The 144179-nt window shown below is 42.8% G+C and overlaps 4 protein-coding genes and 1 pseudogene across 7 annotated transcripts; 2 read left to right on the top strand and 3 right to left on the bottom strand.

Moving 5' to 3' along the window:
* Positions 1-40666: 40666 nt before the first annotated feature.
* HIF1AN (hypoxia inducible factor 1 subunit alpha inhibitor) lies at positions 40667-49450 on the bottom strand. Its single transcript, XM_090278409.1, has 8 exons — positions 49232-49450; positions 48698-48948; positions 45559-45707; positions 43608-43753; positions 42552-42658; positions 42158-42221; positions 41814-41924; positions 40667-40968 (listed from the first exon to the last, which is right to left on the bottom strand). The coding sequence occupies exons 1-8, from the start codon at positions 49406-49408 to the stop codon at positions 40924-40926; spliced, it is 1050 nt and encodes a 349-aa protein (XP_090134535.1). The 5' UTR covers positions 49409-49450; the 3' UTR covers positions 40667-40923.
* Positions 49451-56436: 6986 nt separating this feature from the next.
* On the top strand, positions 56437-61088 carry NDUFB8 (NADH:ubiquinone oxidoreductase subunit B8). Its single transcript, XM_090278410.1, has 5 exons — positions 56437-56572; positions 56863-56989; positions 58168-58267; positions 58682-58837; positions 60905-61088. The coding sequence occupies exons 1-5, from the start codon at positions 56488-56490 to the stop codon at positions 60995-60997; spliced, it is 561 nt and encodes a 186-aa protein (XP_090134536.1). The 5' UTR covers positions 56437-56487; the 3' UTR covers positions 60998-61088.
* Positions 61089-61737: 649 nt separating this feature from the next.
* Positions 61738-63126, bottom strand: LOC150010504 (tubulin alpha-1A chain pseudogene; annotated as a pseudogene).
* A 3578-nt stretch (positions 63127-66704) lies between these two features.
* On the top strand, positions 66705-100090 carry SEC31B (SEC31 homolog B, COPII component). Of its 4 annotated transcripts, none has more exons than XM_090278406.1 (27): positions 66705-66864; positions 68106-68193; positions 68277-68363; positions 68669-68792; positions 76962-77157; positions 77360-77455; positions 78414-78554; positions 79141-79283; positions 80142-80241; positions 80372-80533; positions 81075-81209; positions 83723-83953; positions 85903-85977; positions 86238-86336; positions 86693-86792; positions 87316-87494; positions 87762-87888; positions 88266-88411; positions 89146-89319; positions 89796-89960; positions 95990-96167; positions 96573-96887; positions 97146-97204; positions 97640-97783; positions 98059-98169; positions 98639-98710; positions 98939-100090. In XM_090278406.1, exons 2-27 carry the CDS (start codon positions 68184-68186, stop codon positions 99116-99118), a joined length of 3549 nt encoding a protein of 1182 aa, XP_090134532.1. In that variant the 5' UTR covers positions 66705-66864; positions 68106-68183; the 3' UTR covers positions 99119-100090. The 4 variants fall into 4 exon arrangements, with proteins under 4 accessions (XP_090134532.1, XP_090134534.1, XP_090134531.1 ...); XM_090278408.1 differs by having other exon boundaries at positions 78411-78554; positions 81120-81209; XM_090278405.1 differs by having other exon boundaries at positions 78411-78554.
* A 2919-nt stretch (positions 100091-103009) lies between these two features.
* WNT8B (Wnt family member 8B) lies at positions 103010-107361 on the bottom strand. The gene is made up of 5 exons (XM_090279422.1): positions 107347-107361; positions 106448-106586; positions 105506-105631; positions 104596-104738; positions 103010-104400 (listed from the first exon to the last, which is right to left on the bottom strand). Exons 1-5 carry the CDS (start codon positions 107359-107361, stop codon positions 103855-103857), a joined length of 969 nt encoding a protein of 322 aa, XP_090135548.1. The 3' UTR covers positions 103010-103854.
* Between the last annotated feature and the right edge of the window lie 36818 nt (positions 107362-144179).

The following is a 144179-nucleotide window of genomic DNA, read 5'->3' as shown; positions in this document are numbered from 1 at the left end:
GCTTCAGTTTCCTTGTCTGTAAAATGGGAATGATAATACTTTCTTTGGGGAATAATTAATTGAGATATAAATAGAATCACTTAGGATGATGCCTGGCATAAAGTAAGCACTCAATAAGTGTCAGTTATTACTGGTATTATTAAAATAAAACTTTAAACAACCTGCACTTACCTGGCTCACTAGCTTAAGTGACACCATGAATTCTTTTGTAAAACATACTGACTTCCACTCATGGCTCATCAAGCCTTCATGGCTAAGATGCCATGCTCTTGTGCTCCCCCATTTGGTTGAATTGCATGCTTACCAAGAGTCATTTGTTTTTAACTCAGCCTGTTTATGCCAGCTGTGCATATTATTCTTATTATATGGTTTAACTAAATGTTACATAAACCAATAAAATATGAGTGCAAAACTAATGTTGCTGTTCGGAAAGATTTCATAACAGCAAGTTGCTGAAAAAGTTTTGTTATCAAATTCTATATTGGTGAGACAACTAAAAAAGAAGGGGAAAAATCAATTAAAAAATCCTAGCACTCCGCACTCAGATTGTTTCTCCAATACTTTTCAGTTTCCAATCCATGTTAAAGAAATCAAAACTGAAAATGGCAGTGAGTGCATTCTGGGTGTGGCTCATGCAAGAAAGATGATGGGATGCCAATCAGCACATCCATACACAAAGAAAGGTCATCAACCCTACATCTAAAAACTGCATGGTAAATAGCTTCTTATTTATTTTAACCTAAAAATAAAACATTTAAGGTAGGCACAGGCTAAATGAGAGGTGATCCCAGCCCTTAAGAAATGCATGATCTAGAAGGGGAGACAGAAAATCAAGTTATTGGTCACAGATTATAATGCAGGTTATGGAACAGAGGGAAGGGGTTACTTAACTTGGGCAACTGTGCAGAGAATTCCTGGAGGAGGTGGCTCTGTCCTCCTTCACATCTGTTTCTCAACTCCTTTCAAATCTTTCAATGTAAAAACCCAACTTGCCCTCCAGCTTTGCCCTATAGTTCTCTTAATTTCAGGTCCCACTATTGACAAAATCCCTGGGTATTAGAGAGGACATGGCTGCCCTCCCTGGCATTAAGGAGGAGCCCCAAAGATCACAGACTGCCTTGAGGACCTATCACACATGAATTTATTTAGACCGTCTGTGGTTCTTTGCATAGTTTCAGTTGGGCCCTATCTCTCAAGGTGACATCTATGAAGGGTTTGTGCAAAGCAGTGCTAATTGTTTTATATCATTTTAAAAAATTAAGCTTTTTATTTTGAGATAATTCACATACAGTTGTAAGAAATAATATGGTACTCCTTACCCTGTTTCACCCAGTGGTTTATCTTACAAAACTATAGCACAATATCAAACCAGGATATTGACACTGACCTAAGCAAGGTACAGAACATTGCCTTGTCCACAAGGGCCTCTCAGATGGCCCTTTTAGAGCCACACCCACTTCCCTCCAGCCCCAACTCCTTCCTTAAACCCTGGCAACCATTAATCTGTTCTCCAATTTTATAGTTTTGTCAATTCAAGAATATTATAGAAATAAAATCAAACAGCATATAACATTTTGGGATTTTTAAAAACTTGGCATAACTCTCTAGAAAGTCATTCAGATTGTGGTGTGTATCAATAGTTCATTCCTTTTTTATTGCTGAGTAATATTCTATGATGTGGATGAACCACGCTTTATTTCCTCATTGAAGAACATTCACCCATTCTGATTTTCTGTTTACTGGTTCTATCAGTAACTCAGGAGTGTTGAAGTCTTCAACTCTGTGTACTTGTCTGTTTCTCCTTTCAGTTCTGTCAGTTTTGGGTTCACATATTTCGCAGCTCTGTTGCTTTTTGTATACACACTTAGCATTGTAAATCTTATTTATGGATTAACCCTTTTACTATCATATCCCTCTCTGTCTCTGGTAATTTTATTTGCCCTGAAGTATACTTCATCTGATATTAATATGGCATATAAACTGATATATGTATATATATATAGACTTCTGGTTTCTTTTAATTACTGTTTTCATGATATATCTTTTTCCATCCTTTTGCTTTCAGCATGTATATACATGTATATATCTCACATTTGAAGTGAGTTTCTTGTAGACAGCATAGAGTTAGGTCATAATTTTAAATCATTCTGCCAATCTGTCTTTTAGTTTGTATATTTATACCATTTACATTCAATGTGATTATTGATATAGTAGAGCCCTTTTATTTTTTCTTTTCTGATTGGTCTCTCTGTTTTTCATTTTTGCTTTCTTCTCCCTGACTTTCTGTGGATTACTTGAACATTTTTTAGAGTTCTGCTTTTATTTTTATGGTGTTTTGAGTGTATCCCTGTGTATAGCTTTTTTAGTGGTTTCTTTAGGTATTACATTATGAATGCATAATTTATCATTTTTACCAGTTCATCATTTCACCAGTTCAAGTGAGGTGCAGAAAACTTGCCTCATTTTACATCACTTTATCCTCCCCATTTATAATATCATTGTCTTAAATATTTTCTTTACATATCATCAGTTATAATTATTTACTTCAATAGTCAAACATAATTTAGAAAACCCAGAAGGAGAAGACAATTCTGCTGTATTTATCTGTATTTTTGTTTACCATATTCTTTCTTCCTTTCTGATGTTCCAAGGTTCCTCCTTTTATAAATTTATTTCTATATTGAGAATTTCCTTTTAGCCATTCACTTAGGGTGGATCTGCTAGTGACACAGTCTCTTAGTTTTCCTTTATCTGAGAATGTCTTGATTTCCCCTTCATTTCTGAAGGATATTTTCACTGGACAGTCGGGGTTAACAGTTCTTTTCTTTTATCACTTGAAAAATGTTGTGCCATTTCTTTCTTGCCTTTATGGTTTCTGATAAGAACTCCACTGCATCTGAATTGGTTTTCTCCTGTCATTTCTTTCTCACTACTTACAAGCATTTTCTTTGCCTTCTGTGTTTTAGAAGTTTGACTATGATATATGTCTTGGTGTGGATTTCTTTGGATTTATCTTGTCTGGAATTCACACAACTTCTTGAGTCTGTAGGTTAATATCACTGCCAAATTTGGGGGAGTTCCTGCCATTTTGAGTACTTTTTTTAGCCCTGCTCTTTGTATCTTCTTCTTCTGGGACTCAATAATAAGTATGCTAGATATTTTGTTGTAGTCCTGCAGTCTACTTTCAGTGTTTTTTCTCTTCATTATTCAGTTTGAGACATTTCTACTGTTCTGCTTTCTAGTTCACTGATTCTTTCCTCTGTTCTCTCCATTCCTATTTTAAGCCCATCATTTGAGGTCTTTAGTTCTGTTATTATATATTTGAATTCTAAAATTACATTTGGTGCTCTGACTGGTGTGGCTCAGTTGTTTGTGTGTCATCCCACAAAGCAAAGGGTCGCCAGTTAGTTTGATTCCCTGTCAGGGCACATGCCTGGGTTGTGGGTTTGGTTTTCAGTTGGGGCATGTGAAAGAAGCAATCAATCGGTGTTTCTTTCACACATCAATGTTTCTCTCCTTTTCTTTCTCCCTCCTTTCTCCTATCTCTAAAAATAAATAAATAAAATCTTTAAAAAATAAAATTACATTTGGTTCTTTATATTTCTATGTCTCTGCTAAGACTTTCTATATCTTTGCTGAGACTTTAAAACATTTGTTTCAAGTGTGTTCATCATTTTTTTTTAATTTTTAAAAAGATTTTATTTATTTTTTAGAGAGAGGGTAAGGGAGGTACCTGGCCCACAACACCACCCCAATTTGGAGGGGAAGGATCACCTCATTACTGCTGGGTGGGGATGGGAAGCTTAGCACTGGCAAGTACCAACATTCAGGCCTCCTACTTGTCCTTCTCTGACACCATCCTGCAGGGGGTTGGAATGCCTCATTATATATAGCCTGGGGAGGATAGAAGGCTAGGCTTAGGACTCACCCTTGCTGGCATGGGTGGAAGTGGGTCCAAATATTTTTCTGTGCTTTTTGGTTGGAGTGGAATGGTTATTGTCTAAAAGCTGTCTTGCTAGATGCCCCTTTCTTAGTCCTTTGACTAGAAAAAGCAGGCCTTTAATCTTTAATAGGACTTAGTTCGTCTGTATCTATTGGTATTTCTGGGTTGCTGGCTTCTTCATCTCTAGTTCTGATGTATATGAGGTGAAACAGAAAGAAAACTCAGGGAGCTCACCACCAAGGTCCCTAGCTGGTCTGTTGCCTCTCTCCACTCATTTAAAAAAAAATCATTCCATTTATTTTCATATTTCTGCCAGTGTCTGCCCCTTTGGGTACCCAAATAAATGTCCACATGTACTGTTTTATCCAGTTATTATATCTAGCTGAAAAATCAGGTTTTCTGCAAGCTTTCATTAGATCCCAGAGTGGCTTTTTTTTTTTAAGTATATTCCATTGATTATGTTGTTACAGCAGTTCCAATTCTCCTCCCCTACACTCCCCTCTGCCCAGAAGCCCCCTTACCTCCAGAATCCCCCACCCCCCAGTTCATGTCCATGGGTCATGCACATAAGTTCTTTGGCTTCACCCTTTCCTATATTATTCCTAACTTCCCCCTCTCTATTTTGTACAAACCAATTATGCTTCTTAATCACGGCACCATATCCCCATTTCCCCCCCTCCCCCCTCCCAGCTGATAACCGTTCAAATGATCCCCATACTTATGATTCTGTTCCTATTCTGGTTTGGTTAGATTTTGTTTTTATTTTTTAGATTCAGTTGTTGATAGTTGTGAGTTTGTTGTCATTTTAGTGTTCATAGTTTTGATCTTTTTCTTAAGTAAGTCCCTTTGACATTTCATATAATAATGGCTTGGCGATGATGAACTCCTTTAGCTTTACCTTGTCTGGAAAGCACTTTATCTGCCCTTGCATTCCAAATGATAGCCTTGCTGGATACAGTAATCTTGGTTGCAGGTTGACTTTCATCACATTGAATACTGCTTGCCAGTCCCTTCCTGCCTGCAGTGTCCTTTGAGAAATCAGCTGATAGTCCTATAGACACCCTCCTGTAGGCAACTCTCCGCCTCTCTCTTGCTGCCCCCAGGACTCTCTCTCTCTCTTTCACCTTTGTCATCTCAATCATGATGCGTCCTGGTGTGGGTCCCTCTGGGTCCAGCTTGCCTAGAACACTCTGTACTTCCCAGACCTGTATGTCCATTTCCTTTGTGAAATTTGGGAAGTTTTTCTCATTTTTTTCAATTCTTGCTTCCTCATTCTGCACTGGTTGGCTGTTTTTTTCTTCCTTATGTTCCAAATCATTGATTTGAACCCCGGTTTCCTTCTCTTCACTATTGGTTTTGTGTGGATTTTCCTTTGTTTCACTTAGCATAGCCTTCATTTCTTCTCTTATGCATTTGCCATACTCAAGCATATCTGTCAAGCCTGTGAGCATCTTTATCACCAGTGTTTTAAATTCTGCATCTGTTAAGTTGTCTATCTCCTCATCTGTGAGGTTGGCTATCTCCTCATCGCTTAGTTCTCCCACTGGAACCTTGATCCATTCCCCCTTTTGGGCCATACTTCTCTGTCTCTTCATTCTGACAGGCTCCTGTGTTTGTTTGCCTCTATGTCCGAGGTAGAGCTGTCGCTCCTGTTATGTTGTAAGGGGCAGAACCTTAGGAATTCGTCAGTGCAGGGTGACCTGTTTCACCACGTTGTGGTGCTGTATGCGGAGGAGGGGTCCGAGAGGGAACAATACCACCTTCCCAGCTCTCATCCCTTTTCCAGGCACCTCTCCCACTTCCACACCAGACTGGTGCCTCTCTAGCTGCTGCCCTGGCCTTCGTTCCCAGAGTGGGTGGGTCTGTGAATGTTCTACGACCGTGGGGGCACTTTAAACAAGCAGACTCTGCTGAGAGACCGGCGGTTTCTGCCTCCACCCCAACCCCCACTGGTCTGCACAGTCAGAAGCAATGAGGCTTGATTTTCCCCGGTACTGGGACCATGAGCTGCAAGGTCTGGTGAGGAGCTGGGAATGCTCCCCAGGTGTCCCTTCCAACTTTTTAAAACGTGTGACTGCGACTGCGCTTTCTGCCGGCCTGCTGCTGCCGCCACCACACCGCATCCTCTCCGCCCTGGCTCTGCCCCTCCTACCTGTCTGGATGAGTATTTCTTCTTTATATCTTTGTTTGCTGGACTTCCATGCAGTTTCATTTTTCTGGAACTTCTAATTGTTTCTAGTTTTGAGGTAGTTGTGTTCCTTCTTAGTCGTGGAGGGTGATGGAGCGTGTCTCCTCTCTCCACTCTTTAGAGTCTTCTTTTGTTTGCTTTATATATGACATCTAGGGTTTTTAGTTGCACTTATTTAAAGGAATAGGAAAAGTATTGTCTATTTTCCTAGAGTAGAAACTTATTTTTGCTCATTTTGATATCAATCAATTGTGGAAACCTTTTCTGGTTTGGCCATAACATAGTGTATTTGTAGAGGCGGAGGTAGAATCAGAGGTGACTGAAAAGTATATTGGGGCTAATATTTGGAGAGCTTTGAGTATCATGTATATCAGTCAGGATTAGGTTTGACTGCATGCAGCCAAATTTTAGTAGCTTATGCACACAAGGGTTTATTTTTCTCTAAGTAAAATAACTTCAAAGTTTGGTGATCTGGGATTGGTATGGCAGCTTTACTGTCATCAGGCTCCTTACATCCTTAGCAAGTGCTTCCATCTTTAAAGTTGCCTCATGGTCCAGGATGGCTGCTGAAGCTCCACCCTCTCAGACACAGAGGAAAAAGGAAGGGAAGACAGGCAATCTGTCCATGTATCTGTCCTCTTCATGTAACTTTATGGAACTTTCCAGAAACAATTTATATTTACACCTTATTGGCCAGAACTTAGTCACATGGCCATTGATTTGTAAGGGGTACTCAAAATATATAGTTCTTAAGAGTCTGGACATATTGTCCTTCTGAATTAGATATGAGTTCTATTTCTAAAGCTACAGGAGCATGGATACCAATAGGTAACTGGAAGTTTCTGCAACATCAGAGCAAGGGGTTTAAATTTAATTTATCTGGCAGTGGGAGCCCTGTGGGGGATTGTTTAGCAGGAGACTAGCACAGTCCAAGTTGCTGACTAGAATAATTAGTCTGGGAGCATGGAGAACAGATTGTAGTGGAAAGAGACCAGAGGCAGAGAAATCAGTTGGGAGGCAATTTCACTGGTCAAGGGGGTAGTGACAAAGATAGGAAATGGAAAGTGAAGGGAACAGAGAGGAGACATATTTCAGGAGTATATTATTAAAGTGGCAGCTGATTGGCTGTGACTGTGTTAAAATAAGCCACAGATCGATTTTACAATGGGAAATTCAGACAGCTAACCACTGGACATGGAATTAGATTGTGGGGCCATTTCTGGAAAGAGGAAAATCAGAAGAACTTATTTGGGGCCAGGTGATGGGCTTTGTTTGGAAAAAGAAGCGCAGGCAGAACACTTATGTCAATGATTCTCAAAGTGTGGTTCTCAGACAAACAGCATCAGCATCAACTGGGAACCTGTTAGAAATGCAAATTCTGGAACCACATGCCAGACCTACTGGATCAGAAACTGTGGAGCTGGGGCCTAACAATTTGGTTTAACAAATACATAGTGTATATCTATGTACTAACAATAAAAAACAGGAATGGAAATGTAAAAATGTATCATTTACAATAGTATCAAAAATATTAAATACTTAGGGATTAACTTGACTGAAGATATGCAAGATCTGTAGTCTGAAAACTATAAAACATTGCTGAAATAAAGAAAGCCCAAGTTGCCCTCGCCGGTATAGCTCATTTGATTGGGTGTCATCCCACAAAGCAACAGTTTGATTCCTGGTCAGGGCACATGCCTGGGTTGCTGCCTTGTCCCCGGTTGAGGCATGTGCAAGAGGCAACTGATCAATGTTTCACACATGCATCGATGTTTCTCTCCCTCTCTTTCTCCCTCCCTCCTCCTCTCTCTAAAAATAAATAAATAAAATCTTAAAAAAAAAAAAAAAAGAAAACCCAAGTTAATGGAGAAATATTATGTCCATGCATTGGAAGACTCAATATTGTTAAGATGATCTATAACCCAAATTGACCTATAGATTCAATACAATCTCAAAATTTCAGCAAGCTTTTTATTTGTAAACATTGACAAATGGATTCTAAAATGCATATGGAAATACAAAGATCCTAGAATAGCTAAAACAACTCTGAAAAAGAACAAAGGTGGAAGGTTTACACTACCTGATTTTAAGACATAAAGATAGAGCAATACAAAGCCCTGGCTGCTGTGGCTCAGTGGATTGAGCGTCGGCCTGCAAGACAGGTGTTGTTGGTTCGATTTCCAGTCAGGGCACATTACTAGTTTGCACATCAGGTCCCCAGTTGGGGGCGCAAATGAGAGGCAACTACACAGTGATGTTTCTCTCCCTCTCTTTCTCCTTTCCCTGCTCTCTAAAAAATAAAATAAACAAACAAACAAACAAATAAATAATTAAAAAAAAAAAAGATAGAGCGATACAGTATGGTACCAGTATAAAGTCAGACAAACAGATAAATGGAGCAGATTACAGAGTCCAGAAGTAAACCCACACATAAATAGTAAATTGATTTTTGACAAAAGTATAGCCATATCCAAAAAACCCTTACCTCACACCATATGCAAAAATTAACTTGAAAAGACTCATAGACCTAACATAAGGGCTAAAATCCTAAAACTTCTATAAGAAAAAATAGAAGAAAATCTTGGTGATCTGAATTTGGCTAAAATTTCTTAAATATGACCCCAAAAGTCAAACTATTAAAAAAACCAATAAATTGGATTTCATCAAATTAAAAAACAAACAAACAAAGAAAATGTTATACAAAATAAAATAAAATCTAGATTCAAGGAAACTGTAAAAACAATATGAGATTAAATGAGACATTTATTGCTAATTTAAAAAAAGTCTTAAAAATGGAAAAGTAAGCCATATACTGGGAAAAATTATTTGCAAAACACATACCCAACAAAGCACATGTGTTCTAGAATATATAAACAACACTTACAGCTCAACAGTAAGAAGACAACAATCCAATTTTTAAAGTAAGCAACAAATTTGAACACTTAACCCAAAAAGATATATGCATAGCAAATAAGCACCTGAAAAGCTGCTCAACATCATTAATTATTATGGAAATTCCACTAACATACCCACTGGAATGGCTAAGACTAAAAAGACTGATCATACCAGATCTTGGCAAAGATGTGGAGCTATTGGAATTCTCATACACTGCTGGTGACTCCATACAATCGTATAACCAATTTGAAAAATGGTCTGGCAGTTCCTTAAAAAGTTAAACATACACTTACCATATGACCCAGCTATTCTACTTGTAAGAGAAATAAAAGCACAAAGATTTTTACATGAGTGTTCTTGGCAGCTTATTTGGAAGAACCCCAAATTGGAAACCCAAATATCAGTCAACCAATGAATGGAGAAACAAAAGGAATGGATTACTGATACATGCAACACCATGATGAATCAAAATACTTATGCTGAGTGAAAAAGCCAGAAACAATAAAAAGTATATAATTTATGATTCCACTTACATAAAATCCTAGGAAATGCATCTATAGTGACACACACAGGTTGAAGGTTGCCTGGGGATGAGGGCAGAGGTTGAGGGGAGGAAAGAGGGATTATAAAAGGAAACAAGGAGACTTTGGGGGGTAAGGATACGTTTCTTATCTTGACTGTGGTGTTGGTTTCATGACTGTATTCATATGTCAAGCCTTATCAAATTGTTCACTTTAAATCTGTGCAGTTTATTGTATGCCAATTATCCTTTGTATAATGCTGTAGAACATATTCTTTGGCCCCACCTCAGGCCTACTGAATTAGAAATTGTGCGAGTATTGCCCAGGAATTTGTGTTAACAGCCTCTCCAGGTGATTCTCATGCACAGCGAAGCCTGAGACCACTGATTTAGGTAAGAATCTCCCAGTAGGTGGCTGAAATGAGGCTCTGGGCCAGAGTATAGATTTGAGAATCACCTGCTTGGCGGTCAAAACTGAAGTTGTAGGATGAAGTGATTTAGAGATTTAAAAACAGAAAGCAAGAGGTGGGGACTAGAGAAAACCTACCCTCAAGAAACAGGGGGAAAAGAAGGAGCAGGTGACAGAAACAGTGAATAAGTGGCCAGGGTTGGGGGAAAGAACATAATAGACGCCAAGGAAGGGACTTTAAATATGGGTGATCAATAATGATGATACCAACATGGTACCTTATATTTGCATAAGTGCTGTCCAGTTTCCAAATTGTTTTCATGTACATTAGTGCCGTAAGCATGCCAGGGGTGGGCAGACAGGCATCGATAATATTAAACCCAGCAGGCAGCACAGTTTACAGGAGAGAGGTCCAAGATTCAGAGTTGGACAGATCTGGGTAGAATCTAGCTTCTTCACTTACTCATGTATACATTTGGTCAAGTTTCTTGAACTGAGTCTCCATTTCTCTACTTTCAAAGTGAGGGTAATTCTACCCACTAACAGGGTAGAATATTTGTGGTATGTAAAATACCTGCACCAGATGACTCACAAAATTGTTAGTTTCTTTATACTCTCCACCTCCACCTCATATTCCTCATATTATAGATGAAGAAATTGAGGTCCAGAAGGATTAGATGATGAACCAGTCAGTATCTACCAGGTCACAGGACTGGTAAATTGTCCATTTGGAAGCACATTCTTGACTTGGAATCCATGGACTACGGCACAGGTCTGTAGATGGGCCTTGGGGGCCGTGAAACTCCTGAAATCATACAGATTGAATATGACTGTGACGCGTGTTTTTCTGGAGCATGTGTTCATTACTTATATTGGCTAGGAACCTCTGCCTAAAGGTCAGTTGGGTTTATTTTGCCCTAAGTGCCTTGATTCATACCTCCCCATATTCTCAGCCATCCTTCTTCCCGTCACACATCTCCTACCATGAACACAGGTTAATTTCTTGTCTGCTGACTAACCAGTCTGCAAACCAGGAAACCTGCTTTGTGATCTCACCTGGGATCATCCATTCACTCCACAAGCAGCTGCTGGTCACCTGCAGGTCCAGTCAGCTACATCCCTAGTACAGGGAAGGACGCAAACGGGGATGAGGGTCCCACCTTGAAGGAGCTTATGGTCTGGTAGAAAAGGAGGGCAGAGAAAGAGATAATTACAATAGATACAAGCAGTCTGTTATGGGAAACATGAGAGAAGGGGCCCAAACAAGGTCATCTGCAGAGACTGCATTTGGACTGGCCCAGCACTGGCCCCAGGGAATCTGTCTACATCTGTCCATTTAGAGAGTCCCTCAGCTTCCTCTTTATTCTTCAAACCATCACACCTTGCCTTCCACCCACCACTTTGGCGAAATGCTTTTCTCGAGATCAGTCACCAGGAGCCCCTTGCCCTCTCCAGCGAGTCTGCCACCTTCTTTGTTGGCACTGCACTGTGTTGACTGGTACCTTTTGGGTCTCATTCCCACCATCTTTCATGATAGCAGCATCTCTTTGTTTCCTCCTGCTTCTCTGGAACCTCTTCAATCTCTCTCTCAGGCTTCCTTTACCACAGTTCCATCTGCAGCCCACAACACTTCCTTTCCCGTGTACTCGCCCTGGGGACCTCATCAGGCCCATGGCTCCTCTGCCACCTTCACACAAATCACCCATGCACTTTCCCATTCGGCCTTTCTCAGAGCTAAGCTCTGGATAATTCAGAGCTCAGCTCTGAATAACTGCCTGGCACCTCTAGCTGGATTTCTCAAGAATCTCAATTTCTATTCATGCACAATGAACTTACCACCTCCCCCTGTTCTGAATTCATTTGTATGTTCCCAGAATCAGTCGCCCAAACCAGAACCCTGGGAGTCATTGTGAATGCCCTCTTTTCCATCACCTCTTTCATGCAAGCACTCACTAAGTCCTGTGCATTTTACCTCTTAAAAGCTTTCCCACCTCAGCTGCCTCGGTCTCAGTTGTGCCCTTACCGTAGCTTTCTTGAATACCTGCAGTAACGGCCTCCCCCTTCCTTTCACTGGCCTCCTCCCCCTGCAGTCCAGCCTACAATAGCCTATAACAATAACTAATCTTCACCAAGGGTTGCCACGTGCCACCCTTACCCATACTATCTCATTTTAGAGTCAGGCACTGTTATGCCCATTTTACAGATGAGGGAATTGAGGCAGAGAGGTTAAGTCATTTACTAGTAACACAACTAGTAAGTGGCAGTGCTGAGATTACTCTAAAATACAAAGCTTATTCCACACATTGTCCTAAAATCCATAAGGGTTCCCCATCCCCTTAATTAAAAAAAAAAAAAAAAAAAAAAACCTCAAATTTTTTTAGCAGTGCAGACCTTCAGATCTGAGCCCTGCCTACCTCTCCTGTGTCAGCTTTGCCTCTGGATTTTAGTACATGCTGTTCTTTCCACCAGAAACTCCCCTTTTCCCTACATGTCTCCATTCTTGACTTGTGGGTTTCTTTTTTTGCCTTCATAACCCCTACTCCTTCTTCTAAAAGCACAGGCATTGTCTCATACAGGAAGCCTTCCTTGAGTGCCCCACCCCCAACCCCGCTCCAGCCTGGGTAGGCACCCATGATGAACAATGTAATGTGCTGCCCAAATCCCCTTCAATGGCAGACTTACCCCAGCTTGCACCAGAGAATGGCCTCAGCTAAAGACATGTCACACTTGTTTCCTGGGTACCCGCATCCTATGACCCATCAACATGCCATTATAAAAGCTGAGCTCTCTGGCCCAATTTGAGAAAAAGCTCCAGAGTGCCCCAAGGGGTCAGCCTCTGCTCAATCCTGATTCCTCCCTCTCCCTCCAAGGTTTTGATCTCAAGAGCCTCCGGATAATGCCCTGCACATTAATCTCCATCTCATAATCTCCTTCCTGGGGAAGTCCCCAGTGCTTAGGTCTCCCCAACTTGACTCCGAGCTCCCTGAGAACAGTGACCCAGGGCTAGGGCACTACTGGATAAAGACAGCCATTCCCATGAGCCCAGGCCCAGGGATGTAGCTCTAAACGTGGGGTAGTAAGTGACAAAACCTTCTGTCTCCATTGATCCACCCGGTCATGGTTTCTTAGATAATTCATCTCCAAGTGGACCTCCTGACCCCAGGTGGGTCATTAATTTGGCAACTCTTGCTGTCCTCCAGTACTCACCTGACCCCGCCCCCCAGAAACTCTCAAATCATACTGTGAGGCCAGAGCATTGATTTCAGAAGGCAAAGGGTGAGGATGTTTGGCAGTGAGTTTGTGACACACCGTGACCATTCTGAAAACAAGTTACTCATACTCAAACTGCTCCCTAAACATGGACCCCCAAAATACCAGAACTCTCATATCTCACATCCTTGAATTACAAAATCCAAATCCTAATCTCCTGATCCTCAAATCAAAGACACAGCACAATGTCTTGGAAAAGGCACAGATTTGGAATCAAGTATATCTGAGTTCAACTCCTGAATCTTCCCTGTATTGACGGGGAGAACTCAGCCAACTCACTTCAGCCACCTAAAGCCTCATTTCCTCATCTGTGGAACAAATGTGGTGACGTGACAATATCTTCTCACAGGGCTTTTTTTGTTTGTTTGTTTTCATAGATGAGACACTACAGGTAAGACCCTCAGCCCATAGAAGCCTGATAGTTCTCTTCCTCTAACCCTGGGAATCCTGAATCCCAAGAGCCAGAACAACAACTCTTTTATAGAACTGACTATGTGTCAGGGACTATTCTAAGCACCCTACTTATACCCAATCAATCCTCTCAACAATCCTGAGAGGTAGCTACCATTATAAACCTCATTTTGCAGATTAGGAAGTGGGACACAGAGAAGTTAAGTCATTTGCTTGAGGTCACACAGCTAGGAAGAGGTAGACCCAGAATTAAAACCCAGGCAATCTGGCTCCAGATCTATGCCCTGGGGGTGGGAGGGTCACACTCTGCACATAGTAGGCTCTCAAGGAAGCTTGTTGATCAGCAGCCCTAACTCTGAACACAGCAGAATAGAAAGCAGAGGACATGCTGTGGAACTTCTTGGCATTAGTGTCAATATTTGTTGTTTGTAGGTTAGTGTGAATGTGGGTCTCAGCTGAAGCCTCTTGTAGGGGCAATCAGGGGAGGCTTCCTGGAATAGGTGACATCTGAGTGTGGCTTGAAAAGATGAGGAATGTTCTTGGTGGAGAAGCAGCAAACTGCAGGCCTGTCAAGGAAGGTGGCTAGTCCTTCAGGGCTTGTGGGGAAATGGGAATGGAGGAGTTGGAAGGGGTAAGTTGAGGCCTACTGTAGAGAGCTCTGAATGCCATGCTGAATTATCTTTGTCAATGTAATGATTGTTTGGAATAATGCTTCAGAAAGCATAATCAGGCAGCAGGAAATGAAGGGCAAAGATGATGATGAGCAACTTTAAGAGCCAGCAAGAATACCTTGGGGGCCACCCACTGCCTGCATCCTTGTGAAGTCATCTCCCCAACCCCCTTAGTCATCTGACAGACCCATTATCCTGGGGGAAAGGAGGAGAGCACTGTCACAGAGTCCTCAATTCCCTGGGTCTTCTGTTCTTGGAAAGTGCCTACCTACTACATTTGCTGCAGCCTAGGTAGGATTGAAGACTGAGTGCAGATGGGTGTGGTGTGAAGAGGGCAGAGCTGCAGAAGAGAGCCCAAATGCATGCATATAGTAGCTATTTTATGATTATTTCTTGACCCACCAGCCAAGAGAAAGACACCCAGTGGATAAGGGCTTATATGGTGTTGTGTAAGGTGGACGTGGGAACACTAGGAAGAAGAATTCAAATCAGACTAAGGTCAGGGAAGGTTTTCTGGAGAAGGTGTCAGTGGCTTGTATGTCTGCGTATGTCTCCATCCGTCAGTCCTTACATTGATCCCCCCATCCCCTAATCCATATTTCCATTTGTCTAATCCACCTCTGTCCACCTGTCTACTTACCTAGTATCCATCTACAAACCATCTACTTATCTCTGTCTGTTGAAGAATCTGTTTATTGTCTAATGCAGTAATTTTCAACCTTTTTCATCTCACGGCACACACAAACTAATTACTGAATTCTGTAGCATACCAAAAAAAATAGTTTCTACTTTTGGCTGATCTAATTTAAAAATAGATATAATTTTGATTGATTTACAAAAACTATAATGGTAATTACCTACTCTTTTTGCTTCAAAGTGACTTTTTAATTTAATCTTTATTGTATTTTTTTTTCATTACCATTTAGGGAGTCCCCTTCCACCTCCCTCCTCCCAGGAATCACTATACTGTTGTCCATGAGTCCTTTTTCCTTTTTGCTCAATCCCTCCAACCCCTCCACTAGCTGTCATCCTGTTCCTCATTTATGAGTCTGTCCCCATTTTCCTTGTTAGTTCGGTTTGTTCATTCGATTCCACGTACGAGTGAAATCATAGTATTTGTCTTCCTCTGACTGGCTTATTTCACTTAGCATAATGTTCCCAGGTCCATCCATACAGTCGTAAAGAGTGAAATTTTCTTCTTCTTCTTCTTTTTTCTTTTTTTTACAGCCGAGTAGTATTCCATTGTGTAAATAAATGTCCCATAGTTGTTTTACACACTCATCCACTGATGGATACTTGGGCTGCTTCCATATGTTGGCAATTTTAAATAACACTTCAATGAACATAGAGGTGCTCATGTCCTTTTGAATTAGTGCTTTGTGTTCCTTCAGATATGTTCCCAGAAGTGGGATTGCTGGGTCAAAGGGCAGATCCATTTTTAATTTTTTGAGGTATCTCCATACTACTTTCCACAGTGGCTACACTAGTCTACATTCCCACCAACAGTGCAAAAGGGTTCATTTTTCTCCACATTCTCACCAGGACTTGTTTGTTGATTTATTGATGACGGCCATTCTGACGGTGTGAGATGATATCTCATTGTGGTTTTAATTTGCATTTCTCTGATGCTTAGTGACATTGAGCATCCTTTCATATGTCTATTGGCCATCTGTATGTCCTTTTTAGAGAAGTGTCTATTCAGGTCCTTTGCCCATTTTTTAATTGGGTTGTTTGGTTTTTTGGTGTTGAGTTTTGTAAGTTCTTTATAGATTTTTTATATTAACCCCTTATCACCTGTATTGGCAAATATGTTCTGCAGTTCTGTGGGTTGTCTTTTTATTTTGTTGACAATTTCCTTTGCCGTGCAAAAACTTTTTAGTTTGATATAGTCCCATTTATTTTTTTCTTTTGTTTCTCTTGCCTTGGGAGGTATAGCTGATAAAATATTGCTGTGAGCAATGTCCGAGATTCTGCTGCCTTTGTTTTCTTCTATGATTTTTATGGTTTCGGGTGTAACATTTAAATCTGATCTATTTTGAATTTATTCTCGTGTGTGGTTTAAGAAGGTGGTCTAGTTTCATTTTCCTGCACCTATCTGTCCAATTTTCCCAACACCATTTAATGAATAAACTACCTTTAGCCCATTGTATGTGCTTGCTTCCTCTGTCAGTGTGGGTTTACTTCTGGGCTCTATTCTGTTCCATTGATCTATGTGTCTGTTTTTATGCCAGTACCATGCTGTTTTGATTAATATGGCCTTATAGTATAGCTTCATCTTAGGTAGTATAATTCCTCCAACTTTGTTCTTCTTTCTCAGGATCCCTGGTGCTATCTGGGGCCTTTTGTGGTTCTATATAAATTTTTGAAATATTTGTTCTAGTTCTGTGAAATACATTATTGGAATCTTGATAGGAATTACGTTGAATCTATAGATTGCTTTGGGTAGTATGGACATTTTAATGATATTAATTCTTCCTATCCATGAACATGATATGTGCTTCCACTTATTTGTATCTTCTTCTATTTCTTTCTTCAGTGTCTTATAATTTTCCTAATACAGGTCTCATATCTTTTGTTAGGTTTATTCCTAGGTATTTTATTCTTTTATTATTATTTTTAAAAATCAGATGCCTATACTTGTATACAAGGGTTCCTGGTACCAAAAATTAACCAATCAGACACAACCTTATTATGCGATGTGACCAATAAGATGTAACTCTATTATATGACATATATATTTATGGTTCAAGACAGGGCATTCACACTGGATGGCTATTGTTGTGTTGGCTGTTGTAATTTTTAATTTGATAATCTAAGGGAAAAGAGATCAGTGCCCCTGACTAAATAGTCAGGTATTGCATATTTTAAAAATTCTTGAGGCATACTGGTTGAAAATCACTTGTCTAACTGTTGGTCTATTGGTCATCTATCTGTATGTCTTTCTGTCTATTGGTTGGTCTCTACACTCATGTATCTCCTCAATTCTCTATTATTTGTTGGCTTATTTGTCAGTTGATTTGTGTAGCAATTAGGATGCTTTTGGCTGTAAGTAACAGATGACCCTACCAAAAGTGGCTAAGATGATAAGAAAAATATTTTCTCATAACAAGAAGTTTGGGAGAGAGATTCCCAAATTAGTTAATGTGGCCTTATGGCATCATTTGGCACTCAGATTTTTTTCACATCTCTCCTCTGCCATCCTTGGCATGTCACTTTGACTCAGGAGAAGCCTCAAGGTTTCAAAAAGGCTGCAAGACCTTAGCACATTATATCTTCAGATAGCATAGTCCAAACTCCAGAAGGAAAGAAGGGGACACATTTCTTCCATGGGTGCTTCTATAGGTGTGAAGTAAAATTTCCCCAAAAGAAAGTCTCCTTCACAGACTATTCCCACATTAAAATGCTCAGAATTATATGTCCATTCCTAAATGAATCCCCAGCAAGGGAAATGGAGTTACCATGATTTCCCTGGATCAACTAAGATTAATCTCTGGGGTGACAGAGGGGGTTCAACCCTCCTCTAAGGACTTGGTTTCCAAACACCAAACAAAAGAGTAGGTTCCATTAGCAAGGAAGGATGGGACAAGGGGCATGGCTGTTGGGTAGGCCTATTCTGTATGCACAGCTATACATCCATCTTTTTTGTGCAATCAGCTGTCCATCTCTCTGTCTATTGATTGGGCTGCCTGTCTATTGGTTTGTCAGTCACTCCTGGGGATTGTCTGCCTGCCTGACTATTCATGTCAGTCTGTGTGCCTATCTGTACATCTATTTATCTGTGTCTCTATTTGTCTTTTGGTCTGTCTATAAATAAATCTATTCATCAGTTTGTGTTTAGTCAGTATGCCTATCTGTCTCTGTCTATCCATCCATCCTGAGTTTCTGTCCACTACTGCCCTTCTCTCCCTCACCTGTCCCAGATTTAACAAATGGATAGCTCATTTCCTTTTTTTTTTTTTTTTTTTTTACCACAGAATAGTCTTAAATAACTCTTGAAACTCATCACTCTGGACAAAGCACAGACCACAAGCCCACATCTCCCAGCAAGAGAGACAGCAGCAGGAAAAGATCACCAGAGTTCCCACCCAACCACCCTATGGTGCAGCATCTCCCCTCTTCCCAGGTCCTGTCCAGAATCTGGGCTGTTCATGGTCTCTACCAGTGGTGGTCAGGCCTGCCCTAAGCTATCTGAGCTCCCAGAGTGATTTTGTTTATTCATTCACTCTTCAATGAATATTTATTGTGTACCTACCATGTGCCAAGTCCTTTCTTAGGTGATGGGGATACAGAGGGGATACATGGTTCCTCTGCATAGATATAGCCACACTTATACAGGTCTGTACACCATGATGGATGCTCTTATGTGCATACATGCACAGGTTTTCCAATAGATAGTTATAGATACACAGCCACACTCAGGCCCTGCCAGCATCTGTTGAGCGTAATGTGTATGGCCCTTAAGTTAGTGCTTTTCAAAAGCACATCTTACACACATATACACCCACATGTGTACACATTTATACAGTTGACTCCCCAGGGACCCCCACAGCAGGGCACAGGAAAGTGGTACAGGATTCTTATTTTTGTCTCCACATCTAGCCTTAACTCTCTGCATAACCTTGAGTAGTCACTTTTTGACCATGCAATGCCTGGCCCAGGGATGACTAGCCCCTCATCCCCTTGAACTACCCTACTCATGGGAACATGTCTCTCTCTGTCTTCCCCTCTCTGCCTATCTGGTTCTCTTCATGTCTCTGAAAGGTCTCCCTTGACAGTGCTCTGTGTTTGTGTTTCCCTTCAGAGTGTGCCTGTCTGGAATGGGGCTCTGTCTCTGAATGATATTTGGGTATTAGGGTAGTGTTTGAGTTCATGTCTGAGTATACATTTGAATTACTGTATATTCCTATGTGTGTCTGCTGTGAGTCTCTGAGTATTTTTATCCAAGTGTGTGCACGTATGTGTGTGAGTGTGTGTGTACCACCCCATGGACACACACACACACAAATGGGTGCATGCTTGGCTCCCCTAATATGCTGAACGGGCCATTACGCCTCTTGCATGTGGGGCTGGGGGTGGATGGGGGGGACAGAGGGAGGCAGCAGGATTCTGTAAGAACATTAAATCCCAAATAAAGTAGAAATATTTTTTAAAATTACCGACGTCCCGTTTTCTCCGAAATGGAGTGAAACGAGGCTGGTCCCGAGGCGGGGGCTCCGCGGGGCCAGCCACTGGAAAGGGGCAGCGCTTTATTTTTTATTTTTGTAATAAGAGGAACTGAATTAGAAAAAACGGGGAAGGAAGAGCAGAGTCAGATTGTTAAAGGATTCAATGAGCTGTGGCCAATGTATTCGAAAGGTGCTTAAGGCAGCAGAGCCGCTCACCAAATACACACTCGCACGCAAACGCACACACACTGTCACACACACAGCCATGCCAAGGCACCACATACCACCATCACACTCACATGACCAAGACAAAGGCACATGCAACCACACTCACTTTGGGACACACACCCAGGGACACACAAAACCCATCCCCATACACAGCCAGCGCACATGCCAAGATGCACATGTCCATCTCAGGTGCCAAGGCAACTCACACCTCAGGACACAAAATCATCTATTGCAAACAGATACACACGAAGAGGCGGACACTCAAAGACAAACGCACAGTCATAGTCACACAAAGGTACACTCACCACTCTTGGACCCACACAGATATTTTCATATATTTTACTACAACTACCAAATACACATCTAACACCTGTACACTCATTTGCACAATGAACTCATCGCAAATAGTTCATGCTTACTCACATACATGTTCTCTCACCCAGACAACCCACTATGACTGCTACACAAAGATACTCAGGCCCCAGACACACCCACATCATCACACATAGTCAACCAACAGGCCCCACATGCAATTATTAACAATGATACCGCATGTTTATAGAGAGATTTACAGTTGGACATTTATTTCAGTCTATTTAAGCCCCACTATCACCCTGTGAAACAAATACTCTTATCCCTACGTTAGAGATGAAGCCACAAACCTCAGGGAGGTTAAATGACCTGCCCAAAGTCACACTCCAGCAACAGGCCAAGCCAGGATGCAAGCCCCTGGTTTTAAAATTTAAATTCCCACATACAGAGAGCTGAACTAACACAAACACACATGGGCTTGCTCATACGGTCTTGTGAACTCAGCCTTACGCTCACTTATTCATGCAGGTTCAAATTCACACCCCTGACAATAACTGGTATGTGGCGCTGCACACAATGTCAAACAATCTCACGCACAGTCATCCCCTTCTACCTTCCCTTCTGTTTTTCTGTCCTTCCAGTCGCTTCCTAATCCTGCCTGCCACAGACAGACTGAGCTAAGGTAATTTTTTAGTGGGCTAAGAGGGGGCATGAGGAAGGCTCTTCCTCTCAGTTACACCTATGAGCCACATTCTTCCCACCCCTCAAAAGAAACCCCGCCTCATGGCTGCCCCAGGGCCTGGGAAAGGTGAGCTCCAGCTTCCTTGCCCCACTCCTCCCACACATTCTAACCAAGGGGACATTAAAAAGTGCTGACAGGGCAGGGGAGAGGCCACCTGCCTGCCCGCCAGTCGGGCCACTTTCATCTCAGCCGCCTCCTGCCACAGCCGCCAGCCCAGGCCTTCCCTCCCCCAGGTCCCTGTTTATTAATCTGGCCTTGTCTGACCAGCTCTGACCCACCCAGTTGCCCCCCTCAGCCTTCTCCCCTCCAGTGCCAGAGGGGGAGACTCATACTCCCCAGCATCCTAGGGCTGCACCAGGCAGAAGCCCCACTCCCTACGTCAATCATCCCAGGAGCCATGGAGAGCACCTCCAACAGTCTCAGGGAAACTCATTCTCCTCTGGATTTACAGCAGGAGCTAGGGGGTCCCCCCCGACCCTGCCAGACACAAAGACCCATCACTCCAACCGAACTTCACCAAGTCAGGGCATGCGTGCCACACACTGACAGTCCTACATTCACACTGCTCAGCGACACACAAGCACCCACCCACCTCAGCCACACCCACTGTCGTCACATAGTTACACACGACACCCACAATGACACCTAGAGGAGACTTACACCGACAGCCATCATTTACAGCACCACAGTCAACACATTCACATACAAGCACTCACACATGACACAGTGCACCCGCACACACACTAGAACACATTATCACCCATCATGTGGGTTGCCCGTAACAATAAGCAAATGGTTACTGCGCTCATAGTGGCATTAATAACTTAATATTCATTGAACAAATAAATGATATAGTAACAGCACATTCACAATACCTTAAGAGCCGAAATGCATATGCCACAAAAAGTGGAAACAAGCCCTGCTAAGAATCCCCCAGGCAGCATGTGACAGACGTCAGAAAAGCAGACAGAAGAAGGTGGAATGAAAGGAGCCCAGTTCGGGTAGAGTTGGGGACAGGGCATTCAGTTACCTTTTGCAACTGGAGACATCTTCTTGAAACACAAATCTAATCCTAGAATAAAGCCCTAGAGCTTTTTAACAGCCTGCACTGCCCAGTCTGGTCTAGGGCCCCTGCCTGCCTGTCTAACCACAGCTCCCTGCTTTCTGCACTCCAGCCACACTGGCCTATTCCCCTTCCCTCATCCCATTTCCTTCCCTCTTGCCATAGGGCTTCGCATATGCTGCTCCTTCCACCTGGAACACTTTTCTCTCCTCTAGTCTCCAAGTTTACCTTTGGCTCTCGGTTCCAGGTCACTTTCTAACTAAGTTAAATCCTCCATGCTATAGACTGAATGGTTGTGTCCCCCCAAATTCATTTGTTAAAACCTAATGCCCAAAGTGATAGCAGTAGGAGGTGGGGCACTCACCTTTGGGAGGTGAGTAGGTCATGAGGCAGAGGCCGCATGCATGCGATTAGTGCCCTTAGAAAATGAACTCTGGAGTGCTCCCTCGCCCCTTCCACCATGTGAGGATGTGGTGAGAGCACTGACATCTATAAAAAATGATGGGCCCTTACCAGACAGACACCAAGTCTACTCATGCCTTGATCTTGGATTTTCCAGCCTCCAGAACTATGAAAAATAAACTGCTGTTTATAAGCCACCCAGTCTATTTTTTTCTTGTTGTTCTAGCAGTCCCATCAAACAGACACCCCACTTACCAGCCCTCCTGATCACACTCTTGACCTCTCTTTTATGGTACTTTTCACAGATGCAGTTTTTCTCGTCCCACTGCTAGTCTGGAGCCTTATCAGGGAAGATAGGGTCTACTTTTGCTTCCATTGACTTCCAGAATTGGTACCTACTGGTCCTGAGGGCCTACTGTATCCAGTACATAGTAGATATTCAATGAACATTTGTTAGTAAGTGAACGACAAACATAAAGTATATAAAGGAACACCAGAGGAACAGCTCAGCTAGAAGTTTACAAATCATAGAATGCTAGAACTAAGAGGAATTTGAGTTTTTGCTCTTGCTGTGTGAACTTGAGCAAGTCCCTTCATCTCTGTGGGATCTGTTTTCTCACCTGTAAATAAAGATATCAGACCTTCAGCATGTGCTCTCTGGAGCTCTAGGGGCTGCCAGGAGCATCCAGAGCTGCTATGGGCAAGAGCTGGAGCAAAGGTAAGCAAGCTTCAGCCATAGCACTTCTGCTTTCATCTGTGTGTATGTGTGTTTTCATAACTGAATAAATAGAAAGTTCTAAAGTTTAAAATATTCTTTGAAATCCCTGGGCTAGGTGATCTCTAGTTCCCTTCCAGAGTATAAAGCCCTCAAAGGGCCCTGTTTTGTATGTGTACTGAGCACCACAGGTCAGTAAGATACCAGAGCATGTGCTGCTTTTTATCTGCAAGGTTATCTAAGTGGACCCCCCATCTGCAGAATTGACAGAGGAAAGGAGCAATACGAATTGAATGAGCCCAATTGGAGGAGGATTCCTAGAGGAGAGAAGTTTTCAACATCTGCTGATTCCTAACTCTGGTGACAGACTCAAAGAGACCAGGGAACTGGGGGTGGGGGTGGGGTGGGGAAGGATCAGGGCATCACTTCTCAGAAGGGACTGTGATCAAAGCAAAGGCCACAGATGGCAAGTCAGTCCTGAGTAGGAGTAGCACAAGACATGGGGGGAAGGGGAGAAGGACGCAGGGTGGTCCACAAGCACTGAGGATGGCAAACAGGAAAAAACTCTACAGTCCCGTTACCTACAGGAGCTGCACTTTCTCCTGGGGAAGGGAGAGCGGAGGGTGCAGGAGTCAGGCTGCTGAGTCTGGAGTGCAAGGTAGGGAAGCCAGGCAAATCAGAACAGTTACAGGACAGGGCTGTTTTCCTTCGCTGTTCCTTGAGGCTGGGGCAGGAAATAGCCTAAACTAGGGGTTGGGAGCGGGGAAGGTAGAACAGAAAAAGGCCAGAGAATGGAGCTGGAGAAACCCACTACTTTGTACATAAGGTGAGGGTGGCTCCTTGGGAACCTCTTAGCTCAGAGAATCATCCCCTCTTCTGCTCCTTTCCCTCCATCAGCCTCAATAGTTCCTTGCTTGTATATATCCTTCAGAACCACAGCTCCCCACTTCTCTCCTCGAACTCCCAAACTTCCCAAGTCCGCCAGTCATCTTCACCAGCTGCCTCCTTCCTTCTGTGGCTCCCCTTGCCTATCTCCAGCCTCCGTCCTACCGCTGTCCTGACGTCACTTGTCTGGAAGCAGCCAGCCCCTAGGCCTCTTCTCTGCTGATGAGGCCCTTCTGGAAGCTCTCTGACCTCGCTGATTCTTTCCCAGCAACTCTGTCTCCTTAACCTGCATTAAGGGCCCAGGCTCAGTCTGAAGATTTTTCAGTGCTTTCTCTTCCACACTCTCTTCCCATAACCAACTTATCTACAAGCAGGTCTGCAAATTCAACTAGCAACCCCATAGGAATGACCCTCAAAGGGCCCTATTTGGTATGTGTACTGAGCACCACGGGTCCTCAATGGATGTGGATTAATGACTCCCAAATCGACACTTCAGTCCTGACTTCCCACTGGCATCTCCAGCTCTTTACCAGACATCTCTCCCCAGACTCCCCATCATCACCTTAAATTCACTGTGATCACCTTGAGTTATTGATGAGTCCATCTCCCCCAGAATTCCCTCCCAGGTCATGTGCCTACTAGAACCGGCCCAGCCCACTCTCCAGTCATGCATCCTTACACTGGATTTTCCTTCAAATGACCCACAGTGTTACCACTTACCTGCACATTCCAACCCCAAACTCAGCTCAGCTCAGGTGCCAGGGCTTGGCCCCACTCTCCTGATGGGTCCACAGATTCTCCCCCTCCCACCCAAGCTCTTCCTTGGCTCCATGAGTGATCTTCCTACATATGTCATGCCCCATGTCCAGAGCCCCACGGTTCTCCACCTGGAGCACATTTCTCTCCTCTAGTCTCCCAATTTACCTTTGGCTCTTGGTTCCAGATCCTCCATGCTATAGACTGAATGGTTGTGTCCCCTCAAATCCATATGTTGAATTCTGCTCCCTGTCTAGACCCCTCAGCCGGCCTTGTTGGGTTTGGTTCCAGCCTACGTTTGCAGCGTGCCCCCTGCCCTCCCCTCCAGGAAACCTTTCTTCCAACAGGGCCTGACTCTTCCCAGCCCCTTACAGACCTCCAAGCTCATTCCAAATGCCCGGCACGTGCTCAAGCTGCTCCAATCTCTGAAACTGCTACTCTTCTGAGGAGTTAACTCCCAAGTATCCTTTCCTGTTGAATTTCTCCTGCATATTCTCAACTGGGACATAACTGACCACTGTTAACACTCCTGGCTCCTGCCCACTGAAAACTAGTAGCTCCTCCAGGCCTTTGTGACAACAAAAATGTGTCTGGTTAAGAACCACTAGTTGGATGCTATTCTCTCCATCTCTCTTACTACATGATGCCTCTAAACTAACAATATGCCCTAGAATCTTCTTTCACTTTTCTCAAAATTCTTAGCTTCTGGTTGGAGTAATGAGAATAATGACAGCAACAGTAATAATAATGAATAGCATCCCCTTAAGCAACACTTTCACTAAATATTGTTTTAAGTCCATTACATATAATTTATTTAATCCTCACAAAAATCTATGTGATAGTATTACTGTTATCCTCACTTTTCAAATGAGGAAAGTGAGGGAAAAATTAAGTAACTTGCCCAAGGCCACCTACCTAGTAAGTAGTTGATAAAAAGTCATATCAGAAAACAGACTTTGAAGTCAGAAAAACCTTTCAAATGCCACCAAATGGCTGTGTGACCTTGGCCAAGTTACTTCCCCTCTCTGAACCTCAATTTTCCCATAGGTAAAATTGTAATAATGACACCTAATTCATGGCAGGGGTGGGTGGGTCTTGTGAGGATTAAGTTAGTTAATATAGAACAGTGTTCCGCACAAAGCAATGCTCCCTTTCTGCATCTCTTCATGTTCTCGCTACTAAGAGCCCATCTCAGATACTTAAGAATAGTAACAATGGTAATGCCTCACATTTGAACTCAGGCTCTTGACCTCCACACTGCATGGCTGCCTACATTGTTCCATTAAGCCCTCCCAGGCTGGACTCTGGCAGATGTCCCTCCTTTCCCCCAAGGAGGCCCCTCACTGCTCTCAAGGTGTACTGGCCTCCAGGCTCCTGGGATGGTTGTAATTTGATTGCACTGTGGCTTGCTGCTCCATCCTGCTCCCAAAATGCAGATCCTCAGACCTGGCCCAAGGCAAACCCCAGCCGAACTCCACTGCATCCCAGGTCTACTGGGTAATATCTCAGATGTCCAGACTGCTCCTTTGATTGCACCCCTTCTTCTGCATCCTTCCAGCCCAGCTCTACCCTGGCCAACCTTACTTGAAGGAGCCAACCTCAACCTTGACTCCTACTTCCAGATCAAAGCCTTGATCCAACCAGAGCCCCAGGACGTCACCCCCTACTTCCCACCTGAAGATTTGACCTCTTCCAGCTCTGGCTCCCTGTCCTTCCATTCCCTTCTCAAACTTGGCTATTCTCTGTGTCTGCTCTTTCTAGTAGTTTCAATCTCTTCCTCTTCAGTGGCTCCTTCTCCTCTGTCCTCTGTCCACAAATTGGCTCCTCTCTCTTGACTAACAAAGCTTTGCTGCAACTTTTTCAAAATATGGGCCTGTCTCCAGTCCTCTGTGTATTCCTCAAAAGTAACCTACAGTTGTCTACACTTGCTGTCCCCATTTCTTCTCCACCAACTCACTTTTAACCCCTACCATTTTACTGACCTCTCAATCACCAACTCTAATGACCTCCACTAGGTCCTCAGCCCCACCCTCCTATACCAGACTCCTGTTCAGAGTTTTAGCCTATGACCACCCTCCTGTGTCCCCCTCTATTTCAATGACCTCCAAACTCTTGGTTCTATGCCTGTTTACCTGGGAAGTGCTTTCCCTGGCATGTTTGTACCTGCCCCTGAAACCCTCCTCTCTCTCTCCATGTCCCCTTGGGTGCTCTCATCTGCTCCTCTGGCTCTAGTCCTCACTGTCCTTCCTACAAGACAAGCTGAGTTTCTTTCCTCCAGCTCCAGCCCCGTCCATACCTCCCGCTGCAGCCAGCCCTCTCTCCCTCTGCCCAGTCCCCTACCCAAGATGATCTTTCTCTACTCTCTTCCAAACATCAGATGAATTCAGAGTTCTATAGCTTTGCTCCGCTGAAGACAGACCAACATGCCCCCAGCTTCTCATCCCAATATTTTTTCCTTCATTTTCCAAAAAATCATAGTCAGGAAAAAAAATTAAAAAGAAATCCTACCCATTTTAATGTGCAGCTCCAGTTGTCCTGCTGTAGGGAGACTCCTTATATAGGTGTTCACCCACCTCTGACATCCTAGGTGTTTACTGGCAGAGCCCACAACCCACTATTTACTCTACTGTGTATCTCTTTTCTCTAGATAATGTGTGAGTCTTGTCCCTCAGGCTCTGGGATCCCAAGAGGCTTAGAAAGCAGGGTGTCCACACAAGGGGTCTACTCCCCATCAGATGGTATCCAAGTTCGCTTTTATCTCCAGTGTTCAAGGATTTGGAATTTGAGGATTCTTTCTAGAATGTTCCACCAGGAAGGTCTTCAGAATTTCTGGAAGGTGTTTTCAGTGAGCAGACATCCACATGTTCATGGACTACTGACAAGAGTGCCCCCTTTTGGGGAGCTGAGACCCAAGAGAAACCAGGGAGGTGAAACATGATTCTGCATATGGGGAGAGGTAGGGGAGAGGAGAGAGTCCTAGAGACTGAGTGTCTCTCTTCAAGTCAGTCAGGAAACCCAGGAAGGGACTTTGAATAATCTCACTGCATAAGTTAGCCTTCCCCTACACACGTGCATGCACACACACTTCATCTAGAACCCCTGGGGGCAGGAAAGATCGCTCAGAAGCTCTTAAGGAACATTTTTCTCCCCTTTCACCAAAAAAGAAAACTCCTAAGTCTGGGCTCGGGTCCTCACCACAAATCACAAAGCATGGCTGCCCCCATGGGGCTCCATTGAGCATTGCAGTCTTCATCACTTAATCTTCTTGGCCACATTATGATATAACAAACCTCCCTCTCCAGCCCCACAGGAAAACGTCAATGTACTCCACGCTATCCTCTCAGCTCCTTCCCCTCCCAGTGAAGTATGAGCTCATGCCCTTCAACAACACACTACATTTAACATTTCATTATACCATCACCACCCCTTGGCTCCACCACTAGGCACCCCCTATCTGTGGTGTCAGCACCCCAACTCCTCAATGACCTTCAGTATATCCAATCTTCCAGGTATTAAACATCCATTTTGAGGTTAAATATTGTACCCCATCCTCAGACTCATCCTCCTCTCACCATCTTAACTATAGTCATCTGGAGAGCAAACCTGGGTACTCTTGCCAGCCCACCACCATGATGGGCACATGGTCCCTCCTGTGAGCTCCAAGAAAGAGAACTAAAGCATACTAAGTAGCCTTGTATATCCTAAGCCAGTTTCTCAAAATGAGGTCAGAGGACCACGGACATGAGAACCACTTGGAAAAACTGGGTAAAATGACTGATTCCTGAGCTCCATCCAGAACTACTTTAATGACTGGTGGAGAGGCCAGAAATCTGCATGTTCAACAAGCTTTTCTGACTTATGTAACAGTTCAGAAACATTGTCCTAGATGCCTTATTCATTCAATTCTAATAATTCCATAAACTTGGCAGTGTCATTCTACTCTGGCCATCTAAGGAACACAGGGAATTTGGCCTTGTCCATGACCGCACAGAGAGATGGAGCTCTTGGTGCTGGGGAGCCCTCCTGCCATAGGAGCAGGCCTCTGCACCACGGGCTCCAGGTTCAGGGCAGACAAGAGGACACGTGCAGAGTAGTTCAGGCCAGAATGCATGGCTCTTAACAGGAGCTACATCTGGATTCCACGTGTTTGTGCCGCAGGCAAGCTTTTCCACGCTGCAGTCATCTTCTTGGAACGCAAGTCCCAGGGCCAACTGTACCTAAGCAACACGGCCCCACGGGCTCCCCGCAGTGGGCAGTGCGGGAAGCGCAGCTGCGGCTTACCTGTCCAATTCGCTCCCAGGATCCCCGCATGGAGCGAGAGCGCCACACTGTGACCGAGGTGGGGACTGCATGACCTGGGGGGAGAGTGCTGGGAAGGTGGTGCTTGAGGTCTAAATTTGCACGTTCCTTCCCACTTCACGACCCCGTTTACAACCCACTCCCACACTGACACCCATCCTTGACTCATTCCAAGTAACTCCTAATACCCTGACTTCAGGAAGGCCTGGGATGAGTTTCACAGGCCAGTTAATTTCTTTGGCTGCCCACAGGAAATGAAAAGCAGTCCCCATATTCTCTCTCAAATCCCAGAAAACTGCTCCAGATACAACTGTAATTCCTCAGGGTCAGATTACACATCCCTGACCTTCATTACAGAATCTCAGCACCATGGAATTTCTGGCAAGTTTCTGGTAGCATTCAGGACCATTGCCATGCTGGCTACTTGTCCAAAATATTCTCTTCTGTCACTGACCTTTAAACAAAAAGGACCTCAGCATTGAACCCAGTATTCTAGAGGTGGCCTGACAATCTCAGAAAGCAGTGGGGTAAGCGCCTCCCTTGATCTGGCTGCTCCTTCTTCGTTAATGCAGTTCGTGACTGGATTAGAGGCTTTAGCAGTCACATCACACTGTTGACTCATATTGAGCTTGCAGTCAACTAAACCCCCCAGGTCTTTTCATCATGAACTGCCGTCAAGCTGGGCCTGCTCCCCACCCCTCACCCAGTACTTATGTCATTGATTTTGTTTTAACCTAAGTGCAGGACTCTACATTTATCCCTGTTAAATTTAATCTTGTTGGTTCCAGCCTGTTGAAATCGTTTTGAATCCTGACTCTTTCATGCAAAGTATTAGCCACCCCTCCTAGCTCTATCACCTGCAAACTTGATGAGCCTGTTGCCTCAGTCAGTTGTCAATAAAAATGTCAGACAAGATGCAGGCCCAGACTGCGCCCTAAGGCATACTACTGGAGACTTCCCTCTAGTCTAGGCTGACATGGATCCATTAATCAACCCTCACTGGGTCTGGCTCTTCACCAAGCTTCATCATTTGGTTCAGATGTTTCTGCTACATCTACAGATATTTTGAGAGGCTGTCCATTGCTTATTGCTGGAAATTTCTCCTGCCCCAGGCTGTGGCTCCAACATCATGGCTATGCCCTCTTTCTACTCTCCAAACCTCTAGCATCATTTAAGAATACCTTCAGGGTATTGTAAATTTCCAACAGTGCCCCCTCCTGCATCTCGAGGTGTTAAGATGCTTCTGAACTTCAGGATCTCCCTAGGTATAAATACCAGTTGCTATTTCCTTTCCCATCACCCCCTGTGCCTCCTCTGAGACCTTATTCACACTTAAAATTCTCTCCTGCCACCTTCTCTTCTGCTTACAAATACGTGCTGTGCCCTACTTTACCAAAAATGGCCTTCTACTAGCTGCCTCCTTAAATTTTGTTTGGCTTCGGTCTACCAATCCAGTCACTCCCAACCTCACCTCCCATGTCTCCTAAACCTTCAGCAATCTTCCATGCCTCAGCTGAGTAACCCACACTGCCCAGACAGGGAGCAGTGATGGTGAAGATGGGGTCGGGGTTTGAGAATCAGGAGATTCACAACCAAGCCTGAGAGATTAGATATAATCAGGTATGGAAGCTTCATAAAGCAGAGCATGTGGGAGCTCTCATACACCAAAGTGATGCTGTGGTCAAATTATGAAGTGGTCAGGAAATTCACAGGAACTGAGACATGAGGTTGACGCCTAGGCAAATGGTCTGGGCAAGAGAAGACCTACAACCAGTCTGGTCACAGATAGAGGCAGCAAACACAAAGAAGTCCAAGTCTGGGAACTTCTTACATATTTCCTATAGGGGCTGAAACCAGTCCTGGGCCCAGGTCAAATGGGAAAAGATAGCCCAGCTGCGATGGGGAAAATAAGAATAAAGAGGAAGTCAGGGCCTGCTCTTTTCCCAAGCCCTTATTCCAGGGTATAAATCTCCTGTTAGGAACCTCAGAGAACTTCTAGTCCAAGGGGTCACACATTCAAAACTCTATGTGGGACAGACAGGTCACAAAGTCAAACCAACCAGGTATGAAGCACCAAAATGAGGAGTGGTGACTATGGCAGGCTGGAAGGAACATGCCCAGAAGGGTGGTCACTATTCAGCTCCAGCTAATTGTAGTCATATGGGAAAAGTGATTTGATTGTTGCCAGATCTTCTGATTTTCCAGAGAAGCCAAAAATCTAGTTTTTGTAGATGAAAAGTTTATCTTAAATGTTGCCAACTAATTAAAAAACAAAACTTTCAAAAACATGTCGGTAGCTCTGAATTGACATACGGCAGACATCGTAACTGTGGCCAGCTGCCAAGCAGTTGGACAGAGTAAGTACCTTGGGTTTGTGGTACTACTGTATTAGAATTTTCCTGTGAGAGTTTTGATATCCCTGAGGGTTACTTTTGTGTATACAAATAATTATCCAGAAATTACTTTGGTTTTAAAAGTTATATTCAATTTTCAGTTACATATTCAAAATCCTAGCTCTTGTCTAAGCTTTTAAGTTTAGCTTTTACAAACCTTATTGTTTTGCTTATGAAATGAAGTTTAAGATTAATATATTTGATTTCCTAAAGTACTTCATTTACCCGATTAAAACAAACTGTCCTAAATAATTAACTACTATATCTCCAATAAATTAAGTTTATAAATATAGCAAATCTTAAATCATTTTAAATGTTCAAAAACTATATAGAAATGTAGCAAAACCAACTTAAAATCCAAGACAAAATAAATTATTCAACACTTTAGTTAGTATTACAAGGTAAACTGGTTAGATTTAAGAGGCAAATTCTCTTCCACGTCAAGGATATAAAATGCAAATTGTACATATTCCCTAAAGCAACCAGTAATGCTGTGGGTTACGTGTTTTTAAACATGTCTGTCCTTCATTCTAAGTCCTTCAGCATTAAAAGATGCTTACTGAAGAAAGAATTGATGCTGCATATTTTTTGAAGGTTGCTTTTTCAGATGGCTGAGGTTGTAAAGCAACCAGAAACAAGGGTTCAGCCACTGACTACTCTTAAGAACCCAGAAAGTCCTATTTCTGGCTTATGAAAGCCAGGGTCTCCTTTACTTAGAAAGGTGGTCACCCAGATCACACCCTTGGCTTTGATGCTCTTCAGTACCTAATTGCATTTTCTCACAGAAGTCTAGAACCCCTCCTAGGCTTCCATATACCTTGATTGGGTGGTTCATTTTTTTGGCTCTGAAAACACTTAAAATCTTTCCATCTTGATGATTTCTGCTTTCTTTTTATATTCTTCCTTTTGAGGGGAACCACACTCTTCCAGGTATTAAGATGACAGGTGGGTGAACTGAGGACTTCTCTCACAACTCTGACTTGCAGTCACAATTCCTAAGGTTCACTTGCAGAACTCTGGTCTCCTCACCCCTAGATCACTGCTCTCACTGCTACTGCTTGACTGGCTTTTCCTTCTAGCTCTCGCACCCACCTTCTCTCTCAACCTCACCCTTTCTTCACCCACCCCTATGCTAACTAGATGACCATAAGATCCCTACTCCATCTCCAATATTGTAGTGTCCTGCCCCCTTCTCCATGATTCTTCCCCATTCACACTCCTATTCCTTTAGGGCAATGAATTTCAACCTTTTTCATCTCATGGCACACATAAATTAATTACTAAAATTCTGTGGTACACCAAAAAATATATTTTTTGCCAATCAGACCAAAAAAAGGTATAATTTTGATTCATTCACACTGGATGGCTATTGTTGTGTTGGTTGTTGTCATTTTTTGATTTGACAATCTAAGGGAAAAGAGGTCAGTGCCCCTGACTGAACAATCAGTTATTGGGGATTAGATGGCACCCTACAGCCTAGATCTCTGCTTCTGCTCAAGACCCCATCCAAGCATCTTTGTCCCATCTTTCATGGATTTTCAGTCTCTTCCACAACCTTATGATCTTTTCCATTTTGCTTCCCCTACTCCAGCTCATCTCTGTGATTTCACTCTGAGCATTTTAAGAGTAGGATCAAAAAAGCTTTGTATTCAAGCATTAACTAAACACTATTCACAGATACCCAGTCTCTGTAATAAACCTTTCCACAGTGCCCACACAGAACAGGGTGTTTTAAAAACATCACAATCCTCATAATGTTGCAAGCCATGTGTTATTTCCCACCCCTCATACTTGAAGTGCCCAAGACCTAGACAGAGTTAGGTCTGAGGTTCCAGAGTTAGGATAGAGGTTCAGACTCATGAGTCATATCCAAGACCTTATTCTTATCAAGAATAATGACCACACTGATTGTAAAGTGGGTGGGGTTTTGCTCAAACAACAGAGTCAAAAGCTCACTATTAAAAACTTGAAAGGAACCTTCTCAAGCCCATAGCCCTGCGGCCTCCAGACTAGCATGGCAGCCTCTGCATCAATTTCCTTGACTGCGGTGTCCCTGCCTGCTGTGCTGCCAACTAGCACACCCCCTTCAGTGCCTCTTATCTCTTGGGGGCAGCAGGTCTGATGCTTCTATTTTCACTGAGCGTGTTTCATGTATTTTTAACATTAAAGAAATTTTGAAAGAACATTCCCCAGCGAAGGGGGTGTTAATTGGTCTTTGAGTCAGAGGTCACTAAGGAGTAGGGACTGATAACATGAGCTCTGCTGATAAGCTGACAACTGATACTAGAAGCACGATCTCAAGCCAGAAAGCTAGATAGGAAAGAAAGGTAAAGGCTTTGAGATAGGGTTGGGGCCACTGGAAGCTAACAAGGACTAGGCCCCTCAACTCTGCTGAGTCTTTCTTAACACACCTGATTTCAGTAACCCTGACAACGTAGGCAATGTTATCCCCATACACGTGAAGATGAGTTTCAGGCAGTTTGTTATTTGCCCAAGGTTACAGAGCATGACATATCTAGGATTCAAAGCCAAGCCGAGTATGCAAAGCCCTTATTCTCAACCACTACCCTACATTGCACTGCACACTATAATACTTGAGGTAACAAAAACCTAGCCCAGATACAGCTTAGATTTTTGGTTAAGGAGCAGAGCTTCCCTGAAGGGCAGGATTGACCTCAATGACAAAGCAAATAGCAAGCTGAATAAAATACAGCAATAATTTTCTGAGGCCAGCCAAAGAAATCTAGAAGCAAACAGGTGAAAGCAAGATGATCTCAGAGCCCTGGCTTGTGTGGCTCAGTAGATTTGAGCACCAACTTGCAAACCAAAGGGTTGCTGGTTCAATTCCCAGTCAGGGAACTTGTCTGAGTTGCAGGCCAGGTCCCCAGTTGGGGGTGCGCAAGTGGCAACCTCACACATTGACGTTTCTCTCCCTCTCTTCTCCTCTAAGAGTAATTTTTTTTTTTTTAAGATTATAGAATAGCCTGTAGTGCAGAAACAGCTTAGCATAAGCTAGAGTGGAGTCTTTTTCTCCTATGGGCTAGGGACCAGGGTCAGAGGCAAGAGGATGCGAGTAGCTACAGAAGGGAACTGTAGAGAGGCTTGGTTTAGAGTGGGGAGAGGGGTAGTGTCTAGGGGTGAGAGCAGGCAGAACCTGAGAGATCAATGGGATGGAAAAGGTTGAGAACTCCAGGGTGCCAGAATGTATCTCAGGCTGAGTTCTGAATAACTGGATCTAGCAGCTCTTCCAAGGAGGGTGGCAGGGCAGCTCCAGAAGCCAGTCTTCTGAAGAAGGACTGCAAGTGACCAAGTCCAATCCATCTGCACCCCAGCACAAAGCTGGGTCAGTAACCACAATGGTTTTCAAAGATGTCTGTGGCTAACAATAGGACTTTCTTTTTTTTTGGAGGTCCATCACCTGGCTGATGGTCTCTTCCCAGGAGTGATTAACAAAACCCTTAAACACAAAGGAGCAAAGTGTTTGTTTTGGGACTGGGAGAGAGAGAAGTCAGAGGAGAAATTCATCCCTTTTACTAATCCCCAACCTGGCTATTTTTCAGGTGTATCAGCTTAAAATGTTACTTCCAGCTGGGAGCCTGCTGTGAACACCTGAGCTTGTCAGGTGCTTACCCTCATGCACCTGTAATGCTAATTGCCTACTTGTCGCCGCCACTGAACTGAGAGCACAAGTAAGAGCAAGATTGGGTCTGGAATAGAAATGCTCCAGGGCGCTCCACAAATGGTAGCTATTAAGACCCCCCGTCTTGTATTTTTCTGAATTATCTTCTGAATGACCCCTCTGTCCTAGAACAATCCTAACGTGCATTATAACTTAAATACATAAAGGGGCAAGGAATAAAATTGAACCAAGGGGCCCTAACTTGATTGCCACAATGTCTCAGTGTGAGGTTGGCAACAGCTTCTCCAGGTTATGTGGGGAACTCATTCAGCTCCCCTCACCCCTCACACAGCCTAAGGAGAGCTCTGTAGCTAACAGCTTCTCACCCTGCCCCCAGGCTGGCATAAAGAGCAGTGAAGTCTGGCTGACCAGATAGAAGACATCAGACACTTCCATTTTTCCCCTCCTTCTAGGGCAGGTTTAGGTACCAAGGTCCTTCTGTCTGCCCCTTAGCTCAACATGTGTTTCCCCAGGGTATTGTCCTTATTCTTCCCTATGCTTTTATAGAGAAGGAAGCAATCACTGAAAAGCTTAGAAATCACTGAAATCAAGTTTCTGAATAAGTCACGTGATAACATAACCACCACCACCACCATGCCATTTATTAAGTGCTTGCCAGGCACTGTGCTAAAGCTTCATACTGTTTTGGTTAACCCAACTACACTGAGGTAGATATTTTCAACACCCCACTTCTCCACCACACATACTATTATAGTTGAGGAAACAGGTTCAGAGAGGTTAAGTCAATCAACTAGGTCAAAGCCAGCTGGCAAGTAGTAAAGCTAGAAATCAGAACCAAAGACATCTGACTCCAAAACCCATGCTTTTAAACACTAATGCTAGAACGTTTCACATTAATGTTAAAGGACACATTCTACTTCCCAAAATATTACTCATGGACCAGATTTTAGTAGGGAAGAAGATGAGGCCCATACTCAGCTACTGTACTTAAACACTTGGGAGGAGTGAAGAGACAGTCTGAGTATAAGCTGACCACTGGTTGGCCCATGTCCTCCTGCCCCAGCTTCCAGGGCCTTCCTCATCTCTGATCTCCACTCCTGACATGACTACCCAACATACTGTTTCCTTCCTGCAAACGCTGAAATGCAGAGGTAAGCTAAACTTGGTGACTAGGAGCATCGCCAAAAACACCTGAGAAATTAGGAGACATTCACAAAATGCCCCCTTTCCCTGAAATGCTTGACCCTAAGGCACACAAATGTATTTAGATGAAAACACAAACTTTCGTTCTTCCGCCCTGACTTACCCAGCCCCTCCTACAGAGTCTCCTGCCCAGTCGCCCTCACTGGTTCTCCACTGTTCACAACTCTCTAGGTATCTTCCCTCACCCATCTCTGGAGGCCTCACTGACCATAGGCCCCTGGGCCTCAAGGCTGCCAGTGTCTGAGGCTTCACTCCCCAGAAACACACTAAGTTTTCAGCAGGGCTTCCCTAAGACTTGTGGGGATTAAATAGAGCTGGCTGAAGACTAGCAGAAAGAGCCACCCGAGTTAGAAAAGGTAAACCGGGATGTACAGAATGAACAAAATACAAGAGGACAGAGCACACACAGAACAAATGGACTAACCTTGGGTCAGAAAAGGAAGGTGACTTTTAAGATTAATTGCAATGACCCCAGAGAGAGGGATCCTAGAGAAAGTCTACCTAAACACTTGCAGTCTGGAGCATCTGTTTATGACAAATGACCTTGGTGAAGTGGTTGCTGAAGACTAGGCAGGGGGAGGCTGAGTAGAAGAAACTGGGGGAGCTCTGGAAGGGAAGTTGGAATACCTCTTTAGAACACTGTTTGCGAGGACACCAAAGACGTGGGCAGGAACTGGAACACAAGTCCTGGAGGTTCCAAAGAAGAGGAGCATTGGCTGAAATCAGGCCAGGGCCTCAGGAACCCCAAGTTCTTTCCAGGTGCATCCCAGCATCCACCTGTTTGAGTAAAACTGGTCCATTTGAAAACTCAGGGGCATTGTCTGCAGTCTTACTAAACTCTGCATTGGACTATGAAGGGAAGCCAAAGAGAGGGAATTTACCAAGGGGAACCCATCCTTGGCAAATTCACATTCTGCGAGAAGACAACCACCATACTGCCACACCTGCACCCAATCCTTGAGGGAACCTCTGATCTAAGAAACCCACTACACAACACGTTGCAAAACTGAGGAATAAATACCAACTTGTGCAAATTAACACTGTCCTTGTAGTCTGTCCGAAGAGGCAGAGGGATAAGAGGAGGAAACATGGCAACCTGGGAAGATGCAAGCTGGGACTCTCCACACGTAAGACACGGCCTTTAGTTAACCTCCTCACCTGCTCACACACCTGGGCAGGGGGCGCAGAGCCCTCCACGTAACCACAGCTGCACTATGCGGGGAAATCAATGTTGCTGGGAGGCCTAGGGTGAAGCATCCCTTCCTGTGGAGTCCATGGGCTTGGAGGAGACTGGAAGAAGAGCTCTGCTTTTTGCTTATCTTCCTCTTCTCTCAACAGTCTCTAATTTTGTCCTCATAGAATGCAAGTACATGGTTTCATAACCTCTGGGTGTTTTATGTGGTTTCTTCAACTAAGCAGATGCTCCTGGAGGATAAAGACCAGGTTTTTGCCACACCCTGCAATGTTAGAAGGTAACAAATACTTGCCACTGGTTGCATGTCTGGAGTTGATTACAAAAACATTTTTCACAAATAGCACATCTAAACTATTATTCTATCGTTCTTCTTTGCCCCATTGTTTGCGCTTGACACCCATTTTTCTCCGTGTAGGCTCACGTGTGTAAATGTGTTCCTGTATTCACCTCAGGCTGGGGACTGGGCCCACCTACTCTTTAAGAAATACCAGCTCAGCCTGCTTGTGGGAACAATAAAAGGGAGGTGACCCGAGTCTGTCGGGGGCAGAGGGAGGGTCTCCCCACACTGGGATGGCCCATTGATAAGGATCCTTCCCCTCTGTCTCCTAACAGATTCAGATTAATGATCACTCATTCTTAATTGTCAAATTTCTTTTCCTTCATCCTGTGTCTAATCACCAGTGACAGAAACCATTACGCAAATGAGAGCAGACGACTTCCCCCAACTGTTCGCGTTGGTAAAAACCTTGTAATTTAGAGCTCTGATTTGTAGGGGAAGCTGGTCTCCCCCAGGCATCCTGGGCATCTGTTCAACTAATGCCCAGAACAGCCCCTCCTCCATCCTCTAAACTCCAACCCCCCAACAAATATTTGACTTCACAAGTCTCCTCTGTACCTGCTGGTGTAAAAGTGGAAGAATGCAACACGGCTGACCTCCATACAGGCCGAAGCCCCCATCTTCCCATGGTGTCTGCCTCCACAGCAGGGGTAAGCAGCAGAGAAGAAATGTTTCCTTTGTCCCAAGTAGAATTTGAGCCCAAATGGCCCTAACGTAGGTTAAGTGAAGGGAAGAGCCTCAATCTCTTCCTTGGGGGAAAAGGAGACAGCAGAACACGAATCAGGTTCTCAGTGATCACCTAGATCTTCAATTCTATCAATGCAGAAGCATGCTGGGACAAGTGAAGGGACCTATTCAAGGACACACTAGTAACACAATGGATTCTAGAACTCAGTCTCCCTGTGGCTCCTTCTAGCACTCTTATTATATGCCTTCCCAGCAATGTCTTTAAATGGAGCCCAGAAGAGCTTTCACGCTGTGCTGTATCTTCTGCACCAGACAACGTCCAGTGGGGTGAGAGCTGAGGCTGGCCTGTAGTGCAGGGGAGGAGGTAAAACCAGCAACACAGTTTGGTTGAAAAGGAGCAGCAGGGGGTTTATAGCCAAACAGCACTAGGTTGGAATCCTGATTGCCTCTGATCACTTAACCTCTCTGAGCCCATTTCTTCAGCGGTAAAATGAGAGTACGGACCTTGCAGGATAGTGAGGAACAAAGACAAAAGCACTAGGCACACATTAGGTGTCTAACAACCAGGGGTCACTATTATATTACCCAAAGATCATAACCAATCCTGTGCAGGCCTGACCCTCAGTCCTCTTAGGTCAGACCTATGTCAGCACGGCACCCAGCAAGGGCCAGCTGAGTGGCACACGCCTCCCTGCTGTACAACAACCCACATCTTTGCAGGTTGAGGCAGGAATGCAGCAGACCTGCCAAGGAGAACAAAAACAGTCTGCTATCTTTCAAAGTATGGTCGTGGTCAAGGTCATCCTCCGTCTGCCTTGTTTTCTTTGTGCACTCCTCTTTCCCAAGACATGGAGGGATGGAGATCACTGCAATCGCATTTTCCAGCACTGGCTATATTTGAAGGAACTACACTTGAGCAGGTACCATGTCTGTGCACACACTGCATCAGAGAACCCCAGAATGGAGTACTAAAAATAAACAGCCCTTCATACAACACACACAGGTACACGTACACACACATCCTCTTAGTCCATCAGTGCACTGGAACTGTAAACTGAGCTTTGGGGGTAAGAGCCAGAGCTCAGACACCGGAAGTAAACCTTTGGCAAAAAAAAAGAAAAAGTAAAATATAAACCCAGAGACTCCAACTCCTTTCCTTCCAGAGTGAAGGGACATGGAGATGCGAACGGAGGTGACACGACACAGGGCCACCATACTGCCCAGTTCCAGGGGTCGCACTCCCACTGAATAGATGTGAATGATGGCTCTTTGAGTTGTGCAGTGTGCAGTTGTTAACCTGCAGCCCTGAGAGAGGTTCCCATAGGTAGCTATGACCAGAAAAGGAAATTATACTTCTGTGATCCACCAGTTGCCCTGACTTTTGAGGGTGTTTGTGAAACATTACAGTGGGGTCTGGCAGAGGTGCTGGCTTTAAGAGACAAGGCTACATTTTTGTCCTTGCCGTGAGGTGGATGACAGGTGGGGAGTTAGTTGCCTAAGCTGGACCCCATTTTGTGTACTCAGCCAGGAAGCTCCACAGACACAGAGGATGTAGCCTGGGTAGAAGAGGCTAGCTAGCCAGTCAGCCTCAGGCAGGTTGCAGTGAGGCCTGACCAACATCCAATGGCTAAAACTGAGTTTAAATTCTTTACGTTAGGTCAGGCAGTACTGCCTGGAGTTCCCACTGTATGTCCCCCTGGCCAAGGTTACACAGCAGAGAAACTTGGTAAGCAGAGAGGCAGGCCAGTGTGCACATACATGCACACAAACACACACCCTGCAGAGAGCTGTGCACCCCTAGAAGTCAGAGAAGCCACTGCTAGGACTCCCTTGGAACCCAACACAGGGAGCAAGAGCTGGTGCTGAAAGAGAAGCTGTGTGTGTCTAAAATTTGAAACTTATGAGCCTTGTGTCCCAAGGCTCTTTTCTACATATGGCTTGAGCATTAAAGTCCAAGTTGGAACCTGTCTAATTCTCTCACAGAAAGCTCTCTAGGCCCTCAAAGCAAGCCACCTTCCCACTCTCCCCATTAGAATCCCAGTAGCCATTCCCACCCCTAGAGCCTGACTCTGTGAAACCTGAAGGAAGCCAACTGACCTAAAGGTCAGGATAGCTCTGGTCCTGCAGCCCAGATGCAGTGGGCATCCAAGAGCATCTACTCTCTCAGGCTGAGGCACAGAGGTTGCAGGAGACAGGGCTGAGAGCCAGAAGTGGGGTCCTGACCCAAAAACAGGGCGTAAGGAACAGATACACGATGCGTGTGCATGCATGCACATCCTGAGGATGACAGACTATGGACACACACAGACACGATGACAACCAGAAGCTGGAACTCCATACACTGAATGCAGGACTTTAGAGGGGTAGGGAGGGAAGGTGCTGGGGCACAGAGGCAAGGTATGAAGTTCCTCCAAATGGGAGTGGAGCGCCAACCACCCTGCCTTGCCCCAAACACCTGCCTCCAGGGCCATGGCAAGAGTCCAGTCCATTAAGTGCTGCGTGCAATACTAGTGCTTGGAGTCTCCTGTCCTCATCTTTGAAGCGGTGTGGACGGGCTAGCAGTCATCTGGCAGGAGGCCTCGACTCCTGGCAGGCTAGTTGTATCGGCCCTTGATCATTGTGTTCAACAAGGGCCCCACCTGTGAAAAGACACGAGGAGTCAGTCAGAACTGCCTGTTCCCTGACCCTGGAGCCGGAGAGGGGTGTGTCTGGAGACATTCAATGTCCAGCGAAGAGCAGGGACAAGGCTTTCATTCAATCTTGTAAACCCTCTAACCAGGTCTCTTCCTGGAGGTCAACGCAGTAACCTGGGGCATGGCCCTCTACTCTGGGCCCACCTTCTATTATCTTCCTGCTCGTGATACCCTGTATCTGTAAGCAGCGCCACACTGACAGAAGGTCAGAGGAGCCAATAACCCCCAACACCTAAGAGTGTTTGTTAGCACGTTTCTTAAATGTGCCTTAAGAATGTTACATGCCTTTATATCCTGAAAAAATCACCTGCCATTGAGGCCTGTGCCATCTCCCAATCCCACAGGCTCTCTGGATGCCGAAGCTAGCCACAGGATGGAGGCAAGAGCATTACAAACACAAACCTGCCCCATTTACCCAATGGGCCACTGGCACACCTGTGTGGGAAGCAAGTCTCAACATTACCTACAGCAGCCTTGGCTCAGCTGGGAGTGTGTGAGGCGATGCTTTACTGCTTGCTACCTGTTCCAGAAGAATCCCCTTAGGGGTCCCCAGCTGGCACACAAGCCCCATGGGGACCATTACCACTAGCATGGAACAGATTATAATTGATCCACCAGTCAAGCCCAGCTCCCACCAGAAAACAAGGCTTTTCTGAAGATACCCATAACCTCTACGGAGAGGACACCAGATACTTAAACAGAGGCGCTATGGAGAATGTGACACCAGTCCTGACCTTCCCTGGTCACTGCCCACTGAACCATAGGAATGCCACCTTGGGGCAGCAACATACCTCTTGTGGGTTCCCCAAGGCCTCTCCAAGCATCTTCTCAATGTTTCTCATTATGGCCACTTTCTGATGGGCTTTGAGAGGATATTCAATTCTCTTAGGGGTGGGGGCCCCCTGCAAAGGAAGCAGCAGCTCAGGAAATGCCTTTAGCAGAAGGCTTCAGTGTTACCCACTATTCCTAAGTAGAATCCTCCCTTCTAGGAACCACAGTTCAAATCCATCCCTTTTCATCTTCCCAAAGACCTGGGAATCACTTCCAGAGATAAACCACCACCCTACCCTGCCCCCAAATAATTTATCATCCCTACCTCACCCCAGTCCCACATAGGAAAAATACCCATATTCACCTTATACCAGAAATTCACAGTGATGGTAATCCCCCCATTTAGTAATGACTCTATATGATGCCACCTGGAAGAAAATAAACAGGCTCCTGTTTGCCACCAATACTTTTCAAAGGGAGGTATGGAAAACTAGGTATGGAAAACTAGGTAAAGTCTAGCTAAGTAGAGGAAATAATGAAGACAGGATCTTCATGCTCAGCTTCTCAAACACACCCTGGGGCTAGAGGTAGGGTTGTCAGGTCCCCCAGGTTCAGTATGCTCACATCTGGATATGCCAACCTTCCTGTAGATCACATAAGACCAATTCTGTGACAACTCAGAAGGGATACAGATAAGGCTTTCCAGAGAATGAGGAAGAAAGCCCTCAAGAAACCCCCAGTCCTAGTCCGCTCCTCACCAGTACATTGGGATGTAAAGAACATCACCAGGACCAACCACTGTTTCATAACCAACCACGTTCTGGAAATTGGGGAACCTCTCGTAGTCAGGATTGTCAAAGTCCACCTGAGATATTCAAGAGAAAAAAAAAAAATCAGTCAATCACCGATTTTCATAATTTAACTACTATGTGAAAGTTACTCTGGTAGTCAAAAAAGATGCCTTAAAAAAAAAAGATGACTTTAAATTTCTATCCAGCAGAACACAGAACACACATTAAACAATGTAAGATAGGCCACATTCAAAGTTGAGTGATAAAGAATCCAAGGCCTCAGTGCTCCTGAGGTCAGAAGACAATCATCACAGCCTGCAGGTCAGAAAACCTACTCACGGCCTGCAGATATGAGTAATTAGGTAGGGCTCATCCTTCACCCAAACCTGTGGAAACTTTTTTCCAAACATATATTCTAACCAGTCAAGACTCCTACATGAAGTAGCTAGGCAGCTTTCACCTCAAGAAAAAAAAGGACCTTTCTGGTTGGCCACAAAGTCAACCCTATTCCTGACCTGGACCCACAAAAGACATTAAGTGACATATCTCAATTCTATTTGCCCTCCTTTTTATCAAAAAGTAGCAGCATCCCTGACAAAATAATTATTAAACCCAATGGAAACATAACGCAGTTTGTTCCACGAACTTGTAATCCAATCAGTGACCTGACTCCATCAGCATTAGTGATATGGTCAGCCCTCCAGAAATAAACTCTACAGGGCTGTTTATACTTATTAACATCTGGGGAGTAACACAGGGGTCTGGAACATGCAGGGTGGGGCAAAAGCAGGTTTACAATTGTGAGCACATGAAAAACACAGTTTATTGTTGTGTTATTACTTATTATTGTATTATTTTCCTATGAACTGTAAACCTACTTTTACTGCATCCTGTATGAGCTACACTATGAAATTATCCTCTGAGTTTGTCCAAACCTGGCATACCACCACAGGGAAGGGGAAAGACATGCCGGCCTTGGATCCCCATGGAGTTCTATGCCTTTCTCAGATCACACGAGCTCACCTGGCTCTGTCTGTCACACGGGTGATGAACAGGATATGGGTAGAGGCACTCAAACTGATCCGGAGGGAATAAAATGCATCGCTTGTAGCCCTTTATCTGAGCAAAGAAGTTCTGCTGCTCATCATAGTGAGCAGGTGTCACATTTCCTGTAAGAAGAAAAACGTTTTCTTATTCATAGCAGTGGCTCTATTGCACAGGCTGGAACACAGGGCCCGGTGCTGGGAAGGAACGCAGCCTGCCCATTCAGCTAAGGGTTCCTAATAAAAATAATCAGGCAGAATCAGGGAGATGGCAATTACAACTCTCAGCATATTAGGTGTTACACTTTTAATCAGTAATAAGTGTAGCAGTAAGGACTCAGCATCAATTAGCAAAGTTGACTTTCTTAAATAATGACTGTTGCCGTGACTGGAAGCAATACCACATCGAAATGATACAAGTTTAGCAAAGTAATATATAGACTTATACTCTTAATGACTACGGGAAGAATTCAAAGGTAGCAAAACAAGTTAGAAATAACTGAAATGACTGGTACCAACAATGCATGCATGATCTTCTTTGATGGGAGTTAACCAGTCGTTTTTAAGTTTTATGAATACATACTTGCCTTGTGTAGCGCTTTTGGAGGTTAAGATTCTCAACCTTTCCTCCCACTTCCACACACCTGTGGGATGCAACACTTCTTATAGCAACACTGGGGCTGTTGATTCTCATAGCGGTAAGCATATCAAATACCTAGAGTGTTGTATAACTTGAATAAGGCAAATTCTTTTAAATGCCACCTTAAATTAGTTCTGCCATAGTGTGTGTATGCTCTTATTTTCTCGTATTAACTGGAGCCATGTCTGGTTTTTATCCTTCACACAATCCTTAAAAACTGAAGGGCCCTCTGCAGGGCATGGCATGTAGAAGACGTTCTCCAGGTCTGCCTGGGTGGGCCAAGACAGCTGCCTTCTTAAGTGCTCCCCAAAGGGGATTTGCTATCTCGCCTCTACTTGACAGACCCACCTTCCGGCACTCTAACACAAGATAGGAAGGCAACAGAAAAACACAGCCAAGTAAACCAGAACTGGGTCCTGGCAGGTGAACTGAGAGTTAAGTTTCAAAGGAACAGGTTAAGGGTCAATCCATGAGCTGTACTGAATTTGAAGAAAGGATAATCAAAGGGGGAAGAGACTTCAGAGCCCAGTGGTGAATGACAATGAGTAACTGATTCCTTGTTCAACTCAATTTAATCACCATGTACTAAGTATGGGCCTGGCACTGAGGTAGCGCTGGAAATAAAAATTAAGAATGAGATAAGCAGCTTTCCTTCTTCTGACTGGAATTTAAAGGCTTCTCCTTTTATTCGAAAGAAAGAAACCCACAAGAACATATTCATATATTTGCTTGCGCATGCATAAAGTTCTCCAGCAGGATACACAAGCAACTAATAACATGTGGTGCCTCCAGGGAAGGAAACTGGGAGGCTGAGAAATAGGAGTGGAAGAAAGATTTATCATTACATACCTATTTATACCTTTTGGATTTAATCCTATGAATGTATTATTGGTTCAGAAGTTAAGGTTCAATTTATATTAGAAAAATACAAAATACATTCCCTCTTCTATGGGGATAAAAATCTTCTGAATACTGACACATCCCAAAGAGAGGAGCAGTATTTCAGAGATCTCTAATATTTGAGTATACACATTCACACAGCAACTGAGGAAGGTAAAGGGGGACTTAATTTTTTTAGTGTGCATGATACTAGTTAAAAACAACATAAATTATCTTATTTCATTTTCATAGCTATTTATAAGATACTCTCCTGGTCCTTTTGCAGATGAGGCAGCTGAGGCTTGAAAAAGTTAAGTCACTTGTTCAAAGGTGAGGAGCAAATAGTGGACAGAGGCTTAGGAACCAGGTTTGTATGACTCCAAGCTATGCTGCATTCTGAAAGATTTCTTACCTTCCATGCCTATGAGCAGCAGATTGGAGGTCAGCTGCCCCCAGCCACGCTTTCCCTGTTGCTTATTAATCCAGTTCCAGTTAAAACCCAAGAAGTCCATGACAATCTTCCTGCCCACAGTGTCATTGAGTGTTTGCTGCAGATACAACCTATGTTCCCCAAGAAGAAGAACTCATTAGTGCACATACACACAGTCCCTTGGCATGGCCTCCCCACATCTGGAAGTCTAAGCGCAAACCCATACCGGCATCTCCCACAGAGAACAACCGCTGTCATGAGAAACTTAACCACATGGATCCTCATAGAACTGAATCCTTACCTATCCTTTTCTGGACTCTGTTCAACACCAAACTCCTTATTTAATTTTTATTTGCTGATTTTTTAGGGAGAGAAAGAGGAAGCGAGGGGAGACATGGTGGGGAGGGAGGAAAAAGGAGAGGGAGAGGGGGAGACAGGGAGGAAGGGAGGGAGGGAGAGAAAGAGAGAACGACCAATTTGTTGTTCTACTTTATTTATGCATTCACTGGTTGATTCTTGTATATGCCCTGACCAGAGATCAAACCAGTAACCTTTGCGAATCAGGACAACACTAACCAACTGTGCTACCTGGTAAAACTTCTTATTTTAAAGAAGTGATCTTAATGTTTTCTGGGTCACAGCATAAATCCTTTAAGAACCCAAGAAAGATTCCCCATAAAAACGCACACACATAGAACTTCCATGCAATTTCTTTCACAGATTCCTCAAAGTCTATCCATATACCCTAGAATGAATCAGCCTTGTTCCAGACACTTTCAGGGCCCAAGACACCCACTTTGGCCCTTGATGGCCATTGTAATAGATCGTGTTACTGTTCACCAAGAGCTAATTCCTTCCCTGTAGGAGAGTTAGTCTTCTGTACCCCCGTTGCAGCCATTTAACTTGGTTCGGCCAATGAAATGTCCACAGAAGTGACCTGTGTAGCTTCCAAACTGTAATTTTACGAATCAGTACACGCTATCACCACATCTTTTCCCTCTGCCACAGCAAATGCCAAGTTTCAGATAGTAACTACTTGCGCAATCTGGGCTGCAAAGTAAAAAAGATCATGTAAGAGCAGAGCCTCCTCCAAGTGACCAGTGATGAACATGTAGTGTGAGTGAGAGATCATGTTGCAGAGCTCTGGCTTGAAGCCTAGTTTATCTTAACTGGTTCAGCACCTCTCTGTAACAGCCTTCTATAGCTGAAGGAAGATGCCTCATCAGGCTTTCTGCAGCCTGGGGCTCCTAACAAACCTGAGGAATATCAGAAGTTACTTAAGGTATATGAAAGCCCAGACACACTTAATCAAGCCCCACAAGAGCTGTTAATAAAAGCAGCCCTTTCCTGGTCCTGGGAATGTTACTTCAAAAGGCTCAAAGGTATCTCAGCGCCTAGAACATATTTAAGGCAACAGTAACTAGAAATCTTAATAAGCTGGAAACATTAGCTACTTTTTTGGAAACAAGGAACCTCCAAGATTCGAATGCAACCTTTGGACTATCCCCAGAGATTAAAAGAGGCAGGACCACTCGCGAAACAAGAATCTAAACAATTTCTGTTATACTAACAGTAGATACTCAAAAGAGCTCAAGGAGGATGCCCTTTACTCTACAATCACAACCAGCTGTACAAATATGCAGTAAAGTTGGCTGGTGCTAAAGTCAGCTGGTAGGGCACAACTTGCACACACTTATTTTTCCTTGAATCGCCCATAAAGTACAGACTGCACTCATAGTGAGGGAAAATGTTCTCACTGTAAGAGAGGAGAAACTTACAATGACTGAGGAACCAGAGGATTCATGTGTCTTATCTCATGCTCATTCCAGTGCACATGAAAATTAACTGGATTTACACTCCACCAGCACTGTTTAAATAGCTCTCAATCTGAATGTTGGATGCATGTGTGCACATTTGCATGCTGTTAATTTTAAGGAAATTAATGCATGAGATGACTCAACTAAACCTGCCTTTAAAGACATAAATAAGACCTGGCTGGTGTGGCTCAGTGGACAGAGTACCAGCCTGTAAACCCAAAGGTCACAGGTTCGATTCCCAATCAGGGCACATGCCTGGGTTGCGGGTCAGGTTCCCCAGTTGGGGGCCTGCAAGAGGCAACTTATCGATTTATCTCTCCCGCATGGATGTGTCTCTCCATCTCTTTCTCCCTCCAATCCTCTCTCTCTAAAAATTTAATATATAAAATATTTTAAAAAACATAAAATAACAGATCAATCATAATTTGGACTCTGAAAACTCTTTTAGTCAAAGTCCTATCATTGTGATAACTGCTAAGTGTCAGGAAGATGGAAAAAAAGATACAGTATTTCAAATCTATTCTCTCAGCCACATAGTAGCATACCAGGCAGGAAGGCCTGGACTGAGCACCAAATGTGAAATGGAGATGGTCATTCACCATGAAGTACTTAGTGAAGGCAATCCCTCAGACACAATGGTGGGACTGAATGCCATCTGAGACCTACCTAAGAGGCTGTCCTCATACATAGGAATAAATGCAGAGAGGAAGAATCACTCCGGTGTGTGCCTATCTCGTGCTTGCTATCGCCAATACAATGTGGAACATCAATATAACCCCCCAATCTAATCTAATCTTCCCTAAGATAGAGGATCTTGATATCCTTCACCCCCAAATCACCCCAACCCGCCTAATATTTTAGGTTGCAAACTGGTAATCTCAAGGCTAAATCCAACAACAAATACTTTTGTTTGGTCCCCTGCAGCATTTTTAAAAATCTGAATTAGCTGTACACATTCAAAAGTCAAAACGATTTAAAGTAAAAATCCTGACTTCCGGCTTCTTTTGAAACATCAGAATATCCTGAAACTGAACTCCCAAACGGAAACAAGTAATGACATCTCACTTTGAACGGGGTGTATGCATTCAGCCTCACTGGTTTTGTTCACCTACCTGACCCTTGCAAGGAACCAGGGCTCTCACTTTACGAAGATGACCAAGAACTAGGGTCACAGTTCAAGATCATCATTCCCCTCATCCCTCAATTTGGAGAACTCACCTAACTCCTCTATGTCCTCAAACAAATACAGGAAAAGAAAACATATGCCTTCGAAACCAATAGAAAACCACTATCTGGGAACTTACCTCTCTTCCCCTCCTCGCTGCTGTATATCTTGCAGTTTCTCAACAAACTCATGAAATTTCATTTCCTCCCTGTTAGACCTGGGCTTAAAGTTCTGGAAATTAGCCATCTTCTTCTCATCATAGTACAAGAACTTGTGGGTACTGGCACTGTAGACAGAGAAGTCTCCGTTGCCGATATTCTCTTGCAGGTATCCAAGGTCCCACTTCAGGGCAGGATACACAAGATTTGTGTCGGTCAGCACCACAGGCTCCTGAGCGGAAACACCGGATGAAAAACAACAACAAATGAAGTCATCTCAAGGAGCTCATGGATTCTGATTCCATGATTCCACCTACTTCCCAACTTCAGAGTAATTTCTCCTTTAACCAACACGATGCCCTCAGGTCCCATTTCTTCTCGACTTCCTCTCCGGCTCTCCTCAGGCCCTCGCCCACCACCCAGCCAGTGCCTCACGTCTGTCAGCTTCGCTTTTGACCTCTCCTCCCTGACTGCTCCTGCCCCGCCGCAGCTTGGGACCCGGCCCCGCCCCCTACCTCATTCTCGATAAGCTCCTCTGCGCGGGGGTCGCTCTGACTCAGACGCGGGATGGGCCGGGTCGGGAAGGTATAACTGCGCAGTTGGGACTCGTTCCAGGAGGGGCCGGGGGCTTCAGCCTCTTCCCGGGGCTCTCCAGAGCTTGAGGCCGTGGCCTCCGCCGTTGTAGCCGCCATCTCCGCCGCCAGGGACGGCCCTACCGGAACCGGAAACTCCGCCTATTCCAGATAAAACACAACAAAAACTATAGAGATGAGCTGCGAGAGAGAGCGGTCCGCAGACACTAAAAACGCGGAGCCGAGACATGGGAGCGCGCCTACTAATGGTAATCAACAGCTCTACACCTTAAGTTTTGCCCCTGAAGACCTGGGCCAGATGTTAGTCCCACTGGTTAGGGTTGCTAACGTAGCTAACCAATTCACAAAATATTATTGCTGCCTCAATGTGCCCAGGCTTACACAAAAGGCAAAGAAGAAGGCAAGTTTAATAGGGCATTAGATCTTACATTAATGGTTGAGAGAGAAGTAAACTCTTGATCTACTTAAAGAAGTCAGAAGGAAAAGCAATGGTCAGATTGATAGATGTTGAGCAAAGGTTTCTCTGAAGGCCCGACAAAAGATTACGGCAAGTTGAAATTTTTAAAAATCAAAGATGGGTTTTTTGTTTATTTTGCATCATTTGATTTTTCTGCCTGTGTCACTGTCTCTCATATTTGAAGATTTGCTGTGGGTCCAATGTTATTACAGTTGCCAACCATGAGCATCCCACATTTTCAAACTACTTATATTGATTATAAAATATTGGAAGTCAAATTCTAAGATGAATCCAAAGACTTCCATTCCATGGTGTACATGCCTTATATATGTCTCTCCCCTTGAATAAGAGTGGGACTTATGAATATGATAAGGTAGCACTCCTACAATGAGATTATGTTATATGGCAAAAATGTAATTAAGGTCCCTAATCAGTTCACTCTGAGTCCATCAAAAGTGAGGTTTACCCTGGGTGGGCCTGACCTAATCATTCTAGCTCTTTAACTCTGGGTCTAAAGGTCAGAGGCAGAAGTTAGAGAGATTTAAAGCCACAGAAGATATCCTATAGGCCTTTAAGAAACTACTAAGTGGCAGAGAAGAGCAGGTAGGCTCCGGGAGATGAGAAAGGCTCCTTCCTGGTTGACAGACAGCAAGAAAGCAGGGACCTTTGGGCTACAACTGCAAGGAACTGAATTCTGCCAACAACCACCGAGCTCGGAATAAGACAGAGCCTCAGATGAAATAGTAGCCCCAACCAGTATCTTGATTTCAGCCTGGCGAGGCCCTCAGATGAGACCCCGCTAACCCATCCTGGACTCCAGACTCATAGAAAATGTGAGATAATTTGTGTTACTCTGGGCTGCTAAATTTATGATAATCTGTTATGTAGCAATAGAAAACTAACACACTGGCTTAACTATATAATTATGCTACATACTGACTATGCTACACCAAACTGATAATAGGGCTACCTCTGGAGGGTTTGAGGGTGGGGGTGGCAATCAAGGCTTTAGTTTTTATCTGCAATGTTTGAATTTTTACAAGAATATATTAACATGAAACACTGGTAATTACAAATAAATTAAATTGAGAAGATTCAGATAACTAAATTCAAGAATGAAAGAAGTGACATTACTACTGACTGCAAAAATGAAAAGGCATATAGGGGAATACTGTATGCATACATTTGTATGCCAAAAACTTAGATAACCTAGATGAAATTAAAAAATTCTTAGAAAGTCACAATCATAACTGATTTAAGAAGAAATAGAAAATCTTAATAGAATTAGAACAAGCAGAGATTAAATTAGGAATAAAAAGTGTTCCACAAAGAGAAGGCCAGGACCAGATGGATTCACTGATGAATTCTACCAAACATTTAATTTCTGTATTGACACCAATCCATCACAAACTCTTCCGAAAAACAGAGGAGGGAACACTTCCTAACTCATTCACGGAATCCTGTATTATCCTGACACCAAATGAGACAGACATCATAAGAAAACTACACACCAATATCGCTTATGAATATAGGTGCAAAAATCTAAATACTAGCAAATCAAATCCAGCGCCATATAAAAAGGATTATATACCACAAACAAGTGGGATTTATTACTGGAATGCAAGATTGCTTCAACATCTAAAAATTAACCATATCAGTAGAAGGACTAAAAAATATAAAATAAAAACATGATCGTCTCAATGGACACAGTTGGGGGAACACCTCAGAAGTCTAAATTCAGGATCAATTCTGAAGAACTGACACATAGCCTTATTCAAATTCACAAGAGCTTTAATACTTACATACATGGGCAAAGCAGCTGCTCCCAGTAGTGGCCAACCAGGAAGAATCCACAACTCTGTGAGGACAGGGTCTCTTTTTCATAGAGGGTTAAAAGTAAAACCATATGGTTGGTAGTCACTGCAGACCACCAGAAAGAACAACGCATTCCTAAGTTAACATGATAGCAGACAGATCACACTCTACATTCTTTAACCTCCTTCCTGGGGTCATGACATATATCTTTGGATGGCATGACGTATATCTTTGGGTGGCATTCCAGTTTTCTCGGTTGTCAGCCAAGCCTGAGGCTACAGAGAGTTAAGAGTCCAACATTTCTCAGATTCTTTGCTGCTGGAGCCATATTGCATCTCTGTGTCTGTAACAGAGAAAGCTTTTGACAAACTCCAATACCTTTCAGGATAAAAATGGAGTCCCACAGGACATCATCATGAAAGTGAAAAGACAATCCATAGAATGGGAGAAAATATTTACAACAAATCATTTATCTGATAAGGGACTTGTATCTAGAATACATAAAGAACCCTTATAACTCAACAAGAAGACAACCCAATTAAGAAATGGACAAAGGACTTTAATAGACATTTCTCCAAAGAAGAAATACCATGGCCAATAAGTGCATGAAAAGGTTCTCAACATCTTTAGTCATCAGGGTAAAGCAAAATAAAACCACAATTAGATACCATTCATATCCACTAGGATAGCTATAATAAAAAAGATGGCCAATAACAAGTGTTGAGAATGTGGGGAAATTGGAATCCTCATACACTGCTAGTGAAAATACAAGGAAATATAAAATGGTGTAGCTTTTTTGAAAAAGTTTTGTAGTTCTGCAGAAAGTTAAACATAGAGTTATTCTATGACCCAGCAGATTTACTACTAGATATATACCTGAGAATTGAAAACATACATCCACACAAAAACTTATACAAGAATATTCACAAAAACATTATTCATAATAGTCAAAAGTGGAAGTAATCCAAATGACCATCAACTTATGAACATATCAACAAAATGTTATATATCCATACAATGAAATATTATTTAGCCATAAAAAGGAATGAAAAACTGAGACATGCAACATGAACAAATATTGAAAATGTTATGTGATTCCGTTTATATAAAATGTCCAGAATAGGCAAATTCATAGAGACAGGAAGTAGATTAGTGGGGGACTTCTGGCCAAGATGGAGGCATAGGTAGACACACTGTGTCTCCCTCCACAACTAAGAAGGAATACAATTACCTGAAAACTGGAGACAAGCAGAAGTTCCAGAAAATTGAGCTGCATGGCAGTCCAACAAAGACATAAAGAAGAAATACTCATCCAGACAGGTAGGAGGGGTGCAGCTGGGGCAGAGAGGACTTGGTGTGGAGGTGGCACTGGCTGGCAGGAGGAAAGTGCAGTCACACTATAAAAAAAGTAGGAGGGGACACCTGGGGAGCCCTACCAGCCCCAGACCAGATCGCGCAGCTCATAATTCCAATGCCAGGAAAAATAAGCTTCATTGCTTCTAACTGTGAAAACCAGTGGGGGTTGGGGTGGAGGAGGAAACTTCTACTCTCTCAGCAGACTTCGTTTGTTTAGAGGGCCTCCATAGTCAGAGAACATCCACAAAACCACCCACTCTGGGAATGATCAACAAGCAACAGCTAGAGGAGTGCCAGTCACATATGGGAAGTGGGAGAGGTAGCTGGAAAAGGGGTGAGTGCTGAGCAAGCGGCATTGTTCCCTGTCTTATCCCTTCCCCACATAAAGCACCACAGTGGTGAAATGGATTGCCCTGCACCGATGAATACCTAAGGCCCCACCCCTTACAATGTAACAGATGAAACAGCTCTACCTAAGACACAGAGGCAAACACAGGAGACTGTCAAGTTGAGGAGACAGAGAAGTATGGCCCAAAAGTGGGAGCAGATCAAGGTTCCAGTGGGAGAACTAAGCAATGAGAAGATAGCAAACCTAACAGATGCAGAGTTCAAAACACTGGTGATAATGACTTCGCAGATATGCTAGATTACAGCAAATGCAGAAGAGAAGTGAAGGGTATGCTGAGTGAAACAAAGGAAAATCCCCATGAAACCAATGGTAAAGGGAAGGAAACTGAGGTTCAAATCAATGATTTGGAACATAAGGAAGAAATAAACAGTCAGCTAGTACAGAATGAAGAAACAAAAATTGAAAAAAAAATTAGGAGAGGCAACCTCTAGGATAACTTTAAGTGGGCCAACATCCGAATGATAGGGGTGCCAGAATGAGAAGAAGGGGTGGGATTGCTAGAGGGAAGGGGGGTACTGGGCAGAGGGGAGCAAAGGGAAAAAATTGGGACTACTCTAACATAATCAATAAAATATACTTAAAAAGAAACTCAATGGAGGGGTTAAACAGTTGATAATACTGCTGAAGAGAAAATTAGTGAATTGGAAGATAAATTGGAAAGTACCCAAAATGGAGCTTGCAGAGTTAAAGTCATGGAAAATATGAAGAAGTTAGGAAACATGAGGAATAAAATGAGAAGGTCCAATAGAGATATTAGAAATTCCAGACGGAGAGAACAGAGACAAATGAGAGAGAAGCAATATATAAAGATACAGCAATTAATTCACCAGTATTGAAAGAAAAAATGAATTCCCAGTAAGAAGGAACACAACTGGATTTCCAAGCAGAGTAAATAAAAATAGATTTTCACCTAAACACATTGTAGTAATACTGCAGAATATTAAAGACAAAAGTCTTAAAAGTTACCAGTACAATGACAGACAGGCAGCAGGCCCAACATCCAAATCATAGGGATGCCAGAAGAAGAGGAAGAGGAAGAAGTTGAAAACTTATTTGAAAAAATAATGAAGGGAAACTTCCCCAATTTGGCAAAGGAAATAGACATACAAGTCCAAAAAGCAGAGTCCTAAACAAGCTAGACCCAAAGAGGACCACACCAAAACACATCATAATTAAAATACCAGAGGTTAAAGATAAAGGGAGAATCTTAAAAGCAGCAAGGGAAAAGAAGAGAGTTACCTACAAAGGGGTTCCTATTAGACTATCAGCTGAATTCTCAAAAGAAACTTTGCAGGCAAGAAGGGACTGGCAAGAAGTATTCAAAGTGATGAAAAGCAAGGACCTACAACCAAGATTACTCTATCCAGCAAAACTGTCATTCAGAATGGAAGGGCAGATAAAGTGCTTCCCAGACAAGGTAAAGCTAAAGGAGTTCATCATTGCCAAGCCCTTATTATATGAAATGTCAAAGGGACTTATTTAAGAAAAAGAGGGTCAAAACTATGAACATTAAAATGACAACAAACTCACAACTATCAACAACAGAACCTAAAAAACTAAAACTAAAACAAACTAAGCAAACAACCAGAATAGGAACAGAATCATAGGTATAGGGGTCATTTGGAGGGTTATCAGCTGGGAGGGGGAAGCGGGAGAAAAGGTGCAGGGATTAAGAAGGATAATTGGTAGGTACCAAATACAGGGGGAACTTCAGAATAATGTAAGAAAGAGTGAAGCCAGAGAACTTATATGCACGACCCATGTACATGGACTAAGGAGGGTGGGATTGTTGGAGGGAATGGGGGTACTAGGTGTAGGGGAGCACAGGGAAAAGAAATAGGGACAACTGTTATAGCATAATAAATAAAATATACTTAAAAAAAGTAGATTTGTGGTTGCCAGGGGGTGGAGGTACAGGAAATATGCTAATGGTATGGGTTTTTTGGGGGGAGTGATAAAAATTTATTTAAATTAGTGGTGATAATTGCACAACTTTGTAAATATACTAAAAATAACTTTATTATACACTTTAAAATGCTGAATTTTATGGTATGTAAATTATATCTTAACAAAAATAAAAAATAAGTTAGAACAACTGTTTTTTAACCCAAACTAGATCAGGGCTTCTTACTGATTGAATACGGATAGTGTCCAGTTATCCTGAACATCAACTAGTGATGCTCATTTAGAAGAGGGGAAGTTGCTGTGAAGTAGTCCTCCCCAAAATTTATATACAGAATAGTATATATCAGTTTTCATTGCTCTGGTATATATTTGAGAACGTATAATAATGGCTTCTGTTCCAAAATAGTGATCACCCAAAAAGTTCTAGAAATATGTGCTTATTTATACTGTGTAATCTGTGCAAATTCCATTTGTGTAAATAAAATGAAAACATATTCATATACCGCCTCCTCCCCATTCTTCTATTAAGCCAGAGTTTGTTAGTTGTGTTCCGGTTTGAAATGTATTTATTCAAGTCCTGGCTAATCTGGGGCTTTATGCGGGCTCCGAAAAGCTGCCTCTGGTGATAGTATTGGTTTTACATTTGTTGGGCTGATGTGACTGGAACATTTGTGCGTAAATACGGACTGAAAAACGAGGAGCGAATTCCAGGTAGATTTAGCTGTTGCACCGCGTATCTAAGTGACAGGGATCAACTAATCTGGAAACAAAAACATGCAAGACCAAGGGCTGAATTTTAAGAATGATCACGTCTGGGTATGAATGAAGCAAGTGCCCGTAAAGGAAAGGAAAAAGGCAGCAATCAGATTAGCAGAGGCTCACTTTACTTCTGCTGCTCCTGGGGGAGGTGGGTCAGCTGTCCACTTAAGATGTTCAGGTTCTGAGTTCTCATTATCTTTGGATGCGTCTAAGTCAACTGAGGGAGAAAAAGAGACGCAACAATGTAAAAATATCAAAACAGTGACTTGCTTGGTTTTCCCCCCTTCCAGCTTTCCCTCTCTGCCTCTATCCATCCGCACGTCTTGCCTCTTAGGCTTCCTAACACCGTTTAAGCCCCACCCTGTTGAACCCTTTAAGACTTTTTTCACTTCCTGCTTTCTTGGTCGCGTTTGGTCCGGTTCAGCCGCCGTGACAGCCCTTTGCGCATGTGCGGAGTGAAACGAGAAGAAGGTCAAGATGGCGGCGGCCAGGGCAGGGGTCCTGGGAGTCGGATGGCTGCAAAGGGCAACTCGGAATGTCGTGCCGCTGGGTGCACGGACAGGTCCGCGAGAACGGGCGAGGCCTCAGTGTGGGAAGGGGATGCCTGAGGGTTGGTGTGTCGGAGGGAGGGTGGGTATCCTGGACACCGCGGCTGCCGTGTCCGGGCTAGGTGGTGGGAGGAGCGGGGGGGATGCAAGGGGGGTGGAGTTGGTACATCCAGAAAAGCGGGTGCAGAGTCTTGCTGGTACCTGGACGTCTCGGGCTCCATCCTTCGCAGCCACTGCAGCGTGAAACCTTAGGGGCGGCAGGCAGGACTGGGTGCCTTCTCAGCTGCCCTCGTCTGCCCTCCAGCTTCCCACATTACCAAGGACATGCTCCCGGGGCCCTATCCCAAGACCCCAGAAGAAAGGGCTGCCGCCGCCAAGAAGTATAATCTGCGGGTGGAAGACTACGAGCCGTTCCCGGATGATGGCATGGGGTGAGATAGGGTCTCCCCGCACCTGGGTAGTGATGGGAGAAGGTGTCTGGGTTAGGTGGCTCGACTCTGACCCATTTCCCCCCGAACCTTCCTGTGACCCCTCAGAATCAATGGTGTAGGTGCTTTTCTCGGTGGAGGGAGGTGGGAGGGGGTGAGTGAGCAGCTGCAACCGAGAGAACTCCAATTTTCTCCTTGGCTCGAGATGTTTCCTCAAATGAGGAAGCGAGATTTTAATAGCTCCCTTGAGGACCCCTGAATAGCAGGAGCCTTCCTTGGCTCTTCCAGAGCGCAAGGTTTCATTTGGCTTGAGCATCTGCTGGGCTCAGGTGCTGTCGTCCAGGCGCGTGACCAGGCTGGAACTGGACTCCTGTTATGAGAACCTTATTTGTAGATGGAGTACTCTATATCTGTGTATATCTCTCTTTTTAAAAATATCATTGCTGTTGAGGCTGTGGAAATCCTAGCAGCTGTAAAGCCAATTAAAGCCCATTCCCTTACTCCAAGTGACATTATCCCCTCCTCCCCTCCCCCATAGCCACATAACATCTCTGTGGTTAATTATCTGACGTGATTGCCAGCATTCCCATTTTCTGTCCTAGTATCACTCTTTCAATTGTGGTTTCAGCAGCTCCTATTCATCTTGTTTTCCAGTCACTTTGTGACATATGTCTAGTTGTCATCATATTCTCTATCTTTTACTGTGTTGTGGACAAGAGCAGCCTTGGTAGCTGTCTAAGTTGAACCTGGATTTGTTGGGGAAAACCCAACTTAGCAAGAAATGTGTATCTTTTTTGTTTTTATTCCAATTAGCTGGGTGACCTTGGGTTCAAACCCTAAACTTCAGTTTCATTTTCTGTCTAATAAGGAAATTAGAGTGATTGATAACTAAATGCCCTTCAAACCTACCATAATATTATGTGACTTTTTTCTTTTTGTTGAAAGAAGGTAAGAGCTAATGATGTTATAATGTTTAAGAGTTTGACATGAACTTTTAATTACAATTCGGACTTCTGTGGTTAGTTCTATGCTTAGTGACTAGAAACTGAGATCTTGATTTGAAAATCAGTTCCTTTGTGCTTAGGTGAGGCAGTTAGTTGGTTTCTGTCTTTGAGATGAGGAGACTGAATTGTCTGAGAGACTTCTCAGAGCCCTTTCCAGAAGTTCTTGCTGTCTCTCAGGTATGGTGACTACCCAAAGCTCCCTGACCGCTCACAGCACGAGAGGGATCCATGGTATGACTGGGACCACCCAGACCTGAGATTGAACTGGGGTGAACCGGTGAGAGAATACTATCCCAATTAACATTTCTTCCTTCTCCCTAATGTGTTCCTGGGGATTCTTTCTTTAGCTCAAATAGCACTTCCCTTCTCAAATAACACTAAGGTGTGCTGCCCAAGGACGTAAAATCCATTGATCTGAGATCTGAGGTTTCATGTGTGACATGTAGAATGGGACTTCTGGGAATTACCAAGCTCTGCATTGTGGAAGTTGTAAACTTCAATTATTGAGTGATCTCTGGCCAGCAGAACCTAGCCATTAACCAGTATCTAGTCCTGGAGGCCAGAGTATCCCAAATTTGGCTCTCAGCGTATTGCCTGGGGCAGCAGAATGCCTTTGTCAAGCCCTGTAGCTGGACCGCCTGCCTTTTACAGGAAGAGCAGTAAGTGACAGTTATTTGCTGTTCTGCCTTAGATTCACTGGGACCTAGATATGTATATCAGGAACCGTGTGGACACGTCCCCCACGCCTGTTCCTTGGGATGTCATGTGTAAGCACCTCTTCGGCTTCGTGGCCTTCATGGTGTTCATGTTTTGGGTCGGGGATATTTATCCCTCCTACCAGCCAGTGGTGAGTATCTGAGATGTGCTTCCTTAGGCACATTTACTTAACCCTGTTTCCTTAGAGAATGAAGTCTCTGGAGTAGGGATCCAGTCAATACTAAGCTTGGTTTCCTGGTAAGGCCTATAGAGGGCCTTACACATTGGCCTGGCATAAGTACCAGAGCTCTGCTCTGTGCCTGCATCTTGGGCGAGTAAGAGTGAGAAAAAACAGTTTAGGACTCTGGGAGAAATGAGAATGTGGAAGCCAGCTGGTCCCTAGAGTTGCCATTTGGGGACTGTACTTACTGATTATATTTCGTCAAGGGATCTTTCAAGGTAGAGTCATGGAATCTATAGAGTTGAAGCCTTATCCTTTTTGGAGATGTGAAGGGCACCTCCTAAGGGTTTTTGGAAGCAATTAAAAATTTACTACAAGCATAGACAGTTATATTTCAGAGAATGTAAAAGACATAGAAAAAATACTGTCTAGCTTTAAGGAAGTTGAATTTGAGTAAGAAAAAAATTTAGATAAATAACATGATGAGCAACATTTGAACAAATAAATAGGAATTTGGCACAGTTTTTGTGTATACACGTTCTAAGGAATATGAGGTGCTATTAAGGAGGAGGGTTAAACTAGATGCTAAAAAGTATACACTTTGGATTGTGGGAAGAAGTTGGAGAGAACATTTGGGGCAAGAGAAAAACAGAATGAAGGAAGGCAAAAGGAGAGAGTTAGCTGGAATGGAACAAGCATATGAAATAATTCTTAGATAACTAGCTGCATTGGTTACCAGGAGAGCTGCTAAAATTCAGATTCCTAGGCTCCAGTTCCTGGAGAACATAATTTAGTATCTCTAAGTGGGATTCTAGAATCAATACTTAAATTCACGGGTAATTCCAATGTCCTGGGAAATCAGGTGTGGAAGTTGTTGTGTTAAAAATTATTGTGAGGTGAGCTGCTCAGTTAGGTTGGACAGCTTTCACTGCATTGCTAAGGGATTTGGACTTGATGGTATAGTAACACATTACTTCAACAAATATTTTTGAAGCCCTGCTGTGTACCAGGTACAGCCCATGCTAGGGATTTGGGATACAGTGATGACTTGGTCAGCCAGGAGCTGTGTTGGGTTTTCGAACAGAAGAATGACATGATGAAAGCTAGGTTTTTAGGAAGATTAATCTGGAAGTAATCTACAGGATAGATAGTAAGGAAAGGAACGGAAAGCAGGGAAACTGCTGTGTTTGCAGTTGGCTGCTCAGTGCTACCTCTGCAGAGATCATCAATGTCCTGATGGTAGCTGGTATGTCTGTGTGCACTGACATGAGCCTTCCTACCAAGCCCCAGGGGCCCCAGGCTGGAGAGTGCACATAGGGCTGGTGTGAGCACTAACTTCACTTCAGGAGAGCAAGAAGCACAGTGTGGCTCTTCCATTTTTCAGTTCTGTAAGCACATCACCCTTTTCTCCTCCCCTTGAGCTGTGTTCTCTGACAGCTGTTTGTTGGTAAAGCCAGCAGCCCCTAAAGCACGTCCCAGCCGCGTCTCCTCTGTGCTTTCCCTCACTGCTGCTCCTGCACGCCTCATTTGCTAGGCCACTTTAGTGGTGGAACCATTAGAGGCTGAGTGACTTAAAGGAGATTGAGTCTGTCTCGACCCCGAGAGAGAGTGGGATGGATGGATGCATCGTCTCATTTAGAAAACTCTCCCTGGTGCTCTTCCTCATTCTCTTTCTCTCTCACTCAGAAAGCTCTCCAGGGCGCATGCGTGTTTTCTTCCTCCCTTTCCCTCTCTCTCTCTTCCTTCCTCCCTCCCCTCATCTCTCTCTCTCTCTCTTACACACACACAAACACACACACACACACACACACACACACACATTGTAGGCACCACTCCTCTTACAATCTAGTCTTTCTCTCTGCCTTGCGCTGAGCAGGGAAGAGGAGTGCTCTTCCTGCCATTTTAGCCAGGCTGGGTCTGACCAGAGGCTACTGCATACCCATTTACCGTGTGTGACTATTAAACTCAGAGTGGGATGTAGCCGGGTATTATTGGATAGATGGATGTTGTTCTTCCTGACATGTGTTTTCTCCTTAGGGGCCAAAGCAGTATCCTTATAATAATCTGTACCTGGAACGAGGCGGGGATCCCACCAAAGAGCCTGAGCCGGTGGTTCACTATGAAATCTGAGGAGGCTTCCTGGACTTTGTGCCTCCTGACTGACTCCCTCATTTCTAGAGACTTAACCTTCATGAAATCCCTAATAAAACATAGTGCTGCAGTATCTGTGCTTCATTTCCACAGGAATAGCCACTGCTGTGAGGGACCTCATCCTTTTCTCTTTTTTTCTGCCTACTGTCTGTACACTCCCTTCCCCCCCAACCCCCCACTGAGATTGGAAGGATGGGAGAATGGGGTGAGTTAAGTACAGAAGATGTTAATTTGTTAACTCCACTGGGACTGAAAGTAGTTGAGGGTTCCATTTGTACAGCAGGTGCTAAGGGTAGCTTCTTTTCTCATTTACAGGGTTGAGGAAGAGGGAAGATATGTTCCTGACTTTCCAAGTTGGAACAACAATTATTTCTCCTAAAAACCTTTTTAATAATAGTAGTTAGCTAACAAAATATTATACTCTAAGAAGTATATTATGTAATAAATAGGTGTTTTTGGACTGGCCTAGGGCTGTGACTACCTCTAATTTTACTTCTCTTATATAAATATGTTTTGTTTTTGTGTTTTCATTTAAGACAGGGAATACTTTATTCAAACCCATCAGAGAAATGGACTAGCTGGGTCTGTAATAAAGCTTCATGTTTTAAAGCATAGGCCAGTAATTGTATGAGTATACACTGCTACATACAAGTTAACTGATCAGACCACAACTTTTCAATGTTTGAAAAAGAACAGCTTCCCTGTAAAAGCAGCACCACTGACATTTTAACTTTAGTATTCCATTCCTTCAACAGAATCCACACCAACCTCTCCATAATCCTTCTCTAGGGCAGTCATGTCCTCATGGGCCTCAGAAAACTCCTTCCTCCATGCCCTCACCCACGTACCAGTGGACAAAGGCACGCTTGGCGTACATCAGGCCAAACGTGGTCCAGACGAGCCCCGGCCTCAGTAATAGCTGTGGTGTTGCTTGGCATGCACACAGCTCACCATACTTTGGCCAGGTCTCCACCAGGTACCATAGTGGGAGGCTGGTAATAAATACCAACTTTAAAGCCACTGGGGCACCAGTCCACAAACTGGATGGTATACTTGGTCTTGATAGTGGCAATGGCAGCAGCATTGACATCTTTGGGAACCACATCACCACGGTACAACAGGCAGCAAGCCGTGTATTTACCATGGCGAGGGTCACATTTCACCATCTGGTTTGCAGGTGCAAAGCATGCATTGGTGATCTCTGCTACAGAAAGCTGTTCATGGTAGGCTTTCTCAGCAGAGATGACAGGCATACTAGCCAGAGGGAAGTGGATGTGGGGATAGGGCACCAGGTTGGTCTAGAATTTGGTCAGATTGATATTCAGGGTTCTATCAAATCTGAGGGAAGCAGTGATAGAGGACACAATTTGACCTATCAACCTATTAGAAGTTTCTACGACAGATGTAGATGGCCTCGTCAATCATGAAGGCATGAACAGAGAGCTCCAGGGTGGTGTGGGTGGTGAGGATGGAGTTGTAGGGCTCAACTACAGCTGTGGAAATCTGGGGGTCTGGGTAAATGGAGAACTCCAGCTTGGACTCCTTGCCATAATTGACAGAGAGATGCTCCATCAGCAGGGAGGTGAACCCAGAACCAGTTCCCACATTAAAGCTGTGGAAAACCAAGAAGCCCTAAAGACCTGTGCAATGGTCAGCCAGTTTCCGAATTCTGTCCAGGACGAGGTCAATGATCTCCTTGCAATGGTATAGTGTCCACGGGCATAATTATTGGCAGCATCTTCCTTGCCTACAATCAGCTGCTCAGGGTGGAAGAGCTGGTGGTAGGTACCAATGTGAACTTTATCAATGACTGGGTTCCAGGTCTACAAACACTGCCCTGGGCATATGCTTGCCAGCGCCTGTCTCACTGAAGAAGGTGTCAAAGGAGTCATCTCCCCCCAAATGGTCTTGTCACTTGGCATCTGGCCATCAGGCTGAATGCCATGTTCCAGGCAGTAGAGCTCCCAGCAGGCATTGCTGATCTGGACACCAGCCTGGCCAACATGGATGGAGACACATTCACGCATGGTTGCTGCTTTGCGGCTGCCGAGTGGATGGCAAAGAGGAAGAAGAGGTTGTTGCTTCTTATAGTGCAATTCTTAAGCAGTTGATGTTAGAGAACCTGCCAAAATATGTATTTCTTATTCCAAAGCAATTTCTGAATTCTAGCTTCTTATAAGCTAACATTACTGATATTTATGAACTAGAGGACAGTTCAGTGAGTTATTACTGAACCTATGGCTTTCATTGCTTTAATGATTCACCCAGGCTCCTATATAGCCTTACAAAGAGGAAAACCATGTTTTTGAGAGTCTATTTCAATACATTTGTTTTTAAGTGAACAAACTTATGTTCTTCCCTTTGGGGACATTTGCTTAAATTACAATCATTGCCTGAAACCTAACCCATAAAAAAGCATACATTCAACAGACCCATAGAAGCGAGTCCATTCAAGTTAGATAAAGGATCCTTTAGTGGTTGTCCAGACAGTGACGTTGAGATTCAGGGGTGGGTACTTCTACTGAAATGCCTGTATTTGAAACTCTCCACTGTCTTTCTACATCTTCATTCTCTGCCTTTTAGAGCATTTGGTAATCATTTAACAAATATCTGTGTGCCTCATATATATCAGACACTGATTGGACCCGGGGATATAAAGTTGAACAAGACAAAATAATTGCCTTCAAGTAGTTACCTAGAAGAGGAGACCGGCAATTAAAAAACAAGGTGAAAAGAATTTAAGAGGTGTGATTTGAGAGAAGAGTGCACTAAAATGATGTCCTGCTTGACTTTTTGCCTTTGATTCAAATTTCTTTCAGAGCACTTCATCAATGACACTTCTGCCTTATTCCCTAATTCAAGGTGTTGCCTGAGGTTGTTATCAACCGTGTTTATTTTTCCTCAGGTCTCATCTACTGTTGTGCTAAGAAGTTCAAGAAATATTTAGGGAGTTCTTAGTACACAGAGTGGGCAAGCACAGACAGCGCTCTAAACTGCCTTCTGTTTTGACTTGGAAATGCCCATCTACGTGAAAGGAAATCCAGGGTTGTGTTACAATTACTTGGGGGGTTGTCATTAGGTAACAGGCATGCCCTGACCAGTGTGGCCCAGTTGGTTGGGCATCACCCCGCAAAGTGAGAGGATGACAGTTTGATTTTGTGTCGGGGTGCACACCTGGGTTGCGAGTTCGGTCCCTGTTGGGTTGGGGTGCACAAGATAGGCAATTGATAGATGTTTCTCTCCCTCCCTTTCTTCCATCCCCTCTAAAAATAAAACCTTTTTTAAAAATAAAAATAGCCCTGGCTGGTAATGCTCAGTGGCTTGAGCGCTGGCCTGTGAACCGAAAGGTCACACCCCATTTGGGGGTGTATGAGAGGCAACTGATGGATGTATCACACATTGATGTTTCTCTCTACTCTCCCTTTCTTCCCCACTCTCAAATAAATAAAAATAACCAGCTCACTATCCTTGGAGAATATCAGGCAGGAATACGGTAGAATTCATGCATTAAATGGAAGTTTTGAATCAAACTTAGATGTAAGATCTTCAGCTGCGTATAGGACCTTTGTATTGAGAAATGCCGTAATTCCCTCAATGAACATAAGACATATGGTCTTCTCACCTCCCCCTTCAACTACTTTTGTCACAAAAGTCTGTGCAATTTTCCTTTATAAACATTGCCACTATATTCAGGCTTTCATCATGTGATACCTGGGTTCTGTTAGTCTCCTAATTTGAGTCCTCTGTTCTTTCTGAGTGAATCCATATTACTAGTCTTAAAATACAATCTATATCTTATTGCATCTGTACTCATAATTTTCAATAACTCCCAATTATCTGAGTTGAATTGGTATTTCACAATCTGTAACCAGCCCACTCCCCTACTATAGCCTCTTTCATTCATGGAATAGGAAATGGCAGGGTGAGTATTATCAGGTTGGGCCACTTCCTCCTGGCTGAGACATTACCTATGTTCCAGCTCCAAGGAATAACACCTGTCTCCTGTCCCTGAAACCTTCCAGGAAGCCCCTGGTCTACGATACCTTGCCCTCCACACACCTATTTAGCCTTTAGTTCAATCAATAGCACTGGGCACCAGCTGTTGCTGGGGCTACTGTATGTCAGCTATTCTGGCCTCAATTGCTTTTTACCTTTTCATTTAGGGTTCTATTGAGAGCCCCTGGAGATAGGGTCAGCTCTTCTCCGCTTCAATAAGTAGGAAATGAATTAGTATTTTCCCTTTTTAAAGGCTGGCTCCGGACCCTAGCTCAAATAGAATAAACCAGAACTTACTGGTGGTTAAGATCTGACCCATAGTGGCAGAACTGCGCAATCATAGGACAGGTGAGGGAGGCCTATTAAAAGCTATCGTCCTATTGCATCCTCTCCAGGGTACGGCCCGGCGGGGCTCTCCGCTCCCAGCTCCGCGGCGCTGTGAGCTGCGATGCCCTGCGGGCCGGACTACTTTTGGCCCTCCACAGCCGCCGTCCACAGCGCCCGGCAGAGCCCCGAAGCCCTTTGAGAAGTCCGGCACCGGCCCGCCGCGCCTGACCCCTGACCTGAGCTCTCCCGGCAGGTTGGTTTTCCCCGCCGGTCTGGTGCCCCCGAGAGCAGAGACCGGGCTGGGGACTCGGAGCACCGTGCCTCCCCGGGGAGAGCGCCGGGGAGCACGCCCTCTGGAGATACCACGGCCCACCCGGGCTCCGGCCAGGGTGCCTCTCACGGCCCCCACTGCGCCCTCCCTCGCGCTGGATCCGGCGCCACCTGCAGCGTGTGCATTTCTTTAGCGCCGCTCTCGCGCCTTCCCATCTGCCGTGGGCCCGAGGTCCGCTCCGAGTCCCTGCACCCTGGAGGGGAGAGGCCGGTCACTATTGCTCCCCCGCGCGCCGCGCTTCGGGGAAGGCCGGAGAGAAGCTCTCCTGACCGCCCCCTATATTCGCAGTAGTCTGTTCAGCTCTTTGGTTGAAAGGTCATAGCTCTCCCACCTTCGGTGCCCCGCCCCCCGGCCTTTTGTGAACAGGCCTTCGCTGGGGGCATTTTTTTGTGAACAGATGTCTCCGAACAAAGTAGATTAAAAGCCAATTTTCCCAATTTATAGACTGTCAGGATTTAAAAACTTTATGGAGTTTAGTTTAGGCTAGTGTAATGATTAAAAGCATTGGGCTCTGTGGGCTCATAACGGCTCACACCTTGACCTACCCAGTTTTCTTCTTTGTAAAATGGGGATAATAATAGTACTTAGCGCATCGAGCCATAGTGAGAATTTAATTAGTAGTATTGCATGTCAAGTGCACAGTGCTAATAGCAGCTTTTACTTTTCTTAAGGGATCTTTCCCCAGAAACGTGAAAATGGTTTTGACCAGCAGGTGGCACCGGTAACTGTATAATGTGTAGGGAGCCTGTCAGAAGATTCCCGATGTAGCCTCAAGTGTTAAGAGGCCTGCTGGAAATCTTGCCTAAATTGTTCATCTTAAACGTTCTTCCAGCTGGAAAGTATATTAGATATTAAGTAAACTATATACTTCCTGTTTTTGTAAATTATCTGTAAATGACTGTGACTTGCTAAAGCAGGTTGCAGTAGGTCCCAAGTTTCTTACCACAAGTTGTGTTACTTTTATTTTTTTCCTTTTCTGCTGCTTTATGAGCTCATTGGGATGGTACCTTGAATGTGCATTAGAATTGGATTGGAAACCACAGAGTTAAAATGGATGTCTGCATTCTTTCAGCAAATATTATCAAGCTCTTATATGTGTCAGGCGTTGTTCTGGCACAAGTTACAGCATGATGAACAAAGCAGATACAGTGCTAGCTGTCGTGGAATTTACTTAGTGGATGAGAGCACCAATGTAAGTATAAATAAACATATGATTATAAGTTGCTAAGAAGAAAAAAAAATTAAGGCTGTTTTTGATTACGTGACTGACCTCTCTAAGGAGATGAGAAGCTGTGCCCAGAAAGATGTGATAAGGAGCCAGTTATGCAGACAATGAAAGGAAGAGCATTCAGAGTGTGAAGAGAATTTGCAAACCTCTAAGGTGGGAAAAAGCCAGGAAGTGCACAAAGGATAATGCAGCTGGAGTACAGTGAATAGGGGGAAAGTGGCAAGAGATTAAGTGGTAGGCTGGAGCCTTTGAGCAGGGTCATAATAAGGGGTTTGGACTTTATTCTGAGTGTCATAGAAGCCATTGAAAGATTTTAAGCATGGAATGCCAAAATCCTAGTTTTTATTTTAAAAGTTCACTCCTATGTAGAGAATGAATTGAGTAATGATATGAGTAGCAGGGAGATGACCAGTTGGAATATTATTGAAGAAATCCCAGTGAGAGATGATGGTATCATCAAATAGAGTGGTGGTGGTGGAGATGGAGAAAAGTAGACAGATTAAGATACATTTGGGAGGTAAAATCAGAAAGACTTAATGATGGGTTAGAAGGAAATAAGGACAAAGGAGGGAATCAAGGGTGATTTTCAGGTTTCTGGGTTGAGCAGTTGGGTGGATAGGGGTACCATTTACTGAGATGAAGACTATTAAAAAAGAACAGATTTGGGGAGATAAGATGTAGAATAGAGAATTCCATTCTAGACAGACTAACTTTTAGGTATCTGCTCTATCCAAGTGGAAATATTTGATTAGCAGTTGTATATAAAAATTTGGAGCTCAGCCGTGGCTGGTGCAGCTCAGTGGATTGAGCACCAGCCTCTGCATCAAAGGGTTGCCAGTTCAATTCCCAGTCAGGGCACATGCCTGGTTTGCAGGCTAGGTCCCTGGTTGGGGGCGCATGAGAAACAACCACCTACTGATGTTTCTCTCCCTCTCTTTCTTCCTTCCTTCCCCTCCCTCTAAAAAATAAATAAATAAATAAAATTGTTTTTTAAAAAATTGTAGCTCAGCGGAGAGATTTGTATTAGTGATATAAACTTGAGAGTTATCAGCATATGGATACTATTTAAAGCCAAGGTCACTGAGAGATTATCTGGTTTGATGATTATCATCACTATGGGGTCTGTTGCAACCAGTGTAATTGATTATCTTTTTGGACTTAAAGCACTATAAATCAATAATTGGGTAATTGAACTGTCCTTACAGATATACAGATGGTCATGTGTCATCCTGTGTTGCCCTGAGATGCCCCATCCCGTTATGGAGAGAAAGTAACAAGATCTCATGTCCACAGGTGCTCCCTGGATTTGGTCCTTAAGCTTGCTGGTTTCTATTTTCAGTGAGCTGAGGGCCATGTCAGTTTTCTGCCACCTATAGGTCAGACCATGAAGCTGAAGGAACTTGAGAGGCCAGCTGTCCAAGTGTGGAGCCCAGCCAGCCAGTACCCTGTATATCTGGCCACAGGTATGGTGATACTGAGGACTAGAAGCCATGGGGAAACTTAGTATGCAGAATCCTTTATTGCGCGTCAGAGAAAGCTTTAATCATGGGGTTGGCTCACAGCATAAATAAGGGGATATTAGGTGTTTTTTGGTACCTGGGGGCAGCCTAGACACCTCATGCTTTTTTTTGCAGTTACCATTTGAAAAAAAGGTATACTCAGTCTTTTCCTGTTTCTCCTCCTCTCCACTCCCTCACCATTTATACCTCAAATCCATGCATGTTTTGTTGCTCATTCGCTGCCTTTTCCTAACTTTTTTTGTGCCTAGGAACATCTGCCCAGCAGCTAGATGCCTCCTTTAGCACAAATGGCACATTGGAAATCTTTGAGGTTGATTTCAGGGACCCTTCTTTGGACTTGAAACTCAAGGGAGTCCTTTCTGCCTCAAGCAGGTACTACATCTGAAGGGCTGATGGGTATGCAGGGTAGATCCTGATGTAGACCCTGATGGGGAATCCTGGGAGTAGTGTGTGCTTCTCGGAGCTCATGAGGAGACAAGTGAGGGGAGAAGGACCTTCACCAAGTTAGAGAGAAGTTAACTCTGGGTTTATTTTGCAAAACAATTTTAAAAGCACATACTCCTTCTGGTCAGCAGCAGCAGTGTTAGGCAGAAACATGTGATAGAGATGCCTCACACAGGCCTGGACCCATGAGTACCTGATCTCTCTCTGAACCCAGAGATGTTGACTCCTTCCTCCCTTGGTTCTTGTGAAGATAAAAACCTTACACAGTATCCCCGTCTTCTGCCAAAGGGAGGAGAATGAATGATCCTCTCCTCACTGCGTTCAGGGACTGATTGGGTACTCACAGATTTCATGGCTCTTGGCAAGCATACAGGGTAGGCATTCACTTATTTGCATTCCCTGAGCATATATATACATGCCAAGCACTATGCTAGGGGCTCTGTATATCTTATTAATTCCTCAAAATGAGCCTAAGCAATAAATAACATTATTCCCATTTCATATAGGTGGGAACTAAAACTCTGAGAAGCTAGGATTTAAGTCTCTACCTGTCTAACTCCAAAGCCTACCTTCTTTCCATATTCAACTGCTCTTTTATAGGTTGTATAAAGATGAGGCTTACATTCTAAAGCAACGGTCTCCAATTTTTTTGAACCATTGGGAAAATATAAATATTTATTATATTCAAGTTATATATTTAATGTAAATAATGTACATTTGTTATTGTACTATTAATAAAGTGCAATTTATATAATTTTTTAGATTAAAAATATGTCTTTTTCTTATAACCAGAGAATTAAGTTGCCCATCCCAGTTTAGAATGCAGTGTGCCATTCTCTTGTGAATTTTTGGTTGAATCCAAGAGATTAGTTAAGATTTTTAGAAAGAAGTACCCTCTTCTTTATTTTCATGGCTTAATCTAATAATGAAGGTTAGATATTGCTCTCTTTTTCTTGAACCCCTGTATCACTTTATGACAGGACCCATATTTTGCAGTTTTTTACATATCTTTGTATTCCTGGTATTTGTACCTTCGAAGAGCAGGCACCGAAGGGTTTACCAATAGTGATGCCATATTCTCAGCCTCTAAGAAAGCAGTTCAGAAAAGGCCCCTTACAGGGGTGAGCTAATTCATCAATGCTTATACTCCTGGAGGAAGGAAAAGGGACAGTGGGCAAGGGGTCCTATTCTTGACCAGCCAAGCAGCAGTTTTAGTACAATAGTGGCTCCTTAGGCTTAGAGTTCTAAAAAAGAGGCAATATAATTGCTTATGAAACCTTGAAATTGAATCCTAAGATCCACATGGGCAGAGATTTTTTAATTTTATTCTCTATCACCTAGAACAATGCTTGGCATTAGGTACTTAATAAATATTTGTTGAATGAATGATTGATATAAGAAACTTCTGGGTTACCAAATTGAGCATTCTGTCCACCACTTCAGTTAGTTATCATTAGTCTTCAGGTAGTCTAAGAGCTTTTCAAGGGTGATGATCTGTTTGTTTTGCAGCCAGCTAAGTTGAAGGGCCCCTTTTTGAAATGTTGGTATTCAAGGTGGGAATCATGAACTTCACCTCATACTCTGCTCCACCCTGAAGGGATTTGTGGGCTGTAATCAAAATAAATAGTACAGTCAACACTGTTGACAGTATTTTATCTCTACTTTTTTCCCACCTCTGTAACTGTTTCTAAAGATTGGTTCTCATTCCCAAAGACCTAAGGGATTACCTTTGTACAGTCCTGTTGGGTCCTTTCTGAGGAAATCATCTTAAACACCCTAGGGTCTAAGACACCCACTTCTTTCTGTTCCAGCCTACGTTAGTTCACTTACTCAAAGTCAGTATCACAAGCTACTGACCAAGATGATCAGGGTAGATAGAGGGCTACCCGTCCTTTGCTTTATGCTTTTCTCAGTCTTGTCTTTTCTACTGCCTTCTGCATGACTTAGTGGAATGCACAGTTGTGTTGGGTCGCAGCCTTGATGAAAGCTATGTGACTGGGCAAATTGAGTTCTGTCAGTGGGCTCAGGTTTCCTCACTTACGTATAAAGGAGAGGCTTTACAAGGTGACTTCTAAGAACATGCTGAGCTCGAAATTTAGGTCTTAGTTTCTTTTTCTTTTCTAGCTTAGTCTCATTTCTTTTTCCCTTTATTTATTGTTTTAAAATGACTCCGTGTGTATCTTTATTATTAACTAAACATATACTTTTCAGAATCTTCCCCTTTCCTTTGCTTGCCTTTGTCACCAGACCCATGCCTCAACCACATTTGTATCCTGGAAATCCCCTTCTCCTCAGTCCATGATGTGTCAGAGAAATATCCATTTAGAAACACCTGACTGAAGAGAAATGTTCTGAAATACTGGTGTGGATGTAGATAAGAGACGGCCTCAAGCTATAAATAGCCTGAAGAGAGTGCATGGATAAATGCCACTGGATGCAATCTGAATCAATATGGATGAGCATGTGCACTGAAACAAGTGACGTTTGACTTGTTAGATGACTCTCACTCAAGAAGAAAGCATTCTGGGAGACTAATACATAGCTCCTGTGGCTGAATGATATCAGAGGCTTCTGTGTGACCTACTCTCCACCTCTGTCTACACTGAGGTTCTAGATCTCTGAGTGGCCTCTGTAATCTCTGTATGACCCGTCTTCTAGTTACATGGAGAAAGTAGGTGATCTATCCTCCAGTAGTTTTATCTCAGTTCTATCTTCTTTGGGAGCACTTTGACCTCTCTCTTGGTGCCTGTGTGAGGGACAACACCAAGCAGAAAAAGATCACTTTATATACTTCTCTTAGTTTTCCTATTTCTAAGACTTGTCTTCTCTCTAGAAGACACCAAGATCAGAGACTAGGGAAAGCATGTGCTTTGCTGTTGGACAGACCTGTGTTCAATTCCCAGTTTTTCTATCTACCCTCCTCTTAGGCATGTTATTTAACTTTTGTGGCCCTGTTTTCTCTGCTGTAAATTCAGGATATACAAAGTGGGAGACCCCCCCCTCCAAAAAAAACCCAGAATTATCTTCTGGGGGGCAGGCTGCTTATAGTACAGGCTTCCCCCGCTAGGTGAGTGTTCTAGGAACCCATCTGTATCAGTGTACTAGCTGGTGGTGTTGTGAGAGGCTGCATTCAGCTTCAGTGAATTTTTTTTGAAGACTCTTTCAATGAGTTTGCCCATTTCATGATGGGTGATTTATGAGTGCACCTGCCGACACCGTGCTGAGAGTTCAGCAGTGTTTGACCAACAGTGGCATGATTCCCATGCCCCACCTCCCTATTCACCTAATCTTGCTTCAGTGACTTTTTTTGTTTCCTTGGGTGAAAAAAGTCCTCTAAGGGAAATGTTTTGCCATTGTGGGAGAGGTGAAACAAAAAACCACAGAAGCACTAAAAGGCATCAAAACTGATGAGTTCAAAACTTTTGAGCAGTGGAAAAAACATTTTAATAGGTGTATTGCATCAAATGGAGAATACTTTGAAGGTGACTGAAGTTTAAACATGTAAGATCGAATATACAATTTTTTGTAAATAAATTCTAGGGCTTTTTTGCCCCCCCCCCCCATATAGTAGGCACATAATAGCCTGGCATGTACTATGCATTCAGAAAAGTAGTTCTTCTCTCAAACAGCCATTGCTCTACTCCACTGTCCTCATTCTCTAGCTTGGAGGACTGCCCTCCCTGTGACTTTTAAGGAAACCTGGAGTTCCTCATTTTTTTTGGACTGGATGTGGACAAACTCATTTTCACTTTAGTTCACTAACACAAGGCTGGGATTTTTCAAAAGGAATCTTCCTAAGAAATAAAAACAAAATCCAAAAGAAGTACAAAAATGATGGAAGCAAGTGTTTATACAGCACATATTCCTAATCATAAGCTTGGCCTCAGATCAGCTTAGCTGGTATGATATTCTGATCTCACAGGCTTTAGTTTATTCTCTTCAACTTTGTCTTTTTTAAAAAATCATTTTTTAATTTTTCAGTTACTGTTCACATGCATTATCATATGAGGTCTGTCCAGAAAAATTCCAGCCATTGTTAATATAACAATAGTTTATATGACATATATGTAACCTGGTAGCCAAGGGGAGTGGACTGGAATGCATATGCATGAACAATGATGACTTCACTGTACTAGTCATTGGGGGTGGTAAATGCTGTTGAGTGAGCACGTGTACTATGTGGCTGTTGCATTCAAAATGACTGAATGATGGCCTGTGAGCCAAGTGTCGCTGGTTTGATTTCCAGTCAGCGCACATTACTAGGTTGCATGTCAGGTCCCCAGTTGGGGGCACGAGTGAGAGGCAACCACACAGTGATGTTTCTCTCCCTCTCTTTCTCCTTTCCCTCTCTCTAAAAATAAAATAAAATAAATAAATAATTTTAATAAAATGACTGAATGAGTAGAGCAATGAAGCTGCATCAAATTTTGCGTTAAGCTTTAACATTCTTCCATGGAAACTATTCAGATGAGGCTTTTGGGGATGATGCATGAGTACAGCACAAGTAAAAGTGTGGCACAAACACTTCAAAGATGGTTGAGAATCTGTTGAAAGTGATCCATGTTCTGGAAGGCCTGCCACAAGCAGAACACCTGAGAATGTTGAATGTGTATGGGCTGCAGTCAACAGATTGGTGAGTGACAATGTGAGAATTAAAAGCTGATCTGGAGATTCCAAAAGCTACTGTGTCCGAGATTATGATGCAGGATCTTGGCATGAAACGTGGCAAAATTTGTTCTGCATCTTCTGCTACCAGAGTAGAAGGAACATCTTGCTGCAGTTGCTCATGACTTGATTCAAACCATTACCAATGAACCAGATTTCCTCAAGAAGGTCATAGCCGAAGATGAATTGTGGGTCTATAGCTATGATCCAGAAATGAAGGCCCAGTCATCCCAGTGGAAGTCACCTGGTTGTCCATGCCTGAAGAAGGCATGGCAGAGTCACAGCAAGATCAAGATCATGTTAACTGTGTTTTTGATTGGGAAGGTGTTGTCCTTCACGAGTATGCCCCTCCAAGGCAAACAATTAATAAGGAGCACCGCCTCAATGTTCTCGTTGGTTGAGAGATGCAATACAACGAAAATGGCTGCAGCTATAGGCAACTGGTAATTGACAGCTTCATCACGACAACGCACCTGCTCATGCATCACGTCTTGTGCAGAGTTTTTGGAGAAACATCAAGTCACCCAGGTGACTCAGGCCCCCTACACCCCAGATTTGGCTCCCTGCGACTTCTGGCTTTTCCTAAAACCAAAATCACCTTTGAGAAGGAAGAGATACCACACTGTCGATGAGAATCAGGAAAATACAATGGGGCAACTGATGGCGATTCCAACAAAAGATTTTGCAGAGTGTGTTGAACAGTGAAGGAGATGCTGGGAGAACTGTGTGAGGTCTCACATGCCTACTTTGAAGGGGCACCTATCTAGAATATTTCTTGTATCTTGTATCTTCTTCAATAAATGTCTCTTTTTTCATAGTACATAGCTGGATATTCCTGGACAGACCTTGACAAGTCTCCAGCCTTGTCTTTTCCTTTTCACCAGAAGCACAGCCATGAGCTGGTTTTAGGTCTGGTTCTATCTTTATGAAGTTCAACTTCTTCCCCTATTGTTGTAGACTGGTATGCAGTCTGATGTATCTAGCACAGTGGTTCTCAACCCTGGCTGCTTGTTAGAATTACCTAGAGGGTCTTGCTAAAAATTTAGGTTTGGAGGTTCTGTTTCTGGAAATTTACTTCACAAGAATCAAAGAACCTGTATTTAGGTGCTACCCCTCATTCTGTGATGTCCTATGGTCTCCATTGTTGCCATCATTATCCTGGGAACCGCTTTCTCTGAGAATTCCACCTGTATTCTTATGTTTTGAAAATTCCCACCTTCCCATATAAACTTTTCTTTCTGTGTCTTCCCTTTAAATCTCTTAGTTTGTATTTTCAGGCCAAGGCAAGCTTTCAGATTTAAAAATTTTTTATTTTTAAAGTATTCAGATATAAACAAGTTGCAGACTGGGACAATGAATAATCATGTACCTTCACTTAGATTCATCAATTTTAACATTCTGTCACATTTGCTCACATGCTCTCATGTGCTCTCTTTCTCTGTACACACATAACTATCTCTTGTGCCCTATCCCTTTTCAGAGCAGAGATGATTAACACACCTTGAGCCCACTGAATGATCAAGTTCCTGTCCTTGCTTGACTCATCCTAGGTCATCCCACTCTCCCAGGTGTTCTCTATCACGTCCTATTCGGGCTCCAGCTTCACCCTCACTATTGAAGTGGTTAATAATGTGAATGTACTGTCTACATGCTTACAGAAACAAAATCATTTGTCACACTCTGTGTTCTGCATTTCAGCCACTCTAGGGGGGCCTTCTTCTCAAACCCTTTGGTGACTCCCACTCCTTGAGGTCTCTGGCACCTTTTGCTCTGGTTTGTATGTTGTGAGGTCACTGCGCCTCTTCTGCCATTCCCATGTGAGTTTTTCACTGGCCATCCCCCGCCTCTGGTTCTTGTGTGACCTATCATGGGCTTCTCTAGTTACTCTGTTGGCTTGCCCTCTGCCAGCATCGACCTGTAGCTCCAGGATGCCATGGCAACCTCTTGAGCCAGTATGAAACATCTTCTTCTGCCCTATTAAAATCAGATGACCTTAGAAGACATAGCCTTTCTGACAGTAGCTGTAGAACCCCCATTTGTGTCCATTCTGCTGTTCTTTGTGTTTAAAATTCTATTGGGATGACATTCATTAATAATGTAAAATTTCAAGTGTAATTGCATCGTGTGCTCACTGCCCAAAGTCCATTCTCCTTCCGTCACCATATATTTGACCCCCTTTACCCTCCTTATCTTCTCCCCACCCCTTCCCCTCTGGTAACCACAATACTGTTATCATAGCTCTGCTGGTTTGCTTCAGATACTAACCTAGTCTGAACTGGTACTCAGCTTTTCACTTCTGGCAGATTGGCTCTGCTCTTATGACTGGCCAAACAGATTCCTGCCTGGTCACCCCACTCAGTTTTTTGCTGACTGTTCCTGGGGTGTGAGAACATTTTATTTCAGTTAGGGATCTTAGGACATCATTCAATGTGAAATCTGACTTCTCTGAAGGGCTGTGGAAATATTCTTGGCTAGCAGCTGAGAAATGGAGGACATACCACCTATGAGGCTTTGAGGATTTCACATGCCTTCTCTAGGGGCTTTGCAGAGGACCCATATTTGTCTTCAGGGACTCCAGGGTCCATCTTCTTTTTTGTGTGTAAGATACTGGCAGTATCTTGTTAGAAGCATCCTCCAAAAGCCAGAAAAGTGTTTCCCAAGAGGTATATTTATTGTTCATGCCTCCATGTCTCTAGGGCTGCCCCATTACAGCCACGTGACAGCTTTAGTGGGCTAGTCACATGGGAAAGGCATGGAGTGGTCTTTTCTCATTTCCAGTTTGAGAGGGAAGAGGAGACAACAATTCTTGGTCTAGGGAATATTCTTCTAGTCAGGTACAGATAAGTTAGGATCTTTCTCTAAACAGAAGATAGTATAGATCTCAGGCATTGAAATAAAATGGGTCTGACTTTGAACCTTGATTCTATCAGTTCCTAGCTCTAAAATGGGGGTACAATTATGAGCTGTATATGCAAATTTTCATAGCTTCTCTGTGCCTCAGTTTCCTCAATTGAAAGTGGAATTAATAATAACCACTTATGGGGTTGAATATTATAATAAATCAGTTAATACATGTAAAGCACTTGAGATAGTGTCTGGCACATAGGAAGTATTTAATAAATATCAGTTTTTGTTATTTGAGTTGTGAGGATTGGGTGAAGTAATCTATTTGAAGTATTTATCACTTTATTAACTTAAAAAAAATCCCCACACAACTCTGAGGCAGTGGCTTCCCAGCTTCCAGTGTAACATAGAGGGAATCTTTTTTCAGAGAAAGGGCAGGATCAGGCAGAGAACACCTTCATTCTGTATCTGGGAAATGAGGAGACAGGCAGGCCCCTAGGCAGGCCTCTGCATAATGGCAGAGGCTGACACAGATGCTTACTGATATGGACCTGAATTGGTGCTGATGCTAGTTCCTCCTCTTTGTAGGTTTCACAAGCTGATCTGGGGGAGCTTTGGCAGTGGGCTTCTGGAAGGCTCCGGGGTTATTGCAGGCGGCGGGGACAATGGCATGCTTACTCTATACAATGTGACCCACATCCTGTCTTCGGGGAAGGAGCCTGTGATTGCCCAGAGACAGAAGCACACAGGGGCTGTCAGAGCCCTTGACTTTAATCCTTTCCAGGTACTACATTTCATTTGGTCAGACATGGCCAAGCACTGGAGCAAGAGCTCTGAATGGAAGCATTCACTTGTGACCTTCAGTCTCTAACTCCCAGGCTGTGATGGGGGAGGTTTTGGAAGCCTCACATATGGGACTCTATCTCCCTTTCCTGCTCTCATCTCTTCCTGGGATGGTGGTCTCCAAAGGCCTATTCTTCATACAGGGCAACCTCCTGGCCTCAGGGGCCAATAATTCTGAAATCTTCATTTGGGATTTGAATAACCTGAGTGTGCCAATGACTCCAGGATCCAAGTCACAGGTGAGGAGGCTCCCAGGGCTGCTGCTTGAATTCTGGAGGTAGTTAGAACATAGGATATGTTAGGCTTTACCACTGGAGGGCAATAAAGCTCCACAGACTCATGTGTTACCAGCAGGATGATTGCAGGGACAGAGGGGAGGGGAGGGTGTGTGTGTGTGCATGGGGGTGGGGGGTGGGGGTGGCTTGTGGTCATTAACTGTCTTTGGAGTTTCTGGAAGGAAAATGAAGGAGAGCAGGGGAAGAAAAAGACATCGAGAGAAGGAAGGAGGGTGCTATTTATCATAGTACAGCTTAGACAAGGTTAAGCAGGCTCAGTGCAGAGGGGACCAGTGTAGGACTCCGAGATATAGCCTTGTCCATTTTTGTAGGGAGGGTCAGCTTTGTCTGTGTATCTGGTTCTCCCATGCAGTCGGGGGTCTCATGTATCTCTGTCTCTGAGTGTACCTATCTGTCAGTCTATAACTGGGCCTCCTTTTGCTTCCTGGCTTTTCTCTGGCTTGTGCTTACAGTATCGTGAGGTAAGTTAAGAATGAATTTGAGAGTGCTTGTGCCCTAAAGGTAGCAATGGCTTTTCTTTCTGCCTCACTCTTTGGGGACTTTTAAAAGGACTTTTTAATTGTTATTCTATTACAGTTGTCCCTTGTTTCCCTCCCTTCTTCACCTTCCTCCTTCTCTCCCTGAGGGCTGTTTTTAAATCTTGACTCTCCTCTCAGGAGCATGTTGGGATAGGAGTAAAACCCAAGTGTGCCTGCCATTGTCTCAGCTTCTATACTAGTACCCTAGAGGATTCTTTCTGGAAGTCAAATCCCAGCTCCCTGAGACTGTCTTGGTTTGGGTAGCCCCATGTCTACTCTTAGGCTTTCTATGGGTGATTGGGAACAGTGGAACAGCAGATGTCTTTTGGTTTGGGGGGGTGACAAGTTGTCCTCCACCCCCTACCCCCATCCTGCCTCAGCAGCCCCCAGAAGACATCAAGGCACTCTCTTGGAACCGGCAAGTTCAACATATTTTGTCTTCTGCTCACCCCAGCGGCAAGGCAGTTGTGTGGGATCTCAGGAAGAATGAACCTATCATCAAAGTCAGTGATCACAGCAACAGGGTGAGTCATGGAACAAAATACAGACTTGGGCTGTGGCTTTTCTCTTGCCTAGTCATGGCAGCTGCTCCTTCCCGGCCAGGGCTCTGTTTTCAGCTGTTACACATGCAGATTCAGCCCCTAGCAGATTTCCTATTGAGAATGAAACTTTAGGGAAGGTAAACAGAGTTGATTTGGGGGCTTCTAATACAGTAGTCCCTCTCTATATTGCGGTTCACTTATTGTGGCCTCACTGTATTGTGGGATTTTAAAAAATATATTTAATTATTTATCGTGGATTTTTTGCTATATTGTGGGATTTTGCGGTACTGTATACGTATGTTGTTAAAGTTACGTAGGTTTAAGAGTGTAGAATAAATGTAAGGTTCCTACTTCATGGGGGGTCTAGAGCGTAATACCCGCGATAAGTGAGGGAATACTGTATTCCTTACTTGTTCGTGGTCATCACTAATTTCCAGAGGACTGTGGAGTTCCCAGTTACCTAAAAGACACAAAGCCTGCCCTTGGAGTGGTCCCATTCCAACTGGGCAGGAAAGGTTCACAACCAGAAGGGCAGGCACGTTACCCCTGCTGTCCGCTTTGTTCATAGACGCACTGCTCAGGCCTGGCCTGGCATCCAGACATAGCCACTCAGTTGGTGCTGTGTTCGGAAGATGACCGTCTCCCAGTGATTCAGCTGTGGGACTTGCGCTTTGCCTCCTCACCGCTGAAGGTGCTGGAGGGACATGGCAGGTAGCATCTCAAATTCCATCTACATCCTTGGTGGAGGGCAGGGGCATAATGACCTGGGTAGGGGGCAGTGAATGCCTCACTTTGGCTACCAAACATCCTTTCTGTCTTCAAAGCCATCCCAATGAACACACAGTCACCCAGTCCTAGCTCCAGCCCCAGCCAAGAGGAATTCCTTTAGACCCAGAGGTTATGGTGAAGAGCCTGAGATTCCATCTAATTTTTAGAGATGAGAATGGAGATGGGGTCATGAGAAATATTGGAGCCAATGTTTAGCCCCCTAGGAGAGCCTCTAGGCTCCCATCAGAAGATAATGCTCATTTCTTTAGGTGATAAGGTTGCCTTCTACAAGACTTCTCCTTAATAAAAGAACCTTGGCTCCTATCTGCCCTGCACATAGGCCTGCCTCTGAGCTGAGCTCTTGCACTTGCAGCAGAGAAAGCAGCCCCCACAGTCTGTTCCTTTTAAGAAAAGGCCATGTTGCCTTTATACCTCCTTGGGACTTTTGAGAACTAAGTCCTCACTGCCCTCCTGAGCTAAAAGAATCCATAGCAGTGGGTGCTTCTCCGATTCATGCTGATTCATAGTCCCTACTCTACAATCGGGGAAAAAAGCAGGCCATCCTGCAGTGACCTATGGGAGGCAGAGTGATAGAGTGCATAGTGCATGGGCTCTGGGAATTAACTTGAATTCTGGCTGCTTAACTGCTGAAAGTTCCTTAATTTTTCATAGCCTCATTTCCCTCATTTGTAAAATGAAATCTGGCTGCTCATTTTGTAGGGATGAGATTTATCAGAGATATATAAAGTATCCTACTCATAGCAGGCATACAGCAAATGCTAGTTCCTCCTTCCTTTTTAGAGGTATCTTGTCAGTTTCATGGAGCCAGGCTGATGCTGAACTGCTGCTCAGTAGTGCCAAGGACAACCAGGTCTTATGCTGGAACCTGGGGAGCAGCGAGGTAGGCTGGCCCTTCTGTTGGCATGCTGGGATGGGAGGTGAGATGGTGGGGGAAATCCAGTGGCACCCCTGTGTTCTGGGATGCCTTCCCTATGTCAATGTTTCCCTCATGGTGTGTTCCCTCATGTTAGGTGGTGTATAAGCTACCCACACAGAGCAGCTGGTGCTTTGATGTGCAGTGGTGCCCTCGGGACCCTCCAGTATTCTCTGCTGCCTCCTTTGACGGCTGGATCAGTTTGTATTCTGTGATGGGTAGGAGCTGGGAAGGCCAGCAGATGAGACAGGCTGACAAGGTTTGAAGGGCTTAGTGGAGAATGCTGGAGGGAAGGGGCTGTCTCTGTTTGGGTGGTGGGTGAGTAGGACATATGGAGTGGGAAGAAGCGGGGACTATTAAAGAATGGGAGGGCAGGGCCCTCAGTTTGGGAGGGCTGTACTTGTGCTCTAATGCCCATTTTTCTGGGAGGATGTCAGTTTCTGCCACAATACAAAGGCCTTCACCTTGACTTCTGTTCTTGGATGTTCCCCGTGGTATTGCAGGGACATTGAACCTCCATGCTGGGACCATGACTTTGGAAGTATGAACTGTCCTACCTCCCTCTCTCCTGTAGATCCATTTGATGTCACACTCCTCTGTAGACCTTAGAAGCAGTAGGGTTTCCAAAAGCCTGCTTCATGGGACCCCACAATCACTATTAGTCTGCTGGAATATGGGAGTCTGACGTTTGTGGGCCAGATTAGTATCTCAAGGATTGCTTGTGAAATGGAGTTTGTAGGTGGAGTTCCTGGCTAGATCACCATTTCAGGCTAGTGATGCAGGTGTCCTTTTGCCCCCAGATCTCTTCTTCCTTCAGCAAAGGCCAGCCTCTCCCACCATTGCAGGTGCCTGAGCAGGTGGCCCAAGCATCATTGATACCTCCTCTGAAGAAAGCCCCCAAATGGATGAGAAGGCCAGCAGGTGTTTCATTTGCTGTAAGTGTATTGTGTGTGCGTGTGTGTGTGTGAGTGTGTGTGTGTGCGTGTATGCGTGTGTGTGTGTGTGTGTGTGTGTGCTTGTGAAGCCCAGCATGGAGTTATGTTCTGTGGGAGATATTTTGTCATTACCTGTATCTCAGGTCAGATCCCACTTCACTGCTCAAGCAGAGTGTTACTATTATAGCTTCCTTCTCTCCCCCTTCACCTGTCTGCTGTGCCAGTCCTGCATCAAAGGAATTGATTGCTTTAGACCTCCTGGTTATGGAGAACTGCCTGAGATTGCACCTGATTTTTCTCTAACTTTACATGTCTGGACTGGTAGTGAGTCCAGCTATGTGAGGGTTAGAATACAAAGCAGGAAAGAAAAAAACATAGATTTCATTCTGTCACTCCTCTGCCCAAAACCTTTGACCCAAGATGTACACAGAGCCCCATTTACAAGTACCTTTCCTGTTTTTATTCCTACCTTATTCTCATGTGTTTTCTATGATCTAAATAAATATGACTTCCTTCTGCTCCACGAAAAACTCCCTAACTCTGCTGCCTCCATCTGCACCCCACCCCTCTGCTTCTCTCTCAGGCCTGTCTTTACCCCTGGTCAAACTTAACCTCACTCCTGTTATCCCACAGACTTATACCCATGTAAGGATGCATTCTAACTGTACTAAGCTTGCTTATGTGCGTGTCTCGAGACCCTACTAAGTAATAGACACCTTGAGGATAGGGACCACATCTTGTTCATTTCTATTTCTAAAGCAGGGCTTCTCACACTTTAATGTGAATGCAAGTCATCTAGGGATCTAATTCAAATTCAAATTCTGGTTCATTTGGCCTGGGGTAGAGCCCAAGGTTCTGATTTTCCAATAAGTTCCCCAGTGATACCCTTGCTGCTGTTGTGAGGAGTAGCAGGGCCCTAAAATATCAGTACCTGGCCCAATGCTTTACATATGAGGTTTCAATTAAAAGCAGGTGCAAAAGTAGAGGTGCTTGTTTTTAGAGCCAACAGTTTTATTCGGGAGGCATGACCAGCATAGTCAGGAGGGAGTGAGGTGAAGGATTCTGAGGTCAAGAGGCCTGAATTCTTTTTTTTTTTTTTTTTGTAATGTCTTTTTTTATTGTTGTTTTATTACAGTTGTCCCAGTTTTTCTCTCATTGCTCTCCACTGCCCTGCCACCCCTGACTCCCACAGTCAGTCCCCACCCTGTTTTCCATGTTCATGGGTCATTTATACTGGTTCCCTGAAAGAGGCCAGAATTCTTATTGATCTGTCACTAATCAGCTGGGGAACCTTGGGCAAGTCACTTAACCCAGGACTTCAGTGTTCTTATCTGTAAAACGAGGTTAGTGATTCCTGCCCTGCTTATGTTAGTGAATCGACATGAACCTCAAATAAGAATATATGTAAGCACTTTGTCAAACTATCCAGCACTACAACAATCCAAATTAAGATGTTTTTGTTTAGCACTAACCGAAGTGTAGATTTTGTGCTGTAGGGATCAGTAGAAGAATTCTGCTTGAGGAAGTTCATTAAGGAGGAGTGTCTTAGGAAGGGAAATAATGAATGGCTGGGGAATACAACAGAAGTTGTCAGCCTTGGCTGCAGTTGGATAACCTGAAGAATTTAAAAAATACTGGTGCCCCGTCCCACCCCCAGAGATTCTGATTTTATTGTTTGGAGTATAGCCTGGCAACTCTGACAGCTCCCCAGGTGATTTTAATACGGAGCCCAGGTGGAGAACTGCTGCAGAAAAGGGCCTTTTCTAAGCTGTGTGTGTGTGCTGAGTGCTTTATGTGGAGTACTCAGTTTGGTGAGAAGGATGCTCACATTGAGGTGTTGTGGTGGTGAGGGCACAGAGGCAGAAATGAAGAGGGCACTTGGGGGTGTGGAAAGATCACATACATGTGCAGGAAGAAAGGTGCCGCGGAGGCAGGTCTGGCCATGATTTTGAAGGATTTTGTGTACAACAGGCCAGGAGCTTCAGGTCTCTCCTGTGACCTTGTAAAATCATTACAAGCTCCTGAGTAGCAACAAGTACAGGGAGTCAGTCTAATGCTTGGATTGGATGAGGGAAAAACCTAGAGGCTAGCAACCTGTTCCATCAATCTAGGTGTGGTAGCACTGGGAATGAGACAGAGGGGCCTGCATGAGAGACATTGAACGAGAAGAGGTAAGACTTGGTTGTTGGTTGGCTGTGGTAGGTATAGTGACAGATGATGCCAAGGTGTTTGGTCCAGGCGACTGGAAAAGGGTGGCACCAGGACAGGTGAGGAGAAGATGAGTGCCATGTGCTGCTGAAATTTTAAGCTGATGGTGCTAAAAATGCAGAAGTGGTTTTGGTATGGAGGCACATTTGCTACTCAGTTCCTGATCCTATCCCACCCCCAGTAGCTCTCTTATTATTGATTTCCTATCCTAAGATTGACCAATATATAGCCTTTTCTGTGATTCTGACTTGGTGTTAATTTTTAACTTGACCATGACCTGTACCCTTCTTGTTTTTCCTTACCAGTTTGGGGGGAAGCTGGTTACCTTTGGCCCTCCCAGCACCCCTGCCCATCAGGTGTCACAGCCTTGCCTCCATCTAGTCTTCATCAGTCAAGTCACCACAGAATCTGAATTCCTAATGCGGTCAGCTGAGCTGCAGGAGGCCCTGAGATCAGGAAATCTCCTCAATTATTGTCAGAACAAGATCCACCAAGCGTCACAGCAAAGCGAAAAGATGCTTTGGCAGTTCCTGAAGGTAGGAAACCTGAAGGCTGGATGCTCAGAAGTGTTTCCCCAAAGCTGGGTACTCCAGCCTTTGCCTTTGTCAGCTCCAGGGGATGCATAACCACACTCTGACCCAGATTTCAGAGGCCCTCACCTCTGTTAGGCTTTTTCCTACACAATACTCACACTCTGGGCACAAAATTTTCATCCTTTACCAGAAGCTCAAGATGATTTGTGGCTAGGAAAGCTGAACAGCACAAGTGACATTTGCCTTTTTTGCTACTATTGCTCATGTCCTGGATACTTTACTAGAGCCAGGGCGAAGGCTTTCACAGTGCCATGCCAAAGGGCAGATAAGATGATGGGAAGGGAGAAGAAGGGAAGGGAAAGGAAGGGAAGAAGATTAGCTGAAGGAGTATCATCATAAGAAGGCTTGAGTTTATTTCAAGTAACACAAAGCAGGTCATTGTGGTAGCACTCAGGGCTCGAGCCTCACTGTTCTGGAGGCATGGCTTCAGTTACAGTGCTAATTTAATTTCAGGTTGCTTATGGTACCAGGAGGAGTGCTATAGCTAACAAAGGAAATGAGCAAACGAGGGGAGAGCGATACAGAAGAAAAATAAATAAGGCAGTGAGAGGGTTTTTCACATCTTTGGGACTGTAGAGAAAAAGGCAAAAAGGACAGGGCCTTGTTCTGGGGGGTCTAAGAAGGACTGGGGTTCTGTGCTTCAGACTTAGTAGAACTTAATGAAGGTAGACACCAGGAATCTGGGGAGGAGAAAAGGATTCGAAAGAGATCATTAAATATAGAGTGAAGCTAGAAAAAGATGTGGGAAGAAAAGAGAAAGAATGCTTTTGTTATAAGCAGGATACAGGTAACAGATTCAGGAATGGTGGGGTGGGAAAGAGGATAGAAGGAGTGATCAAGAGAGAGGGAGTGATCAGGAATTCAGCCTTCTTAGGCAGCAGTGTGCATAGGACAGACAGAGTGGATGGAGTCAGGTTGAAAAGCTCCCCAAGAGCTGTCCATCAGGATGGGCTTGAAGCTGAGTGGATGAACATTTCCAAGGGAAGAGCATGGAAGAGGGAGAGGCCCTGAGAGGCTATGAAGAAGATGGCAGTCAGAATTCATGGTTCAATGTAGGACAAACGAAGGGCCCAGACCAGCAAACCCAGGTTAGGTAAGGCTTCAGGAAGCCTTGGCCCTCAGTGTCTGGGACACTGGGTGGATGAGCTGACTTTGTTTACTTATCCATGTACCTTCCAGCATGAGTCTTCTCAACTAGACATTTAGACACAGAAGACTTACTTGGTATCATCTCCTCAGAAAGATATGGGACAGGAAACACAAACCATCAGCAGGGCAGCAGCATGTGTGCCCTTCTGGGGCAGTCCTTGCAGCAGTCCACGCAGCAGAGCAGAGTTCTCCTTTTCGGCTCCCAGAAGATAGCTCAGGTACAAGGAGTTAAATGTATGTGTATATCAGGCAGGTATATAAGTTGCCCTGGCTTAGAAGCCTCAAGCCCACAAGAGCCAATATCTCTTATACCAACTCTAAAAGTGTAGTTTCTAGAGTCTCTGCAAGGGATCATTCAGTTACAAGAATCCTTGCAATCAGGGAGGCCCAGAACATGGTGTCCACATCGATTATTTATAGTTTATATAGTTCCAGCCCAAATGCAATTTACCAATTACAAGCAATGTTGCCTAGAAACATAACTAACATTTTTCTCTTATCAGTTACCAGAGTAACAGATCTAGGAAGTCAACTGAAGGTTCAGTTCTCATGCAGAAGGGGGAAAGAAAGGTTTTAACACTAAGCCCACAGCCCAGCAGGAATCAAATCTGAGGAGAAAAAGGGAGAGATGGTGTTGGCCTTAGTAGGGCACTTCTGGTAGTACAAAGAACTATATTTAGGGGTACACTGGAACAAATGTCATATTCTTTTAATGGAGACTTCTGTGTTCTGTGGTTCCTTAGGTGACCTTGGAGCAAGACTCCAGAATGAAATTCCTAAAGCTATTAGGATACAGTAAAGATGAGCTTCAGAAGAAGGTAAGCTGCTTTCTCATTAGACTCACGTACTTAATATTCAGAGAAGAGAATCCTGTCAGTGAAAACTATTCCAGAATACATCTTCCTGGGCTTCATTAATATATATACAAACATATGGCCTCCTGGAGTTACGCTGTTTCCCAAGAAAACAGCTCAAGGATCTTGGAGTCTAGTCAGTAGGGTTTGGAGGTGGGAAGAAAGCATAATGCTTACTTGACCTTGTGCTGGGGAGAGTGGTACTGATTTGTCTCTCCTTACAGGTGGCCACTTGGTTGAAGAGTAACTCGGGGCTGGGTGAGAGCCCTCAGCCCAAGGGAGATGACCTCAACAGTAACAGACAGCAGGCCTTCTGCAGCCAGGTATGGTAGGAACCCAGCCAGCCAGACCTACGGTAGCACAGGAGACTGGCTTTTAGGGCACTTTCCCCTTCCCGGCCCTTTGCTTTGCTCTCATGGAGTGCTCAGCTTCTGTAGAAGTCTTCAGACTCTTCCTCTCTTAGAACCACAATCAGACACAGAGTCCATAGCTTTTGGTCTGGGAGTAGAGCTGTGTTTTAACCATGAATAAGAGCCCTTCCCAAAACTTACCTGTTTGTTCTTTTAGCTGTATGCATTAAGGGCCAAATATAGTAGAGCTCCCAGAGAGCACTTCTAAGCCAGCTGTCTGTCTTCAGGGTTCATTTCCTAAGTAGCCACCTCTGTCCTTCCTTGTACAGGCCTCCAAACACACCACAGAGGAGGTCTCTGCCTCCTCCACCTTCTTTGATGAACTGGTCCCTCAGAACATGACTCCGTGGGAAATCTCCATCACAGAAGGTACCCTGACCCTGAGGGAGAGAACCCTCTGCAAGGGAGTACATGGGCTCAGAGTTCTCAGACTTGAGGACATTTCCTTCTTGTCCTCTGCCTCCTGCCTCCCTCCCACCATCACAAATGCTGGGTGGTTCTGTTACTGGTTAGAGCACTCTTTGATTTTCATGGATATGTCCTTCCTATGAAAGGCCATCTACTAAGATATTTTTTCAATCCCTCTGTGTTCTTGCTTTAAGGACTGTGACCCTTTTCTTACTGAGCAATCACACATCACACCTGTGATGCTGCCACATGAGTCTCTCCCTCATCTTGGGTTCTCTCCTTAAAGACTTACCATTGAACCTGGGCACCCCAGGATACACCACTACATTTTGTTGTTGAGGAATGAAACTTTGGGGTTTGTCTGGGGCAAGGGAAGCTGAGTGATACAGATATAGTAGGAGGTGTCCTGTGGGCTCTGCAGGGGACAGGCAGCGATGGTCTGCGGGCAGGCAGGTTAACGTGGAGGGGATGCCTCTGTCTGCAGACACAGACGGACTGCTGAGCCAGGCTCTCCTGCTTGGTGAACTGGGCCCTGCTGTGGAGCTGTGTCTGAAGGAAGAGCGCTTTGCTGATGCCATTATCTTGGCCCAGGCTGGTGGCGCAGATCTGCTGAAGAAAGCACAGGAACGCTACTTCACCAAGAAGAAAACCAGAATCTCCTCGGTAACTGCCCACCGTGCAGGAGGAGAGGAGGGGATTACTTGGACCTTCTCAGGTGGATGCCCACATCTTGGGACTGGTGTATACAGGATCTGCCAAACTCTTTCTTTTCCCACTTTAACCACCTTGACCTCATCCTGAGCCCCTAGTTGGTGATCTAACAGGAAGCCTGCTCATGAGTGGCTTTTCCAGAGCATTCCTGTGCATGGCTCCTGCTGCCTGTGCTGGATGGGTGGTTGATGGCTCTCCTTTCCTCTCTGCCCATTACAGCTGCTTGCCTGTGTTGTACGGAAGAATTGGAAGGATATGGTGTGCTCCTGTAGCCTGCAGAACTGGAGAGAGGCACTGGCCTTGCTACTGACATACTCAGGGCCAGAGAAATTTCCTGAGCTCTGTGGTAGGTGGCCCTAGGCTTTAGGATGGAGTGATGTGATTCCAGTGTGCAGTCAGTAGACATGCTGATGAAGGAAGCGAAGAGAAACCCAAGCTCTGGGAGGCCAGGCCATGTTATCAGAACCGAGGTTTGGTTCAACTGGGAGGAAAGGCCTATAGCACAAGCCCCTACTTTCATTTGTTCTCCTGCTTTACCTTTTCTTGTCATGTCTTGAAGCAAGATTCTTGCCCTTCACTATAGAGGAGGGTGAGCCTCAGTGTTATCCAAACCCACTGTGGCTACTTGTCCCATAGCTCATGATCCTCCACCTATTTCCAAACAGGAAAAAGAGGAGGAGCAAAGGGAAGCTGTGCATTAAAGAAGTTCCCATCTCTCTGCAGACATGCTAGGTACCCGCATGGAGCAGGAGGGCGGCAGGGCACTCACCTCTGAAGCCAGACTCTGTTATGTGTGCTCAGGGAATGTGGAGCAGCTGGTGCAGTGCTGGGCAAAATCCCACCAGGCTTCATCCCCCGTGGCTCTGCAGGTATCCCTTCTCTGCAGGGCACTTGTCCCTCTGTTCCAGGCCCTTAGGAGAGGCTAGTGGTGGGGATGTGCAGGGACATCAGAGTGAGTCTTCTGGGTACCCAGGCTGGAGTCAGGGTATTCAGGAAGAGAAAGGGGTCCTTAATGTCTGGGATCTTCTCCCAGGAATGAGCCATCCCCTCCTTCCCTCCTTCTCAGGCAGGGAGAATGAGCAGCAGCTACTTAGGTATTAAGCTTCATAATTTTTCTCTGCTTTGGATTTGGTTATACAAGTTTATTCTATATTTGAATAATTGTGAGCCTGGACTTTCTGTTAGCTGCTGTGAAAAATTCTGTGGGTCTAAATTGTACCAGACATTCTGCAGGTGACCGGAGAAGATGGAGGTCACAGATTAATGGGGAGACAAAAATCACACATAAAACAATACTATAACTGAGTCTGAAATTGCTGCTGTACTAGCAGAAAGGGTAAAGAAAGCCAAAAAAAAAAGAGAGATGTACGAGAATCTAAGACCTCGATGGCTCCACTTGAGACCAGTGCTAATAGCGTGGGAGGTGAGGCCAAGTAGCCCTTTTTTAACTGCCAAGTCTCCAGAATATCATCACCTCTGTCTTTCCTGGCTATGGTCAGGCACCGTCGTACCCACATTGGGAAGTCCCTGGGAGAGCTGCCTGGGCTTAGAGAGCAGGATGTCCTTTGAAGAAGGCTGACTGTCTTCATTCTTGTTCCTCTAGGACTTGATGGAGAAGGTAATGGTCCTAAACAGGAGCTTGGAGCTAATGCAAGGCCCTGATGGGGTGAGCCCAGGCCCTGCCATAACCTACAGGGTCACTCAGTATGCCAACCTCCTGGCAGCCCAGGGCAACCTGGCCACTGCCATGAGCTACCTACCCAGTGACTGTGCTCAGGTGAGTGGGGCCATGTGGAAAGAGCAAACTAGTTCATTCAGTCATCTAACACTGGCTGAGTACTTCCATGTTAAATACTGAAGTTCCCAGGATAAATAAGATCTAGTCCCTCTGGAAGCTCACAATCTCTTAGGGGAAAAATCAGATGTCACTAATTCATAGTGTCATAGCAGAATCTTATAATACGGAATGGGCTGATTTTGCCTGGAGAAGTCAAGAAAGTCTTCTGAATGGTCACAATTGTTGAGCTGGACCTTCAGAGAGAAGTAGCTTACCAGCAGATGTAAGAGTGATCTATGCAGAAAGAACAGCAAGGAAGGAGGCTGGCAGGGGCTAGGGATCTTCGAGTCATCTAAGGTGGCTAGAGTGCAGAGGATCACCTGAAGTTTGAATGCTCTATGAGGCCAGGCTTGTAGGAGAGGATGTTTGCTTGTTTTAATTTTACTTAACTCAGTCTTCATTATTATGACTTATAGCCACCAATTCAGCAGCTGAGAGATCGGCTTTTTCATGCCCAGAGTGCTGCTGATGTCTTGGGCCAACAGTCTCCTCCTTTTCCCTTCCCCCGAGTTATTGTGGGAGCTACCCCCCATTCTAAAGAGACATCATCTTGCAAATTGGGATTCCAGCCTTCTCAACAGGTAACATCTTGTTTGTTCATTGATTTGTTCATTTATTCAAAAATACTCATTAATGTCTACCAAGTGTCAGGCATGGTTCTAGGCGTTTGGAATATGTTAGTAAATAGAAATGATGAAAATTCCTGACTTCATAAAGTCAGTTATTTTTCTAATAACTATTTATTGAACAACTGCTAGGCTCTTAGGTACACAAACCATGATCCTTGCCCTTAATTATCTCGTAGTCTAGTAGAAAGATAGATATGTGAAAAATGCAGTAAAATTCATAAGTGCCATAATTGCAATATGATATGGTAGCATGGCATCACACAGAAGAAAGCAATGTACTCTGTGGCGGGTAGGAACTTTAGGGAATATTTCAGAATGAGTATGATGTTTGATCCCAGTCTTGGAGATTAAAAGTTATTTAGGCAAAGGAAGGGGTAGGTGAAGGTTATTTTGGGCAGAAGAAACAGCATGTACAAAAGCATTGAAGGATCAGAGAGCAAAGCCTACTTGAGGAACTACTAATATTTTAACGATGGCACAAAATGGGGCCTTGTCACAGGGGAGTGGGCTTAGATGAAGCTCGGGTAATAAGAGTTAGATCAGGAAGGACCTGGCAGTCTGAGCTAAAGGGGTTAGACTTGACCTTGAAATTAATAGCAGTCAGGAGCTATTGAATAGTCTTCTGCAGGGGAACGACTAGCTCCGTGTTAAGAAAGGGCAAGACTGGAGGCAGTTAGGAGGCTATATAGCGAGACATGATGAGGACATGAAATAACCTAAAGCTGGAAAGTGAGGTTGGATTTGAGATATTCAGTAGGGAGAATTGACAGAAATTGGTGATAGTTTAGAGGAGTGTGTGAAGTGGGGGGACTGGTCCCTGGGTTCCTGTGCTTTGGTCTGGCCAGATGGTTAGGGTTCTGTTAACTTATGATACCAGGAGCCTACTGGAGGGGCTGGGGAACAAAATCCAATGAGATTGTAAATAGAGGCATCAGGCAGAAGCTCTGGTGATTGATTCATCCTGTCTCATCATCAGTTCCATCTCTAATTTTCTTTATCCCTCCCCCTTCTTCCCACTTACTCTTCTCCTTTATTATTTTCTTCTATCTCTCCCTCCCCCTATGTCTTTTCTATTTTGAAATAATTATAGAGTCCCAGGAAGTCACAAACAAATGTACTGGGAAGTCTCATGCATCCTAACTCCACCCCACCCCATGCCACCATTCCACAACAACCATAGTGCAATAACAAAACCGAGAAATTGACATTAGTGTAACCCATAGATTCAAATTAAAATTCAGATGTCACCAGTTTTACATGTACTTGTGAATGTGTGTGTAATTATGTAAGAATTTGTCTTTTTCTTTTTTTTAACAGAATCCTTCACAAAGTAAAAATTTTTAATTTTATAAGGTCCAGTTTATTGTTTTCCCTCTATGGATCTTGCTTTTTGTGTCAAGTCCAAGAAGTCTTTGCCTAGTCCAAGGTCCCCAAAACTTTTCCTATTTTCTTTCTAGAAACTTTATAGTTTCGTATTTTATATTTCAGTCCATGTTACTTTGACTTAATTTCTGTGTAAAGTGTGAATTTTAAGTTAAGCTTCATTTTCTTGCCAATGGATTTCCACATATGGAAAAAGCTGTTCCTCCTCCTTTGTATTGATTTTTGCTCCTTTGTAAAAAATTAATTGGGCATATTCATATGGATTTATTTCTCAGTTCTCTGTTCTGTTCCATTGATCTATGAGTTTATCCCTCTGCTAATACCATTCTGTCTTGATTAACTACCTCTGTGTAGTACACCTTGACATGGCATTTTATTTTTATTTTTCAAAATTTCTTGGTGTATTCTAGGACTTTGCACTTCCCACATAAATTGTAGAATAAGCTTATCTATGTCTACAAAGAAACTTGCTAAAATTTTGACAGGAATTGTATCAAAACTATAGAATAAGGAGAATTGACATCTTCACCATGCTGAGTCTTCCTATCCATGAACATGGTATGTCTCTCCAATGCTCTCCCCATCAGCATTTTAGTTTTCATCTTATAGATCCTGACATGTTTTGTTCATTTCAAACCTACGTACAGTCATACGTCAGTACTCGGCAGCTTCTTATCTCGTCAGACCTGGTACTGGTTGCATTTTAAGGAGAAAAAAATGTTTCAGCACTCAGGGCTTGTTTGGGACTTGTCACACTTGCTAGAACTTGTAGGAGTCATGATGCAGGCCTGCAAGAGAAAATTTCTTATGGGAAAAATTCGTTCAGTACTTATCGGTTTCGGCACTCTTCATGAGTTATGGAACTAATAAACAATAAGCACAGAGGCACCACTGTATTTACTGTATTTAATTTTTTTCTTGAGCAATTTAAAATCCAATGATATTGCATTTTCAATTTTGGTTTCCACTGTTCATTTTCATTATATACAAACGCAATTGATTCTCTTTGTGTTGATCTTGTGTCCTGTGACTTTTTAATGTTCAGTAATGAGTTTCCTGAACTCATTTAATAGTTCAGTTTTTTTGTGGATTCCTTGGGATTTTCTATATAGACAGTCATGTTGTCTGCAAATAGAGTTTTATTTCTTTTTTTATTCTCCCCAACCTTATGCCTATAAATTCTTTCCTTTGTCTTATTGTAATACTAAAATAAAAATGGTAAGAGTGAACATCCTTGCCTTGTTTCCAATCTTAAAAGGAAAATATTCAGTCTTCCACCATTAAGTATGATAGCTGTAGGATTTTTGAATATACTCTTTTTTTCCATTTTTTAATATATTTTATTTAACCAAATATATTAAATTTTTGTTTTCTCAACAAGTAATCAAAAAACATACTTATGAGATATTTTGCATCTTTTTCTCTGCTAGTCTTCCATTTCCACTGTGGTTTTACATATATGCACTTCTTACGAGGAAATTTCCATCTATTCCTGGTGTACTGAGTCATGAATTAGTATTGAATTTTGTCAGATTTTTTTCTGCATCATTTTATATAATCAAATGGTTTTTCTTCTTTAGCCTGTTGTTATGGTGATTTATGCTGATTGGTTTCTATATATATATTGAACTAGCTTTGCATGACTGGCAATAAATTCCACTTGATTGTGGTATATTATTTTTTAATATACATTGTTGGATTTGATTTGCTAAAATTTTGCTGAGGGGTTTTGTGTCCTAAGTTTATAAGAAATATTCGTCTGTAGTTTTATTTCATGCTGTCTTTGTCTGGTGTTGGTATAAAGGTAGTACTGACCTCATAAAATGAATTAGGAAATGTCTCTTATGTTTTCTGGAAGATATTGTGTAAACTTTATGTTAATTCTTTGATGCTTGGTAAAATTCTCCAGTGAAACTATCTAGGCCTAGGAATTTATTTTGGGGAGAGCTTTTTATTTACAAATTTCATTTCTTTAATAGTTATAGAACTATTTGTTATCTATTTAATCTTGACTGAGTTTTGAGTAGTTTGTAGTTCTTAAGGAATTGACCCTTTTTTTCCTAAGTTGTCAAATTTATGAATGTAAATTTATTTTGGTAGTATTACTTTATTATTCTTTTAATGGCTGCAGGATCTATTGTAATATTCCCTGTTTCATCCCTGATCTTTTTAACATTTAAAAAAAATTAAATTTATTGAGGTGATATTGGTTAATAAGATTATATAGGTTTCAAGTGCCCTTTTCTGTAATATAATACATCCTCTGTACATTGCATTGTGTGTTTACTACCCGAAGTCAAATCTCCTTTCGTCACTGTATCTCTGACCCCCTTTACCCTTTACTACCCCCCAACCCACACACACATTCCCTTTCCTTCTGGTAACCACCATTCTATTGTCTGTGTCTATGAGTTTTTGTTTGTCTTAAAACTTTTAAAAAATAGATTTTAGAGAGAAAGGGGAAGGGGGTGGGGAGAGAGAGAGAGATAGGGAGGCATCAATTTGTTGTTCCATTTATTTATGTATTCATTGGTTGCCCTTTATTTATTTATTTGGGAAGATTTTTTATTTTTTAATTTTTTTAGAGAGAGGGGAAGGGAGGGAGAAAGAGGGAGAGAAACCTTAACTTGCCTCTGGCATGTCCCCCCAAGTGGGGCCTTGGCCTGCACCCCAGGCATGTGCTCTGACTGAGAATTGAACCAGTGACCTTCTGGTTCACAGGCCAGCACCCGATTCACTGAGCCACACCAGCCAGGGCATTGGTTGCTTCTTGTATGTGCTCTGACAAGGAATCAAACCCTCAACCTTGGCATATTAGGGTGTATTGGGATGATGCTTTAACCAACTGAGATACCCAAGCAGGGTGTTTGTTTGTCTTGTTTGTTCACTTGTTGCTTTTGGTTTTCTATCCCACATATGAGTGAAATCATATAGTCCTTCACTTTTTTTCATCTGACTTATTTTGCTAAGCATGATATTCTCCAGATCCATTTTTGTTTTCATAAATGGTAGCATTTCATCTTTTCTTATGGCTCAGTAGTAGTCCATTGTATATATGTTCCACATCATCTCTATCCAATAATCTATCTAAGAATACTTTGGTGTTTTTCATGTCTTGGCCACTGTGAATAATGCTACAATGAAAATAAGGGTACCTACATCTTTACAAACAAATGTTTTTAAATAATTTGGATAGATACCCAGAATAGAGGTTGCTGGGTCATATCATAATTCTATTCTTAATTTTTTGAGGAACTTCTATATTGTTTTCCATGGTGGCTGTACCAGTTTACATTCCCATCAACAGTGCATGGGGGTTCCTTTTGCTCCACAACCTCTCCAACACTTGTCATTACTTGTCTTGTTGATAATAGCCATTCTAACAGGTGTGAGGAGGTATTTCATTATACTTTTGATTTGCATTTCTGTAATGGCTAGTGAAGTTGAACATCTTTTTATATATATCTTGTTCATTTGTGTGTCTTCTTGGGAAAAGTATCTGTTCAGGTGCTCTGCTCATTTTTAAATTAGCTTGTTTGGGTTTATGTTGTTGAGTTGTATGAGTTCTTTATATATTTTGGATATTAACCCCTTATTAGAGGTGTTGTTAGCAAGTATCTTCTCCCATTCAGTTAGTTGCCTTTCTGTTTGTTGACAGTTTTCTTTTGCCGTGCAGAAGCTTTTTAGTTTGATATAGTTTCTTTTTTTGTTTTTTTTTTGCTTTATGTATATTTTTATTTATTCATTTATTTATTTTTAATTTTTATTTTTGGTTTTTCAATTAGTTGTCCCATTTTTCCCCCATTGCTCCCGCCCCCCGAGCCCACCCCTTCTCCCACAATCATATCCCTCCCCGTTTTCCATGTCCATGAGTCATTTATACTCGTTCCTTGACTAAACCCCTCCTTTACTTATCCCCCTTCTCTCCCTCCCCCCTCTCCCCCATTGACTGCTATTCTGCTCTTTGTTCTATTTAGTTCTTTTGTTAGTTTGATATAGTTTCATTCATTTATTTTTGCTTTTACTTCCCTTGGCTTTTGAGGTCAAATTAATAAAATCCTGCTAAGACCAAGGTCCATTAGGTATATGTTTTCTTCTATATAATTTATTGTTTCAGATTTTATATTTAGGGCTTTGATCCATTTTGAGTTAATTTTTATGTATGGTTACAAATAGCAATCTAGTTTCATTCTTTTGCATGTGACTTTCCAATTTTCCCAGCACCATTTTCTGAAGAGGCCTTTTTCCCCTTCACTATATATTTTTGGTTTCTTTGTCAAAAATTATTTGCCTACATACATGTGGGTTGATTTCTTGGTTCTCAATTCTGTTCCATTGGTCTCTGTATCTGTTCTATGGCCAATACCATGCTGTTTTGATTATTGTTGCTTTGTAGTATAATTTGAAGTCATCAAGATCAGTCATGGCTGATCTTGATGACTTCTGTCTTCTCTCTTTATCTTTGTCAGTTTTTATAGAGATTTATAAACTTTGCTTTTTGGGGAACTAGCTTTTTATTTCATTTTTTTCCTATAGTGTTTCTATTTTCTATTCCCTTTTTCCCCCTTTGCAAGTGCTAATCCTTTTTCTCTTCACAGGTTCCCACTCCATCTACAGGGCCAAGGATTTTCACACCTCAGTCATCACTAGTGATGCCCTTGGCACCGTCCTATCCTGGCCCTTATGAAGACTCCAGAATACAGAATATAAGAGACTACAGGGCACCTGAGCCTCAGATAGCCCAGCATTTGCCCCTGGTCCCTGGTGTAAGGCCTGGTAAGTGAGTGAAGGATCTGTCTAGGTAGAACATAGAGGAAAACAATTAGCATGGCCATCGTGTATTTGGGAGACAGTGTGTATATGTAGTGAAAGGAGCTTGGGATTTGGAGTCAGAATTCCCAGTACTTACCGTCTTTGTACCTGTGGACAATATACTGTCTCTTTTGAAAAGTAAGAGTAGTTGTTATGTGAGTTATTTCAACCCCACAGGATTGTTTTGAGTCAAATAAAGAATACAGTAAAAGAACTTTGTATGTGGTAGATCTCCATACATATGTATTAATTAATCATTTATTATTATGATGTTTTAAAAAATTATTATTACTATTCCCCCGTCATGTGCTTTGAGTCTCTCCCAAATTGAAATTTGGTGGCAAATGACCTATTTCTCTTCCACTTCAGCTTTATCTCAGCCACAGCTGTTAAAAGGGCAAAGGGTACAAGCTCCTAACCCTGTGGAATTCCCTGGAACATGGCCTCTTCCTGGTCCCCCTCCACCCATGGCACCCTCAGGCATCATGCAGCCTGGCTCTGCCGCCCTTCCTGAGACTGCTCTACTCCTCCCTTCCCTTCCTATGAGACCATCAGGTGTTGGTCCTATGAGCTCCCAGCCCCCAGCCCCTCCTGTTAGCTTCCCGGCAGCACACCCTCCATGGAGGCCAGGTGCTCCATTCTCTAGCGCCATCCAGACCACTGGCATCTTGACTCCTCACCCAGGTCAGTCTTCTTTCCATGGCTTTCCTTTTCTCAGTCATTGCCTCCCTCTCCTCCCCTGCCTACTACCACCTTGGGAATCTCTTCCTCAAGCCATTGAACTGGGGTCCTTTGGGTTGGATAATATCAACTAAGAATGTGACTAGTCTTCAGAGGGAGGTGTGGTAGACTTCCCCCTAAAATAATTTTGATGGCATTCAGACTAAGAATTTCCAGTGTCCCTGACCATGCCCTTAATAATTCTATCTTTGTATTATATAGGGCCTCAAGATTCCCTGAAAAATGTTCCAGAACCCAGGGCAAACCTCCAGAGGAGACAGGTCAGTGCACCTCCCCACCCACCCCTTCATGCATTTACCAACCACCCACACTTGAGTTCCGTACAGAGTTCAGCCCAGTTCTTTCCATTCTCAGGCATGCATTCTGCCCTCTCTTTTCACACTCACTCTTCTCCCTTCAGCCCCCTCCTCTTTCCTTTTTCCATATACAGGGTGGGGCAGAGATAAATTTACAATTGTGAGTATGCAAAACACAATTTATTCTTGTATTATTATTTATTAATTATTGTATTATTTTCCATACGAACAACTGTAAATCTACTTCTGCCCCACCCTGTATACACCAGTTTTCCCACTTCCTGGTTTCTCACTCACTATTCTGTCCCCTACTCACTCATAATATCTGCTACTCTTTCAAACCAGGGCCTAGAGGGTCTCTCAGCTTAGACTCATGTGCCTCTTTTTTTCTCTCTTTAGTTGCCAGAGACAATGTCCCCGGCCCCAATTACTGCTCCAGTTATGAGCCTCACTTCTGAGCCACGAGGGATCCTTTCCTCACAGCCACCTGTCCCCAGTATGGCTCATGCTCCCCCTGGAGCACCAGGAGAACTTGGCTTGCAGGTGACAATGTGTTCTTCTCCCCTTGGAAACCTTCCAGCCCTCCTTGGGTATAGAATAGCAGGGGGCTTGGTAGATGGACCTTCTTCCTAAAGGTGGAGTCAGTCTATGAGCTGGGGAATAGAGAGGGGCAGACACCAAATGTCCTTACTGTAGAGGGTGCCGCCTCCCCAGCTCTGTTATGCTCTAGCGAGAACAGTGTGATGCTGAGTGACTGAGGACTAGTCAGTGAGAAGGACAGCTTGCCTCTCTCTCCTGTCTCTCCACTTCTTCCTCAGCAACGGCCACCAGAGAAGATGGATAGGAAGGAGCTGCCCCCAGAGCATCAGTCCTTGAAAACCAGCTTTGACGCACTTCTACAACGCTGCTTCCGGTCTGCCACTGACTTAGTAAGGCTGAACCTTCCCCATGATGCCTCCTCACACACTTAGCTGGTTCCAGGACCCCTGAGCTATAGATCAGTTCTTTGTGTGACTCTTTTCTCGCTGTCCCCTGATGTGTTGTCTGTATCTTATACTTATTTAATATCCATGCAAGGCAGGGGAGGGGGAGGGGGAGTGAACTTGTCTGAAGTCCAGCTCCTTGGTAGCAGGTCTCAGCAGCATTGAGACTTAACATCTAGAAAGGCAGCAGGGACTCCTGGAAGGAGGATCAAACCAGGAGTAAGGAAACTTGCCATTCATTCACTGGCCATGTCAGCTTGAGCAAGTCATTTACCCTCTTCGGGCCTCTAATTCCTTCTCTGAAATGAAAGAAGTAGCCTTAAGCCATTCTAGCTCTAATCTACTGTGATTCTATATAATCCTGTGTAGTGTTAGGTTTAGGGGCTAGAATCAGAATCCATTTTCCTCCCTGCAGAAAACAAGACGGAAGCTGGAGGAGGCAGCCCAACGTCTAAAATGTCTATATGAGAAGCTCTGTGAGGGGACAGTAAGTACACTCAGTGATGCTCCTCTGCCCCTTGCCCTTCCACCATCACCCATGGCCAAAGGGAGCACAAGTGTCCCCTCCCCTTAGGGCTCACCAACCTGGGTTCCCCACAAAATATATCCACCTTCATTGGACTGGGCTCTAGACTTAAGTCCTATCTATCCTTTCCATGCTGCTAGGGTAGGGGCTGGTTTGGGCTTACTAACCAAAGGGCCAATCCCTCTACAGCTCTCGCCTCACGTCCTGGCTGGGCTCCACGAGATTGCCCGATGTGTGGACGCAGGAAGCTTTGAGCAGGGCCTTGCAGTGCATGCCCATGTGGTGGGCTGCAGCCGTTTCAGCGAGGTCTCCAGCTTCATGCCTGTTCTGAAGGCCGTTCTCACCATTGCTCATAAGCTGCATGTCTAAGCCAGGCAGCCTCTTACCAGGAGGCCACTCTATTGGTACTTAACTCTTCTCCCTGCAGAATAGGGAATTTCAGAACAGATTCTTTGTTTTTCCCAGCCCTCTTTCTTGCTGCTGGGTGTATGATGCTGTAGGCATGGCCCAAATCAGCAGAGTGCCTGCTTTCTACTCCTGTGTGCCTGGCCTTCTAGAATCTGCCCAAGGCTTGCTCAGCCTCTGAAGCAGAGCATAGAGCCAATTCTGCACTTCCCCTAATGCTGTACTCTGACAAGACCTGGGGCAGGGTATCTTCTTCCTCAGGGATATTCTGTTTAAGTGGCTTCTAAGAGGGTGAGCAGGAGTCAAGTCTACCTCTGCAATATCCATCTTCTAGGTGTTTTGTTTTTCTCCTGTGGGTTATGAGCCTGACCTTACCTTCTACTTGCCTCTGACTTCATATTTCCAGCTCCATATTTCTCTGAGCCCCAGAAGCTGGAGTACAGTTGACTGTTCATCCTTTAACAAGTCATGAACATGAGGGATGGGTGCTAAGCATAACTGAGAGAAGGAACTTTGGCCCTTTTCAGAAGAAACATCTCATCTGCCAGCATTAAGAGTGGGTGAGATTAGGTGGGAGGTGGAAGGGGTGGCACACTGCCTTTTGCTGGGAGCTGTCTTAGCCTATGAGATAGGAGCAGAGGGACCACTGCCTATGGGGAACGGCCCCTGACTTGACCTGTCTGAACCCTGATCTAAGTAAGGAGTCCAAGGCCTTAGACCATTCATTCTGTGAGCATAAGCCCAGCTCTGGAATAGGTACCATATTAACAAGACTCTCTTTTAGCCCTGCTCTTTAAGGGTTGGAGGCTCTTGCCTCCCTCAGCCCCCACATGTCTCAGGGCTGCCTCCAGTGGCTGCACTTTCATGGCTGGATGCTGCATTTGAAGCACTGATGTACTCAATGCGCAATAAAGCTGCTTTGATTTGGTTTCCTCAGTCATCTCCCAATAATTGTCTCCGGGGTCCTATTTTGCCCTTACCTCTCTTCCTAGTCCTCTTTGTTCTTGGTTCCTGTACCCCAGTAAAGCAGGGGAGAGGCTTAGGGACAGATGAGGAGTGAAAAAAGTTGAAGAAAGTTGGGTGTCACTGAAATAGACTCTCTCCTTGCAGCATTTGTGGCCATTGCTGTGTGTGTCCGTGGGTGCCCAACGGCCCCAGGGTTTTCCCTATCCCACTTCAGGGCTGAGCTCAGCAGCACAAAGGGGCTGGGTGTGAAGCCAGGGGGTACTATCTCTAATCCTGTTGTAGATCCCATCATGTCTGCGGGCTAGATGTGTGTGTTTGAGAGGAAGAGATTGTTAGGCAGTATTTGTTTGTAAAGCCACTTGCTCTTCACATAATACTTGCACTAACTTCTATTGATGAAGCAGTGTGAGCCCCAGCAAAGTCCTTTCCCAAAGTGTCTTTGAAGCCAAGAGCCCATTGAAGGGAAGAAAGGCCGGGAGAGGGGATTAGTTTGTTCAGCAGCTGTGAATTTCAGTGGGAGGTTGATGAACTCCAAAGTCTTTGTTTAAATTAAAGGGGGGGAGAAAAAAGCCGCTGTTGGAGCGAGAGCCCCACTTGGGGCCCTGAACTAACACAAGGAGAAGTCTGAGCTGCAGGGAGCTGTGTACTGACTGCGAAGACTTTTCCCAAACACTTTCGGAAAAGGTGTTGTGAGAAGAGAAGGGGGCGGGGTGGGGGATTAGCATGTGAAATGAAGTTTTCATTGACTCCAGTGGGGGTAGAAGGCTATTTTAAAGGCATTTTGTTCTCTTATTTTCTCTTCTTGAGCTCTTTAGAGATATTGTTTTGCTAAGGCAGGCTTTCTTCCCCCTTCTTTCCAGTCTGCGGATTGCCTCTATGGGAGCCAACATAAATATTTCTCCTCCAGGAATGCGGGTTAATTAAAAGGAAATGAATGAGTGGAAGCATCCAATCCAGACCCACAATAGGCGAGCGCCCTGTCCTGCCCTCCCCTCCCACCACCAACAGCACCACCAGCGCTGAGCACGACCCTGTCTCTGTCTTTGCCCTAACCTGCTGCTAAGGCCAATTGAGGCTGGGATTCTTTTCAAGAAAAGAAGTCCCTGCCTGTGTGTAGGCTTACAGGCCAGGGACAGGAAGGAGACAGCGTTATGCAACCCCCCACCCCCAGTATCCTTGTCACTTCTCAGGACCTCCCTGTGCTTCTGTATTCCTAAAGAGCACACAAGAGGGGGGAACGGCCTGGGTTTCACTAGGCACCCCAGAGTAACTTACTAGTTGGTGGAACAAGCCAGACATCTTTCTCAACATCAGTTTATAAAACAAAAGGTTTGAGTAGCTGACCTGAAGGTGTCTTCCCAAGCAGCCATTCTAGAGTTGTCGAAGTTTGTAAAGGGAAACACAGCCCTAGGGATTGAGTCTGAGAACCTAAACTCTATGAATGCAGGTGGACAGTGTGGTGTTCACCACTTTATTTCCACTCCAATGTTTGTTGAATGAACAAATGAATGAATGGATAATGCAAGTAGGGGGGAAAAAGCAATACCATCTAAGGTAGCTCAGTAATGTTTTCTTTAAAGAACTCAAATGAATCTGGTATAAGTCATATCCATTTGGGAATACAAAACCACCCCTGAAGGAACTTCCTGGCAGTATGACATGCTTCGAGTACTGACCTAGAGCTATCAAATAGGAAGCACAAAAGTTCTATGTTGAGACACCCCACCCCTGAGAATGCAGCTTTTCTTTATAACATTGTACTTTTTAATATTTCTAAACACCTTGCCAGGATTTCTTACTGTACACTGTCAAATAATTCCACCAAGTGGGACAGCCAGGTTGGTATATGTAGCTGTTTGATGAAGGGAAGATGGGCAAGTTGGGAGAATGAGGAGGCCCAGATCAAAACTGAAGGAGGAAGCAAAGACCTTTTGCTGCTAGAGCTGGAAATGAAGCACTAGGAGACCCTGAAGGGAAGTGTGCTCCCTGTAAGGAAGGAAGGGGAACCTCTTCTCAGGAAGTGTTAGTAGGACCAGGCTACTGCCTCCATTTGGAATATGGGATCCCTTGCACTCACAGGTTGGCCCCTAGAGCCTTGGCCCCTGCTCCTTGGAGCCACACCTCTAGCATTCTCCTGCTCTGGGAGAAGCGGGATGAGGTTGTCTAGCATCTGACCAGTTCTGCTCAAGAGCAGACCCAGGGAGGGCCTAGCAGAAGAGATGGCTGGGAAACCCTCTGGGCTGCGGAGTGTCTGTCAGGGATTGGCTCTTCCCTTCCCAGAGCCCTCTTTCATAGGCAAGCCCCTGCTATATCTCTGAGATGAGAACCAGGAGACTCAAGGACCACAGCAGCAAGCTCTCACTACTAGTGAACCTATTAGTGGAAGATTTATGTGGCTGATTTAGTAATCCTTGGCAGATTAGCCTCAGGCCAGAATAACTACTTAGGCCATCAGGGAAGTGAGGCTCTAGGGAGAATGGTATTCTGGCAAGATGGGAGGGAGGGAAGAGCCCAGAGATTGTATTTTCCACCCGCCTTCCCCTTATGTCAAGAATAAATTCAGTACCTGGGGTGGGGGTGGGGGTGAGAGGCACATATCACAGTTACAGCAATAAATGAAAAACTCAAGATACTGAACTTCCTATTAGCAGCAGTTTCATTGCAGGAAGTTTACTTAAGGAAAGTATCCAAGGCCCTGAATCCTGACTGTTTGCGAACCAGGTTAGTGAAAAGGGTCCCAGGTCCTCCTTCTTTATAACCTGCCTTTAGAGGTGCAAATCAGGGTCCGAATGGAAAACTGGCTTTATTGTGCTCAGTCTTGGCTCAGAGGAACAATGACACTGGGGGAGAAGATGTAAAAATGGTTGCTAGGAAGAAATAGGTTAGGGGCAGGGAGAAGGTTGCTTTAATGAGTAGGAAATGACTGGCAATCTGAGTTTACATAGTTCCTAGACATTGTGGGTATGTGTCTGAGCACGGGTGATCATCTAGGAAAGTCATCCCCCTGGTAAAGTCCATTAGAGACGGTGATGGGTAGTACCCCTGGTTTTCAGCAAGGCAGCATTCTAGGGTTCCTACTTTCACCATCGTCAGCCCTTGCCTCTAGGAGCCAGTCCCCAAAGACATGCTTCTTCCTGGGTCAGTTTTCTCAGTTTCTCTTCAGGAAAAGGGGGTAAGGGAGAAGGGGACAGAAAACATTGGAGATTCCTGAAGAGTCGATGCCAACAGCAGGGAATCAGAAGCACAGGAGTAGCTCTGCTGAAGGAACATGCACCTGTGATAGAGACCTGACAGCAGAAAATGGGGTAGGGGTGGGGAGGGCGGTAAGAAAATGGGCAAAAGAGAAAAGCCAAGGCTTTCCTCGGGCAGGCCCTGTATATTTGAGAACGGGTCTTCCTGTTCCTAAGGCTCCATAAGCCAGGTCCAGCGTTACGGTAACTAGGAAGAGGTGGAGGAGCGCCTATTCTCATCCTCGTCCAAAGAAGATCAATAGCTCAAAATCTCAAAAGTTCTCACACTTAGGTGTGGGCTGTGAGGACGATCCAGACAGCTCCAGGAGAGTGCTGCAGAATTGGGGAAACAGGTTGGAAAGTGACAAGCTCCGAAGATGTCAGCGTCTCTCTCGGGATCTCTGGGCTTGCGAGTGCGGGATCTGCATTTCCTAGGTTCCTCTATTACTGGGGTCTCTAAAGGAAGCCAAGGACAAGGGGGAAAGGAGCGGGGAGAGGAGACCCTTAGGGTTTTCTCGCGGATTTGTGCGCCGCGCCCCCACGTGGCCGCTCCGCGCGGCTACAGAAGTACTTGGTGACTCGCCGGCGGCACTGCTCGCAACGCACTGCGCAGCACCAGTGGAACTTGCAGTTGCAGCTGGACACGGTCTCGGCGCGGCGCTCCTCCACCGCTAGCCCGCAATCCCCGCAGAGCCGGCGGCAGCTGCGACGCTCCCAGCGGCCCAGGGCCCGCCCGCGCCGCAGGCACTCTCGGCCTTCCGTGCCCAGGAGGCCTAGAGTTTTGTTCTCCAGGCAGTAGTCTGGGGAGTCCTCCAAGTGCACCAACTCCCGCGTGGAGATGGACCGAAAGGTGTCGGCGATGGCGCCGCGGCCGGCCGCGCTGTTGCCAGCACCTTGCAGCAGATCCACCTTGAGAGCTGCGTGGTACTTCTCCTTCAGGTGCGCGCCCACCTCCCGGAACTCAGGCAGCTGCAGCCAGCAGGTCTGCGTGGTGCAGCTGCCAGACACGCCGTGGCACTTACAAGTGCGTTTCATGGTGCCCTTCACTGCCTAGGAAGAGATAGGAGTGAGCGAGCCAGGGGTTAAGGGCGTGGGAAGTCTCTGCCTCTGGAGGGTTGCAAGGCGTCTAGCTAGTCTACACCGCTTTAATGTACCTCGTTTTCCCAACAAATGAAGAGTTGTCCTCACCTAGGGGTGGTAGTGGACGGTGCGATCTGCCTAACCACAAAGGGCTGTAGGACTCACCTTGCGGCCGGCCTCGTTGTTGTGCAGGTTCATGGCCGCCCGGGCATCCTGTCCCGTCTCCAGGGCATCGACGAACTGTTTGGATATTGCCTCTCCGAAGCCCACGTTGTCACTGCAGCCTCCCCACAGCCAGCCTTGACCCCCTGGAAAAGTGCAGGTGGAGGAAAGGTCGTTGAGCAGAGAGCGCAGAGCCTCCTAGGCAGCTGTTTCTAATTGGGTTTGGGGGATCTGGGATGGGGAAAGATTAAGGTTAGATGAGTGCCCATTCTCCAGATTAGTTTCAGCCTAGATTTGTTTTTGCCACTTTTGCGTGCCCACGTCCAGCCAGTCGCCTGCTCAGGATTTCATGACGTAAGTAGTTGCCGAGTGGATTCTTTGCAAGGTGCCGGCGGGCCCCTCTACTTAAGAGTTTCTGCCCTTTGGCAGTGTGCACTTGCCCCGCCAGCGATGGACTTCCGGAGGGGACAAAGTGGCGTGAACAAAAGGTGAGGAAAGCGTGAGCATTGAGAGGAAGTGAGAAAGGAGCAATTGAAATAATACGGAAAAACTAAGTTGGAATTTGAGTCGGAGGGCAGAGAGGATTAGAGAGGACAATGGAGGTAAAGAGTGGAAAGGAGACAAGCAACATGGAAGGACGTCCCCCCTATGTTTGAGAGAGCGACTGGATTGAATCCATGGGGAGTGTCATTCCTTTAAATTAAGGAAACTACTCAGTAGGAGAAGGGGGACCCACGCTACATTTAACCTGGTTTGAGATGATCGGGTTTGGCCTTAAGCAGGTCCGCCCTGATTTTCCTCAGCTTTAGAAGACTACAACTGTTCTTCACCCCACCCAGGTACCCACCAAGCTTTTCACTGTCTAAGTGAAATTTACTTGCCTGCCCTCCCAACCCGCAATATCACTACTCACCCAGTTGCCCGTTGCGGGAGTCATCACAGCCACAGTTGTCAAAATCCCCAAGACTGCAGTTTCTAGTCAGAGTGTACATGACCCCAGCAGAACTGATGGCATGTACAAATGCTGTCTCCCGATTAGCTGGTGGGAACCAAAAGTTGGTTGAATTAGAGGGAGGAGTTGCAACCCAAAGAAATACCAGTCATGCTACCCCCCTTTAATACAATCATTATCCTCTCCTTTCCCACCTCCATCCTATTTCCCACCTTTATAATGTACCTTACTCTCTTCCTGGGTCTACTCCAGCCCTGGTCTCAGCCCTTCTTTTCTCCCCTCACATCTTTTCAATTCATACACTTTATGATTAGGTGGCTAGAATTTTGTTGACATACATGGTCATAAAGGATTTAGGTGGGAAAGAGCCTGAGGGAGAAATGGGGGAGGAGATGAAGCTGAAGGCCAGATTATCAAGAACCCATCACCTGAAAAGAGCCTCTGACTACCAGCTCTTTTATCTACTGGCCTGGCCACTCTATCTGCTCCATGGGAATCTGGTCTCCAAGTCTGTTCCCACTTGCCTTGTACCTCTCTGCTGAGCCTGCTGAAGGAAGGAGCTAAGAGGAATGCAGAATTATGACCCCTACCTACCTCCTGGTGTTATTTATTTGTGAGGAAGCATTTCACCAACCGGGAGGCCAAAGATGATACAGGACTGGGGGTGAGACAAGGTCCATTTGTTGGGCAGTGGGGGTGTTGGGAAAGAAATATAAAAAAGCTCTCTAGGTTGGAAAGAGAAGCTGGAGATGGAACAGAGAAGATCCCAGTGAGGGAGATGACCTGAGAGTAAAGACTATGTGAGGAATTGGGGCGTAGAGGAGGCACGGAGCCATCCCTGGAGAGTGGGGCTCTAACCTGTGGCCAGGGGGTCCAGGGAGCTGTGGCCGAGGCTTTCCTTACCACTGCGAAGGCCGCCATGGCTGGACAGCTGCAGGGCTCTCTCAGGGCAGTTCCAGCGGTCCCAGGCAAACTGGTATTTGCATTCTTCAATACCGCTCTGGGCACCAGCTGCCACACTGCTGGAGTAGATCAGGTAAGCCTGCAAGGACACGGGCCGAAATTCAGACTCACAGCAGCTGGACTGGGGAGATATTTGTCCTAAAGCGACCAAGCCCCTCTCTTCCTGCCTTCCAAAATAATGATAGAGTAAGCAAGTTAAATATGTTGTCTCATTTAAAATCACGAATAACTGCGGAATAGAAACCATTTTGTAGATTAGGAATCTGAGGCTCAGAGAGGTGAAGTAAAGCAATTTTTCCAAGGTCTCGCAGACAGGAAATAGTAGAAGTCGGAATGAAATTCAGTTTTGTCAGACACTAGACCCGACTTTACTCACTATACTATTCTGCCTCTCCAAAGTGATCCGAAATTGCATAATTCATGAATTTTTCAGATGTTCTCATCCCATTGCTATCTTAGAAAATCACATTTTGGAACTAGAAATATCCTTAGAGATAAAATGCAGTATAATGCCAGCATTTTAAAGGTAGAAAACTGCATCCCACCACTGCACTGAGAAGGTTTTGTGACTGCAGCCTGACACTGTGAGAGTTGACTTTTCTGGTTCTAGAAATTCTGAGTATAAATTCATAATCAATACTGCTGAGCTCTTGGCTCTGACACTAATTTGCTATGTGGTTTGGGGTGTATCACTAACTCCCTCTATGCCATGGTTTTTCTGTCTGTAACAGATACAACATAATACAAGATGTAGATATAATAAAAAGAAATTGGCATGTATAGTCTTCAGTCAAGAAGCTAAGATTAGTGAAATCCAAACAAAGGAATTTTTTTCTTACCTTTGGACCAGTCATCAGGAAATTGTTCACTGACCTAGAAGAGAGAAAAGCCACAGAGCATAATGGAGATGCACCAACTCATTTCTGTTGCCAAGAGTTGAAAGGATTACTCCAGAAGATAGAATTTACAGGAAGAAAGGAAAAATGTTTTTTGCCAAGGAAAAATTATACAACTTATTTAATAAAAAAGAATATGTACAAAAGGAATTAGGATTACACTTCCTTTGGACTTTCAAAATTCCAAGTACCAAAAAGGTTGGGAGTAATGTTTGATCATTGTCTTGCCATGGTTAGGAAGAGTCCTAGCATTAACTCACTACTGTGTACCAGATGCTCTACTCTCTGTATTTTACATGTTGATCTTGTTAAATCCTTGCTATCGTGGGCATTACTATCCTTATTTTTCAAATAGGGAATCTGAGGCTCAAAAAAGTATTTAAGGTCACCTAGTCAATAAGTGATTGAATCAGGACTTGAATCCAGATCTGTGTGACTCCACTGGGCTTTGAGAAGGATAGTTCTCTAATCAGAAAGAGGTCAACAGTGGACTCTCTTTCTAGGGATTGAGTCATAATTAAATTCCCAAAACAAATAATCTGACTCTGGAAAACTAAAACATGGACTTCACATATGACTTAGAAATTCCACTCTTGGGCAGTTATCCCTGAAAAATGAACACTTATTTTTACTCAGGATCTTGTACTTGGATGCTCTCAGCAACTTTAGTCATAATAACCAAAAATTTGAAACTGTCTAAATGTCCTTCAAAGTATGAGTGGTTAAAATAACAGTGATACATCCACACCATGGAATACTACTCAGCAATGAAAAGGAATGAACAACTGCTATGTGCAACAACTTGAATGAACCTCAAGAAAATTATATGGAGTGATCATAGCCAATCTCAAAAGGATATATACTTCATGATTTCACTTATGTAACAATTGTGAAGTACATAATTATGGAGCTGGAGAATAGATTAGTAGTTTCCAGGGGTTAGGGGTGAGGAATGGGTGTGGCTCTAAAGGGATAACACCAGAGAGTCTTGTGATGATAGAAATAAGTGTCTTAATTGTAGTGTGATTATGCAAAGCTATACATGTGGCAAAATTGCATTGAGTTATACACATATACACACACAAATGAGTGTATATAAAACTGGTGATCTGAATAAACTTTATAAATATTGTACTATAGTTTGTTAACACTGGTGGCGGGGAGCATATGTGGGACTTCCCTGCACATGTCTATGCAACCTTCTGCCAGTCTATAATTATATAAAAATTAAAAATTCGGTGCATACATATATAATCTTAGGGCCAGGGATTTGGCAAATGGACTGCTGGGTAAGCATTTGAAAATTATCTCAAATATTGATATATTACCTATTATCTTTCCTCTCCCATTATAATGGAAGAAAGTAACATGGGAATCATTATGTATTGTTCCACGAAAGCCGGTGTATCCTGTGATTGCAACGGCCAGTAAGATGCTGGCAATCATCAGAAAGAAGATTGGAAGCTAAAGAGACTAAGAAAGTTCAGTCTCCTGTCAGAGGCCTAAAGAGCTTGGCTAACTCTCTTCATACAAAACACACACAACACCTAACATGTGGGTAGTTTTTGAAAGACAGTATTATAAACTGGGAGGCTGCCATGTGAGAGAAGATGAAAGAGATTTGGAAAGAAATATAATAGAATTTTAGAAAATCATAAAAGACTACATAGGCTAGCAAAACTAAAGCCTACTTTTTAAAGCTTGGCAGGCAAAATTAAGTTGACTGAAAAGTACTACTCTCTTGGGGGCAGTAGTACCAGCAAAGAACAATAATGAATTCAAAGCAATGTAAATTAATTCACAATTGCTAAAGCCATTATGGGTTTGCAGGTAAATTTCTGATCCTGAAAGACTATGTCAGAGGAGTCAGCCAGGCCCTTTGCTTCAGAGAAAGGTGCCTGAGTTGCTCTGGCTCAGGAGGGCATTCTTTATGTTAGTAATAACTTTCAAAGACTCTTGGACATTACCAGAGGCTATTTCCCATTCCCCAGGGCAGATGGTACCGGGAAAGAAAGCAAAACAACAAAACAAAAATCAAGTGGCAGACAAAGGAGAAACTTTGCCATGAGCCTGGGTGACGAGACTTCCTGTGTTGGCCGGAATACTAGAGATTTCTTCTTTCCTCAAATATGTAAAGACTTGTATGACATTCTGGTCTAGTTCAATTGATTAACCAGTCAGATTTAATTGAGCACCTGCCATGAGATAGAGTTGTTAGCCTTATTTGGACAACATTCTCATAAATTGACTTGTGTTGGTAATTTCTGAGTTATTTCCAGACATATTTGAACCATTGTGGCTGACTTACTCATATCCAAAGTATCCAGTATTAAAAAGACTGGTGCTAGATGTTAACTAGGATTATTGCAATATCATTTCACAATATACAACAAGGTCTGTCTGGAAAAAGCACAGTTCATTGTTAATATAACAAGGTTTATGCAATATTGATGTAATCTGGCAGTCAAGGAGAGTGGACTAGAATGTGCATGCATGAACAGTGACGACTTCACTGTACTAGTCAGTGGGGGCAGTAGATGCCATTGAGTGAGCACGTGCACTGTGTGGTCATTGCATTCAAAATGACTGCGCGAGTAGAGCAAAAAGAAAAGAGAAGACTGTCCTTGTAGTGAGCACCAAAGGAGGAGGATCTTGGGGGGTAAAATATAATATGGATTACAGAAAGCATAGTGAGTATGTGATGTCAGAAGGCAGAAAGAGAGCCAAAGAAGAAGGAATTGAAGTGTTGTATGGATACCTGTGGGCAGTTATATGATTGAAGAAAACATGCTAACAAATAATGGAAGATAAAGATCTGTTTAGCAGATGGAGGCAGATCTCTACAATATGGTACAAGTACAGTATTCTCTCACTTATCGCAGGTATTACATTCTAGACCCCCCACAAAGTAGGAACTTTACATTTATTCTACACTCTTAAACCTACGTAACTTTAACAACATACGGATACAGTACTGCAAAATCCTGCGATATAGTGAAAAATCCACGATAATTAAATATAATATTTTTAAAAAAACCCACGATACAGTGAGGCCATGATAAGTGAACTGCACTATAGAGAGGGATTACTGTAGCACACTCCTAGAGAACAAGCTTCCCATTCCCCATATGTACAATCACTGATGATGCCACCTACATTGGGTGTCAGTAAAAGGTTTATGTTTTCCTGAACACTCCCAACTATTCCCAGACCTTTTCTTGAACTCCAGGTTTGCATATCCAAATATATTCTTGACATCTCCATTTCAATGTTTAATAGGCATCTCAAACTTAATACATGCAAAAACTGAGCTGATCTTCACTACACCATCCCAAACCTGCTCCTTTTGTCATCTTCGCCATCTAAGTACAGGTCCTTCTTCTAGTCGTCAGACAAAAATCTTAGACTCATCTTTGTATCCTTTCTTTCTCTCATACGTGTACTCAATCTGTCATCAAATCCTGCCAGCTCCAGCTCAAAATATATATAGACTCTAACCAGTTCTCAACATTTTCACTGCTACACCCTGGTCCAAGTGGTCATTCTCTCTTGCCTGGATTATTGTTAAAGCCTATTAACTGATCTCCTCGCTTCCACATTTATTCTCCCACATTCTAGTCTCCAAACAATTGGTCCCTTTAAAATATAAATCAATTTTTTCCATTCTCAGTTCAAAATCTTCCAGTGGTTTCCTATCACATAGAGGAGAAGCCAAATTCTTACTGTGGTTTATAAGATCCTATGCAATGTGGCCCCCAGTTATGTCTCTGGCCTAATCTACTTCTTTGCTCTAGGCGCATGGTCTTCTTATTCCTCAGACACACCAGGTACTGCTCAGCCTCCAGATCATTGCACTTGGTGTCCTCTCTGCCTGTTTGTTAAGTAGCATTGCTTGTTTCTTCATCTGTATCAAGCCTTTTAATCAAATGTGTCATTTTCCTTGAGGCTGTTCTTAACCATCCTATTTTAAATTGCAATTCTCCCCAACCTGTTTTCTTCATCATTTTTTCCCATGGCACTTTCATCATATGAACCCTCTGTTCTACATCTTTATTTTTTTTACTCTTTGCCTACTCCCACTTAGACTGTAAGCTTCATTAAGGCAGATTTGGCATTGGGTGGGTGGGGTCTGTTATGTTCACCAAGTATTACCAGAGCCTTGAACAGTGCCTGGGGATCGTAAGCGTTTAATAAATATATGTCGAATGAAAGAATAAAGGGACTCGCATTTGGGGGAGGGAGCAGGAAGAAGTGACATCTGAGAAAATTCAGAAGGGCAACTATTTAGACAGATAGGGGAATAGGAGAGAACCCCTTATTCATGCCCATGGTCTTAACTACTATGATTATGCCATGTCTTCCAAGTCTTCACCCGCAGCCCTGACTTTAATCTTGAGATCCAGAGCTGCATTTCCAAATGAATGATGGACTTCTTTACTAGGAATGTTTCACACTGTGAAGACAGTATGTCTAAAAGTCAACTTATCTTCTCTGCCAAGCTTGCGACTTCTCCTGACTTTACTATGTTTTATTAATACCGCCACTATTTCCCCACACGTCTCCCAAACCATTCTCACAGTCCAATCAGTTAGTGAGACCTGTGTGCATTTTACCTCTATTCTACTTTCCACATACCAGTTTCTTCTTTTCTTTTCCACTGTCTCAGGGATTCTCACTTTCACAGCTCAGTGGTGGCCTCCCACTTAGACCATTGCAGAAGCCCCACTAAGTGCCCTCTCTGGTTATAGTTTTTTGCCCCATTTCAATCCAGTGTATGGTCAGTCCGCAGCTAAATCAATCTTCTAAAAACCTAATTCTGATGTCATCCTGATCAAGAATCTTCCTTATTCTCTAACTCTGGTACTCAAGGCACTCTATAATCTAAACATACACACCTTTCCAGCCTCATTTCTCATGAAATATCCCTACTTGTTCAATCCTCTAGTCAAACTGGGCCAGTTGCTAGTCTTGGATGCCCATATATTTATGCCTCTATGCCTTTGATCATTCTATTCTCTTAAATATTTTCCACTCTTAGTATTTGGTGCTAGAATGACTAGATATCCACATGCAAAAAATTGGACCCATACCTCACACTATATACAAAAATTAAGTCAAAAATAGATCAAAAATCTAAATGTAGGAGCTGAAACTACACAACTCTTAGAAGAAAGTATAGGTATTAAGTTGTCATGATCTGGGGTCAGGCAATGTTTTTGCAAATATGATGCCAAAACCAAAGAAGACATTGATAAACTGAACTTAAAACATTGAGAAACTAGACTTGATCAAAATTAAAAACTTTTGTGCTTCAAAAGGCACCGAAAAAGAAAGTAAAAAAGACAACCTACAGAATGGGAGAGAATATTTCAAGTCGTATATCTGGTTAGGCACTTGCTTTCAGAATATATAAAGAGCACTTAGAGCCCAAATTAAAAAATGGTCAAAGGATATGAATAGACATTTCTTCAAAGAAGATAAACAATTGACCAATAAGTGCATGCTATAATGCTCAATATCATTAGTCATCAGGGAAATCCAACAAGGATTCACACCCACTAAGCTAAAACAAAAAAGACAATAATAGTTGTTGGCAAAGATGTGGAGAAATCAGAACCTTCCTGCATTGCTGGTGGGAATGTGAAATGGTACAGCTACTTGGAAGAATAGTCTGGCAAGTCCTCAAAAGGTTAAGCATGGAGTTACTGTATGACCCTAGGTAATGCCACTCCTAGGTATGTACTCAAGAGAATTAAAAATACATGTCCAACAAAATCTTGTACACAAAAGGCCATAAATTGTATGAGTCTATTCATTATAACATGTCCAGAATAGGCAATTCTATAGAAACTGAAAGTAGGTTAGCAGTGCCAGGGGCTGAAGGGAGAGGGAATGAGAAGTGACTGCTGATGGACATGGGGTTTCTTTTTAAGGTGATGAAATTGTTCTGAAATTGATAGTGGTGAGAGTTGCACACATTTGAGAATATATTAAAACCCATTGATCTGTACAATTTAAAAGGGTGCATTTTATAGTATGTTAATTGTATCTTAATAAAACCACTATGTTATAACCCTATCTATTCTTAAATAAGTGTCTATCTCAAAACCACAACCAGCATTTCCTGAAGCCTCACAGCAACTTTTTTTTCTGCCTCATATTAAGGTTTCCCTTTATTCTCTTATACTTGGCTATAAGTAAGGGCTGCCTTAATTATCTTCATCCCCTCCAGCTCTTACTATAATACCTGAACATGGAACTTCCCTGTACATTTTTTGTAACCTTCTGCAAATTTGTAACTATGTAAAAATTAAAAGTGACATACATATATAGTCTGGAGTGCTGGAGATTTGGCAAATGGACTTCAGTATAGGCATTTGAAAATTAATTCAAAAGGGTTATTTTGTAGAGTGCCTGAGAACTCTCTGGGGAGTTTATTCATCAAGAAGATTCCTGGGCCTCAGCCCCAGAGACTGTTTTTGGTGGACAGTTTTTTCTTTCGTATCTGGATGGAGCATCTTCTGGTTTTGGTAGCTCTCAAAGCTCGCACTGGTTACTGCCCTGAGAGACTGGTTTCAGTGCTAAGCACTAAAATGATGGGTCTGCTTCCTTCCCTGAAGTTTTTCTTGCTAGTATAGAATGTTTTCCTGGCAATCACAGCTGACCTGTTTATGCCAATAGTCCCCGCACCAGGAATAAAATATTTTGGGGGTGGTGGAGGTGGAATATGTGCCTATAAGGACTCTGAGCTTTTGTCTAGGGTCTATCAGCCTTCTAGGAAACATGCCAACTCCACTCATAGAAGGTTTTAATATCATTGCTATTATTTTACATTCTTATACCAGCTCCACACTGTTGTCATCAGTCCTGAAGTCTTTAATTCATCCTTTGGTCTACTTTTTCCTACAAGCTTTTAATGTCATCTCATTCTCCTAAAGTTAATTTACCAGTAGTAAGAATTTGTAAGAGCAATCAGATCCCCCCCTTTGTGTCTCCATCATTCTGAGCTCTCATAATAATGTTTCGCTGTAGGTAGCTTCTGCTCTCACTCTCTTCTAGGCTGGGTAGACAAGTCCTTTTGTCCTCGTCTTCACTACTTTCTGCCCCAGCTCCCCGCCCCCCAATATTAACATTTACAAGTTCTTTCCTTTTCCTTTCGTCATGTTTCTAGATCCTTGCTAGGCTCTTCATTACTAAATATCTTTTCAACTAAACAACAGATACAAATGCGTTAGGAGTTTTGAGGACGAGTCCTGTGTACCTTCTATCACTTTCCCTTTGCATCTGCTTTAGGGAACTTCTCACCTTGCAATATCACCGTGGCTATAAACTAGCCACAATTGAACCACTATGCAAACTTCCTTGATCTAGGGTACTATAGCTTCTCAAACACCCACAGCTTGCAACATTATGCAGTTTCTTTCATGGGCTATCATGTCTCCTAAATTGCCTATTCTATAATCTGTCTGGTCACTATTTTTCCCAGGGAGCTGGGGCAGGAGGGGAAGGGCTTTGTGTCAACCTAGATACGAGTGCCACAGCTTCTCTTTTAGCTTTTAGAAAAACTTCACATTTTTGTTTGTTTGTCTTTTTTGACCTAACATTTATTATCCATATATCCATGCACTCTAGTTTTCAATGCTTCTCTTTATTTTATATCCTTTGAAGAAACTTTGAATCATTACTTATTACTATTTTACCACCTTAGGAAGTTTGCAAAAATAAAATTGTGAGTTCCCATTCTCTGTTAGTAATGTCTAATGGTGGACAAGAGGTTTAAGCCACTATCCGATGTTTCAACTATTTCTCCCTATTTGGGGTTGGTTCTCCAAACTAGCACAGTCCATGAGGTGGTCTGTAGCAATCACATTGTGTGGTTAACAATTTAGCCGCCATGGTGAGAACACATGCCTGGTTCTATATAGCCTGTGATGCAGCTGGGCACTGGGCCAAGCATGTGCTATCTTCAGATTTCCTTCTCTCTTTGCATGACCAGGATCTTGACCCTAGGCCACATTTGTGTGCCAGACACCCACTGCCCTCAGTATGGGAATTTGTTCCCAGGAGAGCACTAAGTCTCATGCAGCAAGCTTCTTGCAGGCCAGCCTCCCTAGTTTGCCAAGTGTACCTGGATACATTTGAATCCCAGTGTTTGATGTGGCTGAAATTTCAGTTCAGATTCCCCTTTTTCCTTCCCCACACATATTTTTTAAAAAGAAAAGATTCTGTATATGAATGTCCAGAGTTTGGTGTTTTCTTCTCACCGCCCAGGACTTTCATGTCAATGCCTTCTGACCCCCTACTTTGTTCTCCCTCTATCTACTTTCCTCACTAGTCTTTGAATAACAAACAAGTTTGGCTTCTCTCTACCCTTTAATCTCATTTCTTTAGTCCATAAAAAGTTTCTGGGTCATGAAGCTCTAGTTGGCCTACTTCAGGAGAGACCGTGTGATTATTATGGTTTGGAGTTATGGCCCGAGGAAAGGAGAAGTGGTGAATGACTGCAGATGCACATCTCCCTCTGGAGATTTGGCACAGAGAGGACAGGGGTCAAGGAGTTAAAGGTTAAGGAGAGAGACCAGGGTTCAGGAGCTGTCTGGAGCTGCAGCTAGAAGGTGTTCCAGTAAAGCAACTTTTTCTTAGAGTGTCTGGCAGCCAACTTTTCACATCATTAAACTCACAAGATGCCTTGGGCCCAGGACAGTCCAAACACAGCTCTTTCTGAATCAGTTTCCTTGTGATTTTCTCTATCTGCTACAACATACCACCCACAGAACATACATGCACTAATATTTACACTCACACACACAATTACAGAGGAGACAGGCCTTACTGATCATTGTGAAATAATATCCCATGGGTCCAAAATTTTTACTACCCCCTCTGACAATATCCAATCTATTTAAGCAGGTATAATTCACTGTACAATTAGGAAGAGTTAAGCTTAAAAATACAAATGTTTTTGAAGAGTGAACAGTGTGACTAATTCTTATCTCTTGTAAAGTATAAGTAATTGAAATTTAACTCTTTCCTATTTATCTAGGGAGAGGATTAGGAAGTAGAAGTCACAAGATATCTGAAGCCTTGTAAAAAAGAGAAGTATTTAGAATTTCAAAGACAAATTTCCTCCTATTTAAAAATTTGTCAAGAGGGAAAAAAGGTGATTATCGTAGGGGAGATCTATTTCAGTAGAGCAATGGAACAGAAACCAGATTACAGTGGGTGAATGGTTATGAAATGTAAGCAGCGAGTGTACGCTCAATGAAGGAAAATGGATGGAATTGAAAGAAAAAGAAGTGCAGTGAAGATTAAAGTCAAGTGCAAGTTTTCTCAAGAGTAATGTAAAAGGAAAAATTAAGGAATGTGCAGGTTTTGGCCATCTCCCCACAGATATTTCACTGATTTAAACTCCATCTGTTTCTTCAAAGGGAATTCAGCCCTATAAATAATTCTCATAATATTTTTATAAATATAAATCTTCTATATTATAAGGCAATGCCCTAAAATATATTTTGAAAAGTGTTATAAGCCATTTTCATAGCAGTCCTTACATTAAAATTTGTATTAAACTTCTGGTCAAGATGTTGGCATAGGTAAATAAGGCTTGTCTCCCCACACAATCACATCAAAATTACAACTAAATATATAGAACAGCCATCACTCGGAACCATCAGAAATTGAGTTGAATGGAAGTCTGACAACTATGCAATTAAAGAAACCACATATATCCAGACTGGTAGGAGGGGTGAAGACATGGAATGGGCTGGTCCCACATCTACATGGGGTGGACAGAAATTCAGGAGGGATATCGTGAGAGCAAGGAATTCCATCCCCACACCAGGTCCCCCAGCCCAGGGTTCTAGTGCCAGGAAGACAAGTCCCCATAACTTCTGGCTGCAAAAATCAGCAGATATTGAGTTGGTGGAAGAAACTTCTAGAGTCACAAGCAGTTCCCCGTAAAGAACTCACATAAAGACTTACTCAGGTTCATTCCCTCTGAGCTCCAGCACTGGGGTAGCAGCTTGAAAGGCACCTGTGGCATACAGGGAGAAACTGAAGTATCTGGCATCAAGGCAGGAGCTGGAGGACAGCTTTCTCCCAGACAGAAAGGTGGACAGAGGTCATTGTCCCTTTTTTGAACACTCCCCCCAACAGAGCCACAGAGCCAACAGATGGGTGCCATATCTGAGACTCTATCAATCTAACTAACACTGTTTGCCCAGCCCTGGAGATCCCCTGAGGCTTGTCCCACCCAACTTACCAGCCCACCCAAGTTGTTAACAGTGACTTTTCCATATGAATGGCTGGTCTTGGCTCATGCTTCACAACTCCTAAATTCTATCAATCAAGCTATAGGCAACCTTAGTAAGCCCCCTTTTGCTAAATGGCTGCAGGCCTGGCACTAGCAGCAACCAGCCTAGATTCACAGCTTGGCTTTGCCTGGGAATTCCCAAGCCAAGCACAAGTAGCAGCCATCTCAGATTGCTTTATAGCTCATGCTGGGTGGCCTTGGGCAGAACAAGGTGGTGGCTGACCTTGGCCTGCACCACCCAGGAAACTCAAGAGCCTGTGTACCCAGTGGACAGCTACAACCATGTTGGAAGACCACCACCCTGCCCCAGCACAGCGGATCCTCCACAGAGGGCAGAGGTTGGTGGTCAACGGTCACAGCCAGTCCTTGCAGCTGACTGGCCGAGGTAAATCCCGTCCATCAACATGCCAACAGCACTCAAGGCTCAATTACAAGAGGATGGTGTGTACTCAGCCCACAAATAGGGCACTGCTCAAGTATCCAGCTTGGATGATAGGGGAGGCTTTGCCACTGAACCCTTCAGGACACCTGCTACATTAGGCCATGCTACTAAGGCAGGGAGTCATAGCATCTCTATATAATACAAAGAAACAAACACAAGGGAGACAGCCAAAATGAGGAGACAAAGAAACATGGCCCAAATGAAAGAACAGATCAAAACTCCAGAAAGAGAACGAAATGAAATGTAAATAAGCAACGTATCAGATGCAGCGGTCAAAACACTGGCTGTAAGGATGCTCAAGGAACTTAGTGAGGACCTCAACAGCATAAAAAAAAATTCATTCAGAAACAAAGGAACAATTTTCAGGGAAACAACAGTAGAGTGGATGAAACCACAAATCAAATCAACGATTTAGAACATAAGGAAGCAAAAAAAAAAAAAACAACAACAACAACAAAAAACACCAATCAGAACAACAAGAAGAAAGAAGAGCCCTGACTGGTGTGGCTCAGTGGACTGAGCGCCAGCCTGTGAAACAGAGGGTCACTGGTTTGATTCCCAGTCAGGGCATATGCTTGGGTGGTGGGCCAGGCCCCCAGTTGGGGGCACACAAGAGGCAACCACACATCCATTTTTCTCTCTTTCTCTTTCTCCTTCCCTTCCCCTCTTTCTAAAAATAAATAAAAAAAAATATTTTTAAAAGAGAAGAAGAAGAAGAAGAAGAAAGGATCCCCAAAACAAGGATAGTGTAAGCAACATCTGGGACAATTTCAAGCATTCCAATATTCGCATGATAGGAGTGCCAGAAAGAGAGAGAAAGAGCAAGAAATTGGAAATCTATTTGAAAATATAATGAACGAAAACTTTCCTAATTTGGTGAAGGAAAAAGACATGCAAGTTCAGGAAACACAAAGGGTCCCAAACAATGTGGATGCCAAGAGGCCCACTCCAAGACACATCATAATTATAATGTCAAAGGTTAGAGATAAAGAAAGAATCTTAAAAGCAAAAAGAGAAAAGCAGTTAGTTACCTACAGGGGAGTCCCCATAAGACTGTCAGCTGATTTCTCAAAAGAAATTGTGTGGGCTAGAAGGGATTGGCAAGAAATATTCAAAATTTTGAAAAGCAGAGACATACAGCCAAGATTGCTCTAACCAGAAAAGCTAAAATTGAGGATTAAAGGGCAGATAAAGAGTTTCCCAGACAAGAAAAACTAAAGAAGTTCATCATCACCAAACCCTTATTATATGAACTGTTAAAGGTATTTATTTAAGAAAAAGAAGTAGATCAAAACTATGAACATTAAAATGACAATAAATAAATATCTATCATCAACTAAGCAAACAAACTAAGCAAACAAGAAGAACAGGGGCAGAATCATGGATATGGAGAGCATTTTGATGGTTGCCACATGGGAGGGGGATTTGGGGGAATGGATGAAGAGGTGAGGGGATTAAGAAGTACAAATAAGTAGTTACAGAATAGTTATGGAAATGCTGTAGCCAAAGAATCTATGCATGACCCATGGACATGAACAATGGTGTGGGGATTGCCTGTGGTAGCAGGGGTGCTGGGTTGGGGAGAGCAAAGGGGGAAAATTGGGACAACTGTAATAGCATAATCAATAAAATATAATTAAAAATTTTTACATTAGAATCTCACATTATATCAAATCCAGTCCTTGACAAATAATTACTGGCAAAAACCATATATTAGCCCTCAGGACAACTGTATACCATGGATATTTACAAAACAATCTTAGGCAGATTCTTTCCCAGGAAAATCACAAATTTTTAAGGGGTAATCTTTTTCTGAAAGTGAAATGTTCTGTAGAGAGATTGTCTTTCCTTGTCCTCATTTCCTTCCTTCTTTATGTATTGTAGCAAACTGCTGAGAAACACTGAGCTACAAAAAAAGCACTTCAGCACTTAGCATTTAAATGAGGCCTCTAACTGGGAATGAGCTGTAATCCTTCTCTGTTCTGTGGTTTCTAAGGAAAAGCTGCGAAGGAACAGCTCCAGCCACTGTTCCCAGAAAGCCTGGGGTTGCAGGAACTTTGTCCAGGATGATTATGGAAGCAAAGCACTTTGTTCTGTTTTCTGATTATGTTACCTTGGTCCCTGTAGTATAGACTTTAGAAAATATTCACATTCTCAATTGCATTGATGAATACAATACTAGTTTATGTCAGGATCAGGAAGGTAGGTGTACACAATAACTCTAAGAATTGTCCTATAAAACAGCTAGGTGAACAGTTCAAGGTAGGAAAATCGACAGGCTTTGACACTTTGATACTATTTTCACTACTTAATGGAACTAAATCCAGTGGATGGTAAAAATGTCCTCTCCTCAGTCTGATCCAACTATCAATTTCTATTGCCTGTACTAACTAGCCACAGCTCAAACAAAAATAAACTCAAATATGTATTTGAATGAATTCTCCTTTTACTAATTTGTGTTCTTGATTTTTCATCCCCAAAGGGGTCATATCTGTATGGTGCTCCCCAAGATTCACACTAATTACTGGCACTAGATCACTTGGACATGGGATAGGGAATTCCTTTTCCTATCTCTCTTCTTCCTATTTTGAACCATGGTAGTATTTGGAAGATTTAGAACATGAGAATACACGTAGTTGAAAATGCTACAGAAAGTATATGTGAAGTAAGATTAACCAAGGGATAACTGTTGAAGCTGAATTATGGAGGTTTATTATATGTGCTGTTCTCTTTATGTTTCTAAAAAGAAAAGAAAATTTCATAATATAAAATTAAACAACAGCATACTCCTGAAGCAATAATCTATGCAAGAAGGGCTCCATCAGACACCTTGGATTAACATGAAGAAATACCAGACAGGATAATATGGCTAATTATAGGTTTGCTATTTATTATCTTGGATGTAGGTATGGAATGGAACCTTCAAAGTCTGATATAGTGAACTCAAAGATCCTGAGTAAAGGAAAACGACTGAAATTTATGGTAGCAAAGGAGAATTATGGGGATGTTTTTTTTTTGTTGTTAAAAATATTTATTAAGAAGTACAATTGTTGTCCATATCTTGTTGCATATATGGGAGAGTTACAGAATTACAGTTTTGGATGAAGGGAAAATTCTTCCTTATGCAGGATGGTTTAGGCTTGGCCTGGAAAACACAAGAATATCACCTATGGAGCTGCATAGAACTACTGAACTATTGGTCTATTTACAGGGTCTTCTGAGATGACTGGGACATAGCCTCAGTGTGTGCTGGGACTGGAGCATGCTGACATTGGCAAAACAACCTGTTAAAAGTGAATTTGGACTGGTTGGATAATGGTGAATTTAAATGATTCCCTTATGGTCTGATTCCTCTTGGCCTGGAGAAAGCGCCAACCTAAGAAGCATACAGAGCCCTGGCTGGTGTGGCTCAGTGGATGGAGCACTGGCCTGCGAACCAAAAGGTCACTGGTTCGATTCCCAGTCAGGGCACATGCCTGGCTTGCAGGCCAGGTCCTCAGTTGGGAACATGCGAGAGGCAACCACACATTGATGTTTCTCTCCCTCCTTTCCCCTCTCTCTAAAAATAAGTAAATAAAATCTTAAAAAAAAAAAAACAACCTCACTGTTAAAAAAAAAAAAGGAAGAAGCATACAGAAAAATGATATGATCAATAACAAGAACCTACAATAAAGATTGAAAAAAACATACCATAAAAGCGTGGCTTATAATGAGCTTAGAGAGTCTGCCCAGAGTGGATGATGGTTGCTTTCAAGAGGCTCTCAGAATGTAGATATATTTCAAATGTGAATCAAGCTCAGAGATCCTCTCAACTGTTAACTCATCCTGATCTTTTACCTAGAAAAATCTGCTTTCTGAAAAAGTGAGGGTTTATCCAAATAAAATTGTATTGACCTCTCTAAGTCCTCTGAATTCTCCTCTATGTCCAGTGGAAATATAGAGTAAATGGAACCCAGGAAAAAAAGGATTTTATTAACAGTTCCAAGAGAGACTAGCATTATCCAATCAATATAGAGCAGCACTAAACCAACTGTCATAGCTGGATAAAAGGAAAAAAAAGTAAACTCCTTCCAAAAAAGAGAGCGAGTTTGGATTGAAATTCCTTTTCGTTTGGTCCTTCTATTTTTTTTTTAAATATCCCATTAACCTTTATATAATATCACAAAAAGAAGACCCTTCTTTGTGCCATGTTATCATACACACACACACACACACACACACACAAAGATGCACTGTCGGGCATCCTCCTCATCAATTACACAAACTGGTTTCCTAAGAAAAGCTGTAACAAAGTGTCTCCTCTCATAGCAGGAGAAATAGAGGCTCTGAAAGAAAAAACTTAGGTCTCAAGTTAAGGAAATCAATGACAAAACTGGAAACTGAGCTTCTCTAATCATGTCTCAAGCCCTTAGAACTTTCTACACGCCAGCTACTAACCTAATCCTGCTCACTTACTCCATGAATCCCCACTTTATTTATTTATATATTTTTTTATGGACCAAGGACTTTTCTTTATTGATCAGGGAAGCTATTAGGTATGTGACTCTTTTATTGGCATATTATTTTCCAGATTCCAAAGCAATTTCTTATACCTGAATTTATTTCCCTAACTTCAGAGATTCTCAGCCTCTTTGAGGTGGAGGATTCCTTTCCAGTGTGACAAAGCTTAGAGGACCCTCACTTGACTGCCTTTACTCCTCTTGTAACTGTTAGTGGGAATAACTCAATAAAAACTTAATAAGACAACAAATTACTATGAATTCAATGATTTTTAAATTAGTGTGTATTTTACTGGTCATAATATACATTGGAGAAATTGTTGCACATATACGCAGGAAATAATAATTTTAACTATTGATGATGCTTTGTGAGAATATGGATTCAAAAATGTCCCCCCACCCCCAAGAAATGAAGCCTTTGCTAATCAGGGGTTTTGCCCATCATCATCAGATGAAACTTCAACAGACGTAGCAGGTTACAGCTAGTAGAGAACCAAGGGATGATGTATTTCAAAAACTGCTTTAAAACACAAAGATTTCAGATAAATTCTTGCTCTTCTGTAGAAGAAAAACTGACTGCATTTAGCCTTTAGAAAAGAGTAAAGGTAGTGATCTCTGTTAAAAAGCATGAGCAGAGCTGCAGTTGACCTCTGTGTCCGAGTGAACTGGGCAAGACCCGGTATTATTAGGAGACATTATTTAGAATCAGATGAAGGCAACAATTAAAGAAAAACATGTTCTAGGCCCGTTCATTCCAGATGAGTAAATATATGGGAGGTGGAAAGTCAAATTGCTTCATCTCTGGTCACCATTACAACCATTGCCATTTGCTTGGCTGTATCATGCTTTCCCACCCTTTTTTTTTGTGTGTGTGGGGGTGGGTGGGGGAGGGAGGTTAAGAAATAAGAAAAACAAATTTAAGGAAAATATTTTTCTCAAGTTATCCTTTAGGATAATTCTTTCAAAAAGCTCCCAAGCTGTGGAGAATGCTTTTTTCCAATTATTTTGCACTGAGATATCTAGTAACTTTGCATATTGTAGGTGCATGTCATTTTTATCCTCTCCTTTTCAAGCCCAGGAATTTCTGTTAATGGACTCTTTTAGACAGTAATTTCAGGCGAGCCTACAATTAATTGAACAGCCAAGCAGAAATTGTGGTTCTCTATTTGTTAAATGCTTTTGAGGTCTTCACATAAAAGATTGATAATGAAGTATTAAGAGAAACATCTGAAAGGCTGCAGTTGGTCAAATTTCTTTGCATGGCACAAAGGGAGAGATGACCTTATGCAAAACCCTGATAGTTCCACTATAAGAATAATCAAGATTTAACGTTAAATTTGAAAATCACATTTCAAATGCTACCAAAATCAGACTCTTGGCAAAGTATAAATATTTAATTCAAATCAGGGCTTATGAGGGAAATGCAATTAAAATTTAATTGCATTATACAGATTTGTACATTTTCTCCTCAAAGTCAGGCAAAGTGAGAAGGGGTTCTTAAACCCTGTTTTTAAATTAGAACTTTCTTTCACATCTCTTTTTTCTTCTTTCTTTTTGAATTCAGACACTTGAATTTGGACAGACAAGCAACCCAGCCACCTTTCAGCGGGGCAGTGTCAGTATCAGAATGAAATGAACATGACCCCCTCCAGCAGGGAAGGAACACACAGTAAAGGTATTTTTTTATAGAACAATTCTTCACACTGCCCTGGTGACTGGGGAAAGGAATCTCGTGTTTCTCTTTTGCTGATACTGAATCAGCTGAAGAATACCATGAGCATCAGTAGAAATGCTCTAAAATAGTCTCTTCTCCCTTTTGTCTTTTTGTTCTCATGAGAGGGAAAGAAGGGAGATTGTTTTGAACATGAAATACTTAATTCAAATACCAATTAATCATTGACCAATTATTTGGTGGTTCAGTTTATAATCAGAAATGTTGTAAATTATTTAATTAACTGGCAAATCGTTGTATTAATTTGGCATACTTCTTATCAACACCCTAATAAAGATGACTATATTCATTTATAGTATAGGAAGCTGATTTCAGCAAAGAAATTTCTGTTCTTGCTTCATCAACAGTTTATGTAGCAATTGGATGCCTATCTCGGTTAAATAGATGGTCAAAATGAGAACTGATAAAGAGAGACTGAGCTTACATCTTAATTGAATGGAAACGCCAAACACCCCAGCAACATGCATTTGCTAGATCTTACATCTGTATTTATTGCATACTTATTAACTTTTCCACATATAGATAACTTTATGTGATTTCTAAGAGCCAAACGCAAATGATCATATCATCTATCATGTGTGCAGTGGTTTATAGGTTACAAAGCACTTTCACACACATTATCTCATTTTCTGTGCAATTTAGAAATATCTGTAAATTGAATAAATTAAACAAATTTGTAGAAAAAGTTAGGTTTCTAAAATATCTTATTTCAAACATGTTTGTCAACCCAGTACCAAGTCAGTAGCTCAAGGTAATTTTTAATCTCTAGGAAGTGATGATATGAGCTATTACTTAGAATATTCTGAAAACAAAGTCAGACAGCACAAAATAAGAGCCCGCTGAATTTTTGTCTTCACTTCAAAGATCAGATTCAACACACAGTAGAACTTTCTTTGAGCCACCTTCCTCTTCTCCATAATGCTGAAATCAGGCTTTGGTAAAAAGGGCTACTGTCTTCCCCCCAAATCCACTTAGAATATTTGTGCTATATCACAAATTGTCAGGGGTCTGAAGATTTACTGAAATCAGTCATAAATTTGGAAGAGTCCTACTGCCTTAAACAATTTTTCCTAGGAGAGATCCCAAAGCGTCCTGCCTTTCTGAAAGTGAAAATGAGCTCGTTTCCATATAATACATGCATTTACCTAATTCTAGGTTCCAGGTTACTTACCAGGTATGGCTGAGTTGGAGGACACAGGTGAAAAGAAAAATGCGCACAGAAGGCCTCATAAGCAACATAATCCTCTGGAGTAACAGAGATAGAAAATTCTAAAAACTTGGGAGACAGAGGTGTGAGATGGTAGTGGGATGGAATTCTCCTCAGACCCCTACTTCCTTGGTGTGTAAGCGATCCCAAACAGAGTTAAGGGGAGGTGAAATGGAGCTGCCAAACTTCCAAAGAAGAGATTATCTACTTAATGAAAGTTTTTTTTTTTTTTCCCCCTCTAAGTCCTTCAGCCAATCAGAACTCAAGTGCCAGAGAAAGATTGAGTCGATCAAAAGAACACTCCAGGATCCTCCCAGACAAATGCAGAAGAAGGGGACTAGGAAAAGGGGACAAAGAGAGGAACACGGAGAAAGAGGACAAAGAAAGAGGGGTGGTGGGGAGGAAAAGAGACATAGCAAATCCCCTCCACATAATCACTGCGTGGAGTCTCTCTCCTCCCTCTTGCCAATGCCCTCCCACCCCACCGCAACCTCCCCCACCACGCACTCACACGCAGATGAGGACTCAGAGAGAAGAGCCTGGTCCGCAAGGGGATTTACAGGGACTGTGCTTTCCCGGTTGTCCTTTGTAGGGCTTTGAGACTTATTTGCATTTAGGATAGCTCTCTTCAGAGAAAAATATACCATGTACTATGTGAACCTCAGCCCTCTGATCTGAGAATGTGGGAATAGGACCCAACAGTCTCTGGTATTCTTCCTCTAAGTTAGAAAGGAGCATGGACACAGGGTGGAATGGGAGGAGGAGGGCAAAGGGGGAAAAGTTGAGACAACTGTAATAGAATAACAATAAAAAATGATATAATTTTTAAAAAAAGAAAAGAAAGAAGCTTAGGAAACGTTAGGGAGCCCAATGGTTTCTTCCTTTCAACTTTACCACCAGACACTTCCTTGTTGAACACCTGTTACATTCTCAGCCCTACCCTAGGCATTGTGGACATTTAAAAACCCAAAAGGGGATTTCTGCCCTAAAGACCTTCAGAACCTACTAAGGTGATAAGATGCAATTTAATAAGGTATCAAATTGCTGCAAACTGACTCTAAATCACATAGGCTGATTTAGGCAAGGTCTTCTGAAGATGGGATTTGAACTTCAAAGAAAGGATGAGATTTCAATAGACAGATTCCTACCCTCTTAACCTTGGCTGGTAAAGCCAGTTGGGCACCCGAGCCTCCTGCTCACACATCTCTGTCTCTTCTATTCCAGTAGAGAGGGGAAGGGTCACCTCAGTCACTGTGCAGGGGTCCTCAGAGGGCCCCCAATTTATGTCCATGTGACCACATCGTCTACTCTACCATCCACATTACCTTTTCTCAGGGCTTCCTAGAGACAATGATCTTTCTCGTATTCTCTTTTAATCCTTATTTCTCTTGCTTCAGAACCACCTCAGGCCAGATCTATGCTGGCAAACTGAACCGGAAAATAAAGAATTATTAGGTTAATTTATTATCTAGATGATTTAGGCCAGATGATTTAGGGCCGTGGTTCTCAACCTTCCTAATGCCGCGACTCTTTAATACAGTTCCTCATGTTGTGGTGACCCCCAACCATAATTAAAGCATAGTAATTAATCACAAAAACAATATGTAATTATATATGTGTTTTCCGATGGTCTTAGGCGACCCCTGTGAAAGTGTTATTTGACCCCCAAAGGGGTCGCGACCCACAGGTTGAAAACTGCTGATTTAGGGGTCTTCACCTGAATATTTTGACCAGGTAATTTTGTTACCCACTTGGAATCTTCTAGACCAGAACTTTATTGGGGATTCTTTATTGTGAAATGAGCTTGGGCAATTTTGACTCCCACACATACAACTTTAGGCCCATCCGTCTCTCGCTTCCCCCACCAACTTGATCAAGGTATAATTGAGAAATAAAACTTGCATATACTTAAGGTGTATAACTTTGTTGTGAGAACAATTAAGATCTAGTCTCTTAGCAACTTTGAAGTTTATATAACCTTCTTAAGCTCGCCTCATCTTTTCCAAATCCTAGCTCTGGAGTTTCCTATCAGTATCCTCAAATCAAAGGTTCCATGTAAAAATGAACTACATCTGCATTATCCCTCTAAAAATAAATTATATTACATTATTCAATGACTTTTAATATTATATATTTGAAAATAAGATGTTTTTAGGGTTCCTGGGGTTTTATACCAACAACTGACATGTTAAAACATTTACAACCAAATTCCTTAACCTTCTTTCTACTCTAGTTGATCTTCTGAAGATGTTTGCTTGATATTATTATTTTAGACCTAAAAATGTGGAAATTAAGGCATAGGGCAGAAAAGCAAATAATGAATACTCCAAGTGATATTACTCTTTATTATTAATGTCCTCTGCTATATTTCTTAATCCCCACTTAAAACTTTGATAGTGACATATTAACTTTGTTGTACTTTTTCCTGAGAAAACATGGAAATGTAAATTGTCTATATATTTAATTGGCTAAAACTTAATGGCCTCTGATGTGTCAAGCCCTGTGTAAGACCCTGAATTGTGGTGATAGAGGAGGCTGACACCACATTTACAGTCTTTTGGGAGACACAGACTAGTAAACTCAAAAGTGCTCCAAGAGATGTGCATGGAGCACTATGAAAGCAGGAAGACCATATACCTAAAGGAACAGAAGAGAGAGGCAGACAGGCTCCCTAGAATATGCAAAGACAGGCTTAAATCTAAAAAAAAAAAAAAAATGAGTAAGAGTTATCAGTAGTGGCAGACAGGAAGGGGTTCCACATAGAAGGAATAACAGAAGGTTTTACAAATCTGTGAAGCAACAGGGTACATTTGGAGAACTAGAATTCGTCTGCTGTAGCTGGAATGTGTATGGCACAGAGAGAGAAGAAGGCCAGAGAAATCAGGTAAATGCAGGTGGGGAAGGGCCTGGTAATAGGGAGCTTGTCTTCTATCAAAGGGATTAATCAGATGTGTGACATAAAATTTTTATATCAAAAGGATTTTTTTTTTTTTTGGCAGTTATGAAGGGTGGCTTAGATGAGACTAGAGGTAGAAACAGTTTAGGGCAGTTGCAGAAATACAGGTGAGAAGGGACAAAGGCTGACCTATGGGAGTGAATGAAAGAAGATGGAATTAGATAGCTATTTAGTGTCACAGAGACTACTCTGATTAAGTATTTTGCTTGGCACTTCATACTCATTAAGTATTCAAGATCCAGTTGTTAATATTTAATCTATTGTTCTCCAAAGTATTTTTAAAAATCTATTATTATAGTTTATCTGAAGACAGGTAATATTTAGGTAAAAGCATCCTTTTAGATTTAACCAGGCACCTTCCAAAAACAAAACCCCACTCTATAAACAAAATAAAAATATTGATGGAAAGAATTTTAATATATATGTTACAAAGTAAATTTCTTTAATAGGTAAAGAGTTATTTTAAACCATTAGGATAAAAAGAAACCCAGCCCCATTTAAAAATGGCTAATTCATATAACTAAGCTCTTCAAAATATGAAGAAATAAAAATATCCAAAACAGCACAAGAAAATATTCAGCTTTTCTGATTATAGGAAAAAAGACACATTAAAATAATGAGACACCACCTTTGTTCATCAAATTGGCAAAGGCATAAAAATGAGATCTAATAGTTATAAATGTGTTACATTTTATATACTGCTGGTAGGAATGTGAACTAATTTAATCTTTGGAGAGCAATTTGATAACATGAATTTAAAACTTTAATCATATTAATCTGTTTTGACCTAATAACTCCACCTTTAGGAATTAATCAGATAGTGTTTATCAGAAGGTCTGTCTGGAAAAGTTTAGCCATTGTTAATATAATGAGAATGGGTTGCGCGACATTGACAAAACCTGGCAGCCAAGGAGAGTGGACTGGAATGCACATGCGTGAACAATGACAACTTCACTGTACTAGTAGTGGGAGCGGCAGACACCATTGAGTGAGCTTGTGTACTGTGTGGCCGTTGCATTCAAAATGACTGAGCAAGTAGAGCAACGAATCTGCATCAGATTTTACATTAAGCTTAAACATTCCTCTTTGGAAACTATTAGGATAGTTCAGAAGGCTTTTGGGGACAATGCAATGAATGCAGCACAAAAAGAAGTGTGGCACAAACACTTCAGAGATGGTCGAGAATCTGTTGAAAGTGATCTATGTTCTGGAAGACCTGCAACAAGCAGAACACCTGAGAATGTTGAACGTGTATGGGCTGCTATCAACAAAGATTGACGAATGACTGTGAGAACTAAAAGCTGATCTGGAGATTCCAAAAACTACTGTGTCAGAGATTTTGATGCAGGGTCTTGGCATGAAATGTGTCATGGCAAAATTTGTTCTGCAGCTTCTGCTACCAGAGTAAAAAGAATATTGTGCTGCCATTGTTAGTGACTTGATTTAGACCACTACCAATGAATCGGATTTCCTCAAGAAGGTCATAACTTTGAAGGGGATTCAGATGTCATTGTCCTATGTACAATGTTTTTTGCATCTTGTATCTTCTTCAATAAATGTCTCTATTTTTCATAGTGCATGGCTGGATACTCTCTGGACAGACCTTGTATACAAGGCTACTCATGAAATTAGTATAAATAATAGCTTTAGTAGAGCACTTTTGTAGTGTCTTTCCAGACCACAATGACTGCTTTTATGGGCTATCTTACCTCAAATGGGGGCCCTCCAGCAGATTTTGTACCACAGGGCAGCATTCCATCCTACCCCCAAAACAAATGGTTATAATTAAGTTGGTGCTCACCCCAGCTGAACCAATCAGGTTTCCTTCCTGGGAATATGGATGAGAAGGACAATGAGAAAGGAAATAGTATGTCAAGTTAAGCTTCTCAGTATATCCTAAATACCCCACTTATTTTTTTTTTCAAAAAGAAATAGCATTGGATAGCAAAATGCTTTCTAAAATAGATGACTTAGAAAATCTAGAAGTCCTATAATAGTGGGTAGAAAGGACCAAAGTCTTTATACAACAAAAAAAGACTACATAAACTTTTAAAAAGTGACACATGGCTGTTTAATGTTGATTAACAACTTGTGGCTATCAATCCTTTTTCACAGTAAATGACCTCTACTTAGAATTCTCTCTCTTTGTAGAGAAAGTCTAGACAGGAAGTAATTAGTAACCCAGAGGTCCTGTTTAACCCATTCCTTTTTACTTTACTGTTCCATTTCCATTGGTTTTTCAAGGATGATTAGGAGTGGAAGAAATGTGCCAAGAATGAGAAAGAAAAATTGGTATCAAAAACTAATGTGTATTAGTTTCCTGAGGCTGCTATAACAAAGTATCATTAACTGGGAGGCTTAAAACAGAAATGTGTTCTCTTACAGTTCAGGAGGCAGAAGTCCAAAATTAAGGTGTCAGTAGGATTGGTTCCTCACTGGGGGCTCATAGAAGGAATCTGTTCCAAGCCTTTTTTCTGTGGTCAGCAATCCCTGGCATTCCTTAGTCTGCAGACACATCACTCCAGTCTCTGCCTCTGTGCTTCCATGGTGCACTTTCTGTGAGTCTGTGTCTCTTCTCTTCTAGTAAGAACATTGGTCATATTAGATTAAGAGCCCACCCTATCCCAGTATGACTTCATCTTAATTAATTACATCTGCAATAATTATTTCCAAGTAAGGTCACATTCTAAGGTATAGGGATTAGGATTTCAACACATCTTTTTGGAATCACAGTGGAACCCATAACACGTGGTATATATAGCTTTAAACATGTAACTCCCAACAAGTCTACTCTTATTCAGATGTTGTATAATCTCAAATTTTAACACTTTGGACCCTTTCACTTGAGTGGTCAAATCCCACACATCAGATGTGGAAAAAAAGTTCTGTGATTCATTGAGCCATCTGACTTACTATGAGAATTCTTCATTATCTTCTGGAGTGGTAGATCCTTCGATGATGGAAAGAGAGTGGTGTTGATGAGTTGACTATCCTGTATACAGACTTTAAATTAATAAGTATCACATCTCATTTATCCTCTGTGTTGTACCAGGTGTTTTCCAGTTAAAAGCTTCTTCAGGATTCTGTAAGACTGATTGGTGCCTTTGACTGTATTACCCTTCACATGTACTTTTGTCAGTAGCTTCCTCTTCTTTATCTGTCCTCTAACTTCCATATAATGGTTGAAATCTTTCATTTATTTATGGGCTCCCTCATTATTTTCCCCGCTCTAAATTTTACTTATTTATATGTTATTTCATTGCCATTATTTTAATGAGGAGTGATCCTGATAGGGAAAAGGGAAAAGTGCATGTGTTCAATTAGCAGTCTAAAACTTATAGGTGTATGTACCTAATATTTTGATAGACACCACCAAATTGTTTTTCCTTTCCAATACTTATACTTCTTAATTCTTTTCTTTTTTTAAAATTTAATTGCAGCCCTGGCTGTTGTAGCTCAGTGGATTGAACATTGGCCTGCAAATAAGAGGTTGCTGATTCCGTTCCCAGTCAGGGCACATGCCTGTGTTGTGGACCAGGTCCACATGCGAGAGGCAACCAATCGTTGTTTCCCTCACATCTGTTTCCCTCCCTCTCTCTAAAAATAAATAAAATCTTAAAAAAAAAAATCCATCTCTTTAAAAAATGCTTTAAAAAATAAAATTTAATTGCATTGGTTAAACTTGAGTATAATATTGGTGATAGTAGTGGACCTCCTTATCCTATATTAGTGGAAATGCTTCCAACATTTTGTCATTAAGCATAATTTTTGTCATAGGTTAAGTATCCTTTGGGAGACTGAGAAATTTTTCCTAGTATTTCTGCTGTTCTTTTTTGGAAGCCAGATGCCATGTTGAAAGCATACTCAAGCAGCCCTATGGGAGGGTAAATGTGGCAAAGAGATTTTCTGCCAGCAACCACCATCAATTTGCCAGTCCTGTGAATGAGACACCCTCGAAGAGGCTACTCCAGCCCCAGTAAAGCCTTCAGCTGACTGTGATCTTATGAGAAACCATCAGCTAGAACCACTCAGCTAAGCTGCTCCAAATTTCTGACCCACAGAAACTCTGTGAAAGCATAAATATTTTTATTAAAAGTGTAAAGATAACATTGGTTAATGAACATTATATAAATTTCAGGTGTACAACTTTATAGTACAATATCTGTATACTCTATTATATGCTTACCATCAGAAGTCTAGTCTCTTTTCATCACCATATATTTGGCCCCTTTTATCCTTCCCCCACACCCTTCCCATCTGGTAATCACCATTCTATTGTCTGTATCTATGAGGGTTTTTTTGATATTTGTTTGTTTTATATCCCATATATGAGTGAAGTCATACATTTCTTATCCTTTTCCATCTGACTTATTTCATTGAGCATAATACTCAAAATCCATCCATGTTGTCAAAAATGGCAACATTCATCTTTTTATGGCTGAGTAGTATTCCATTGTATATATGTACTACATCTTCTTTATCCAGTCATGCATCTAAGGAACTTGGGTTGTTTCTATGTCTTGGCTATTGTAAATAAGAACATAAATATTTATTGTTTTGTTAAGCCATTAAGCTTTGGGGTGATTTATTATGCAGTAGTGGATAACTAATACGGGGATTATTTTAGAGGCTTTATAAGATTAAGGAAGTTTCCAACTATTCCCAATTTTATAAGGAATTTTGAAAAATTATGAATTGATGTTAAATTTTATCCAATGCATTTTGTACATCTAGTGAATGAACATCTTACTTTCCTTTATTATGTAAATATGATTAATTATATTGATTGATTTTTAAAAGTATATTTTATTGATTATGCTGTTACTGTCTTGCAAATTTTTTCTCCTTTGACTCCCTCTGCCAGTACCTTCCTTCCCTCCAGCAATCCCTCCCCTTTTAGTTCATGTCCATGAGTCATGCATATAAATTCTTTGGCTTCTTCATTTACTTTGCTATTCTTAACATCCCCCTGTCTATTTTGTACCTACCAGTTATGCTTTTTATTTTTTTAAATATTTTATTTATTTATTTTTAGGGAGAGGGGAAGGAGTGGAGAAGGAAAGGGAGAGAAACATCAATGTGTGGTTCCCTCTTGCATGCCCCCAAGTGGGCACCTGGCCCGCAACCCAGGCATGTGCCCTGACTGGGAATCGAACCAATGACCATTTGGTTTGCAGGCTGGTGCTGAATTCACTGAGCCACACGAGCCAGGGCCAGTTATGCTTCTTGATCCCTGAACCTTTTCCCCCATTCTCCCCCTTCCCCCTCCCCACTGATAACCCTCCGTATGATCTCCATGTCAATGGTTCTGTTCCTGTTCTAGTTGTTTGCTTAGTTTTTTTTTTTAACTTACATTTTTGTTTATTTAGATTCAGTTGTTGATAGTTGTGAGTTTGTTGTCATTTTAATGTTCATAGTTTTAAACTTCTTTTTCTTAAACGTGTCCCTTTAACATTTCATATAATAAGGGCTTGCTGATGATGAACTCCTTTAGCTTTACCTTGTCTGGGAAGCACTTTATCTGCTCTTGCATGCTAAACAATAGCTTTACTGGATAGAGTAATCTAGGTTGTAGGCTCTTGCTTTGCATCATTTTGAATACTTCTTGCCAGTTCCATCTTGCCTGCAAAGTTTCTTTTGAGAAATCAGCTGTCAGTGACAGTCTTATGGGGACTCCTTTGTAGGTAACTCTCTTTTCTCTTGATGCTTTTAAGATTCTCTCTTTATCTTTCACCTTTGGCATTTTAATGATGATGTGTCTTGGTGTGGTCCTCTTTGGGTCTAGCTTGTTTAGAACTCCTGTGCTTCCTGGACTTGAATGTCTATTTCCTTCGCCAAATTAGAGAAGTTCTCATTCACTATTTTTTCAAATAAGTTTTTAATTTCTTGCTCTTCCTCTTGTCCTTCTGGCACCACTATGATTCAAATGTTGGGATGTTTAAAGTTGTTGCAGAGGTTCCTAAGCCTCTCCTCACTTTTTTCAATTCTTGTTTCTTCATTTAGTACTGGTTGACTGTTTATTTCACCCTTACATTCCAAGTCATTGAATTGAACCCTGGCTTCCTTCCCTTCACCATTGGTTTCACATGGATTTTTCTTCATTTCACTTAGTATAGTTTTCACTTCTTCCCTATGCGTTTGCCATACTCAGTCATTTCTGTGAGCATTGTTATCACCAGTGTTTTGAACTCTGTGTCTGTTAAGTTGGCTATCTCCTCATCACTTAATTCTCCCTCTGGAGCCTTGATCTACTCCCTCTTTTGGGCCATATTTCTCTGTCTCATCAACTTGACAGCCTCCTGTGTTTGGCTCTGTGTATTAGGTAGAGCTGTCTCACCTGTTACATTGTAAGGGGCAAAGCCTTGTGTATTCATCAGTGCTGGGTGACTGGTTTCACAGCCTTGTGGTGCTGTATGTTGGGGAGAAATCAGAAAGGGAACAATGCTACTTGCTCGGCACTTGCCCCCTTTTCAGTCACTTAACTGGCTTCCCGTATGGGCCTGGCGTCTCTCTAGCTGTTGTCCATACAGGACTGGCACCCCTCTAGCTGTTGTCCTGGTGATGGCTCCCAGGGTGGGTGGGTTTTTGTATATTCTAGATCCATGGGAGCCCTCTAAACAGACTCTGCTGAGAGACAGGCAGTTTCTTACTCCGCCCCAACTCCCACTTGTTTTCACAGTCAGAAGCAATGAGGCCTTATTTTCCTGGAGCTGGAACTGTGAGCTGTGTGGTCTGGTCTGGACCTGGGCCTGGGATTGATTCCCAGGTGTCCCCCCTGATTTTATAATGTGGGACTGCTCTTTCCACATGCAGAAGCCACTGCCTTGCCACTGCCGCCACACTGTGTCCTCTCTGCCCTGGCTTCCTGGCTCTGCCCCAGCTCTGCCCTTCCTTCCTGTCTGGATGAGTATTACTTCTTTATATCTTTGTTTGTTGGACTTCTATGCAGTTCAATTTTCTGGTAGTTTTGGTTGTTTTTTGTTTTGAGGTAGATGTAATCCTTCTCATGGTTGTGGAAGGAGGAGAAGCTTGTCTACTTACATCTCCATCCTGGTTGGAGCCTACTGGTTGATTTTTAAATGTTAAACCAAGTTTGCATTCCTAGAATAAACTCTGTTGTAATTTATTGCCATTTTTGTACATTATTAGATTTAGTTTTCTAACACTTGACTGTATTAGGATTTTTTCATCTATGTCATTGAGTGAGTTATGGTCTATAATTTTCCTTTCTCATAAAGTCCTTGTCAAGTTTTGGTGTCAGGATTTTGCTAGCTTCACAGAATAAGTTGGGGAGTGATATATCTTTTTCCATACTCTGGATTGGTCTATGTAAGGTGGAATTGTGTGGCCCTTGAATATATGTTAGAACTCATTGATAAACCACCTGGACCTGATTTCTTTGTGACAAGATTTTAAGCTATTGTTTCAATGACTTAATGGTCTATAGAATTATTCAAGGTTTTTATTTATCCTTGAGTCAGTCTTAGTAAGTTATAAATTTCTTTCTGGAAACTGTTCATTTCATGCAAGTTTGCAAATTTGTTGAAGTATATTTTTTCATAATATACTCTTAATATCTCTTTAATCTCTGTTATATGTATAGTGTTCTCATTTTAATACCTATTACCACTTGGATCCTCTCCCCTCTCTTTTCTTGATCAATCTTGCCAGAGATTTTCAAATTTTAATATTTTTTTCTAAAAATCAAATTTTGGTTTTGTTAATCCTCTCTGTTGTGTCATTTTCTTAAGTTAATAAGCACTAAGAATTTAGAACAGTATGCAGCACATAGAAAGTGCTATGTGTAATATTATTTTCTGATTCTATATTTATTATTTCCTCCTTTTTTACTTACTCTCTTTGGATTTATTTTGTTTTCCTTTTTCTAAGTTATATGCCATTTTCTCCTCACTTGTGGATCATTTGCTCTGGGGTAAGTCAATTGCCTGGTGGAGGTACATTGAAGCAACCCTATTATGATCGTCTTTTCAAAACCATTTAAGTTATAAATTTCCTTTCAGGTACTACTTTAGCTGAATCCACATGTAACATATTTATGAGGTATATCACTCAGTTCTAAGTATTTTTGTTTGTTTTACTTTTTTTATTTCTTATTTTTCCTTTTGTTCTTTATGTTTTTCTTCTGTTTGTTTTAGTATTTTTTTAATTCTAAAAAATATATATTTTGTAATTTTTGGTATCTTCTAGATATGTCCATTAGATAAAATTGTGAATTACGTTGTTCAGAATTGTTAAAGCTTCCTGATGAATTGTCTAAAGTAACGTTTTTTGCCTTAATGTTTATTTTATCTGATATTAATATAGCTAACCAAATTGTTGTTGTTAGTGTTTGCCTGGTATATCTTTTTCTACTTTTTTACTTAAAAATATTTTGTGTCCTGTCTTTCTAATAAATCTCACAAAGATAGATTTACTTTATTTTTTAATTTTTTTGAAATATATTTTATTAATTATGCTGCTACAGTTGTCCCAATTTTCCCCCTTTGCCCTCCTCTGCCCAGTACCCCCCTTATCTCCAGTAATCCCCCCTCTTAGTTCATGTCCATGGGTCATGCATATAAGTTCTTAGGCTTCTTCATTTCCTATACTATTCTTAACATCCCCCTGTCTATTTTGTACCTACCAGTTATGCTATTTGATCCCTGCACCTTTTCCCCCATTCTTCCCCTTCCCCCTCCCAGCAGATAATCCTCCAAATGATTTCCATATCTATGATTCTCTTCCTGTTCTGGTTATTTTCTTAGTTTGTTTGTTTGTTTTTGTTTTTAGATTCAGTTGTTGATAGTTGTAAACTTGTTGCCATTTTAATATTCATAGTTTTAAATTTCTTTTTTTAAATAATTCCCCTTAACATTTCATATAATAAGGGCTTGCTGATGATGAACTTTAGCTTTACCTTGTCTGGAAAGCACATTATCTGCCCTTCCATTCTAAATGATAGCTTTGCTGGATAGAGTAATCTTGGTTGTAGGTCCTTGCTTTTCATCACTTTGAATACTTCTTGCTAGTCCCATCTTGCCTGCAAAGTTTCTTTTGAGAAATCAGCTGACAGTCTTATGGGGACTCCTTTGTAGGTAACTCTCTTCTTTTCTCTTGCTCCTTTTAAGATTCTCTCTTTATCTTTAACTTTTAGCATTTTAATTATGATGTGCCTTGGTGTGGTCCTCTTTGGGTCTAGCTTATTTGGGACTCTGTGCTTCCTGGACTTGTATGTCTATTTCCTTTGCCAAATTAAGGAAGTTTTCTTTCATTGTTTTTTCAAATAAGTTTTCAATATCTTGCTCTTACTCTCTCCTTCTGGTACCCTTATGATTCAGAGGTTGGTACATTTGGAAATGTCCCAGAGGGTTCTTATACTATCCTCATTTTTTTTTTGAATTCTTTATTCTTCTTGCTGTTCTGGTTGAATGCTTATTTCTTCCTTATGTTCCAAATTATTGATTTAACTCCTGGCTTCCTCCCCTCCACTGTTGGTTCCCTGTAGACTTTCCTTTATTTCATTTAGTGTAATCTTCATTTCTTCCTGGGTCTTTTTTATGTTGTTGCCATACTCAATGAATTCTTTGAGCATCCTGATCACCAGTGTTTTGAACTCTGCATTTGATAGGTTGGTTATTCCTATTTCATTTAGTTTTTTTTGGGGGGGGGTCTGTTCTTTCATTTGGGCCATATTTCTTTGTCTCCTCAATCTGGCAGGCTCCCTGTGTTTATTTCTGTGTATTTAGTAGAAAAGGCACCTGTAAATTGTGTGGGGTGGAACCTTAGGTAATCGCCAGGGTGGGGCAACTCACTTCACTGCTTTGAGGGCTCAGAGAGGGGGCAATGCCACCATCTGGCTTCTGGAGGTTTTCACAGACTCACCCCATTTCCAGTCACTTCACCCACTCCCCATAGTTGACTGACACCCTTCCAACTGTTGCCCTGGTGCTGAATCCCAGAGGGGGAGGGTTGCATATGTTCTAAGTCCATGCAGGCTCTTTAAGCAGAGTCTACTTATGCCACTCTAACCCCTACTGGTTTTTACAGCCTGAAGTTATAGGGACTTATCTTTCTGGTGCTGGAACCCTAGGCTATGAGGTCTGGCCTGGGGCTGGGATTGCTCGCTCCCAAGATATCCCTCCTGATTTTTATCTACCACATGTGAATGTGGGACCACCTGTTCCACCTCCACACCACACCATATCTCCATGCCTCTCCATCTGTCTCCATGACTCCACCTCTTCTACCCATCTGGATGAATGTTTCTTCTTTAAATCCTTGGTTGTTGGACTTCCATATGGCTTGATTTTCTGATGGTTCTGGGTGTTTTTGTTTTGAGGTCTAGTTGTAATTCTTTCTGTGGTTGTGCAAAGAGGCGAAGCATGTCTACTACACCTCCATCTTGACCAGAAGTCCAGATTTACTTTAAATCAATCTATGTTTGCCTTATGTGGGACCATTTAATACATATATATTTACTGTAATTAAATGACATATTTGAATTTCCTCCTGCCATATTTTTTGGGATTTTCATTTGTCCCACCTCTCCTTTATGTGTCTTTTTCTGTCTTTCCTTCCCTTCTTTTAAAGTAATTGAATTTTTTTATTCTTTATTTCCCTTTAGTAAGTTTGAAGTTGTTTTTTTTTTAGTGTTTACCCTTGAAAGTTTATTATCTGTACTCAACTTTTTGAAGGGAACAAAAAAGAGATATTAGGTAAAAAGTAAGGAAGCATGAATAATGTATGGACTTTAGCTAATAATAGTATATCACTGTTAATTGGGTGATTGTAACAAATGTAATGTAAACTACACTAATCTAATGTAAGATTATAATAATAGAGAAAGCTGAGTGTGGGGTGTTTGGGAACTCTCTAAACTGTCTTTGCCTTTTTTCTATAAATCAAAAACTGTTCTAAAATGTAAATATATATATTAAAAATAAATGACAAACCCACAGAAAGAACAAAAAAATTGAATTTATACAGTTGAGAAACTTTTTCCAGAACTTCCACTTCTATAAGTATAGCAGACAAATACCCTGAGCAACTCTTGTATTCAAAGCAGTTAAATATGGTAATTAAAAAAATTTTTTTGAATGAATTTGATGAGTTGACAAGATAATAAGGAACACTTCGTGGCCAAACCAATAATTACATAAGTAAATGCAGTAACCCAAAAGGTAAGTTAAGCAATTCTTATAATTTTTTTATGAAGGAGTTTACATTTATTTTCCATAGCTCTGTGATGGACGCAGTATTATTACTGCCCTCATTTCTGGGTGAAGAAGCTGAGGCTTAGAATGACAAGGTAAGGTACCCAGGTTTATCAGTAGGTAAGTGGCAAGCCAGGATTTAAACCTCGTTTTGCCTGACCCCAAAGCTTGTTATTTTCACTGCAGTGCTATGCTAATAAAACCAAATTCTACTCATACATAGCCTTGGCTAGTTTATGAGATCCTCAGCTTTACTTACTTTTCCCCATCTCAACTTTAAGGAGATTTAACCCCAAAACCCACTTTTAGTCTTATTAATTTCTCACTTAAGTGTGACTTAACTGTAATCCATCAACATTCTCTGGGATGTTAGAATTTCAGACCTTTTGCCTGTAACCTGCTTTGTGTGAAGTGGCTGAAACACAGGTGGGCCAGTGTGTTCAGAACCTTTTCTAGGATCTGCATCCTTTAGCTATTTCAAAACTTCCCATTTGAACCTGAAGATTTCTTGAGAAGATCCAAGCATCTTCATAGAAGGTTCTTATGAAAAAAGACATGTGATCTTATAGGAAACAAGGTAAAGAAAGAGGCAGGGTGATGTAAGAACTGCTGTCTCTAAGCCAGGTACTTAAAAGTTAAGGTTTCCTTCCTTCCTTCCTTCCTTCCTTCCTTCCTTCCTTCCTTCCTTCCTTCCTTCCTTCCTTCCTTCCTTCCTTCCTTCCTTCCTTCCTTCTTTCTTTCTTTCTTTCTTTCTTTCTTTCTTTCTTTCTTTCTTTCTTTCTTTCTTTCTTTCTTTCTTTCTCTCTCTCTCTCTCTCTCTCTCTCTCTCTCTCTCTCTTTTCTTTCTCTCTCTCTCTCTCTCTCTCTCTCTTTCTTTCTTTCTTTCTCTCTTTCTCTCTTTCTCTCTCTCTCTCTTCCTTCCTTCCTTCCTTCCTTCCTTCCTTCCTTCCTTCCTTCCTTCCTTCCTTCCTTTCTTTCTTTCGTTGATATAGAGAATATATTTATTAAATCTGTGGACAGTGAAACAGAGAAAGATATAGAATAGACGAAGCAACAGGAGAAGCCTAGGTGGGGCAGCTTTGGCTCTCTAACAATGTCATAGGAAAGAAATGAGCCTAGTGAGGGGCTGCTTTGGCTCACTGGGAAGTCAGAGAAAAGGGGCCTTGGAGACAGGTTCAGGGGGTTAGTCCAGGATGAGGATTTTTTAAAAATCAATCAGTCAATTAATTAATTTGAGGGGAACAGGGGAAAGAGAGGGAGAGAAACATCAATCTGTTGCCTCTCACATGCTCCAATTTGGGGACCTGGCCCACAGCCCAGGCATGTGCTCTGACTGGGAGTCAAACCTTTGGTTTGCAGGCCAGCACTCAATCCACTGAGCCACACCAGCCAGGGCGGGGTGAGAATTTTTAGGGCAGTGGAAGTACCCTGTATGGAATCATAATGGTGGCTAATGTCATTTGCTCAAACCCATAAAATGTACAATCCCCAGGGTAAACCCTAAATGTAAACTATGGACTTGTGGTGATGTATCAATGTAGGTTGATCAATTGTAACAAATACTCTGCTGAGGTGGGGGGTGTTGATAACGAGAGAGGCTATGCATGTGTTGAGACAGGGGTATGTGATTTTGTTGTAAACCTAACTGCTTAAAAAAGAAAACATTTTAAAACAAATCATTACAAAACAAAAACCTAGAAGAGAGCCTATCCAGGTATTAAAAGTGGGCATGAGCAGAAGTGGATTTGCCATAAGGCTAAATTAGGACCCCTTGAATTGCCATATGTTTTTGTAAAATTTACAAAAATAAAACATGCTTGTGTTGTTTTAATTAATGAAGGCTCCCCAAGTTCTATAAGCTGTAGGACCTATAAAATCTGGGTCAGTCCAAGATATTGGGGATACTGACAGTCCAAGATGTGCTGATCCAAATTATTTTTTTCAGCCTGTGTGCTCTTTTTATTTAACGGGCTTGAAGATACCTTTCCTAGTTAAGGGGGATTAGTGAAACAACTACAATTGTGCTGGATGAACTTTTAATTCTTTTTAATTTAAATGATACTAAAGTTTTAAAATGTTAAACATTTATGTTCCCAGTATAGTTGGGATCTCTTCCAACAACGAGAGTGTAGATATCTCAATATCCATATGTTGGATGTTCTTATTTTATCTTCAATATTTGTCAGTTTCTGTTTAATGTTTTATTTCTTTTTGGCTTTTAAATTTTCACTTTTTTCACCTTCTATTTCTCTTAAGGTGTTCTCTGTTGTATTTGTTCGATTTAACCTTGATACTTTTCTGTTACTTATTGTTGTGCGCTGTTGATTTTCCTGAAATTTCAGGATATATGAGTGTAGTGTTTTAAATGATGGTGGCTTGCTTTCTTCAACTTCCCAACATTGTCCTCTTCCCCAACTTGACCTGGACCTTCACTTTCCTTAGCTCTATTACCCTAATCCTGCTTAATTTTGATTCTACAGCCAGAAGTATCTCCTCAGAGTGTGGCCATGCCCTGGAATGGAGCCCTGGCTGGTCAGTTTAAGGAGTTTATAGGGGCTAGATTGCCCTGGCCACTTCAGATTTTAGCATGGGCCCTGTGTATTCATCCATTAATAGGATTAGGCCAAACTCTTATAGTTTAATCTTTCATTCTTAAATTGACTCACCTCACTTTCCTGCTGGCTATTTGGGTGGTTTTCAGTTTTGGGGTCTGTCATAAGTCCTGTGGCTTCCTCTGCTTTCTCCCACGCCGATGCTGAAATTATGCAGACATGGCTGTTGGGGTAAACTCTAGGAATCGGTATCTTTATAATAGTTCTCCTTGTGGTTCTGTGGGTAAACCAGGTTTGGGAACTGTTGGATTAAATGATCCCAAAATGAACTGCTTGGGCTAAGGGATAACTCTCCTATTTGCAAAGGGTCTGATTTTGGTTGCTAGCGAAGCCCAATCTTCCCAAAAGAGCCTGCTTTCTTCCTAACCTCCCTTTCCTCTTAATTCTTTTGTGCCCCTATCCTATCTATACACCTCTTCTTGCTGTCCTGGGGTCTTTCCCATGGTAAACCAGCTGTAAATGATCCTTAGAACAGCAGCGCCACATGGTGGAGAGAAACAATACAGTGCTACAGAAAGAACGGTGCGCTGTCCTAATAGATCACAGGGCCTGCAATTGCCACTTTGTCCTAAAGAGGGCATCATTTCCTTACATTTTTAAAATGAGGCATTTTTTCCTGCCCTACGTGGAAGATCTCAGTAAACATCCCCTGGGAGAAGGCATGGGGTGGAACATCCCTGCCAGATCAGAAATCAAAAACCTCCACGTTGTAAAACTAGAATAAACTAGGAAAGAAGCCAAGTGCATAGCAGGCACAAACCTTCTGAAGTTAAAAGGCAGTGCTGAGCAGGGAGGAGAAATGGGGTACATCTGAAATAGTGTCAACAATTTTTAAAAAAAGTCAATCCTGAGACAGTCTTCATCAGGGTAAGAATATACAGGTGGTCCCCAAGTCAATATGTGACTTTCTAAAGACATGTCTATTTGTGGTAGTATCTGTGTCAGATATGTCTTGAAATGAGTTATTTTTTATACAGTACACACATGTCAGGCATTAATTAGTAGATCAGGCCTCTTGTCTGGTAATATATCTACCCAATGACACATTGGCTATGTTGGTGGAGCAGGTTGGGTCACTATAGTGCGTCTTTTGATTGAGTCCCACCTGGCTAGTGTCTCTTTGTCTCTGTCTCTCTCTTATACACAAATACGTTTACATTTTCTGTTATTTGTACCTGGACACTTTTTCAATGGCTTAATCATGTCTATGGATCTAGCTAAATTAGTCCAGTTAGAAAGAGAATATATTAAAATTCACATAAGTCCACCAGTCTATGTGGTTGCATTTTCTTCTTTTCCAATAGCTGCACGTAGGCCTCCAAGGTGAGAGGAAGCTCTAAGGAGAATGCACACCTCGGCAGAGCTCCATAAAATTTCCTGAAAGATGATGGCATGGCTTCTGTTTCTCCACAATCTATTTGATTTTCTGCAACAGAGTTACACTGGTTGCCAAGATCACATGGTTAGTGCAGTGGTTCTCAACCTTCCTAATGCCACGACCCTTTAATACAGTTCCTCGTGTTGTAGTGACCCCCAGCCATAACTAAACAATAGTGATTAATCACAAAAACAATATGTAATTATATATGTGTTTTCCGATGGTCTTAGGCAACTCCTGTGAAAGAGTCATTTGACCCCCAAAGGGGTCATGACCCACAGGTTGAGAACTGCTGGTTTAGTGCAATGGTTTCCTTGTGGTTTTGTTTGCTCTGATATGTTTGCTGCCTCTCTCACTAGACTGTAAGCCCTTTGCTGCAGGCTTCATGCCTGGATCTCTTACACCCCTTGCACACTCACCTCTCA

Source organism: Furipterus horrens, unplaced genomic scaffold (assembly GCF_987537825.1).
Source record: "Furipterus horrens unplaced genomic scaffold, mFurHor1.1.pri manual_scaffold_5, whole genome shotgun sequence".
In the NCBI taxonomy this organism is placed as follows: domain Eukaryota; kingdom Metazoa; phylum Chordata; class Mammalia; order Chiroptera; family Furipteridae; genus Furipterus; species Furipterus horrens.
Note: the sequence above shows the minus strand (reverse complement) of the source record. Positions and strands in the feature narration are given on the sequence as shown.

Excerpts from the sequence above, each read along its gene's own strand:
- HIF1AN (XM_090278409.1), bottom strand. The coding sequence starts at position 49,408 with ATGGCGGCTACAACGGCGGAGGCCACGGCCTCAAGCTCTGGAGAGCCC. Across the intron at positions 45,708-48,697 it reads CAGCGAGGAGGGGAAGAGAG|GTTGTATCTGCAGCAAACAC; the intron begins GTAAGTTCCCAG and ends TGGGGAACATAG. Across the intron at positions 42,659-43,607 it reads CGTGTGACAGACAGAGCCAG|GTGGACTTTGACAATCCTGA; the intron begins GTGAGCTCGTGT and ends TGAATATCTCAG.
- NDUFB8 (XM_090278410.1), top strand. The coding sequence starts at position 56,488 with ATGGCGGCGGCCAGGGCAGGGGTCCTGGGAGTCGGATGGCTGCAAAGG. Across the intron at positions 56,573-56,862 it reads GCCGCTGGGTGCACGGACAG|CTTCCCACATTACCAAGGAC; the intron begins GTCCGCGAGAAC and ends TCTGCCCTCCAG. Across the intron at positions 58,268-58,681 it reads GATTGAACTGGGGTGAACCG|ATTCACTGGGACCTAGATAT; the intron begins GTGAGAGAATAC and ends GTTCTGCCTTAG.
- SEC31B (XM_090278405.1), top strand. Across the intron at positions 68,793-76,961 it reads GTCCTTTCTGCCTCAAGCAG|GTTTCACAAGCTGATCTGGG; the intron begins GTACTACATCTG and ends TCCTCTTTGTAG. Across the intron at positions 77,456-78,410 it reads CTCCAGGATCCAAGTCACAG|CAGCCCCCAGAAGACATCAA; the intron begins GTGAGGAGGCTC and ends ATCCTGCCTCAG.
- WNT8B (XM_090279422.1), bottom strand. Across the intron at positions 105,632-106,447 it reads CCATGGCGGCCTTCGCAGTG|CTAATCGGGAGACAGCATTT; the intron begins GTAAGGAAAGCC and ends GGTTCCCACCAG. Across the intron at positions 104,401-104,595 it reads ACAACGAGGCCGGCCGCAAG|GCAGTGAAGGGCACCATGAA; the intron begins GTGAGTCCTACA and ends ATCTCTTCCTAG.